This window comes from Danio rerio, chromosome 25, assembly GCF_049306965.1.
Source record: "Danio rerio strain Tuebingen ecotype United States chromosome 25, GRCz12tu, whole genome shotgun sequence".
Taxonomy (NCBI): Eukaryota; Metazoa; Chordata; class Actinopteri; order Cypriniformes; family Danionidae; genus Danio; species Danio rerio.
Window position 1 is genome coordinate 22,990,381 of NC_133200.1, and position 144,179 is coordinate 23,134,559.

At 35.1% G+C, this 144,179-nt stretch overlaps 6 protein-coding genes and 1 long non-coding RNA gene across 39 annotated transcripts in view; 2 read left to right on the forward strand and 5 right to left on the reverse strand.

The window, feature by feature from the left end:
• Positions 1–2,592: 2,592 nt before the first annotated feature.
• samtor (S-adenosylmethionine sensor upstream of mTORC1) lies at positions 2,593–16,313 on the reverse strand. 3 transcript variants are annotated; one of them, XM_009298034.5, is made up of 6 exons: positions 16,093–16,313; positions 12,550–12,641; positions 10,518–10,659; positions 10,300–10,431; positions 6,370–6,490; positions 2,593–6,249 (listed from the first exon to the last, which is right to left on the reverse strand). In XM_009298034.5, the coding sequence occupies exons 3-6, from the start codon at positions 10,592–10,594 to the stop codon at positions 5,620–5,622; spliced, it is 960 nt and encodes a 319-aa protein (XP_009296309.2). In that variant the 5' UTR covers positions 10,595–10,659; positions 12,550–12,641; positions 16,093–16,313; the 3' UTR covers positions 2,593–5,619.
• Positions 16,314–21,520: 5,207 nt separating this feature from the next.
• On the reverse strand, positions 21,521–29,270 carry ppp1r3ab (protein phosphatase 1, regulatory subunit 3Ab). The gene is made up of 4 exons (XM_021470690.3): positions 28,487–29,270; positions 28,226–28,278; positions 27,980–28,068; positions 21,521–25,534 (listed from the first exon to the last, which is right to left on the reverse strand). Exons 1-4 carry the CDS (start codon positions 29,248–29,250, stop codon positions 22,817–22,819), a joined length of 3,624 nt encoding a protein of 1,207 aa, XP_021326365.2. The 5' UTR covers positions 29,251–29,270; the 3' UTR covers positions 21,521–22,816.
• A 2,227-nt stretch (positions 29,271–31,497) lies between these two features.
• On the reverse strand, positions 31,498–56,389 carry ahcyl2a (adenosylhomocysteinase like 2a). 21 transcript variants are annotated; one of them, XR_012399988.1, is made up of 18 exons: positions 50,077–50,242; positions 48,918–49,029; positions 48,414–48,557; positions 47,744–47,844; positions 43,012–43,114; positions 42,434–42,528; positions 42,243–42,349; positions 41,167–41,283; positions 41,014–41,077; positions 40,800–40,888; positions 40,649–40,719; positions 40,480–40,574; positions 40,285–40,383; positions 36,881–36,949; positions 36,577–36,655; positions 34,520–34,640; positions 34,316–34,434; positions 31,498–32,344 (listed from the first exon to the last, which is right to left on the reverse strand). XR_012399988.1 is itself a non-coding variant. In XM_073942344.1 (17 exons), exons 1-17 carry the CDS (start codon positions 56,354–56,356, stop codon positions 34,428–34,430), a joined length of 1,746 nt encoding a protein of 581 aa, XP_073798445.1. In that variant the 5' UTR covers positions 56,357–56,388; the 3' UTR covers positions 31,498–34,427.
• A 7,537-nt stretch (positions 56,390–63,926) lies between these two features.
• ckmt1 (creatine kinase, mitochondrial 1) lies at positions 63,927–84,617 on the forward strand. Its single transcript, NM_198801.1, has 10 exons — positions 63,927–63,978; positions 67,347–67,543; positions 69,050–69,248; positions 69,337–69,432; positions 76,300–76,521; positions 76,610–76,695; positions 78,843–78,966; positions 80,374–80,508; positions 80,708–80,833; positions 84,120–84,617. The coding sequence occupies exons 2-10, from the start codon at positions 67,392–67,394 to the stop codon at positions 84,231–84,233; spliced, it is 1,254 nt and encodes a 417-aa protein (NP_942096.1). The 5' UTR covers positions 63,927–63,978; positions 67,347–67,391; the 3' UTR covers positions 84,234–84,617.
• On the reverse strand, positions 67,277–76,017 carry LOC141380959 (uncharacterized). The gene is made up of 2 exons (XR_012400398.1): positions 73,602–76,017; positions 67,277–70,029 (listed from the first exon to the last, which is right to left on the reverse strand). It is a non-coding gene; the product is annotated as an uncharacterized lncRNA (long non-coding RNA).
• A 12,122-nt stretch (positions 84,618–96,739) lies between the features above and the next one.
• Positions 96,740–128,078, reverse strand: fbxo31 (F-box protein 31). Of its 2 annotated transcripts, XM_073943143.1 has the most exons (10): positions 127,642–128,078; positions 119,384–119,455; positions 116,096–116,182; positions 112,127–112,203; positions 105,788–105,955; positions 103,802–103,876; positions 103,614–103,723; positions 103,199–103,352; positions 99,952–100,280; positions 96,740–97,707 (listed from the first exon to the last, which is right to left on the reverse strand). In XM_073943143.1, exons 1-10 carry the CDS (start codon positions 128,060–128,062, stop codon positions 97,485–97,487), a joined length of 1,716 nt encoding a protein of 571 aa, XP_073799244.1. In that variant the 5' UTR covers positions 128,063–128,078; the 3' UTR covers positions 96,740–97,484. The 2 variants fall into 2 exon arrangements, with proteins under 2 accessions (XP_073799244.1, XP_021326366.2); XM_021470691.3 differs by lacking the exon at positions 116,096–116,182.
• dynlrb2 (dynein light chain roadblock-type 2) overlaps positions 127,234–144,179 on the forward strand; it is an 18,156-nt gene continuing 1,210 nt past the window's right edge. The window contains exons 1-7 of one of the 10 annotated variants that reach the window (XM_073941619.1): positions 128,080–128,169; positions 128,972–129,018; positions 129,111–129,186; positions 130,281–130,433; positions 132,688–132,855; positions 137,846–137,938; positions 143,729–144,179. The exon at positions 143,729–144,179 is cut by the window's right edge and continues 1,210 nt beyond it. In XM_073941619.1, the coding sequence (XP_073797720.1) occupies positions 129,016–129,018; positions 129,111–129,186; positions 130,281–130,433; positions 132,688–132,855; positions 137,846–137,889 (444 nt within the window). In that variant the 5' untranslated portion in view covers positions 128,080–128,169; positions 128,972–129,015 and the 3' untranslated portion in view covers positions 137,890–137,938; positions 143,729–144,179. 10 annotated transcript variants of the gene reach the window in all.

Consider the following 144,179-nt stretch of genomic DNA (forward strand, 5'->3'; position numbering starts at 1 on the left):
ACGATTGCATATTTTATTGGGAAATAAACGCTTTGTCCATTATTTCATTAACATAAATAGACTTTTCCATAATCTAAAATGTTGGGTTGATAAAGAGACACATTACCTTTCTGAAAATATAGCCTATGGTTGAAGTCAGAATTATTAGCCCCCCTTTGATTTTTTTTTTTCTTTTTAAAATATTTCCCAAATGATGTTTAAGAGAGCAATGACATTTTTACTGTATGTCTGTTTTTTTTTTTTTCTGGATAAAGTCTTATTTGCTTTATTTTTGGCTAGAATAAAAGCAGTTTATCATTCATTCATTCATCTTCTGCCACTTTTCCGGGGCCGGGTCGCGGGGGCAGCAGTCTTAGGAGAGAACCCCAGACTTCCCTATCCCCAGACACTTCCTCCAGCTCCTCCGGGGCAAACCCCGAGGCGTTCCCAGGCCAGCCGAGAGACATAGTCCCTCCAGCGTGTCCTGGGTTTTCCCCGAGGCCGCCTCCCGGTGGGACATGCCTGGAACACCTCCCTAGGTGGGCGTCCAGGAGGCATCCGAAACAGATGCCCGAGCCACCTCAGCTGACTTCTCTCGATGTGGAGGAGCAGCGACTCTACTCCGAGCTCCTCAGAGCTGAGTCAGAGGTGTCAGAGCTCCTCACCCTATCCATAAGAGTGCGCCCTGCCACCCTTTGAAGGAAACTCTTTCTGCCGCTTGTATCCGAGATCTTGTCCTTTCGGTCATGATCCAAAGGTGAGAGTAGGAACGTAGATTGACCGGTAAATCGAGAGCTTTGCCTTTCGGCTCAGCTCCTTTACCACATCGGACCGGTACATCGACCGCATTACTGCTGCCGCTGCACCAATCTGCCTGTCAACCACACGTTCCATCCTTCCCTCACTCGTGAACAAAAGCCCGAGGTACTTAAACTCTTCCACCTGGGGTAAGGACTCTCCTCCAACCTGGAAATGGCAAACCACCTTTTTCCGGTGGAGCACCATGGCCTCGGACTTGGAGTTGCCGATTCTCATCCCAGCAGCGTCACACTCGGCAGCAAACCACCCCAGTGCATGCTTAAGGTCCATGTCTGATGAAGCCAACAGAACAACATCATCTGCGAATAACAGAGATGAAATCCTGTGTTCCCCAAACCGGACCCCCTCCAGCCCAAGGCTGCGCCTTGAAATTCTGTCCGTAAAAATTATGAATAGAATTGTGACAAGGGGCAACCCTGCCGGAGTCCAACATGCACTGGAAACAAGTCTGACTTATTGCCGGCAATGCGAACCAAACTCCTACTCTGTTCATACAGGGACAAGACGGCCCTCAACAGATTGCCTATTACCCCATACTCCCCGAGCACCCTCCACAGAATGCCGCGACTAAAAGCAGTTTAAAAAAAAAAAAAACATGTTAAGGTTAAAATTATTAGCCCCTTTAAACTATATTTAATTTAGTCTACAGAACAAACCATTTTTACACATTAACTTGCCTAATTACCCTAACCAATTTTATTAACCTAGTTAAGCCTTTAATGTCACTTTAAGCTGTATAGAAGTGTCTTGAAAAATATCTAGTCAAATGTTATTTATTGTCATCATGGCAAAGACAAAACAAATCAGTTGTTAAAACTATTATGTTGAGAGATGTGTTGAAAAAAAATCTTCTCTCCAATAAACTGAAATTCATTCATTCATTTTCTTTTCGGCTTAGTCCCCTTATTAATCTGGGGTCAACACAGTGGAATGAACCGCCAACTCATCCAACACGTTTTTACGCAGTGGATGCCCTTCTAACTGCAACCCATCTCTGGGAAACTAAACTGAAATTATTAGAAAAAAAACAGGGGGCTAACAATTCAGGGAGGCTAATAATTCTGACTTCAACTGTACATTTTACAATCGCACTGCAATGAAAATATACTACTTTGAATTTGTCCATGACAGGGTTTACACAATTTTAGGTTTGTTTATTGTTTGTATGCTTGCAGGTAATTTGTGAAAAATGCAGGAGCTTGACCAACAATCATTTTTTACAGCCTAAATGTAGTCAAATCAAAAATCTCAACTTTTTTTTTTTTTTAATTTTGATGTCTCAAAGACACTTTAAAGTGATAATGACCCAGCAGTTGATGTTAGTTAACTACACAAGTTAACATTACAATACTTATGTGGCACTCATTTATCTTGTTTACCTTTCATTTTAACATTATCAAATACAGATTTTGGTTTTAATTGCAGCAAAATTGTTATTATGCATAAACTCATAAAGAGTTCATTGTGGATTGAGTTCACGGTGTTCAATTAAAGATGAGGATGGAGAAAACTTATGATTTTGACTATAAAATAATTTTGTATATAATAAAGATACTTTTCAGACACATTTATATTACTTAAATAATACAGTAGCAATGTTTACCTATACTTAAATATATGCGTTACCAGTGGTAAAAACTATTCATTGTGTCTTTACTAAATACAACAATTTTCATCTTAAAATACAAATAAAACCTTTGAACAAATGGAATTTAATCCAAATGGATATGAGGGAGAGCTTACAACATGTTTTCTAGCATAAACTTGCTTCAGACAAATGAAAGACCAAACAAGAAGGCAACAAAAACTTTTATTTATAAAAGATGAATGACAACAGTTCACACAAACAGCTCGGCCATGTGGGAGTCGTCAACCATCATAACACTGATAAGAAAATCAATCATGCAAATGTTAGATTAGAGCCTGCGGGAAGACAAAGACATTTGATATGCAAATGTTTGAATACACCACTGAGTAAACAGTATAATACAAAGCTTTTTTCCTTCCATTTTTATTGTTTTAAAACATCTTTTTTCTAAGATTTATAAATCAAGTGCAGACTGAAGTATACCTTTAAATGCTATTGCTGACAGGGCAGTATTTTTTAGTGATTCAGCCAAGAGCTGGTTAATTCGCTGGAAAATTGTAATCGAACAGTTTATTGTGGGAGAGAAATGAGCTTTTACTTCCAGTCGCCTGTTCTAGCATCCATTTCATATAATCACAAATGCAAAAATACAATTAGAGTTTGAAGGCACCTTAAAGAGGATTTTTTTCAATACCCTGAAAGCTTCTTACACCATTTCAAATCTTTGTACTTGTTTTTGGCACCCCTACAACACATTTAAAGTGCCTGACGCCTATTTCAACAAACCCTTAATCTACGTCTCACACAATCCTTCAGGAGTAAAAGACCCATCGCAGCATATTCTCAGGCTTACCAATCGGTAACCATATTAATACAATACAAAACATTTCCTAAAATCAGTTACTCCATGAAACGGTTATTTTACAGCAATATGGGGAATTTTGATAATGAATATATTGCTTTTCTAATGAAATGCTGATGCCAATATTGATATTTTACATACCTCATTTCAAATGTGCAAATATGTGCTTGGACTATTAAAAGGATAGTTCAGATCAATGAAAATTACAGTTAATTTACTCAACCTCATGTCATCCAAGATGTACTGTATAGTTCATTAGATTTTTTCCTTTAGTAGGGCATAAAAAAGGTCTTTAGCTGAAACTGTGGTCCTTGGAGATTCAAAAATGCAAGTCATTGACTACTTTCACACAAAAAAACAAAAAAAAAAACATTCAAGCTAAATAAAATGAATACACTGAAGTTTTATAAAGTGAATGTGTGATGTTTGAGCACCACAGGACCCTTTGCCAAGACTGTGAATTAAAGTTAATTACTGTGTAAATAATGTGCAGTATCTTGCTCAAGTCCATTGTTTAGTTTCATAAAACCTCACTCATTTATTTATTCCTACATGCATTTTTTGACACTAAAAAGCACCTGTAGGCGTTGACTTGCATTTCTCGACCACAGTTACAGATACATTTTCCTTTTCTTTAAAGGAACACTCCCCATTGTTTTGGAAATGGCTAGAAACTCATTCAGGTGTAATAATCAAGACACAATAAGAATATATTTCCAAGCCATATTGACATGGAAAACAGCAACATTTCATGATCTTAGTACATAATGGAACTACATAAGAAGAGAAATAATCAACTCTATTTGTGAATTTTTGGAGCGAGATGCTCATGGTCTAATCTGATTCAATAACTTATGCTAAGCTAAGCTAAGTTAAGCTAAGCTAAACTAAAAGTGCTCCCACCAGACCTGTATATCAGCTGAATGGATTCAATAATTGTAAAACTCAATTGTTGGTAAAACTAAATTGTTTAACTCTAGGAAAGTTGTAAAATAAGCCTATTTGCAAAAAGAAAAAAAAAAGAAAAAAAGGGGTTCCTTTTATTTCAACTGAAATACAAATATAATCTTGAATGACCCGAGTATGAGTAAATTAAATTAACTACAAATTTTCACTTTTGGGTGAGTGATCCCTTTAATATAGTGTTTTTAAGAACTTGGAGTGAGTAAAAAAAAGTTGCAAATTCTGCGATAAAAATGGTGATATGAAACAATCTTTTGATAGTACTTCAAATCAACATTTGACAGTACTTTTTGTACTTGTACCTTAAAAGTTACGCGTTGTAATTGTATACGCAAAAAAGCAAAACATTTGATACCGAAGAACTCAATGTCAGATATACAGAAGACGATGATACAGGAAGTAGAATTAGCAAATGAAGGAGTCGAGAGTAAACAGTCAATAGTAAACAATCATCCTACTCAAAGTCACATTATGGCAAAATGCAGAGAAATCAAACCTGCACCATACTACATACTACGGACAAGTACTTGGATAGTATTGGTTATAACAGCGGTTTAAATGAAAACAAAGCTACTCGCAGGCCATTTGATCGCAAGACTAGAAACATGTTTCCACATCGCATGCATCCAATCTGGTCACCTGTAAGATTGTTTGTTCTGCAAAAACTAGGACAAGTTCGCATGATTTGTACCTTTTGAAGCAAGAAATCCACATTCACAGTTACAACGTCACATAACCAAACACTCACAAGTTCTGCAGATACGTAAAATGCTACAATTATCATAAGGCTGGCTATTGTAAAAATAATTAGATCGAATGAATGGCTGAAATCATCTTTCAAAATGTCTCAAGAATCAAACCTTTAAAGGACACGTTCAAGCAAAAATGTAACAATTTCTCAATCAAAACAACCCTCTTTTGGACCCCACATACTTCCATTAGATGGACAGAGTAAATTTTTGGTTGAACTTGCCTATTCAAGAAATTCCGTTGAAAAAGACCAACACAAAGTATCATAGTAACTTCGGTCAAACGGTTGGATCTCTTAAAACTCGACTATAAACTACGCCTAAGGTGTCATTTTTGCTAGTTCACAAACATTTGTCCAATAAACACTCATTTTGAATGAAAACTGTCCTCGACCTGGTGTCACACAGCTGTTTTTCCAATACAAAACCACATCACTTAAATTTCGTAGTAACCGCAAGATTGTTTAGTGTGTATATTTGTGTTCAAAAGGATGTCTTGCACGCTCTTAAAAATCCACGCCCACCTAAACGTCCTCATTCACTCTGTGCAAACTTTTCGCTGCTTAAAAAGGGGGTCGAGTAGACAAAAAACGCAGCGGAGCAATTTTGGCAGCACAACGGTAGGGTACTAAATACCAAGAGGGGGCTAGTAAACAAGTTCAGCTCTGCAGCAATATAGGGTCTTCCAGCTCGTAGAAAGGCGCCGAGCTACTCTGGCTCTCACCTGAGTCTGAATCGTACGGAGTTTCCGGCAGTTCCGCGAAGCTACACGCCATCTGATCGTCTTCAAAATCTGATCGCGGAGGCTCGTAGCAATCTGCGAATCCGTCCTCGTCGAAAGTGTTAAAGTCCTGTGGGATGTAAAGCATCTCCGGGTAGTTGCGGCTCACTAGGTCGCTACTGGTGGTGGGGGATACCTTGCGGAAAGCGATCAGGTGCATGTGGGAGAATTTGACGTACTTGTAGCGCTTGAATCCCAGAGACTCCACTGCAACTCGCCAGCTGCGCATCATGAGCGCGTGCCGGCCCTGGTGAGAGGAATCAGGGGTGATGATGAGGAGCAGGCCGTTCAGGGTCAGGAGTTCATGTGCTTTCTTGCAGCAGAGCCAGCGCTGGTAGGGGGAAGGAAAGTAGGAGAGAAGAAGAGAGAAGACTACTACATGAAATAACTCGGCAGGTAAAGCATCAATTGGGCCTCGTAACTGCCGCAAGAAAGCATCCAAGGCATCGCTGGCCAGCTGCAGAGGCTGCTGCAGCTGCAGGTTGAGAAAGTCACATTTGTAGACACTCTGAGATCATAAAAAGGAAAAACAGATGGAGAAGCAAAAGATTTAGAGCTGTGAGGGACAGAAGTAACACTTATTTTAACTGAATTTAAAAAGTATCATACAACTTTATGGAACACAAACCTCTACTGCGGGCACAATGTCAATACCGACAGTCAGAAACTCATCAAACTTTAGGAAAGGATTGAAACAGCTGCCCACATCCAAGAGTCGGATCCTCCCAAGCTGGAATGTTGAGCTGGTACTAAGTGCAAATAAGTAAAAAGGCTGATTTAGTAAAAAAGTTGCTATAAAGACATTGAATTTGTAGTTTTAAGGCCTTAAATGTACTCAAGGGAGCATTTTAATAAAACATAGTTAAAGGAACTCAGTTATAGGATTTAAAATGGTGTTTGGTTTAACAGTAGGGTTGGGTATCATTTGGGGATATTTCGCTAGCGCTGCTAAATCGATACTTTTAAAATGATAACAGTGCCAAAACTTTTTAGCCACAAAATTATTTGACAAAAAAATTTTAAAATAAATTTTATATATAATATTATATTTATATTATATATTTATATTATAAAATATGAATTGATGTTTACTTAAAACTTGTGTGTGTGTATGTTTGTGTGTATGTATGTATATATATATATATATACACACACACACACACACACGCACACGCACACGCACACGCACACGCATACACACACACACACACACACACACACACACACACACACACACACACACACACACACACACACACACACACACACACACACACACACACACACACACACACACACACACACACACACACACAAGTTTTAAGTAAACATTAATTTATATTTTATATATTTGAATTGCATTAATATATTTCTTTTGATCATTTGTTTGTAAGCATGAATGCAAGATTTGCATTAAGCTATTAACATTACATTAGCTAACTACTAACCTGTGAAACGGCTGTCATCAAAATCAGGGAGCACCTTTTTTCTGGGTTTGGGGTTTGTGACTACTTTTACATGGACATCAGTGATCTAATGATTTGCCTTAATCTAAATGAGACAATAATATGATTAAGGCGTTTACATGAGTTGCTTTTTGAATGTTATATTCATGATTCTCAGTTGCATGTTACAGCACATAGATCCATCAACGTCATTGTGTCACCAGCCTAAAAATGTTTCCTCCGCAGTTTGTGTCTGGGGTCCTTTAAGATAATCAAAAATCACTGTTTACGTAGACTCGTGATCAGAGTCCTAATCATATTAAAATCAGAGTATTGGTGTCCATGTAAACGTACTCACTGAAAGTGCCAGATGATGTCACAAGCTGTCAAAGGCAGTCCATACTGTACCTCACCTTTAAGTTCATTCCATGAGCCCTCACATTTTTTAAGTTTGACGAGTTTCCCCTCTTACACGCAACTTTTGTAAAGCATCTGCTGCATGTTTGTGTGTCAGTATCCTTGCTTGTAAAATATAGCCATATTTTAGTATGCTTAGTTTAAGCAAATTAGATGTGCCATACTGCGCGCTTTGCCTTCTATAAGCAACCAGAACAAATGCCTGACATCACTGACATCGGTATCCCACAAAGCTGTTTAGAATTAAATATTTAGAGGTGGTGTGACACAATGCGTACTTATATGTGCCTTTGATGCACCCCTTGATGCTTAAGAGCGTCAAACAGCTGATGCGCCGCTCAGAGCTGCGGCACGCCACGCACATGACAGTTGATAGCATCACACACCAGACGTGCACATTCGCATGTTATTTAAAATCAAACTATTCGGATGTCGATGTGTGGCGCAGCAGAAATATGAACAGAGACTTGTGAATTCTAAAATGCATGGTGCTGTATGGCACATCACCAAACAGAACTTCTGGTGTGCAACCTGCTTTACGTTCTTGTCACAGCACCAGTGGCACCGGAATTAGGCACCACAATTTATATGCTGATTTGGTCTAGTGCATACAAGTTCTAAAGGTACCTATTTAACAGTGTTAAAGATTTCTTCAAAAGAATGAACTAAATTAAATAATTCCTTACAGAATCCTAATCTTTTTGGCTGCTAGTAATGGAAGCCTGCCGACAGAGGCATTAAGTGCAAATCAACAACTAAAGGGCGAAATGATTCAAGCTGTTTTTGTAAATATTTGTGATGGAGATGAAACATAGACCATAAAAGTATGTGAGCCCGTTCTCGCCATTAACAATAATAATAATAAAAAAATGTAAATAAAAACTAAACTAACATAAAAAATACAAATAAATAAATAAACATGATAAATAATAAAAAAGATAAAAGCGTGATAAACAATTAACAGTCGTGTTGCTTTACGTTGTGATTGCGTCTTCAACACTTCATTTACGGTCAGTCGCCATAACAGGAAACTATTGTTAAAACTCGCAATGCTGACTTTATAATTCGCAATGCTGACTTTATAATTCGCAATGCTGACTTTATACCAGGGAATTATGACTTTATCACTGAGAATTATGACTTTATAAATTGGAATTATGACTTTATAAATCAGAATTGCAATTTTATAACTCGCAATTCTGACTTTATAACTTAGAACTGCGACTTTATAACTCACAATAGTGACTTTATAAGTTGCAATTCTGACTTTCTAACTTGGAATTCTGACTTTATAACTCGTAATTCTAACGTTATAAATCGGATTTGCAACTTTACATCTCGGGATTCTGACTTTATAACTTTTACTTCTGACTTCATAATCTTTTAAATATTTTATTATAATTTTTTTTTGTCAGTGGCGGGAAAAGGAAAAGGGGTGGTTCCAGCTGTGTTGAGGTGGGAATGTCACGGTTAGTGTAAAAACTATTACAATGCAAACTCGCACACACTGTGGAAATGGAGTGCGATTCTGAGAACAATAGTATTTTTTCCCAACTGTCACTGTTAAAAATAATTAATTAAATAGATTATACAAAGACCATTTGTCTAAAAGTGTCGTACTGCACTTAATGCATAACTGCATAAAAAGTGGATTGTGTTTTATTGTTGCTCGGATACTGTATTAATATTATAGCAAACTTCTTAATAACTTTGTTCACTTTGTCAAAACAAAGTCTTAAAGTCTTCTAAAATTGAAAGAACCAACAGTTCGGACCATGTGTTAGCTCTGCTCACATCGAAATGAAACAGATTTTGTGTGTGTTGACAAACTTAGAAACAGAGCACTGACTAGTGCGCGGTGATTGAATCGAACCAGCTCTTTCTCATGAATTAATGTGCAGAAACACTGAAAACCTGACGACGTCACTAGTACTGGCAGCAATTCACCATGCAGAATTTACATTTACCACTTGGCCATGAAATTGCTTCGAAATGTATTCTTAAACTGTAAGGACAAATTTGCTCAAAACATTGCAAAATTAACAAATTTTCACTGAATAGTGAAATGGAGGGGTCCTAATATAGCTTTTATCAATGTGCCACACAATATCTCAAACAATGTGTTTTAGTGTTTCATGACCCTTTAAGCATTACTATTATAAAAGTCATTCATAGTTCTTGAACAGGTAGTTCCATTAAAAATTCTAGTAAATATTAAAAAGCTAGTGCGAAGACCCATGAGGTGGAAACGTTATATAGTGGTAAAATACCATGCAAGATATATATCTGTTTAGTCAAATACTGTATCGCAAACAGCCAAGACAGTTTTAATCTGGCAAGTAATCATGAAACCCAATGATGACAGCGAATGGAAACAAGTAGAAAAAAATAATATCCTGAAATATCCGTGCAAGAGTTTCGCTGTGAACAGAGTTATAGCTTCTTTTCTACCGATAAATATTCATTTTCCAATATAAATTCAGGCCTTTTGCTTAAATGTTTTAACTCATGGACATTTGACTTAATTGATTAATAAATTAATTTGATAATTTTCAACATTAAAGAAGGCGGAGGCTCAGAGCCACACCTATATATAAAAAATCATCATGGATACCTTAAAGAAGTTTAAGAGCTGAACTAAACTTGTATTTTATGCAAATATACTGTGGCCTTTTAACAGTGTCATTCTAGAGCACCTTATAGAGGACAGCTGCGGTGGAGCATTTGTATCGGTGTTTGCATTCCCAGCTGTGGCATGCCTAGCACTCTTCTCATCTTTCTCCAAGACTCGCCTCATCCCTCCATCCTGGAAATACTCCTGACAAACACTGAGAAAAAGCATAATTTAGCATCACTAACACTGCGAAACAGCAAAATTTAGCATCATTCAGTACAAAAAATTTGTTTTATCAACCTGCGGCACCACTCAATGCGTCCCTCTCCCTCGCATTTATTGGCCCAGTGGTTGTCAGCAAGATTCTTCATGGCCATGGCATATTCACTAAGAGTCTGCTCATCTTCACAATGCTCACGCCATATTTTATCGAAATCTCCCACTGCAGCCAAAGAGAAAAAAAAGGGCGTACCATCACATCAAGTGACTGATAATTCTTCAAAGCATAAATAGCAAACACTTCCACAAAACCTACTTTCTGAGGTCAAACACAAACCAACAGTTTGATTCTGAAACCGAAGCCTTGCAAAACACAGTCCGATTTCTTCAACAGCTTAGTTAAACTCCATTGCCAAGCTTAAAAGTACCGTATCATCAAAATGTTTGTGCTGATTCACTCACAGTTTCAAAAACTTGCTGATAATGACGATGACACCAAAAGGCGAGACAGCAAAACTGTTTGGGAGAGCAAGAACTGACAAAAAGTGAGCCGTCCCATGACAGAGTGGAAAATACAGGCCTTATCTGATTTACGGAGAATAAGACAAGAAGGGAAGAGACTGCAGCGCCGTTACATATGAATACTGCTGTACAATGCCAAGAAGACCAGATCACGCCTTCCTTATTAACCCATCACGGGGTCTAGTGAATAGACTACTGTGTGTGGGATTTATAGTGCTGCTCGTCCCTCTTGGGGGAAACCATGGAAGATTCAATATAGAGATTCTAAATCTAGAGAAACTGAACAAAACACACAAAAATCTGACTGTATAAATGTTTATTTTGCCCAACTTTGTGTGGGGAGAGCTGTTACTGGAAAAAAACTGATTACATAACTATCATTTACATTACCGAAAAATTATGTTTTTGATGATGAAGTCAAATAGCAGCTAATGAAGAGCGAGACGTAAATGCTAGGGTTGTGCAATTCATCTAAATTCAATAGCGATATCGAAATAGGCCTCCAACAATTATGAAAAAAAAAACTGTAGTCTACAGTCCAAAAGTCTGCACTTGCTCTTACCCAAAGCCCAATTTGACATGGAAATCAGTAAAATCATGCAACATGACTTGACATGCAGCATGGGAAACTGAAAATAATGTGTATTAGATTTATTCATTTTTTTAAAAGAAAATTTGTGGCGTTCTGTGTATGCACTTCATGAAGCTATGAAGTAAACTGACCCTGCTATAAATACCATGAAAGTTACCTCTGTTTTTGGAACCAAAAGTTGAGGTTATCAACTTCCATTATGGCTGGTTGATTAATCGAAAAGCAATCGAAATTGACATTCAGAACTTATAGTCATCTATTTTTATTTTTAAGTCAAAGGTAAGCAAAGCAGTTTGTAAGCAAGCGGAAAAACTATTTATTTTCTTTTTCTCTCAGAAAAATGAAAAAAATGATAAAAAATTAGGAATGATATGTTATACATTATAAATTTAGGATAGAAGATAAACACCTCCATCTCTCACAAATTTTAGCCATTTTGCAGTACCACAGCTGTATTTTTATAATTATTATTTTTTGTTTGTATAATAAGCTACACTACCTGCTTAATTTGAGTTTAACTTGTTAACAGAAAGGAAACGTAATTTTATTTGTGCTTACTGTTTGCTCAAGACAAAAATGAGAAAAATTTCTGAATGTTTAAAGCCAAATTTGAATAAATGTGTGAGCAAGTTAATATCTATTCAGTTCCTTTTTTAACTAACACTCACTGCATTTTAGCAGTAAAAAGCTACAATACAGATTATCGAGCTGAAGCTTGACTACAACATTAAATCGCAAATCGAAATCGCAATATCTGTCCAAAAATAATAATAAATAAAAATATTGCAATTAGATATTTTCCCCAAATCATACAGCCCTACTGCTGACTATGCAGAAAGAAGACATCACTTTTTTGTGCAAGAAACTGAACATTAAGTACATTATTACTTTTAATCCTCAACTCTGTCAAACTACAGTCTACAGCGCAAGTTTCCTGTCACACAAAATGGTTTGCGTGGTCTCAATATCACATGTGAGCCAACTCTCAGCACGACTTACGGGTATAGAAAGTCCAGGGTCTTGTTGGAGACAAGGTGGAACCTTAATGGCCAATCATTATCACATCTTCGGGCTTGTCCACAAATACAGCCCTTTTGGTATAAAACAGCAATTGAAATTGAAATTAAAAAGATAACTGGAGAAGATATGATTATTCATACTTTTTTTTATTATATCTTGAGAAAATGTCAGAAATTGTTCCAGGCAATAAGAAATAATTAATAAAAACACTTTTAGCAAGTAACAGAAAAGCCATAACTCAGAAAAGGTTTCAGGCTGATCCTCCAACATAGGCCCAACGGATAGGAATTGTAAAGGAGATAAACTATATGAATAGACTCACATTTACCTAAAGAATTCATTCAAAAGGTGTGAAAAGTATTGGAAAAAATGGACATTGCGAATAACATGTGAAAATGTGCACCAAATGTGTTTTGTTTTGATAATGTGACCCCTATGATAACTATTTTGTTCCTTTTATGTTCCTTCATCTGGTTAAATATCTGTTTTAAATCTCATGTGAGCTGACACTTTGTTTGCATTAAATGTGTTGTATTGTTCAACAAAATGGCACCTGCTTGTGCATATCCTGCATGACGCAACCTGTATAAAAATGTAAATAAACAGCAGTAGCTCATATAGGAGTTTGCAAAGGGATGCTCATTGCTTATGCTCCAGGTTGTTGTAATCAGGATTTGCAAAGGTTGTGGATAAAAGTCAATAATAAACACTGTAAAAGAAATTAATTTTCAGAATCATTGTTTTACTACATCATGTATCCGCTTGTTAAGTGTGACCTCACACGAAGCGGATCCCGGGTCCAATCGCCATATAAAACTGTATGTGGAATCTCATCAAAGGGTAATAATAAATGTTTACAAAGCGCTGTAATACTTTCGAAAGTCACAACTGCAGTATAAATATCCATGTCTATTATCAGAAAGCCAGAAAGGGATTTGTCTTTATAAACTGTTAAGCGTCTGTGATGCAGCAAATTCAGAGACAGTTGTGTACACCATGACTTTATATAAAATTCACTTTAATGAATGATATGACTAAAAAATGGTCATTAACAAACACTTCCGCAATTTAAATGTGTAACAGCTTGGAACCGGAAACATTATTTCATCATCACGACTTAAGTGAATAGCCAAGACAGTTTTAGAGTTTTTAACTCAAGAGTGCTGTAGAAATTTTACTTGCTATTTACAGATCCAAATTTCAGCTAGTAACGTCTTTAAATGGCTACATTCTAAGACGCTTAACACGAAAAAAGCTTAACATGGCTTAATGTACCTAAACATAACCCAGAGAAACCCAAATTTCTGTCATATTGTAGTTGTAATTAACCCCAACTACTGTAAAAAGAATGAGTCCCAATTTCATAGACAAAGTAAAAAACATCACATTAAGCGTTTTCTCCTCCATTTAAGTCTATTATAAGGAAAAAGCTTAACATGGCTTAATACACCTTAACAACAGGCAGGGAATTTTTTTTCGATCAAATATTACTTATGACAAACCCTTTCTGATGTCAAAAGAATGAGCTGTAATTTTAGGGAGTGAACATTTTCACGTTATGCATTTTAAGTTCATTATAAGGAAACAGCTTAACGTGGCTTAATATACTTTAACACCGACCGGGGAAACCCCCCAAAAAATTCTGTCAAACTTTACTTGTGATTAACACCAACTATTGCAGGGCTCAACAATAAGGACTGCCCGGTGGCCCGGGGCCAGCGTGTTAGGCGCTCTGGACAGTAGACAGAATTGTTACTGGCCCGATTCGTAGTGCCTTGTCACAAGAGTTCAATTTGTCTGCGACTATTTGTTAATTGCATATGAATACAGTCTAAGAATCGAGAAACAGTTTGTGCTTTTAAGCCTTTAAATGCTGCCTTCCCAGTGATGTCATAAACACCATGTTGCTTTTCGGTTCCTTCTATCTGATTGGATGTTGTAAGCATGTAGTTTTTTTTTGTAATCTGGTAAAAACCAGTACAGCGAAATAAATTTATGAGGCTAAAAGAATGTCTTGGAAGCAGACATTTACATGGGTACCATGCTAAGATATGCTCATTATACATTTTTTTACATTTTAAAAATATAAAAATTCTAGATTCAAAACACATTTTTGACACAATATTAAAACATGTGGCTAAGAAATATCTATTAACTTAACTTTTTTTTGGTGGGGCCAGTGAAAATATTCGCAGGGCAGGTAAAAATCTGAACCGCTGGCCCAAACGGGCCAGTAGAAAAAATCCTTAGCGTTGAACCTTGTATTGTCAATGGAACAGGTCCTAATTCCATAAAGTGAACAATATTATGTTAAGTGTTTTCTCCCCATTGAAGAATATAATAAGGAAAGGCTTAAAATAACTTTACAACAACCGAGGGAAACCAATAAAGGAAAAGTTGGCTTTATATTGGGAGATTTAGACATTTCTTCTTAATAATATAATTTCAAAAAAGCACTCTTTGCAAATTCTAAATAGGGAAATCATATTAGGAGCAAATTGCTATCAAAGTACAGCATTGTCCACAGTGAATTAGATAGTGTTAATGTTGTTTAGAAATCATACTTGCATGCTAATTCTGATTGAATACTCAAAGTAATATAGTAAACAATATAGAGACTGCTAGTACTAAATGACAGATGTGCAAATATAAAACCAACTTTACCTCTTTGGAAAACCACATGTTAAAAAGACTGTTCGTAAAATTAAAGTTAGTGTTAATCACAAGTAAAACTTGATCGAAATTTAATTTTCCCCGCTTGTTGTTAAGGTACATTAGGCCACGTTAAGCTTTTCCCTTATACTAGATTTCAATAGAGGGGAAAACACTTGATGTTTTTTTTTTTTTTTTTTTTTTTCTATCTATGGAATTGGGACTCGTTCTTTTTACAGTAGTTGGAGTTAATTACAAGTAACAGAAATTTGGTTTCTCTGGTTTATGTTTAGGTACATTAACGTCAAACCACGTTAAGTGTTTTAAAATGTCATTCACAATGTTCTATTGGGAGGAAAATATTACATTTTGAATGGCTTGAGGGTGAGTAAAGTGTTTTATTTTTGTGTGAACTATTCCTTTAAATGTTGTTTATGCTTTCGAACACTTGGCCAATGGCTTAGTGAAAGGCAAAACAGGAACAGATGAACATCCCCGCACTTGCTGACTAGACTATAATGTCGTTTAAGAAACAGACAAAACCACTAACATGAGCTGTTTTGATATCTAATATGCTGACTTTCAAGACTAAGTCATTTAAAAGCGTTCGGAACGTTCTCTTCAAATGTTACACGAAATGTTATCTGTATGGGCATTAAGTTACTTGTGACTGAACCAAACAAACAGCCCAAAACGAGACAAATGTGACAGCAAATCATCCCAAAAAGCATCGCGACAGATAATTTAATTAAAATAACACAGTCAGGTTTTTTCTTCTGGCGTTTATGTTTGTGATCAGGCCAGAGAGAGTCCAGAAACTGATCTAGGCTAAGCTACACAGCTACGCATCTCTAATTTCAATAACGTTACCTTCAATGTATTTCCTGCGGAGTTTTCGGTGCACGCTCTTCACCACCCCGGACAGCTTCTCCTGTTCCTGCTTCCTGGACTGCAGCTCCGCCGGGACGGAGCCGGGATGGTTTTCGGAGAGGTCCGGGTCTGTCTCAGCGCTGCTCCGCAGGTCCATAGTACAGCACTGAGCTCCCGGTGCACCGGCTCCGTCAGTCCGTCAGCGCGCACGAACACACTGCAACAACACGCAGCCTGATTGCGCCTCTCCAGTGAACGTGCCGGAAGTGCAGGGCCAATCTGCGAACGCTAAATATAAAACGCCTATGAGTTCTGAAATGTTTATTAACAAGTTTGTTCGTTTTGTTTTGATGAGATGTTACATGCAATAATAATAATAATAATAATAATAATAATAATAATAATAATAATAATAATAATAATAATAATAATAATAACAACAAGAAGAGGAAGACGAAGAAAAAAGGTAGTATTATAAAACATTCATTCATTCATTTTCTTTTTGGCTTAGTCTCTTTATTAATCTGGGGTCGCCACCGTGGAATGAATCGCCAACTTATCCAGTATATGTTTTACGCAGTGGATGCCCTGCACATAATGAATATTATTAACGATTATTATTCTTAGGTTTATAATTAATTGCTGTCATTGTTATTTCATAGTAACAATACATTTTAATAAGTTTACACAATTTCTAAACTAAGATATAATATGATTATTATTATTTATAATTACATTTTAATAAGTTTATTCATTCATTCATACATTCATTCATTTTCTTTTCAGCTTGGGGTTGCCACAGCGGAATGAACCACCAACTTATCCAGGATATGTTTTTACACAGCGGATGCCCTTCCAGCTGCAACCCATCACTGGGAAACATCCATGCACTTTCATACACTACAGACAATTTAGCTTACCCAATTCACCTAAACCACATGTCTTTGGATTGTGGGGGGAAACTGAAGCACCCGGAGGAAACCTATGCAAACACAGAGAGAACAAGCAAACTCCACACAGAAATGTCAGCTGACCCAGCCGAGGCTCGAACCAGTGATCCTCTTGCTGTGAGGCGATCGTGCTACCCACTGCACCACCGTGCTGCCTGAATAAGTTTATAACATGTATAATTTAAATTTTAAAATTGTGATGATGCTGATTATTGTTATTAAATTTAACAACAAAATGTTGTGCTGGGATTAGTGTATATGAGTGTAAATGCAGTTTAGTGTTTGGTTTGAGACAAAAAAGGATGTTCCTTAAAGGGATCATTCATCCGAGACTGAATATTCTGTCACAATTTAATCACTCACTTGTCACAAACCTTTTTTCATACAAAAAAAAAAAGTATGAAAATTTCGCAAAATGTTAAAAAAAACTGTAACCATTGTTTTTGTTTTTCCTACTGTAACCCTGCTGGTCCTACACCACCGAACCCAATCCAAGCTGGTATAGAACCAGCAACTTTCCACCTGGGAGTCGATTGCTCTGATGGAGGCTAAAAACCATGGCCTCTAGGACCTGTCACAAGAGCAACTTTAGAGGTCAGAGGAGTGAGGTTTACCTGCACAGCACTTCACTAGCTGGCCACCGCTACACTACAATGGAAGTTACTAGTTACAGGTCTCCAGTGGTGGAACTGAAAAGTACTGAAGAGTACTGAAAAATCAAAATTAGGTAAAACATACTATTTCTTGCCCAAAAATGTAATGCAAGTAAGAATAAAAGTATGTGTTGTAAACATTACTCGAAGTATGAGTACAAAGTAGACCTTTCAAAAGTACTCAAGAGTAGTGAGTAGCGAGTGTTACGCTTTGAAAAGCTGTGAAAATGCATTTACATGTAATTTGTGGAAGTGTGTAAATGTAACATTCTGTGGTGCATTTAGTTATTGCTTAGCAGGCAAACAACATCATAAAACGTTAATATTAGGTTAGATTTAGGACGTGATGTCAGGTGATCAAAAATTAAAGTATACCCAGTGTCTAAGGACAATGATATTTTGACATTTATTAACAACATCAAATGACGTTGATATTTGGTTGAATTTAGGTTGTGTTAGAAAGTGATCAAAAACCTACATCGAGCCAACATCTTAAACCAACGTCATATTGATGTCAAATACTGACATTTATTCATCGGGTATGGCAACCAAAATCCAACATTTGATAGACGTCATAGTGTTAACATCCACACAACATCAAGCTGTAACATCATTAGATGTTGATATTTGGGTGATTGTAGGTTGGACGTTGGACATTGACATCGGCTTGACGTTTGATTCTGATGTCAACCCGATTTTCATTTCCAAACAAAATGCAACGTCTCCACAACATTAGGGTACAACGTAAATCTATCGTCATGTTGACATCTTATGTCTGCTGGGTGTTTAAGGCCATTTTGGTCTTCAAACAACAAACATCCATCATCAACAGTGTCTGGGTCAATGTGTGTAAGGTTTATAGACATCTACTTCGACACTTTTAATGCTTTCAAACAGTTTGCTACTATTATAAACCGCCCTTGTCTGGAGGTAGTTCATTATGATGGCATTTACCTTCTATGTGCAATTTGATTGGACAGGAATCAAAGGGCTGATTTTTCTAATCCCCAAAGACAAGAAAAAATAAAGTAGTGACTGCAGGTTGAGGGAAAGTAGTGGAGTAAAAGGACTAATGCTGCACTATAAATGTACTTAAGGAAAAGTAAATTATAGTAAATTATAATTTCTGGGAAAAATGACTTGATTACAGTAATTTGAGTATTTATAATTTGTTACTTTACACCATTTCAGGTCTCTACCATTAATCTAATCAAAATATCTTTTGTGTTCAACAGAAAACAGAAACTTATAAAGGTTTTCAACAACTTGCGGGTGAGTAGTTTGTGAGTAAATACATTTTTATTGGGTGAACTGTCCCTTTAAGATATGCATAGTTTTTGACGCCACTTTTATTATTCTGAATAAGCCTAAACAAAGTGGAATTACAACAAGTGCTTGCTAATAATAATCCATGTATGGTTAATATTTCTTATAGTCTGGAGAGTCACATCACAGGGTCACATTCCCGCGAGCTCTGACATGAAATCCTGTGAGGAATGGCGAGTACGGGAAATGTGTCACGTTTCATTACACACAGCTTTGGCTTACAGTGAGTATTATAAAACTAACAAAACCACTACAGTTTGACACACACAATTTTGACTCAACTTTGCTTTGTAGCCTTTTTTTGAAATCCAATATAAATTTACTGACCATTAACTAGTTCCAAACTTGCATAATTTTCTTTTGCCTTTTAAACAGAAAAAAGACGTTTTGAAGAATGTTGGAAACTGATAAGCATTGGCATACAAAGAAAAACAAATGAAAGTCAATGGGTACCCGTTTCCAACATTTTTCAAAATGTCTTATTTTGCGTTCAACAAAAGAAAGAAACTAACAAGAAAATTGAAGAAACTATAGCAGAAATTTCTCAAACAATGGGTTGAACTATACCTTTAATATATAAATGTTGTGCAAAAGTTCCATCAGGTCATCACTTTTGACCACGACTGAGTAATCATGACCTTATGTTGTTACTGTTTGATGCATCAACTGGACTTTACCAAACCTGAAATAGAGTTACAATGCTATTGTGTATCCTTGAGTTTGAAATTGTCATCGTGCAGTTCCATCCCATTTAAAGAGAGTGATAATCCTGTAATATCCTCCATGCTCAGTTGTGCAGACTCCTTCTTAAAGGGGCAGTTCATCCAAACATGAAAATGTTCTCTATATTTACTCATCTTTAAGTGGTTTCTGTAAAAATCATAAAAGATATTCTGAAGAACCTGTAACCATTAACTTCCATATAGGAAAAACAAATACTATGGAAGTCAATGGTAACAGTTTTTCCTGCTTTCTTTGCAATTTTTGTTATTAACAGAAGAAAGAAAATCATAAACAAGTTTTTGGTGAAATTTCCCTTTGAGAGACTAGATAGTTTTGTCATTGTACTGTATAAACACAAAATCATTCATACAAGAGGCAAAGTTCCTTAGAACATGTGTTTATGTACACTCAACGGCCACTTTATTAGGTACACCTTACTATTTCCAGGTTGAACCCCCTTTTTCCCTTAGAACTGCCTTAATTCTTCGTGGCATTCAACAAGGTACATGATAGCATCATGCAGTTGCTGCAGATTTGTTGGGTGCACATCCATGATGCGAACCTCCTTTTCCACCACATCCCAAAGGTGTTCTATTGGATTGAGTTCTGGTGACTGTGAAGGCCATTTGAGTACAGTGAACTTATTGTCATGTTCAAGAAACCAGTCTGATATAATTCATGCTTTATGACATGGCGCGTTATCCTGCTGGAAGTAGTCATCAGAAGATGAGTACACTGTTGTCATAAAGGGATGGACATGGTCAGCAGCAATACTCAGGTAGGCTGTGGTGTTGATAAAATGCTCAATTGGTACTAATGGGCCCAAAGTGGGCCAAGAAAATGTCCCCACACCCATACACCATGACTACCAGCCCGAACTGTTTATACAAGGCAGGATAGATCCATACTTTCATGTTGTTGAAGTCAAATTATAAATTTTGCCACAGAAATCGAGACTCATAAGACCAGACAACATTTTTCCAATCGTTTATTGTCAAATTTTGGCGAGCATGTGCAAATTGTAGCCTCAGTTTCCTGTTGCTTCCTGTGACAGGAGTGGCACCCTGTGTGGTCTTCTGCTGCTGTAGCCCATCAACCCCAAGGTTAGACATGTTGTGCATTCGGCTATGCTCATTTGAGCAGCTGTTGCCTTTCTATCAGCTGGAACCAGTCTGGCCATTCTCCTCTGACCTCTGGCATCAACAAGGCATTTGCGCCCACAGAACTGCCGCTCACTGGACATTTTCTCTTTTTTAAACCAATCTCTGTAAACCCTAGAGATAGTTATGCATGAAAAATCCAATAGATCAGCAATTTCAGACCATCTGGCACCATCAACCATGCCACATTCAAAGTCACTTAAATCACCATTCTTCCCCATTCTGATGCTCAGTTTGAATTTGAACTGCTGCAGATCATCTTGACCATGTCTATATGCCTTTGAGTTGCTGCCATGTGATTGGCTAATTAGAAATTTGCATTACGCAGTTGGACAGGCGTACTTAATAAAGTGGCCGGTGAGTGTATACAGCTATTAAAAGAGTCAGATGTATTTCTGTGAACTGCATAGTTTAATAACCAGGAGATTAGATCATAGTTCATCTGATGGTTCAGTGAAAGACGGTTCTTCGAATGATGTCCAATAATAAATGAACAACATAAAAGCATATTAAAATAAGAAAAGCTGCACAATATTGAATTGCAATAAAAAATGCTCTGTGGATTAGACAAAACATACAAACAACACAATAAAAGATTGTATTACCAATTTGGGTACTGAGGAAATCAGTTTACTTAGCATAGTTCATTCATTATTAGTATACACCTGTATCTACTTACAGTACATGTCCATATGAAGCAACAACTGCTCAGTTTGGAGATTTACAGATGTTAAGACCATATCAAGTCATAGCGTCAAATAGTTTGTGACTGCAAACAAACCAGATGATATGTAAAGGATCAAAGAATTGGTAATCTCTTGTGGTTCAACCATGGAAATATAGAAAATAACTATAACAGAAGAAATTCAGTACTGTTTACATTAATGTTCATTTTCTCGACTACATTGTGAGACACAGGGGCACCGCTGGGCAGGAGAAGTTAGGATGATTCTAAGGGCCCACACTGTTTTGGGGCCCCCAAAGACACTATTAAGGGCCCACCAGAACCACCATGCTCTTCACTTTTTGCGACATCCACGAAATGTTGTCATAGGGCCCGTACCGGCCAGCAGCACCCCTGGTGAGACATATGCTTCAACATCAATCAAACTTGACCTTTGTGTGTGTGTGCAAATTATTCTGAAGAAAAAATAATACATTTTTACTGTAGTATATGTGTTGTAGTATAGATAAATTATAATCTAGTAAGGCTGTGCTAATTAGGCTAAGCTACAAATAAAATGATGTCAGTAAAATTGCACTAGAATCCCATTTCAAGGCTAATCTTCCATAATCTGTCACACTTTAACTTTTCACTCACCCAGTGGTCCTTTAATCATCTCTGTACCAAGCACTTTTAGCATATATCTCAAAGATTGCTAGATATATACCCCCTCATTCAATCCCCTGCTTTATAATCAGCTTTGTGTAAAGAGCATTATGAAACTGTTCAAACTTAGTTTTCCATACACTAAGAAAATACACCTTCTTATATAGTATACCTATCACTTTGTTTTTTCAGTCACGAGTTTGTCGTCCCTTACAAAAATATTCCTGTATTTTATAGTAAAATTGTAGTAATCATGTTTTTTTGGTGCATTGACTTTCGTTTTACTACAAACACCAAGCTTTAACTTTGGGGCTCCCATGGGGTTTCCGTAGTCAACCACAGAATTACTTTAGTTTTGCATTTCTAACCATAATTTATCATGGTAATTTTAGTAGAACTGTGCTTATACAAATAGAAATAAGTGCACCAAAAGTCATGGTTAGGGTTAGGTACAATTTTACTATTAAAAAATGATGGTTAATATTTGTAAGGGATATAAAATCACATCTGCACCAACGATGAGATATTATATTCAATTATATTCATAAATCTTTCCTATTTCAAAAAAATAAAAAATTACATTCACTGCAACCTTTTTTCACAATTCTGAGACTTTTTCAATGGTTCTCCCTCCCCTTGATGAAACAGCCAATACACTGTAAGAAGATACAATGCAAAGCATGCAATGAAGTCATAATGATATGCCAGAACCAAAAACACTATCAGCAAAAATGTGTATCCAATCATCCTTTTCATATTATCATACGACAGAAACTTCTTCCACCACAAGACGTTACGTCCAATGACACGTTCATTCCTGTCCACTAGCGGCAGCATAGCTCTTTTACTCTCTGTGAGAAGTGCAATATTTGATAAATCCTCCAGAGAACTATTTTGATGATCCTCATCCACAGACTCTGAGATCGAAGGCATTGATGGTCTCCTGCGGCTTATAGATGGTCTTTTGCTTCCGCTCATTGTGCCTTCTCTGAATGCTGACTGTTGTGAATTCCTCAGACTGTTCAGGTATAGCTCCATTTCTTCATCAATCTGTGATTCTGTTGATGTATTGTCTTCAGTGTTTCCAGAATCTCCGGACAACGAGTCTTTTGCCTCATATTCCATGTTTTTATAATCAGCCATAGTCTTACTTTCGCAGAATACTTTCATTTCTTGATCACCGGCATCCCAGCTGTTCTCTAATGCTATTGTACTTCCACTGACTTCAGTATCACTCTTTTGAGAGGATTCTTGCCAAGATGTTCCAGTTTCCTCACAGATCTGTACTCCACTGATGAAACTTTCTTGGTTTTCCAACACCTCAACTCCACATAGACATTCATTTAAGTCAATATTCCGTTGGGTTACTGATTGAACATTGCAGGTACTATTAAACCTCTTCTGGTCCTCAGAATCTCTTTCAAGAGAAACCAAATAATCGGCATCTACTTGCTTATTTTCTCTCTCAGGTTTCATTTCGTCCAAATCCTCTTCATCATCTATGTATTTCAACTCATCTTCAATGCTCTTTAATCCTCCCTTATTCTCCTGCTTGTCTTTTTCACCTTCATGTTCTTCTGGATCTTGGTCTTTCTCCTTTTCTCCTTTTCTAGTTCCCTCTTCTTCCTCTTCAAGGCTCTCAGAATTTGTCGTTTCGCTACCGTCCTCCACCTCTTTATTAGCTAATGTGATCTGTTCTCCTTCAAAATCAATAATGTTTGAACACTCCTTCTCTGTAGTCTTTGAAGAAAACTCTGCCTTCTTACCGTTCATGTTACAGGTCTGCATAGTATTGCACATAATTATCTCTGTGTTATCCAGTTTTGAACATTGTTCTGTTAGCACAGCTGTTGCGTTTGATAAGTCACAAAGATCTTCAGGTTTTTCAATGTATGATATCTTACAGCAATCAGGTTCTAATTTATCAGGTTCTAAATTGATCCCTGAAGTTTGGCGTGTTGTGGGGTCATCTGGAGATTTGGCAAGAATGCAAGAGTTAATAATTGAATTCTCTGTTTGAACTAATGTATCTTCTTCTTTGGTGCGGATGTTTGTTGGGTCCTCCTGGTTTTGTGACATTTCAGTGTTCAAAGATAATAAAGTCTTTAAAGCTGATGTGGCTGCTGAAGGATGTATCTGTTCAGACAGGTTGTCAATATCTGACTCTGTTGCTTGATTTGTATTGACAAAATGTTCTGCAGCTTGTAGCGGAAATAAACTGTGGCAATAATCATACTGGAACGTTTCATCTTTACATTCTTCTAGAGAAGGATCTAGTTGGCTGGATGTAACTTTTGGAAGGTTGGCTTCAATAAATATAATGTCTGTTGGGTAACCACTAGGATCATTTTGATTGTGAGAATCTTCAACACATTCACTTTTATTTGACTCAGAAAGAGGACTTTTGGTTGGGTTTACTGTTTTGTTCTGATCTGTTGATGCTTTGCAGTCGTCAACACTAATATTATGTACTTCCCGTTGTAAAGAAATGAAAGTCTCGGGGGTTGTAACCGCAGTTAGACTCTTGTTCTTTAGTTCCTTAAATGACCTGTTTACTTGTAGGATCTTTGGCGTGAAGTCTTTTTTCTCAATTTCCATGTTTTTAAAAACCTGATGATAAAGTGGAGCTACAATGGTTCTGAATGTGAAGCCTTGAGAAAACAGTTGAGTCTCTGTGTTGGCAGTTTTCAAGCTCACATTATCTTCTCGATTACCACCAGCAACATTCACATCTTCATCCACCTTCAAACTCAGTGCTAAATGTTTTATTCTTTGCTTAGCATCCTTCTCAAAGTGCTCCCATGCTCTTTCAACATCCTTGGAGATGGACAAGTCTGAATTTTGGCATTCAGGAAAAGACTGACTGTTTGAAACTTTTTGGTCAGTAACGTTGTCCTTAAGAGGGACGTCCTTTAGGACTTCAGAAGCAGAGCTTGTGACGGTTTCATCACAACTTATAGAGTCCCCCAGGGGTAAATTTGTTTGTGCTTTTGAAAAGTTGATTATATTGTCTATACAGCAGATGTCCTTGGAGTCTCCTATGTCATCTGTAGATTTGAGGGACTCAGCTGGTGATGATGATATTTGGGTGTCTGTTGGTGGTTGAGGAGTTTGTTGGGATAGAGAGCTGCATGTTGTCATTTCCAGTCTCAGAGTGCTGGTTTCTGCTGTAACTTCACTCTCTTTTGTCTTGGTCCCTCGTTTTTGTTCTTCCTCTCTCTTAGCAAAGTGCTCCTTGACTTTTTGTAATCGTGCAGCCTTTCTTCTGTTCCTTCGGCTGCGGTTTCTGCTCATTTCCTCCTGTTTACAAAGAGGTAGATGTGAAAAATAATTCATAAAATCTCTTATCATAAAAGTACCTTATTAGCTTTGATTGATTGAGTGAAAACATTGACTTGGGCTTTCATTTTAAAGGAAAACTCCACTTTTTAAAATATGCTCATTTTAAGAGTTAAACAGTTGAGTTGTACCATTTTAAATATAATCAGACGATCTCCAGTCTGCTTAGCTTAAATTGTTAAATTAGATTATTAGATTATTTAATTACATTTTTGAATCACAAAATTTTCTATAAAGTTTGTATAATTTACCTATTTAAAACTTGACTCTGTTGTAATTACATTGTGGACTAAGGCTAGCAGAAAATGAAGAGATGCTATTTTCAGGTGCTGCAAATATCATTGCGCTTGCTGCAGTTTCTTGATTTATACACCTGTGTATTGTTTTTAGCCATATAAACACAGAAAATAGCATCTTTTCAATTTATGTCAGTCCCAGTGCACATTGTCACTACAGAAAAGTCATGCTTGTACTCGGCACCAATAGCCTATTGGTAAAGTGTGCCAACATATAGCACTAAGGTGCTCATGGCACCCGGCGATCCTTTCCCTCTCTCTCTGCTCCCCATGTATTCATGTCTCATCTTTACTGTCCTATATAGTAAAAGTAAAAAACACTAAATATATATATATATATATATATATATATATATATATATATATATATATATATATATATATATATATATATATATATATATATATATAAACAAAAAAAAGAAGAGGAAGAGTAAAGCTTTAAATGAGTTTATAAGTACTGAAACTTTTTAGGATTTAAAAAATATATATTATTATATATTTTTTTATTTGAGAATATACACAATTACAAAATGTTTACAAGTATAAGATCCTCCACATTTTACTTATGCATATAAACTTAAAACAGAATATTTTCTAATAATTGAATACAAGTGATTACATTACAATCTCACACACACACACACACACACACACACACACACACACACACACACACACACACACACACACACACACACACACACACACATGTATATATACATATGAAAACCATTATCTGAGTAGACAGGAAAATCCTTAGTTTAGAATTACAGAAGGAAATGAAAAAGAGCAATAATCTCAAATAAAACAGATCGAAAGTAATACCCCATTCCAACCCTCCCCCTCCCTCGTCTGTTTCTGTCTGTATGCACACCAGATAGGGAAGGCTACTGAAAATGAAAGCTGGCCTACGATCTAGCAATATCCCCATCAAACAACTGTACAATCTCTCCCTTCCAAGTACTTTATAAACGATTCCTATGTGTTTTAGAAAAATGAAGCTTCTTATTCTGTAAAGGATACCGTATTCTTTCTAATTGGAGTGTCTTTGTGAGTTCACTGAACCATAACTTGAATAAGAATACGTTTTTTGACTGTTAAAAGGCCATAGGAAACAATTTGTTGCTGAGACTTGGATAACCCTAAACACAATAAAAAATTCATCTGGTTTGATAGTTTGCTCTGATTTCAGAAAACAACATAGATAATGTTGCACCAAAAGTCCAGTAAACTAAAACATAAAGCATATGGAGCAGTGATGCATCAGACATTTTGCATTTGTCACATTTTGGAGAAACACTTATTTTACAAATATTTTAGAATGCTTTGTTTTTGAGTAATGCAATCTATGTAGGATTTTGAATTGGATAAGATAAATTGGATAACATTTATGGATTTCTTCCAGACACTGTCAGTAGTTTGTTAGAAAACTCTGATCCTAGCTTGTCTTCCCATAACTTTTTGATTGTGGATGTGGTAGGTGTTTGGTGGGTTTGAAGGATGTTATATCAATGGGAAGTAATTTTATCCATACCAAGATGGTCCTTCAGACAAAACAGGAAGGATTAATTGTTGTGGATTTCAAGTAAGAGTGTACACAGTTCCTTACTTGAAAAAATTACTTAGGTCATTTAAGGATTTTTTTTTTTTTTTGCAAGATGCTTTTGGTCTAATCTGATTTATAAGTTATATTGAGTTATGCTAAGCTTAGCTACAAGAGCTCCTGCCAGACACAGAGATCATCTGAAATTATTCAAAACTAGTAAAACTTAACTGTTTAACTGTAGGGGAGTTGTAAAAAAAATCCTATTTCTTTTTAAAGTGGAGTGTTCTTTTAACTCAAAGGTTTCAGAGTGACCCTGTGCAGCCTGACCTATCAAGTGTCTTGTTTAGGACAGTACATAATGTTACACTAATACTTGTCAAAACATCAGCGAGCACAGGACATTCAGAAGGAGCTGCTTGTGTCACACCACTTTTATTTTTATTTGCATAACTATATCAATATCTGCCATCCTTGTTTTGCCTGCGTGAATTCATAGTGAAATACATTGTTTATTTAAAACAGTTAAATGAATATGGTCAAATATAAGATTGTAAAACTCACCGCTAATTCCTTGCTTTCCTTTTCACTTTTCTCAGAGTTTTCACTTACAGATTCTGGGTCAGTGGCCTTTACATCATTTAGGTTTACAACTGAAAAGAATAACAACAACAACAACATGTTAATATATATATATATATATATATATATATATATATATATATATATATATATATATATATATATATATATATATATATATATATAAATTTGAATGTTTCCACTTCTAGTTTTGAGGAGTTAAATTACCAGGAAGCTTTTCATTGTTTGTTGTCGTAGAGGTTGAAGCTGATGAATTTGTGCTGAAAAATTAACAAAAATAAACCAGCTTGTATTTTGTTCTCCTTTGTATTGTATGCATGAACTCGTTCCTTAACTCACAGTTTGTCATTACATTTTTAAATTATGGTTAATTTTTAATTCTATTTATATTTACAATTATGTGAATATCTTAGACATAATTAATTAGATATTATCTACTTTGCAACAAATCTGTTGACAACCTCTCACCTGGTTATTTTCAGACAACTTTTTCTTCTGTTTTCACTCTCACTTTGGCCTTTCTCCTTCAGTTTTTCACAACAAAGTAAAGAATAGTTCTTTTCACTGTTGTTTGCCCAAAAAGTGCCTACAGATGTTTCATATCTCAAACAAAAGTCAACCCTTGCGCCTTCTTCTCCAAATGGAGGTACCAGTGTGAGCTTGAAGGAGAAACAATCCATCTCACCATTGTTCGACCCAGATGAGTACTCAGCCAGCAGATCAAAATGACTTCTCCAGGAATCCAAAGACGTACGAACATAGACCATCTTATCAAAACACACATTCAGCACACGGACAATACCTCTAAGGGTTGTGGTCCCAGAAAGCAACTCCAAACTTTCCAGTTCAAGCTTCTGCTCGTGAACCCGCAACTCTAACTCTTCAGACGTTTGTGGAAGAGTGAAAAGGGGAACCATATAATACTCCTTATCTTCGTTCAAGTCGCTTTCTAAAGGGCCTGATGGTGGAGTTGCCCCCCAAGCATCAAACTGCTTCACTGAGACAAGACTCAAACCAAAGGCGTCAGCAAAGGACACTCTTCTGCTGCTGGAAGGGGGAGGCAAGGAGTCATCGGAGGACGCAGAACTCCGTCGTCTAGGTGTGGGTGAAGATTTGGGTTTAATTCCTTCTAATCCCAGTGACTCTTCATCCTCTTCCCAAGGGGAAGCCGGCAAACTGAGTGAGTTGGAGCTTCCCCCAATGGGGCTTCCCAGCGCTCCCACTGACTCCATCAGGCAATGTGGAAGAGAGTGAGAGGAACTCAGCTGCTCGGCCAGCAACTGACGTGCTGTGACTTAACTTATGGAGTCGAGTTACATTTGACATTGTAGGCAAAAGCCAACTCTATATTTAGGGCAGAAACAACTCAAGCTATGCAGTCTAAGCTCAGGGGAGCCATGAAAAATTATGTTACAGACACACTTCAAACAAAATAACATTGTTATGTGCACACAAAAATGCCTAAAAGGATAGTTTACCCAAAAATGAAAGTTCCGTCATCATTCACAGCTTATATTTTTCACATTTTCAGATATTACATTCATTTAGCAGACACTTTTATCCAAAGCTACCAATAAACGATGATAAAAGAAACACTTCAAATCACCTGGGAGCAGTTGTATATACATCCCAAGACACATAAACATTCATACACATGCACAGACACACACAGATAAACATAAACCCACTCATCTCCATAATATACAATTAGCAGTGCACAATGAACGCTTATAAGAAGGTGTCTGGTGCATATGGAAAGAAAAAGAGTGTATCTCTATGTAGTTCTTCTTAAGCAGCAACTGCTTGGAACACAACAGATGGTGTTTTGAGAAACGCCTCAGATTTCTTTTAGATTATGGAAATGGTTAAGCAAATATTGAAAGTTTTAATCCAGGGGTGTTTAAACTCCTGGAAGTTTTTAGCATATCAAGTAAGAGCTTGATTAGCTGTTTCAGGTGTGTTTGATTAGGGTTGGAGCTAAACTCTCCAGGACACTGGGCCTCCAGGACTGAGTTTGGGCATCCCTGTTTTAATTTATTCAGCTGTGCTCATGCTAAATTCAGCATATGTTCAAAAGAAGTAGGCTTAGATTGTGGTCATTCGTATATTTATAATTTCTCTACAGTTATATAAGCAGGGCTTAAAATGAACTCACCAAGCACCAAATGCAAACCCATCTGTTGACCAGTTACATTTTAGAATTAATTTGAATGTTTTGAGTGTCTTCTCTAAGTTCTAAGGGTTGATACACACCAAAAACCCTATATTCAATTCAATTTAGTTTAATGTTTGAAAGCAAAGGATAAACATTAGCACAAATGGAAATTTTAATATTATTATAGTAATAGTATGGGAAGCATGGTGACTCAAAGGTCACTGGTTTAAGTCATGGCTGGAAGAGTTAGCATTTCTGTGTGGAGTTTACATGTTCTCCCTGTGTTGTTGTGGGTTACCTCCGGGTGCTCCGGTTTCCCCCACAGTCCAAAGACATGCTGTAAAGTGAATTGGATGACCTAAATTGGCCGTAGTGTATATGTGTGTGTGTGTGTGTGTGTGTGTGTGTGTGTGTGTTGCATCTGGAAGGGCATCTGATGCGTAGTCGGTGGTTGATTTTGCTGTAGTGACCCCTAATAAATAAGGGACCAAGCCGGAGGAAAATGAATGAATGAATATTAATAGTAATGTTAATAGTATTAGAGATGTAGATTTAGATCCAGTTTAGTCATTTTGTAGTGATATTTGTGATTCAGCTATCATAACTAAATTAATTTGAAACAATAAAGATTTTGTTCTGAACATTTTAAATGAAATCACACATTTTTTAGTTAGATGCATTTTCTCTTAAGTCACCAAACATATTTTTGACCATTTATTAAAGCATTTCCTTTCCATTTAATTTGAAAGAGACTTTTACTTTGTAACAGAACAGGAAGCTTTCTTTACAGGAACAGCGGAATGGAAAAAACTTCTCTTTAAAGCTAAAGTACAGCTGTAAGAAAGCAAAGGTCATGCAAGGAAACATGCCTGTTTTTATTTGCCCTGTTTGTCCAAAGCCAAACTCACTTCCTCCTTGTGTTTCAACTTTGCCTCCATCTAGAGGAACACTGAGGAATTTTTATGAAGGCTAGAGGATCGTCTCTGTAAAATAGATACTGTAGTTATTATTTATGAATGGGTTTAATGATTAATTCAAGTGCAAGTGCAAGTTAATGCACTGAAAAAAAAAAGTCTGTCCATTTACTTGTTTGGACTGGTGGTCATTCTCTGTTAACGTCAGTTTGAAGGGTTCAGCCACAAAATAAAAATAAAAAACCTGCTTTTTGTAAAACTTTTTTTGTTTCCAGCCCCTCAATATTCTACTTTAGTGTCTTGGAAATAATGTTCTGTGCTATGTTATGTTGACTGTAGTAGATACAGTAATTTATTAGAGAATGAAGTAATGTAGTAGGCTAGTTGTATGTTGTACACACAAACATCAAGCCGGTACTTCCATTTTTATTCATACACAACCCAGACAACAAAAATGAAGTGTTTCCACTTTCTTCTATGGTAGACAGGTGAAGGTAAAATGTTCCAGTCTGGCTGGTAAAATCCTTTAGATTTTGAGCATAAATGTACACAGTAGTGATCATGAGTGGAAGATGCAGTATTAAAATCCCACCTAAACCCCCACAGACCAAAATCACACAATCAAGACATCACACTCCATTTTTAAAGCATTAAACAATAAACTAAAAGCAAAGTAAGATGTTTACGCAAGTGCGGTTTTGTTTCAAAATGGTCCTCAACCCACACATCAAAAATCAATTACATCACTGTCCTGTAATCGATTTTTGCTGTGTTTTTGAGGCCAGTGTTAGATGTCAATTTGATGTAGTTTTGACATCAAGGTAGCTTTCATGCATAGTATGGATACCAAAAAGCAGTGTGAATTTGGAATTGAAGCGCTCAGATAGTTTAACCCGTAGCGCATGGTGTTGTCATATGGCAACATGATAATTGTTCATTTCACTGCCACTGTTTCTTTAAGACCAACTTTATAATATTTTTGTTGGAAAGAGGAAACCTTAGTGTAGCCAATAATGTGCTTTGGTTAAGTCACATAACATGCAATGTTTTTCTGTGGAGAGATTTCTGACAAATCATGTCACAAAAAATGGGAAACATCACCTCCAGTAAGTTATGATGACATGTTCACCACTCAAAAGTTTTTATCAAGTGAGTTTTTAAAAAATCCATCAAATGCTAAATTGCTAAATGGCAATTTAGCAAAGAGGTCGCTGGGTCGCAGGTTCGAACCTTGGCTGGGTCAGTTGGCGTTTCTGTGTGGAGTTGTATGTTCTCCCAGCGTTCGCGTGGGTTTCTTCCGGGTGCTCCGGTTTCCCCCACAGTCCAAAGACATGCGGTACAGGTGAATTGGGAAAGCTAAATTGTCTGTAGTTTATGAGTGTGTGTGTGTGAATGAGTGTATGTGTGTGGATGTTTCCCAGAGATGGGAGGGCATCCGCTGCATAAATAAGTGCTGGATAAGTTGACGGTTCATTCCGCTGTGGTGACCCCAGATTAATAAAGGGGACTAAGCCAAAAAGAAAATGAATGAGTTTTCATTAGTGGAATGTCAAATAGTGGAAAGTGCAATATTGCAATAACTTAGCTAGCAAGGTCAGCTGTGATCTTTTAAGTTGTAACAATAACAACATGAATGCTAGTAGTATAATGTTGATTAGTAATATGGCATTTGAATTATGGATAAAATCACATTTTAATGGCAATACTTTTGATTAGATATAAATACACTGTAAAACCCAAAAAAGTTAAGGTAACTCAAACTGTTTGAGGAAACCGATTGCAACAAACCATAAAAGTTCAAAAACAAGTTCTGAGTACTGTGAACCTTCTCCATTTGAGTAAATGAAACAGTTTGAGCACAGTAAAACCCAATAAATGAAGAGAACTCAAACCAACTGAGTACTGTAAAACCCAATAAGTTAAGACATCTCAAACCGTTTGAGTTAAAAAAAAAAACTAATCTATATGAGTAAAGTGAACTTACTCCATTTAACTTACTTCAAGTAATGAGGTATGTAATTAACTTATTATCTTCAACACTGAGTTTAAAACTCTTTTCAAATGAGTAGAATTAACTTTCAGTAAATTTTGAGTTAACTACACTCATTTCATTTGATAAAGTTGACTGTTGGGTTTTACAGTGTACAGGGAACAGTGTATTAGCGAGCACCACCATGTTCAATGGTAAGTGAAAGAAGAAAAGGACAGAACTGGCTCTCACTACAGATAAAAATGAGGATGCGATGGGTTTTAGTGACCATGAGAATGATGTATAGACATTAGATAAGAGCAGTGATGGAGACAGTTCGGGTAAGTTAGCTCAGAGGCATATAAGACAATTGTAGTATAGTATATAGTATAATAAACATTGTTACATTATAATTATATATTTATGTAGTTACAATATATTTACTGGAGAAAATACGTATATTTACTGTATATTGTATACATGATAAGACAATGTAATGTTTGTTTTCAATAATATTCAGCAAAAAAGAATGGAATAAATGAAAGCTGTTGGAATATCAGTTGTTGGAAAGTGTGTATAAAGTGTTGTTTACAAGTTCTGTGTTACAGTTTATTTAGCACTGCAACACCAATTAAATCAAGACAAGCAACTAAATTATTAATTATAAGGAAAATTCTAAACTAGAAATATTTAAATTAGATTCACTATTGCACGTTGTTGCCAGAGGATACCTTAAAAGTAGCTTAAAAATCTTTTTTATTTTTCAAAAAAAATTTAACAGCACTTCAATAGCTTCCATCATGTTTTTCAACAAATGTCAGTGTGATGTTTTGACATCAAAGTACTCACTGCATTATTAATTAATTTTCTTCTCGGCTTAGTCCCTTTATTATTCTGGGGTCACCTCAGCGGAATGAACCGGCAACTTATCCAGCACGTTTTTATGCAGCTGATGCCCTTCCAGCCGCAACACATCTCTGGGAAACATCCACACACACTCATTCACACATACACTCATACACTATGGACAACTTAGCCAACCCAATTCACCTGTACCGCATGTCTTTGGACTGTCAGGGAAACCAGAGCACCCGGAGGAAACCCACGCGAACGCAGAGAGAACATGCAAACTCCACACAGAAACGCCAACTCAGCCGAGGCTCAAACCAGCAACCCAGCAACCTTCTTACTGTGAGGCGACAGCACTACCTACTGCGCCACTGCGTTGCCCGCTGCATTATTGTTCAAGCCAATTTCATGTATTGGTGAAGAGCAGGATGCATGAATTCTTTGCCAAGTCAAATCTATTTTTAGTAGCTTTAAAAAACACTTAAATCTGATGATGGGTTACACTGAGACTTCTCCACGATCCTAATACCTAAAAACAGAAAACACAAAGCAGGTTGTTTCACATTCATATAAAAATGCTATAATATAAGATCAACTGCATGTGCTTTTATCACCTGTAGTAATTTGGTTTGAAGGGGCCGTTTTTGCTCAAGCCCATGTATTTGGCTTGATCATCTGTGAGTTCAGTCAGATGAGCATCAAAGGTCTGAAGGTGCAAACTTGCAACATACTCGTCTGGAAGACAAAGTCTTAAATCAGTTTGTGATGTCATTATCATTTAAATGTGATTCAGTATTTAGCTAAATATGGATGAACAACATTGAATTTTGACATGACACGGGGTAAGACATATCTGAAATATCCTGGAAAGTCGATTCCAAATAAAAAAGTCAGGCAATTTTTTATAAGTTTTGCCAAAGTCAAGGAATATCAGGTATTTTTTTTTACTTATTTTGCTTCTCCCTTATTTCTTTATCTTACATTATATTAATTTTCTTTATATTATTACAGCCACAAATCAATAATGAATTTTCTGCTGTTGATTTTCTCAAAGTATAAAAATATACACGAATTCACACCCTAATTCATCATTTTTTTTTTACTTCAAGAACAATTGGTCTCTGTCATTTATTTAAAGGGAACACTGAGAGAAACAAAGAGAGAAACTGTTTACCTTTTAACCATATAAAACCAACTAAAACTTTCTGTAAGCGAATATCATGTTATTTACAGTGCAGATGGCATATTTGAAGAGTCTTGGATGACCAAATGTTATTTGCATCAATTAAAAAACAACAAGCTTCACAAAATTTTGTTCCATTTGCATAATTTTGCATTAAATCAGACCTATTATTCCTTTTTTTACAATATGTAAAATAAGTATCTGAAATGAATGTGTATGTGGAAAACTACCTCACAAATAATCTTTTATATCTCCTTAAAACTGCCTCTTTTTGTAACCACTGGGAGTGACATATACAAGTGAGGTAAGATCCAAATGCAGGTTTATTTGTGGTCAGGCAAGCAATGGTCAATACAGGTGCAAACGGGGATGTGTAGGCAGTCCAGAATCGTAATCAGTAACAGGCGAGAGGTCAAAAGGCAGGCGCCAGGCAGGGAGAACAAGAAATCAAGGCTAGGTCTAAACACGGGTAAACAAGACAAGGAAAACGCGTTGTAGTGCTACTTACAGTGAACAAGACTCAGCAAAGAGAATAGGTGAGTGTGTGGCTTAAATAGTGTGTGCAATCAGTCTCTGACAATCCTCAGGTGGTGCGAGTAATCAGTCTAGATGAGGAAGCATGTGTGAGTGTCACCGGAGTGCATGTATGAAAATGTAGTCCATAAATGGCGGATTTGTAGTCCATGGTTATTGTCAGTGCAGTCCAGCAATCTTATGGAATATGATCGCTGGTAATCGTGACACATTTATGCTTTGGTCAAATTTTGGCATTTTGGAGGTGGCTGCTTTAAATTCAAATGAGCTCTTTTCAAAAGAGGGTGGAGCTACAACCATCTGCATCACCATAGCAGCAAATTCAAAACAGGACTAACATTATCTGTGTAATAATCTGAAAATGTAAAAAGAAATGTCTCAGAACAAGACAGTATATGGAGGCTTCGGTGTTCATTTGTGCATCCTAAAACTCTTAGTCACTGATATTTTCCTGACATTTAAAACAGTAATGGCAAACAGCTGCTTCCCACTCAGGGCTGTTTATGCTAATGTGGGAAATATTGGTGACACTTTATTTTGATGGTTCGTTTGTTGAATTTAAGTTGCATTGAATCTACTGTACATGCCAACTAATTCTCATTAGATTATAAGTAGACTGTTAGGTTGGGGTTAGGGTTATGGTTAGTGTAAGTTGATATGTACTTGCAAAGTTTATATAGTCAGTTAAACTTCTGTTGAAGGAGCGGTATCAAAATAAAGTGTTACCAAGAGATCATCACTAATGTGCAGGGCTTTCACCCACTGATACAAAAGAAGAATGTCAATCAAAGTGTTTTAAATTCAGTGATCCAGATTTTTTGGAGGGATATAGCAGCTGTCTGTTTTTATGTTTATTAAAAGTCATGGAAATTAAGTTATTTAGTCATTAAAATCAGGTAAAAGTCGGGTAATTAGGTTTTGGTTTAGTGGAGAAACCCTGATTTTGATTCTTACCCAGTTTCTTGGGAAGAAGGTAGACATCTTGCTTGTAACGGCCCTCAGGAGCATTGAAGAGCTCAATCAATGCCAAAGCCTATCAAGAAAAAATGCAGAAAATGAAGCACTCAAATGAATTTGAATAGACAGCCAGTATACACACAACCCAACAATAGCTTGAGGCTGTCGTGTTTTCCATTTCCATTGTGTTTTACTAAATGTTTAAAAGTCTTTGATGTTTAGGCAAAGTAATAGTGAAGAACTTCAGCCTTTAGGGTAACTACCTAAAACAACTCAATTAGATTCATGCATGAGTTCATACCTGTGTTGTGGCTGTGATGGAAAGAACGTATATGGGCACAGTGGAGGAACTTAAATTAAGGACACGGCCCTGGAATCAAATGGAGTAAAACGGTTACATTTTCATTAACCTCGATGACCAATAAGCTTGTATATTATAGCCTAAAATTGGTTTACTCAGGTAAAACACATTTCTAGATCCTTTGTTGTTCTACGAACATGTCTGTCTTGACGTATGAGCGTTATTCACATTCTCCTAAATGTTGTAGGAGCAAACACAGCCTTTTTTTTTTTTTTGAGGATTTTGAGGTCATTCATTTCCAGTTCTTTTAGATGTACAAAACAGCCTGCTGCTTGATATTGCATATTGGTATTTGTTATCATATTGTTTTTAAGGGATAGTTTAAAAATACATATATGTAATTATGCATCAGACATTATGTAGTCACGCTGTTATTTTTCCAATGCGTATGGCCAGAAAAATGAGACATTTATAAATCTAAATTAGTTTGTTCTGGCTCATTTAATGACTTTATTAGCATAAATTGCTTTTTTGAAGAAGTAAAAACAATCAAAGATATTTCTCACAACTATACATACCATATTTTCCAAACCGTCCGAGTGTAAATTATAGGATTTGGTGAAAAACAAAGCTAAATCTAATGTATTCAAAAATCTTGATCTTGATTGTTATTTTTTGTGCGTAGCTGCATAAACAATGTACTTTCTTTACTGAGCTTGAACTCCTGTGGTCAGATAAATGTAATAATTTCTGCCAGACTAACTTCATGGACTTGACTAAGTTATACAGTAATATGGTCTTTACTCTTTAAATGTAGGAATTGAATAGATAGTGTATTATTGAAAAACATAAAACCAGCCTTATTAACCCAGCCTTATTAACTCACTCTATCAACCCACCTAGCATGTTTGGCTGTGGCAAGTCAGTACATGCCAGAATTCGAAATATTTGCTTAAGTTGTTGTTTTTTGTATTGTAGTATCTCAACTGCTATGACTAAAATCTCAAACAGTGCATAGTAAATGCTTTAATGTCATTAAAAAATAATAATAATAAAAAATGCATCAACCGGTGATGGAGTTTTCTGTGTGTAGATATTTGCATGTGTTTCATATTGGTTTTCCAGTTCATTATAAAAAAAGGTATAAGATGAAGTTTACATCCATTTTAGCCATTCAAACAGGACTGTTTTCCAGAGGCATGTTCACCCAGGTAAGCTCGGGTTTAGTTTTTACCAAACTCTGAGTTTTTGGGCTCATGAAGGCAATAGTGTAAATTAACAAATTACAAATACTCAAATTACTGTAATCGAGTAGTTTTTCTCAGAAATTCTAATTTACTAAGTAGTTTTAAAAATGTGTACTTTTACTTTCCTTTAAGTACATTTTTAGTGCTATATTGGTACTTAACTCCACTACTTTCTTTCAACCTGCAGTCACTACTTTGTTTTTTCTTATCTATGGGGATTAGAAAAATCAGTCCTTCCATTTCTGTCCAAGACATGTGCCATTTATAATTGCAGCAAACTGTTTAGAAGCATTAAGTGTCAAAAAAGATGGGTAAAATCTTTACACGCAATGACCAAGAGACTGCTTAGATGCATGCCACTGATGAGAAGTTGACGGATGTTTACTGAATGATAACCGAAATGGCCCAGCAGGCACAGGGTGTCAACATAATGTTAGATTGACGATGTACCCCAACGTCGTGGGGGCGTTGCATTTTGTTTGAAAATGAAAATCAGGTTGACGTCAAAACTCAACATCAGGTGACGTCTATGTCCAACATCCAATCTACAGTCCATCAAATATCAACATCAAATAATGTTACAGCTTGATATTGTGTGGGTGTTACCAATATGACGTCTATCAGATGTTGGATTTTGGTTGCCATACCTAATGAATAACTCTCAGTATTTGACGTCAATAGGATCTTGGTTGAAGATGTTGGCTCGATGTTGAGTTTTGGTCACTTTCTAACACAAATTAAATCTACTAAATATTATCGTCATTTGACATCGTTATTGGGTGTCAAAATAACATTATCCTTGGACGCTGGGTAGACATTGAATTTTGGTCACCTGATATCACAATCTAAATCTAACCTAATATTAATGTCTTATGACATTGTGTGATTGCTGAACAATAACTAAATGCACTACAGAATGTTACGTTTACACACATTCACAAATGTAAATATAATGTAAATGTAAAATGTAAATTCATCAGTTATTCACAGTGTAATACTCACTACTCTTGAGTACTTTTGAAAGGTCTTTTTACTCATACTTAATATATTTACAACAGATATTTTTACTCGCACCATACATTTTTAGGCAAGTAATGGTACTTTTACTTAAATATGATTTTTTTAGTACTCTTTCCACCACTGCATGAAGTTGGATTGTTTTTTATTATGTTTCATTGCCACTGTAACTTGTGTTATGCATGCTCCTGCTTGGTTGCTTCAGACTCTGACTTTTATTCTAGATTAGAGATTGCAAAACCAAATCAATCAGACCAATCAGCTGTGAGAAAATTGACATTTATATGTGATGTAACAAAATCACTCCGAATCTCTGACCATCTTTTTTTGCAAGTTAAAGCCTTTTACACACAAAAAAGCATTTTTAGTAACTTTTTTTCTAATATATAAATTTTCATGACCCCTTTTAGGGTTATTTGATATCACACCCAGAAAGCCTTACTATAATATGTAACAAATCAAACGATTGTTTGATCGTTTCATTTTTTTGGGCCTACTTTATATTAAGTGGCCTTAACTAATATGTACTTACATAGGAATTAATAGTTTGTTACAGTGTACTTATTGTGTAAATACATGTATTTACTGAGTACTTTTACTTGATTAAATACATGTATGTATTTACATCTGTAATTAACTTTTGTAATTACATTTGTTAATACACTCTTGACCATCCCTTACACCTTAACCCACCCTTAAACCTACCCAAGCCACCAAACCTATCCATAACCCAACCTATATCCCAACTCAAAAGCACCACACGTGTTCTCAAATACATTATAAACACAGTAAGTACATTGTATTTATTTTTTTGATGTAAGTACATAGTAGTTAGGGACACATAATATAAAGAGGGACCCATTTTTTAAGCCTATGTTGGATGGTTTCACTATATGATTCCCTATTCAAAGCATAATCATGAGAAGGACATTATCTTTCATTTCTCCTTTTGTGATATGAAAACCAAAGAAATGCATACAGCATTGGAACAACACCAATGTGACTAAATGATGACTCTAGTTTTAATGACACTTGTGTTATGGATATTCTTCTAGTTATGTTCCTGCACTAGCTAATTAAATTTCTAATCAAAATTCGCACACTCAGTACTATTTTGATACTACTACTGATTTCTCTCACCTCTGCCAGAAGAATTATTCTCTTTCCATCAGGCCAGATAATGTGATCCACTTGTGCTCTTACATGCTGCCATGTTAAGTCAGGAGTTTTCAGAGCACTCTGAGAATACAAAATGTAGTCTAGAATTCCCAAAACCACAAGCTGTTTAATGACAATCAGTTGTTGTCAATATCTGTAGGTTACAAAGCCACTTACAACATTGATTTCTGTATTGGAGCGCCCCATATTGCAGACAACACAGCCATTCTTCATTACATCCATGTGTTCCCGCACAACAACGTTTTTGTTACCTGTTTAAAATTAAGTTGTCAACGTAAATAACAAAGTGTGATTAATAGTATAGTGTGTTTTATTTACTACTCGCCTGTACAGGTGATGACCATGTCCACTTGTCTAACAACATCACTAAGTTTGGTCAATCGAAAGCCATCCATGCTAGTCAAAATATAACGCAGTGTTATGTGTGATGCTGATTTAACATTATGCTAACTTTCAGTAGAGCTCTATTGCCTTACCATGCTTGCAGAGCACATATGGGGTCAATTTCAGTGACATACACAATAGATCCCATTGCTTTCAGAGCAGCAGAACAGCCTTTTCCCACCTGTGGGCACCAATATTTACATTTACGCACAAAAAAACAAAGGCTTATGCTAAGCTAATGCAGTGACGTACATTGTTCTCAGGTGGCATGTTGTTGACAGTAGAAACCAAAATTAATTAACTTACTTCTCCGTATCCACACACAACCACTTGTTTTCCTCCAAACATGATGTCAGCAGTCTTTTTAAGGCTGAGGGAACAGGAATGACACTGAATGTAGGTTGTGTTTTTAAAATTGGTATTAACTTAGGGACACATACAGTACTAGTATCATCCTACCTATCCAAAATGGACTCCCTGCAGCAGTACAAGTTGTCAAACTTCTGTTTGGTGACAGAGTCATTCACATTTATGGCTGGTACACATAACTTTCCAGCTTTGGAGAGGTGATGAAGCCTAATATATGTAGTATAAAAGAATATAACATTTCATCACGCAAACGCCCTAGTTTCAATGCAGTCAAATTATCTATAGACCATTTTGAGGGATGTAAACAAAAACAGTGGTCCTAATATATTTTTTTAATGTCTATAGCTTCCGAGAATCTAAAAAGAGTCACATATCCCTCTACCAAATGCATTATGATAAATCTATATAAAAATATTTGACTGTTTTCCTTTTCTTAAAATGGCTTAACTTGAAGTGCTGTAAAAAAAAAAAAAAAATGGAAAAAATCTTTTTTAAGGTACTTCATGAAATGTTGAAGTGTGGCAACAACGTCCAACAGTGGATTTAACTTAGAAATATAAAATTTAGAATTTTCCTCATAACTAATAATTTTGTTGTTTGAAATGAAATTATTTGGTGTTGGTGTTGCAGTATTATAAGCTTTAACACAGAACTTATAAATGCCACCTTATACATACTTTCCAACAACTCATATTCCAGCAGCTTTCATTTATTCTATTCTTTTTAGCTGAATATTATAAAAAAAAAAACTAATATTGTATTATCATGTAAACAATATACAGTAAATATAAAGATTTTCACCTGTAAATATTATAACAAATAAATAAAAAGTATAATATATTCCGACCATTTTGAGGGATGTAAACAAAAACAATGGTCCCAATGTATTTCCTGTTGTACATTTTTAATTTCTGTTGTTTTTGAGAATCCAAATAGAGTCACGTATTGATAAATAATGTTATGATAACTGTTTAAACATTACATTTTGATTGAATTGCCCCTTGTTATAGTTATGAAATAGTTTGATAACAAGCAGGAAATGTTCATGGGCCATTGACGTGACCACATTGATATGGTCTATTCCAACCGTTCAGGAAAAACTTTTTATGAAAAAGTTTGTCTCATTTTTAACCAAAATATGGCAAGGATTATAGAGACGACTCAACCTGTGAATGCCTGTGATGCTTTCTTCAACAATGCCCTTGACTTTCTTGAAGATGTGTGGATATTTCTTGTATATCCAGTGTGTCATGTCTCCTCCATCATCAAGGATCTACAAATGCACAAAATGCCATTAAACAAACTTCTGTTTACAGGTTCAAAGAGACAAGAGGACACCCCTGATTCTTGAAAGTACCATGTTTGGCTCCCAGCCCTCAACATTTACACAACGATCAATACACCACCAGAAGTCATCTTCGGACTCTCCTTTCCATGCAAACACTGGAAAGTCTGTCATGAAGAGCAAAGAACAAGACAAATTAGAAAAAGGTAAAAAAAAAATGTGCTTGTAAAACAAACAAAAACATTTAATGTTCACCAAACCTCAATTAAACATTAAACTATTTTACTTGTATAATATTAATTAAAAACAATAGTTTATAAAAATATTTTAATGTACTGAAAAAATAATAATAATAAATTGTGAATCAATATCTCTTACTTTCATTTATAAAAAATAGAAATATGAATTACATTTGTGACTTATCAATGGTTGTAAAAATATTTTTAGGTGGCCATTTTTGCAATATTTTGAAATACATGTTGTATACATGACATATTTTCTATGTGTGATAACTTGTATGTCATATATGTTATTTGCATATATTTTCTTGTATTGTATCTCTATATTCTTCTAAATGGGTTTGAATCAATCTGAATCTGACCTATAAATTATTATATAACAATTAGAGTAACATTTATTTATTTTTTTACCTCGCTCTGCTAAAGCTGCTGCCACTTCATTCTGAGTAGAGTAAATATTGCAGGCTGCCCACCGGCACTGAGCCCCTAACCCCGACAGAGTCTCAAACAGCACCTGTTGAGGAAAATAAATAAATAATTGAATCTATTTTTCAAAGTCTGAGTCACGGCACGCCATCATCAACCTACATCTTGTTTGTTTGTTGTGAATACATACCTTTTAGTGGCGACACAAAATGAGTAATATTCAATTCAATTCATGTTTATTTCTATACAATTTAGATTGTGTCAAAGCAGCTTAACATTGAAGTGCTAGTGAATTGAACATTTGTCAGTCAGTTTTCAGAGCTGAAGTTCAGTTTAGTTCAGTTCACAGTGGTTTAATTTTCACTGCTGAAAGTCTAAACTGAAGAGCAAATCCACCGATAGTATTGTGAAGTAGTTAGCAACTAATTTGTATTTGTTTAATAATAATAATAAGGTGTGGAATATTTTAAAGACAATGACATGATTAACAAAGCAATCATAACAGATAATCAGATTAGTTATGCTAATAAATTACGCAGTTATTGTTCAAGATTTGAGATGAATGATAACGGTGTTAATTATAATCATTTACTTTGCACAGTTGTTCCCTCCTTTTCAGAAAAGATTATTATTGATGTTGATGAAGTTAAAAAATAGGTCACACTTTACAATAAGGTTCATTAGTTAATGTTAATTAATGCAATTACAGTAATAATTACTGTTCATGTTAGTTAACGTTAGTTAATGAAAATACAGTACTTCATTGTTAGTTCATGTTAACTCATGGTGCATTAACTAATGTTAACAAGCACGGACTTGGATGTTAATAATTAGTAAATGTTTAACTATGGTTAATAAATGCTGTACATGTGTTGTTCATGATTAGTTCATGTTAGTAAATGCATTAACTAATGAACCTTATTGTAAAGTGTTACCGAAAAATGTTTCAGTCCACAAATGTGAGAAAAACGACAGTATGTAATCCTTGTATCCTGAAAAGTTGTGCCTATCAGTTAGCACCATTGTGGCAATCAATTTTTCAGAAATGTATAGACAAGCAGACATTTAGAACTATAGACCTGAAGCTCTTCCTTCTGTGATTATGGAATGCTTAGAGATAATTCTACTTAAACATCTGGTAAGCAAGCACTATAAAGCAAAAACTTATTCCGTGTTAATTTGCTTATAGGCAAGGCTGTAGTATGGAGGATGCTGTGGTGCACGTTGTTTCTAAACATTCAGAGATACCAAATACTTGTGTAAGGGCTCTTTTTCTAGATTTTCTCTTATCACTCAATACAATCAGTGCAGATATTCTAGTATCTAAACTTATTAAGTTGTAAGTAAATGATCAGATTAGGGGGTATGTTTTAAACCGAACACATCTATGTCAGTGGCAATAAACAAATGCTGGAGCACTCAAGTTTGAGTATGTTCTGCTATGCTTTTCATTGTGCACACAAACGACTGCCGTGCAGACAGATCTAATCAATTAATCTTAAAGTATGCAGATGATACACTATTAATAACTTTACTGAGTAAGGTAGAAGTTACGGGATTGCATCAGCAAGGTGTGAATAATTTTGTGGAGGGGTGTGGCAAAAATGCTCTTGTGATTAACCTAGTAAAAGCAGAGGAAGTCGTGTTCAGGTCCACAACATCTGATGTATCTACAAACCCTGTAGTTATACATCATGTAAACATCAGACAGGTAACATCAGAGAGGTAGACAAATATAAATATTTGGGTGCAATAATAGACAGCATGGTTTCATAGAAAGGTCATATTGATAATGTGTGTGCAACAAGATTAAACAAATAATCTATTTTTTGCATCGTCTTGAATCGTTTTGGAGCATCGAAAAAGATTCTTGAACATTTTTTTTTATGTCTGTACTTATGAGTGTTCTGCAGTATTGTAATTCTGTATGGTATATGAGTTTGTCTGTGAGTCTAAAAACAAAGTTGATAAACCAGATTAAAATCTGTTCAAAGACAATAGGAAAGCCTCTTTCGGAATTATATGACAGTTCGTATTACAAGAGCATCACAAGTCTGGCAAGGACTATCATTTCGATCCCCAGTCAAGTGTTAAATCATGAATTTATACCATTAAAGTCTAACCAGAGTCCTAAGTTTTAATAAGGAGAAACTTAAAAAAATCTGTTATTTCCAGAATATTACTTTGCAATAATATTATCTTCACAATGTCACTCAAAAAGATTGGCCATCTACAAAAGACAAATTCAAGAGATAATGCAATCAGTAATTCAATGGTCTATCAGCTCTGAAATTAGGATCTTTAAAGTATCTTGACATTCAGCAGAATAAATCAAACGGCTAATCTGATCGAAAGCTTTTGCAATCAAAGATATTTACACTACAGTCAACGAACTGTGAAAGAAACTTGATGAATAGTGTAGCAATAGAGTTTCTTTTAAAAGTAAATCCTCAAATGTCCTCCTTACATTGGAAAAAGTCTCTGACAGTGACAGTAAACAGTGAACTATTGTTTCAAAATATAACAAGCCTCACCCGAAGGAGTAAACAGTGTTTGGTTTTCAGAATGTTCTCTGTACATTTCACGTGAAGCTTCCTAATATTCTATTTTGACCAATGTTTCTTTAAAGGTGCAGTAGGTGACTATCATTAGAAACATTTTTTTGCTGTGCTGGTTAAAAGTCTCTTCACATTCCAATAGTAATGATTGAAGTAAATGATCTGAATGTGTTTATTTGTGTTTTTAGATTCTGGGTGAGGCAAAAGACTAAAAAAAGTTCATCCAACTAAAATTTGTCTGGTCGATAATTCTCATAATTCTGATAAGTAGCCCAAATTGTCTGTCAACAGATAAAAATGTATAAATCTGCGCAGTCGACAACAGACAGATCCACCATTTGCACGTACACACGTGCTCACATGCACACAAAAGAGAGAGAGGGTGGTAAAAACTAATGCTGAATCAAAACTTTTTAAAATCTTGAATCAGTATTGGAGTTACTTTTGCATGACCACACCATGGCTGAAGTATTTATTTTAGACAGGGAATGTTTTGTTTTAAAACTATTTTAGTCACACAAAGCTGATGCAGATTGTGTTGTTTTACGAATAGGTTATATGCACAAAAGTGTTATTCAGCCACTGAAACCTTCCGGCGAAAGGTTGACTATTTTCATTTAAATGTACAATTTCATAGTGCACCTAGCCTTTTACAGTATCGATAATGTAGATTTTTGTTAAGTTTAACTACAAAACATAAGTAAATAGTGCTATTCCGCCTAGCCTGCTTTACTGAGGTGTAGTTGGTTTCATATTCACATTAGCTAATTGTTGAACAATGACAACCTGTGAGGCGCTCCCTATATTGTTTACCATGCTACTCTGAATATTCAGTCTGAAATAGCATGTAAGGGGCCGATCACACTAAACTTGCATTTACATTCCAAAAACACGAGGCGCTCCACACTGCCGTTTTTGTTGACAAAAAAGCTTTTTTTTGTTGTTTTTTTTACTTGATTTTACTTTAAATTAGTAAACTGATTGCCTTAGAATTATTAAGTAAATGACCTATATGCATAACTATAATAATTACGTTAAGTCAACTTAACAGTTCCAAGTTACGGTTTACTCACCTTTTAAATTAAAGTCAACTTGTTGCTTTTAAGGTAATAGTTTACTCTTTTTTTTAATCTTTTTTTATATGGAATATTATATTTTTATTTTGACCTTAAAGCAACACAGAGCAATAAAAAAGCAACATCAATTATAAAAACAGAAAAGAAATGCAATCAAAACAAACAAACAAAAACGAAATAAGACAGAAAAAAAATATTTTAAAACCATCATTACATCAGTTTCTCCAGTATACATGGGGCAACAATATAATGCATGTATACTGTATCTAGGCCAGTGGAAACAGGCAGTATTGGGATCTTGCAGACGATGACAGGGTTGGAACTTTAAAGTTTTATCCTTGATGTTTGACAGATAATTAAAAAAGTGTTTCCAGGTGGCGTCGATGTTATCAGAAAGATTGTGGAAGTCTCTCTAAGTGTAAAGTTCTAGAAAATTCTCAAAGCCAGAATTTAAAAAGTGGTTTTGTTGCCTTGTAGACAAAGAATAATTATTTTAGCTATCACCATTCCATATTGGACAGCTTTTTTAATTTGATGACTGAACCCACGAAGTGATTTAGACCAACCAAAAACAGTAATTGCTGGATCAGGGGTGGGTTTACAAGAATAAGCCTCAGAGTAGACATGTACTACTTTATATTGGAGTAGTCTGTGCTTTGAGTTAATAGAACATGTATTTATGACCTTGCTACACTTTTTTCAATCCTCATTGGTAATTTGAATGCCAAAATCTTTTCCCATGATCTTTTCTAATCATTTTTTTTACAAAGAGATCAATTTAAAGGGTCCTTGTTAAATCCAAATCTTCATTTATTTCACAAATGTTACTGACCCTATACTTAAACTTGAATAATACAGTATGTTTAGTTAAATGTTTACTGTTATTACTTATTATAAAGTTAAGTACATTTATGTTGTGTAATCACCTAAAGTAGGGGTAATGTATGGGTGCTGATGAGGGTTTAGGTTGGGGTTTCATGTTTCTTTGACCTTGTAAAACAGGTTTTGTTTTTACAGGACTTTTTCTATCTATCAACACAATGCAGTTACACATCTAGTGAAGGGATAACAGATGATACTTACAGCTGTCTGGGCCGTGACGTGGGTACATCCTACTATTTTAGCCCCTGCCAATGGTTTCTCACCCTGGGCAGCTTTTCTTAACGCCATTAGTGCAGTCATCTCTTCATCAAATAAAGGTACACACATTACATAACATTACATTTCTTTCAGTCACATAATAAATTCATATGTCTTGCTTATACAGTGCTCAGCATAATTAAGTACACCCCATTTTAAAAATGATTATTTTTATCTATTTCCCAGTGAATATATTTTGGTGCATTTCAATAAAACAGATTTATTAAACATATGTATTTATTAAAATTATATTTTAATTACTAAAAATATTTAGAAATTGAAAGATAATACAATTAAATTCAAGCAAAATATTGCAATTTTTTTTATTTCAACATTTTTCCACTGTTTTGATTTTTCCTCTTTTTAAAGTTTGTATTTAATATTTTTCTATAACATATAATCGGTGTACTAGTTTTTGGACCGTTATCGTAACCTATTTGGTTAGATAAGCTCCAGATTTGGCTTCAATACTGATTAATCAAATGTTCAGTATATGCACAAATATAATATTGTATAGCTTCCTATTAAAAATTAGAATTTAGAAGATAGATTTGTAAGGGGTGTACTTATATATGCTGAGCACTGTATGTATTAAAATATTCTGCTTGTGTACCATCCTCAGCAAGCTCTATCTGTCGACGGCCAAAATCTGCCAGCTTGATGTTTTTAATGCAGAAGTCCTTGTTCCCTTTTGAGTTCATCCTTTGCTTGTCTCGAGGAGAAACCTCGTCTTCTGGGTCTTCTGCATCTGAACCTCCTGAAAAATGAGAAATTAAATGATAAAGAAAACTAAAATCAATCTGGAAATATTACACTACCGGTCGAAAGTTTTGGCGTCAGTAAGATGCCCTTCCAGCCGCAACCCATCTCTGGGATTATTATTATTATTATTATTATTATTATTATTATTATTATTATTATTAATAGTAATAAAAGCAATAGTGACTATATTTAATAAATAAATATTTAACAATTTATCATTTTTTTTACATTTAATAAATGCCGCCTTTATAAAAAGAATAATTTTCTTAAAAAAAGCATGAAAAAAACAACAACTCCAAACTTAAAATTGTAGTGTTTATCTTCAAAAGGGTGATAGAATTTGCTGGGCATCTACCTGAGCTGTTGCTGTCTGTAGAGGAATGAGAAAGAGAGTGCGACAAGGACCGGCGACCCGTCTTTGTTAGTCGATTGTCAAATTCCCGTGTTTGCTCAGGATACTCGATTTGCTGAGGAGAAATTGATGAATGAAATATTTATTTGTATACGTTTTATATTCAATATATTTGAAAATACAGAAGATATATTCATATAATTTGTTTGTAGTATTAAAATTAAACATTATTATGTAGACTTCAAAAATATTTACGCTTTTCAGGATAATTTTCTACTTTTTATTTACACTCAAAATACGATGTTGGATTATAAGGATAGTTCATCTAAAAATTTAAGTTTACTCACTATTTACTTACCCTCAAATAGTTCCAAACCTTTATGAGTTTTCTTATGTTGAACATAAAATTATGTATTTTGAATAATGTTAAATACAGTTGACTTCCATAGTAGGAAACTCAATGAAGAAAAAGTCAATGGCAACAGGTTTCCAACATTTTTCAAAATATCTTCTTTAGTTTTCAATGGAAAAAAAATATATTGATTTGTTACAAGTGAAGGGTGAGTAAATGATAACAGAATTTTGAGTTTTGGCTGAACTATTCAACTATTTATTTAACAACTTTCATTTAAAAACTGCTAGTTGAAAACAAGTAAAACATTAAATAACTTGTGACATGAGACTGCAATTTAAATATGTATAAATTTAAATGCAGGGCAAATGAAACAAATAGATAAAAGCCTAAAGCAATTTTCCAGAATAGCAGAAAACTTATACTAAATAATGAAAGAATATTAAAATAGTGTTTGACCTGTTACTGCTCATAAGATCTAAGAGACTGGTTGTACAGTAACTATTAATAGCTCACTAACTCGTACACCAAGTCAAATAAATTAATAAAGGTACGCTTGAAATGAAACATGAGGATTTTTTTATCTATTAGTTTGTTAGTTCTGAAACTGCTCAACCATATTAGCAAGTTAATAATATAAAATAATTAAACAACACACACACACATACAAACATACCACAAGAAAGAGAACCTCCGCTTTAAAATAAAGCAAACATATAAACTGCAACTTCTACCTTAAGAGATTTTAAATACCTTGATGTTAAGAGATAACACAGCATCTTTAGGTTCCCTGTTTTTAGTTAGACTAACCAGGCTGTAGACTTTCCTCATGGTGTTTGATCCACTTGAGAAATGCGTCGGATAGCTCCCTCATCAGCATTTAAAGGCTGAACCACAACAGTAATTGTTGTGCCATAACGTGAACTGAGCAGGCTGGAGAAGCATGGGTCCACTGTCAGATGAAATCCTACACTGTGAGAGCGAAAGCTTCACAAGAAACTCAAAAGTCTCTTTCATGTGACGTGATTCGACAATGATTAAAGTCTGTGAGGTCACAAAAGTTCCCACAAGTCATTTATTAATTGTGGCTTAGTGCCACTTAGCTGCTACCGTGCAATTGTAAGTGCACTGATCTGTGTTCAGCCAATGTTTCTGTTCAGGGCTGTTAATGATGATCAAGAACTGGTTATTCAGTTATGCATCATTTAGCAGGCATGTTTTATCCAAAATGACTTACTGTTCGTTAACTAAAGGGACTGTCCCCTTTGAGGAACCTGGAGTCAAGTACCTCGTTCAAGGACAAAAGGGAGGGAAAGAAGAAACTCAGCGGCTTTCATAATTAAGGCTAACAATAACACTAACGCTACATGAAATATTATGCTGTTTTTAAACCATACTATAGTAAAGTATTTCAGTTGTGTATCTGTTTCCAGCAAGCATTTATTTTGTTTTTAAAAGATGTCTAATATATGTCTAATAGACATCTAAACATATCGTCTTGGCTAAAACAAGGCTAAATTTGGGCGGTCAGTGATAATCTAATAGAATAGAATAGGCCAAAACTGTAAACAGAAATGAATGACTACACATATAAAGTCTGTCTAATGTATTTGACCACTTTGAGCTATTTGTTTATGAGATTTTCACTGACAGCCCAAGTTTAGCCTTGTTTTAGCCAAGCTGTCTGTTTAGATGTTTATTAGACGTTTAGTAAAGTCAAAGTTGTTTGCTAGGCTGTGGCAATGCTTTAGTTAGTCATATAAACAAATTAGGGGAGAGTGGCAATAGTATCTGGATGCAGCCTTAACGATGCAAGCTGAGATTGCATCACTCAGCGATGCTATGTCAGACACAATGCACTCAAATGGAGTGAGTGATGTCAATGTGATGGGTAGGGTTAGGTGAGCCCACTAAAAAGCATTGGATGTAGTTCAGATTGCACAGCACCAGGTTTGCATCCAGACCCCTTTCGAGAGTGGGGACAGTTGCAACACTTTTTGCCTTTCCTTCAGGTTCTCGGAGACAGCTTTTTGTAAATACCTCAAATTTATTATAATAAACCCACATTTATTGGGCACCCACCGACATTGCTATTATATGTGTACATATGATAATATATGCAGAATTTAAATTTAATTTAGACCAAGTCAAATGCTGCAACATTCATCAAAATGTCATAATAAAAGAAATTCTAAAACATCAGTTGGATTTTACTTCTTTTTTTTTTTTTAAACAGATTAAATGTAAATTGGTTAATTGTTAAATGTGTTAAATTGGCCATAAATACGCACTATTAAAATAACAAGCAACAATCAAATATCAGGCCTAAAAAAACTGAACAATTGTTTTGTTTTTACAGAAAATTTAGACTGAACCATTAACTAAAGTACTTCTTTGAACTTTAAAATGAATTAATTCATTAAAGAATTCTTTTTCTTTTTTCAAATTAAATTACATTGACACCATAATAAAATTTTAAGTGTACATTGTTTACATGGCAAGCTCTTAAATACATTTTGTATATTATAACTGTCCCAGCTCTGTCAACCCTGATTAAACTGGCTTTGCTTAAGAGATACAATTGCTTTAATGCTTGATGCTCTGCTTTAATGCTCTGAACGTTAAGAAAATATATATATACCAAACAAAAATGAGTTTTATACTGAAGGAATGATCACATATGGCGGATTTTTCTCAGATTAAAGGAAGGTATAACTGAGAATATGTATGAATATCATCACTATAGCTCATTCCTGAATGGAGGAATTAATCTTGCTGCAATCACCCACTGTTGCAACCGTCTCCTATTTCTCCTATTTCGCACTTTCCTATTGTGCTATTTGTTCTACAGTTAGGAATATTATACTACACCACACCTCAGTTGACTTTAGTAAAAATATGCTTACTACAGTTTTTATTACAGTTTATTAGTCAATATTACAATATGATGTTTAGTATTATTAACCGGGTTGTAAGAACTAATAAATATAAAGTAATATCAACACAATCTCACAGCAACTTTTTATATAGTGGCTAATTTTTATTAATTTGTGCAATCTAATTTGTACATTTTAGGATGACTTGCTCATCCACCAATGAGGAGTGGGTTTAGGGTTGGGGTTTTGGGACACACCACCTTTTAAAAATTATACTTTTTCACATGAATGAAATAGTAGTTTGTATGAATTAGCCACGTTTCTGACAATATGTAAAATATTTACATTTCCGAGATCAGGCTGATATAATACACTTTACTATAGTATGGTTCAAAAACACTATAGTATTTACTACAAATATCTACCATTATTTCACGTGAGAAGAAACTGTATTTACTCTATACTCTTTCTGTATACTGACCGTTTGATTGTCACAGAAACTGCTTCCTTACTGCACCTTGGGGTCATCTGTTTATGGGTTAAGAAAACTCAATGGCTGTTGATTTCAGTGCTTAAAACATTTAATGTGTTAAAGCCCAGCATATTTAGGTTACCTATACCTTGATATTTACCCACTCCCTCATGTAGTTACACAATCAGTTCGCTTCTCACATTAACCTTGGTGTAACCTAGGGTCAAGTTTTCAAGTACAAAATGGAGGTGACACTCAGATTCATGAGCCGTCTTTCCAAAGGATGAATTTAGCACTTCTATTTTTAGTTTTTCAAGTTCATCTCAGATCTTAAAAGGTTCCTCACTCACTTTCCTTTTGCTTGGTCCTTGCTTTATCAGGGGTTGCTGCAGTAAAATTAATTGCCTATTGTTTTACTGGAAGATACCTTTCCTGCCGCAACACAGATCTGAAAGTACAACCCTATAGGGGCAGTTGTGGCCTCATGGTTTGAAAGTTGGACTTGTACGCTACCTGACAAAAGTCTTGTTGCCTATACAAGTTTTAGGAACAAAAATAATTATCTTGTCAAGGTTTGGACAGGAAGGTCTTTGCTTAGACAAAAGTCTTGTCACTTAACAGAAATAATGTACAGTACAGAACATAAAGTCATGGTGCAGTGGAAAAAGAATGGTCACACTTTATTTTGATGGTTCGTTTGTTAAATTTAAGTTACATTGCATCTACATGCCAACTAATTCACATTAGGGTATAAGTAGAGTGTAAGGTAGGGGTTAAGGTTATGGTTAGTGTAAGTTGACATGTACTTGCAAAGTTTCTTATAGTCAGGTAAATATCAGTTGAAGGAGCAGTATCAGCATATATTAGGCAGACAGTCTACTAATACTCAAATGGACCATCAAAATAAAGTGTCACCAAAAGAATGGATATTATATATAACTGCCATGAGCTTGGAGGACTGCACACATCTCTGCAATGGCTCAAATAATGTATTAATAAAGTCATCAAGAAAATGTTCTTGCAGGACTCCCGGAGTTTATCAAGATTATTTGTATTCATCTTCAATGCCTCCTCCTTCATCTTACCCTAGAGATGCTTAATAATGTTCATGTCTGGTGACTGGGTAGGCCCATCATGCGCACCTTGATTTTCTTTCCTTTAGGAACTTTGATGTGGAGGCTGAAGTATGAGAAGAAGTACTATCCTGCTGAAGAGTTTGCCTTCTCCTGTAGTTTGAAATGTAATGGGCGGCACAAATGTTTTGATACCTCAGGCTGTTAATGTTGCCATCCACTCTTTCGCATGCCCATATGCAGAATGTAACCCCAAACCATGATTTTTCCTACACCAAACTTGACTTATTTCTATGTGAATTGTGGGTCCATGCAGGTTTCAATAGGTCTTCTGCAGTATTTGTGATGACTGAGGTGCAGTTTAACAGATGATTCACCTGAAAAATCTTCCCCCTGCCACTTTTCCAAATGATCAACAAGAAGTCAAGTTATTATTTGTTGCTCTTACAACTGGGATCGACGACAAGACTTTTGTCAGGTACTGTAGTGTAATCCAAAGGTCACAGGTTTGATTTCCGATTGCCCTCTGCCCACTCCTACTTGGATGGGTCAATACTAGAGGACCAATTTTGAGTATTTGTAGCAATACTTAACCATACTCACATCATTTCAGTCAGTTCTGGGAAACTGAACATTACATGAACATTAACTCTCCCATTCACACACTACAGCCAATTTAGTTTACTCAATTCAGTTATAGCACATGTCTTTGGTAAATCGGAGAACCTGGAGGAAACTCAAGCAAACACAGGGAGAATGAATTCCACACAGAAAAGCCTCCCGGTCCAGCCAGGACTCAAACCAGCAACCTGCTTACTGTGAGGCAACCGTGCTAACCACTTAGCCCTTAAAAGGATAGTTCACCCAAAAATTTTAATTTCCTCATCATTTACTTACATCTAAGTGATTCTAAACTACTGAGCACACAATCCCTTTAACTCTCTTTCTGAATCTAGATAAAATTGGAACTTGTCTGGTCTGATATTAAACCAACATTTCCATTAAAGCAACCTGAAATCAAACGCCTTGGTCAAGGGCAAAATGGTAGTAGACCTTTACAACCTGCAGATTCATTGGTCTCCTTTTTAAGTTTTGACGTCAGCACTTCTACGCACTCCATTGACCAAAACAAACATTGAACCCACTCCAAGTCCAGTATAAAACAGAGAAAGAACAGTTCTGTTTCTAACAGGTCTCTTCAGAATACCTTGTTTTGTGTTTAACAGAAGGAAGAAATCCATAAACGTTTAGAACCACTTAAGTGTGAGTAAATGCTGAGGATATTTTCGATTGAACCATCACTTTAACAACTTTCAGATTTACGGTTGTTCCATTCCAAAGCTTGACTTCAGCTGCCGCGGACATTTAATTCATTCCAAAGTTCATAATAATCAGAACATCGTCAGTTCTGTACACTTTAAGAACATTCCCATTGAAGCAGCATGGAATCTAGCACCTTGATTTAGGACTAAATGGTTTTAAGGAAACCAAATAACTCTCAGACATAGATCTCCATTTTTAAGGTTTGACTTTATCACTTCAATGATCAGAACAAACATTTAAGCTCTTCTAAACTGGCATTGAACTGGATTTTTGACATGATTTTTCTGACTGAATAATTTATTAAATAAATATGGGATCAAGTGCCTTGTTCAAGACAAAATTATGGTATTGAACATCAGCATTCAGATGCATCAACCTCCCTTTACAGTTGTGTTGCAGTCCAGGTTTGAAACAGAAACTTGGATGCATTTATATGTTGGCACGGAAGAATTTAAGTATAAGTTTATTGTATTTTGGTAGTTATTATTGTATTTTCTTAAAAGTAAAATCAGAACTCCATGCACATACTTTAACATCCATTGAAAATACAAAGAGATAGTTCAATAGGAAATCATTTTCCTATTAAACACAAAACATAATATTTTCTGAACAATGTTGCAGAAAAGCAACCATTGATGTCAAGCAAATACTATGGAAGTCAATGGATGCTGGTTTACAACATTCTTCAGAATATCTTCCTTTTTCTTTAAAAGGAAACAAACACAAACAGGTTTGGAACAAATTCAAAATTAATTTGACAGAATTTTCTTTATTAGCTGAACTAAAGCTTTAATCAGCCCCACACTCTCAGAAATAAAGGTACACGATCTGTCACTGGGGTTGTACCTTTTCAAAAGGTACACATTTGGACTTAAAGGAACCATATTGGTACCTCAAAAGTATATATTAGTACCTAAAATTTTAGGAGGAACACTTTTGTATTTTTTAGGTACTAATATGTACCCTTGAGGTATTAATATGGGCCTTTAAGGTACAAATGTGTATCTTTTGAAAAGGTGCCACCCCAGTGACAGCTCATGTACCTTTATTTTTGAGAGTGCAGTGTCACTTACGCTTTTTGTTCTTGGTGCTTCACTGACAGCCTCATCGTTTTCATCGAACACTACATCGCTGTCCTGCATTTGTATGAGTGGAGGGTGCCAGTTTGTCGCTTTTTCCAGCATTCTCAGTAACTTGGAGCTTATTTTCGGCAGTTGTGGGGAATCTTCATCTCCAGCTGTTTCCAGAACAGAAGAAATGACAGCTTCATCAAGATGGCCTCTCTCTTCCATGCTATTATCGTCTTCAAATGGTTTCAGCGATTCCCTGTTGAGACTGCTCTCCATTTTAATGTGTTAAGTTGAATGTTGAGGTTACAGACAGTAGCTCTTTTGAGCTGGGTTTTTGAATGTGTAAACAACGCCTTCATGAAAACTAATTGTGGAAACAGAGAATGTCAATGGCATGGGGGTAGAGGAGGTAGAGGAGGGTTTAGCACTGCTTGATGGTGTTATATTATTCGGTGTATATATAACGGTGACTAGCCTACTTCTTGGTTAATACTTTTTTGTTGTTGTTGATGTTGTATTGTTAGCACATCAGCACATCAGTTGTTGGCATCCCAAGAATGTCAACATTGAGAGAATGACAATAAATATACTGGTTTTAAAATTGCTCATACATTTCAGACATTTTCCATTAATCTTCCTGGAATAGAATGACAACAGACCTATCATTTACAGTAAACCATATCTAGTATGGTGAAATAAAATGTCGCCTCACAGCAAGAAGTTCATTGGTTCGAGCCTCATCTGGGTCAGTTGGCATTTCTGTGTGGAGTTTGCATGTTCTCCCATGTTGGCGTGGGTTTCCTCTGAGTGCTCCGGTTGCCCCCACAGTCCAAAGACATGCGCTAGTTGAATTGAAAAAACTAAATTGGCTGTGTGTGTGTGTGTGTGTGTTTGTGTGTGAATGAGTGTGTATGGGTGTTTTCCAGTACTGGGTTGCAGCTGGAAGGGCATCTGCTGTGTAAAACATATGCTGGATAAGTTTGCGGTTCATTCTGCTGTGGCCACCCCTGATGAACAATGGGACAAAGCCGGAGGAAAATGAATAAATCTATTTATGTAAATTAATGCTAAATGCGTGGATTTGGTAAATGCTAAATACAGAATTTGGTTTAGTTTCTAATCCACATCAATGTGACGGCCGTTGAGCCTGTCTCATCCTTCACATTCCTGGGGACCCAAATCTCAAAGTACCTTTCCTGGTCCACCAACACCTCCAGCCGGGTCAAGAAGGCTCACCAGCGCCTATTTTTTTTAAGGCAACTTAAGAAGAAACAGCTCTCATCAGCCGTCTTGGTGAACTTCTACTGCTGCACAATAGAAAGCATCCTGACCAACTGCCTCACAGTCTGGTTTGGAAGCTGCTCTGTTGCTGAGCGTAAGGCACTGCAGCGGGTGGTGAAAACTGCCCAACGCATCACAGGGACCACACTGCCAGCCATAGAGGACATCCAGAAGAAACACTTTCTGCGCCGAGCACGCAGTATTCTTAAGGACACCTTTCACCCTGCTCACAGACTGTTTTCTCCCCTGCCATCCGGCAGGTGTTTTTGGATCCCCTGGACAAAAACCAGCAGACTGAGGAACAGCTTTTTCCCCAGAGCTGTCTCCCTTTTGAACTCTGCCCCTCACTGACTCTTTTGTCCCCCAATACACCCCCTCTCTCCTCTAACTTATACTCCTCACAATCACTGCACTGTTTAACATTTTCACATTTAAAATTTGCACATATTCATTGCACTGATTCACTTATTTGAACTGTACATGCTCACTGCACATGGACATTTGTAATTATGTAAACACCCACTGTACATATACATTTGTAATTGTTTATCTATCTGCACACTACTGATTATTAATAGCAACCTTTACATATATCCATTTACTGTAAATCTCTGTTCATAGCTAATACAACCTGTACAAAATGTGCATATTACATCTATCTGTAAATATCACCATAGTTTTTCTATAACTGCACTTTATAACCTATACCTCCTGTACTTGCTGCTATTGCACTGCTGGTTAGACCTAAACTGCATTTCGTTGCATTGTACTTGTAAGTGTGTAACGGAGGCCAGCTAGTGTGTGCTGTGCAGGTAAACCTCACTCCTCTGACCTCTAAAGGTGCTATAGCAACAGGCGCTAGAGGCCATGGTCTTTAGTCTCCTTGTTAGAGCAACCAACTCCCATGTGGAAGGTTGCCGGTTCGATCCCAGCTCGGAGCAGGTTAGGCTGTGTAGGACCAGTGGGGTTACATTGGTGCCGTGACCCGGATGGGAGTGAGGTTTAGGGGGGTGAGTGTAACGGAGGCCAGCTAGTGTGTGCTGTGTTGGTAGACCTCACTCCTCTGACCTCTAAAGGTGCTCTAGCGACAGACGCTAGAGGTCATGGTCTTTAGCCTCCTTGGTAGAGCGACCGACTCCTATGCTGAAGATTGCCGGTTCGATACCATCTCGAAGCAGGTTGGGTTGTTTAGGACCGGCGGGGTTACACATGTGTAATGACAATAAAGTTAAATCGAATCTAATCTAAATCTAATCTAAAATTGCTGTTTCAGTTATTGTTAAACTATTTAAACCGCTAACAGAGTTGACATTGTTCACCATTTTGTGCATTAGGTCATCACTCAAATTTTTTTTTTGATTTTGCTCGTTCAAAGTACTTATTTAAAATGTGCTGAAACAACACAGTTCTTGAGATTTCACAGGGACAGCTTAATGTTTTTATGTTCAATCCACATAAATTTGTTAAAAGTGTAAGGTGAACTTAATCAAATTGTGTTGAAACAACATAAATGAATTGTGTGGAACCCTGCATTTTTTACAGTGTATGCTAACCCCAAACCAGATACATAACATGTCTAAAACATAATTTTTTATCCCATTATAGTTTTAAAAAAAGTGACTGATAAATGTACTGAAATAAATATTACAATAACAGAGTTGACAATATTAGAGTTGACATTGTCCAGCAATTTTTTCATTAGCTCAAGATCCTAACATCAAACCACACTAAAAAAAAAAGTATTCAAAGATGATTCTTTGGATTTACTCATTTTGTTGTAAACAATTTATTTGGGCTGAATTTAAACAAACAAATTAAGTTGAACATTATTAAATTTAATTTGTTTAAATTCAACACAAATAAATTGTTTGCAACAGTTCCGCAGACAAATTTTTTTTTCAGTGCAGATACATGACATGTCTTTTTCCATCCTATAGCTTTCAAATAGTGAATGAGAAACTCACTGAAATGTTAGAATAGCAGAGTGATAATAACAGAGTTGACATTGTCCACCATTTTGTGCTTTAGCTCAATATGCTAACCTCAAACTAGATACACAACATGTCTGAAACAGATTTTTTTTTCATCCTATTATAATTTTCAAAAAGTGAATGAGAAATTTACTGAAATATTACAATAACGGAGTTGACAATAATAGAGTTGACATTGTCCACCTTTTTGTGCATTAGCTTAAGATGTAACCTCAAAGATCCATGACATATCTGAAACAGATTTTTTTTCATCCTACTTGTAACGATGGGGAGTGACACGAACAACAGAAGTTAGGATCCAAATGCAGGATTAATCGTAGTCAGGCAAGCAATGGTCAAACAAGTATATTGAGACAGTCCAGAATCGTGGTCGAATAACAGGCAAAAGGTCAAAATCTAATAATCAAAAACACGGCAAAGGCAGACAAAGAAAACGCGTTGTAATGTCACTGATACAGCTAACAAGACTCAGCAACGTGTGTGGAAAAGAGGGGTTTAAATAGTCCAAATAATCATTGTGTGAGTGGCTTCAGCTGTGAGAGTGCAATCAGTGTGGATCTGGAACCGGTTGTGTGTGTGTGTGTGTGTGTGGCATGACTGAGTGTTGTAGTCCATAATATGGCAGATATGTAGTTCAATGAGTGTGAATGTTTTCCAGCGACCTCTAGTGGTTAGGGATCGCTGGTAATCATGACACTACTATAGTTTTCAAAAAGTGAATGAGAAATTCACTGAAATGTTACAATAACAGAGCTGATAAATAGTTCATCTTCTATTTATGTAACCTAAACATTTTTAACAAATTTAATGAGAGAACAATAAGTGACATGCTTCAATGTCTTCCAGGAAGTGGAATCACACTCAGTGCTTTCAAAATAGTTACTGTAAGCCTTTTTATAACTGATCAAGTCAAGTCAAGCTTTATTGTCATTCCACTACATGTGTGGACATACAGAGGAACAAAATGTTTGGTCTTGCAAGACAACGATGCTACATAAATGAATCATAAATAAAAAACACTGGACATAAGAGCTATTAAAAAAAAACCTATGCATAGCTAACATAGGCCTACTATAAGATACTTAAGACAGGCTGATGCAACAGCGTTGGCCAGAAGGTACAGTCAGACACAAAATGTGTTTTTAATATTACTAAAATTAGGATTAATACAGAATATAGATGTTTTGTGCAAATGCTTATTTAACTTACTAGAGAAAACAACAAATTCAAATGATTTCTGAAGGATAATGTGTAACATAAAAGACTGAAGGAGCAGTTGCACAATATTCAACATGTCATAATCGGACGTTACAGTATAAAAACGACAGAAATATTTTTATAAGATTAATATATTTACATTAGTTCAGTTCAGTTGCAATGTTATGAGTTTTGGAGTGACAATAGTGGTGTTCTGGCAGATATTTCAGATTATCATTAAAACAATAGAGCATTTGAGAAAAGATCTATTTACTACAAACTAACTCATTGTTTTGGCTAAACAAAGTGACAGAAATTGTGTCCTGAAGAGCAGGGTCATCCCATTTCACAAGCGCTTGCTTTAGTTTTAGTTTCATAAAGTATGTCCTGGATGTTCATTGCTAATACTGCACCTGCAACAAATTTGATACGCAAATCTCTACAAAGTTATTGTCTAAAAAATGGTTTTCCCTGCATTTCTTTTTTCAGAGGTGTTTGTATTTTTTGACAACGTCATTGTATTTATTTTTTTAACTATGAACAATTGCTGTCTTAATATTAATGTAATTTACATTGCACTACTTAAAAAGTGTGTAAATGTTTGTTTGTTTGGTTGGTTGGTTGGTTGGTTTTTGCTTTTTAAATGGCTGACTGATTCTTTTTGGAGGGACGTAAGTTGCTTAAAAAGAGTAATACATTATAAATCACTAAAAACTATTGAAAATTGTTATTTGATTAAATTACTAATTACTGCATGTAAAAAGTAATCAGATTACTAATTGCTTTACTGTCAAGTTCTTTTGAAAACAAATCAAGCCTTAAAACTTTAAGCTATAATGTTTTTAGTTTTTTCAGTGATTTAATATTGACTGAAAATATTCCAAAGGTTTGAAAACAGCATTTTGACTTCCAAAAGATATAAACTATTATAGTTTCTAGAATTGAACAGTTTTAGGATAAACCTGTTTTACAATGAAAAATGTATCTTTAAATCTGCCTCTACTGTGTTTTGATACACAACTCTGCTTGCTTTGTAATGTATGCTGGCTTAACTGTGTTTAATTGATCAGATATTAACAATATAGACATCAAAAATTTAATAAAATTAAAACAGTTTTGGTAAAATTTGAAACTATTAATTCATCAGCACATGCCCATTATCTGAAGCTCAATATGTGATGTGAAAATGCATATAATGATTTCATTTTCTTGACGTAACATAAGTTACAATTATATTTACTTTAGTCCTTTTAAAATGCAATATGTTACATTACTGCATTTCGCGAAAAATTCCATTAGCATACAGAATAGTGTGTATTGCACTACATCTCTTTCTTTGTTTGTCAGCACTGGTCATGTGCTACTTCAAAGATAGGAATTTTAGACCATCAAAATCCTAATCTGATTCTAAGTTTTCCTACAAAACATTTATGTCCCGTTGGCTTCTCATCTATATACTGTATACATATTCAAGGACCTGGCGGTAAAGTAAGTAAACATTGAGAATTGTATTTCTTTTACTATTTCTTGAGTGAAATCTGAAGATCTAAAATGCCACTGTTTATTTTAATAATGATTTTGAAAATAGCTTTATTAGGTTACTTACTTATCTGCTGCTTCTTTCCAAAAAAAGTTATTTTCAGTTGATCGTATGCAATGAAGTTTGAAAATAAATACAGCAATGCTGCCTTCTGGTGAGAAAATCTACTTTTAAGACAATTTAAGGTGAAGATTGGAGACTTTTTTTTACAAAACGTTTTTTATGCTCTACAGTCTTAATATGTATGTTTTTTTTTACTACTTTCCAGTATTTGTTGTTAAAGGGATGTTTTACTCAATAATTAAAATATTGTAATCATTTACTCACTTTTCACTTGTTCAAAACATTTGACACAAAAGAAGACATTTTGAAAAATGCTGGCTGGTACACATTGCCAAAGTAACTTTCTTCCCTACTATGGACGTTGATGGTTGCCAGCAACCAGCATTCTTCAAATTATGCTGAAACTCATAAATGTTTACAACCACAAAAGGGAGAATAAAAGATTTTTAAACTATGAAGGAGGTGTAAAAATATAGTTTTTTTTCTTTAACACATTTCACAAATGATATCTAATTTAGGAGAAAAAAATCGTCGTTCATAAAATCCGTCGTTACACAATAATTCCAACAGAGGGAGCAGTCAGACAATTCAAATCACAGTACATGCGGTATATTTTAACATGCCTTTGAAGGTTCATAATTTCTACATTCATTCATTTTCTTGTCAGCTTAGTCCCTTTATTAATCCGGGGTCACCACAGCGGAATGAACCGCCAACTTATCCAGCAAGTTTTTACGCAGCAGATGCCCTTCCAGCCACAACCCATCTCTGTGAAATAATTTCTACATTTAATTCTAATTATTATTAGCTTTAGATATAAAACTTGCAAAACAAAAACCATTTTGATAATGAGCAGTTTGTACTGTGGGTTATAAAAGTAAATACCTTTAATGGCTCTCTAAAATGCCTTCTTTGAGGAAATTAACAAAAATAAATCGTATGTGATATGATATGTCTAGTCTTTTGTTATGACTTTTATGACCTAATAAGTTTCCATTTTTGCTTTTAATCATTTCAAGACTTCAGAGCCCTTCAACATATCAACAACTATTCATTTATCTGTTGTTAAACTATAACTGATAGAGTGGCCTTAAAGAGATTAAAATGTTTACTCCAAACTAAATATTCTGTAATTCACCTATCATGCCACAAACCTATTTGAGCTTCTTTCTTCTGTTGAACACAAAAGAAGACATTTTGAAAAATGCTGACAACCTTTTATTTTCCCTAACTATGGAAGTCAATGGTTACAGTTTATTTCCCCCAAAACTACGTCTTGTGTTGAACCCACAAAAGAAACTTATAAAGGTTCGAAACCATTTTGAAGATGAGTAAATAAATAGTACATTTTCATTTTGGGGTGAACTATCCCTTTCAGCTGAATATTACTCAGTTTATTACTCAGTTACTCTTTAGCACAGTAAAGATTTTCTTTGCATCATCATTTAGTTTTTGAGTGCATCAAGATAAAGGCAGTAAAGAGACGTGTCATTTATGCCTTTCTCATAGTGACCTTTGAACCAATCGTGAGTTCATTATCTCGAGCTCAGCTCTGATGACACCGGACACAGATAAGAAATCCAGACGGGATTTTTTGTTCCCAGGAAACATTAAGCAGCCAATGAATGGGTGGCACAGCACAGCTGCGTATTACACTGGCAGGTCAAACAGAAGGAAGTCTTAACCAGCCCATGGTACTGTAATAAAGAAGGACACACCTATTTTCTCTACTCCATTGAAGAAAGTAAAAGCTTTGCCCTTGTACCTGGTTTCTGTACAGCACCACACTTGAGAAGACCAACTTCTGCTGGATTCAGAAGCATCTGGTAAGTTTTCAGAGTTTGTGCACTAAGCCATTTAATGTTTCATTCATTTTTAGCTTTGTTGGAGTACTTTGGCATTTGATGAATGTCATGTTTGTTCAAACATTACACGTTTGCACTGAATTTCCATTGAAATATCCCTGCAATACTCTCATTGGCATTTCTGGCTGGCAACACTTAAACTCTGGTTTAATCTCAGAATAATGACCAGCTTGCTGGACAATACCGTAAGGGATTATTATGCAGACTTAGATGTAATTCTCTTGTTTATTTCACATGATTTTTGCAATAAATTCTAGTGGAACGGTTTCAACAGGGATTTTAATCCCAACTAAGACCAGTTTCAAAGGTTAGGCCTATAAATCTGGCTTATGATGAATGTAGGTTAACTCATGTTTCACCAAAATGTTTTTCAGATAAATAATCACGTGCATTTGCTTGGAGTCCAACAGAGCAAATATGCATTTGTAGTTATTCAATAAAGACGAGAAACAATTTGTCATGAATGTTATTAATATTATGTTTATGCTGGACTTAAATACTTTATGCAACAAATGCGATCACTGTATCTGTCAAGCTGTTTAAATGCTCCCTTTTAAGGACTTAAGAATGATATATATATATATATATATATATATATATATATATATATATATATATATATATATATATATACAGTCATATACTGTAAATGGTCACATGACTATTTACAACATCTATGTTAAATTTTTCACAAAATCAAGACACCACATTTACTGATAGCAATATTGATTATTATAATGCACCTTTTTCGACCCTCCATAATACTTGGAAGTAGGCTAATTTGGTTGTCCAAAAGGGTTATGAGTTAAATTCATTAGCACAAAACACTGTGCGATTTAGAACAAGAATTATTTAATAAAATATTGTAATACAGTGCAGCCTCAAAATAACTAATTTATTGTCATTTCAAATCTATTTTAAATATTACTTATTCCTATCCTTTAAACCAGTATAACACATAGTAATGTCAGCAAGAATGCTTTGACGTTTTTAGTTTAGTGTAGAGTTTTTTATATTGTCATTTTTGGATAGTATTTTGACATTTATTTTTACGAAAGATAATCAAAGTATTAAAGTATCAATGGAATATTTTTTTCGATTTATTTTAAATTACATTTGTAAATTGAATTGAAACGATGCTAACATTAAAATGGGACGTCCTATCTTTGATCTATGCTTGCAATGCATTCATATTTTGCCAAATGCAATATTCTTGTGTGCGTGAAAAATACTAAATTAAATTATAGTTAATACTGTAATGTTTTTGAATGATTATATAGTAAAGTACATAAATTAATATGTTGTGGTCATGTGTTAACCTAATTCAGTAGCTGTAGTATTGTCAATAGGGTCTATAAAATTAGCAACCCATGCTCATTCTGAAAACATACATCTATATACATTTTTGGAGAGCGCCAAATACATTCCAGAAGCTACGTTTTATGCAGCTTTTGTTTTCACGAATCCACCAGAGGTCACTGTGTGCTTTTAAGATCTCAAATTTCTCTGGCTCACCGATCGACTGACTGACCCTCCTCCTTCCCTAAACCCCTGAAGTGTTTTCAAAAGCACCAATTGATCCGCCCAGCCACTTCCCTCAACCCAACTGACAGTTTTGAAAAGCATCCAGAGAAAGCCTGATTTTTTTACCACATTTTCAGATTTTACCACATTCTCACCCGGTTATTTACTTGTACATTTTACTTTTTGGATTTTGTTTTTGTCTTACCCGCTTTCTGCAACTGTTCTTCACCGAACTTGAACCGTGTTATCGTGGTCAACTTCTCTTTGTGTCTGACGTCCACCACTGACATGGCCACTGGACAAACTGGTAAAGTGGGAAAGCCATCCATACAGAAGTGTGAAAGTGTGAAAAAGAACAACAAAATGGTGGGTGGGTTTAAAACAAAATGCAGCCATACATACTTCTGGCTACATAATTTGCGATCTCCAGAAATATATATATATATATATATATATATATATATATATATATATATATATATATATATATATATATATATATATATATATATATGTATGTATATATATATATATATATATAAATATATATATATATATGTATGTATGTATATATATATATATATATATATATATATATATATATATATATATATATATATATATATATATATATATATATATATATATAAAAAGCTACATCTTTAGAATGAGCCTATGTTGCAAATTGGGCTACCCACTACAATGAGTTATCTATAAATAGGGTATGTTATTCTGCGATACACCATAATTTATTATAATATAAAAAAAAAACTAAAGTAGCACTTAATCAGTTCACCATACTTAAAACACGACAGTACACTACAGCATTCATCAACAGTGTTGTAATAACTAATAGCCAAGAGAATAATAGCCTACACTTTACTATAGTGCGGTTCAAAAACATACAGAATTCACCGTAATTTACTGTAGTATTTTTAAAGTGAGCATTGTTTGCTGATATTTGTTAAAATTGTTAAGTTGTTGTGGATAAAATGTGTTATTAATAAGTTACAATATTGCAATACTTTAAATGCTTTTGTAAAAAAAAATTATAGCCTTTTTAAACAAAAATGTTACGTTTTGTTAGTCAAATTCTGTCGTTATAAAATTCGGAAATCTTTTTTTTCCTTTTCTTTTCTGTCGTTATAAAATTCGGAAATCAGTTGTTCCACTACTAATAGATTCCTGATGTAACAAACGGAGCCATTTTGTGATGTAGCTAACTGAGCATTTATAACACCCATTCCATAAATACTAATCAAGGGTAAACAAGCATCTAGTTTTCCTCAAGTTAAACTAATCATTGCTGGTATATACCAACCACAGAAATCCAAATCTCAACCTATTTCTAAACAACCATATAATTTATGCAACGGGGCCATTCATCAGCCTTAACCCCTAGTGCGCATGCGCATGCGCGTGCTGCAGACGGGCGTGCGCACACGTTTTACAGGTGAAGCTGCACCAATGAGCTTCAAAGTCACGTACATGTTTCATATGATCTGTCGCTTGTTTTATGGTTAACGAATCGTTTATTGTTCCCCTCAAAACGTCAGTACATTAATATAGAAAAGTCACCGTATAATAAAATGTGTAGCCTATGTAGTCTATTCAAGGTTGTTGAGTGGTTTACGGTAATAAGGGTGTGAGAAGCTGGTTCTCGACGAGTTTCTGAATCATCTGATTGTGAAGCTGCTCAAAGGAGGGAGGGCGAGCTTGTACTGGGAGAAGGACATTTTATCCGCAGCATTCCTGCATCCTCCAGTAATCCCGGTGTCTATCCTTCTGTCTCTCCATCCTTCAAGACCACATTCATCTGGAGTGCTCTGTTCTGCGGTTGAGGTGTTAAAATGGCAAGCAGCTTCGCACGGATTTTGTCAGGTAACAGGAAGGTTGGCATCTTGTCGCTGGTCGGTGCGGGATCTCTGACCGTCGGGTTCTTCTTGAACAGGGAGCAGCATGTCAGCGCAGGATCGAGCGTCCGGAGAATCTATCCCCCGAGGTAATGCAGCCATCATACCGATCTGTCATGACCAGCATATGTTGCAGAAGACAATGAAATACTGTGATGCCGTGGCACACGAGCCATTGTGTTACACAAATACCAGAGTGGGCGTCAAAAATGTGTATTTAAATGAGCGGGAATGTTCTAGTTGCACAGTCCCGAATGTGACGATTAATAATCAAATTAGGCATATTTTCACCTTGAATTGGTCTGCTTGTTTATTTATTCTAAAACAAAATCAATCAATCAATAAATCAATTAATTAATAATGAATAAACCATTTACATATTGACTTTTTTGCGTTTACGTTTATAGCATCCTTTATAGCATAATTGAACAAGAATAATCACACCATCATTAGTAAAATGTTAATATATGCAAATAGCCTGTTTTTTGTTTGTTTATTTATTTATTATTTACTTTCTTTGCCAATATGCATAGATTTACATTGCATACATTAGGCCTACACATAGATTTATATGCTCACATCCAATTCACATTTTATCAATTCACATTTTTAAAGGCACAACGTGCATGAGGCTTATTCCAAGGAATTCTGACGCATTTGAAATGCGCGTTTGACGCTAAAGTGCGCTGTTGGTAGCCAACTCCAATCCAGGTTTTTGACGCCAAAAAACGCAGATTTGGCAGGTAGCACAACAAAACATTAACTTGTATAAAGCTTTTTAAGCAGGGCGACAAAGTGGCTCAGTGGTAGCATTGTCGCATCACAGCAATAAGGTCGCTTGTTCAAGTCCCGGCTGGGCCATTTGCCATTTCTTTGTGGAGTTTGCATGTTCTCCCCATGTTCGCGTGGGTTTGCTCCGGGTGCTCCACTTTCCCCCACAGTCCAAACACATGCGCTACAGGTAAATTGAATAAACTAAATTGGCCCTAGTGTACGTATATGTGTGTGTGAATGAGAGTGTATGGGTGTTTCCCAGTACTAGATTGCAGCTGGAAGGGGATCCGCTTTGTAAAACATATGCTGGATAAGTTGGCGGTTCATTCAGCTGTGGCGACGCCTGACAAACAAAGGGACTAAGCCGAAGGAAAATGAATGAAGGAAGCATTTTAAACAATTCACAATATATTCAAAATCAATACTGATTTTTTGGAACAAAACCTTTTTATGGGGTTTTGACTACTAGTTTATTAAATTAAACATGGTTTTACTACAAATAAAACTATATAAATACCAAAAAGCATAGCTATTTTGGTTAAAACCATAGTAACCACAAATTCACCATGGTTTTGTAACAATAACCATAGCTTGTGCATGATGTCATAGCAAAAATGCGGTTGTGCAAATAGTAGTCAGTGCACCAAAATCAAAAATGTTTACTACACTTTTACTAATAAAGCCAATTTTCAAAAGGTTAACACTGTTGTATTAGCACACCCAACAAATCTTGTCTTGCTTGACACCTCACTTGAATTCAAACACAGCCTGTGTCTTTTATTTTCAGATGAAAGCTAAATCTTAGTTCTTTTTCTCAACAGTGCTGAATATCCAGATTTGCGTAAGCACAATAACTGTATGGCCAGTCACCTGACTCCTGCCGTATACGCAAAGCTGTGTGATAAATCCACTCCGAACGGTTACACTTTGGACGAAGCCATTCAGACTGGCGTGGACAATCCAGGTCATCCTTTCATAAAGACAGTAGGAATGGTGGCAGGAGATGAAGAGTCATATGAGGTGAGAGGATATTATGTATCACACATTTAGCATATTAAGAGATTTGCAGTTTTGGAGGACTAAAGTACATCACAATTTCTATCTGCAGGTTTTTGCTGACATCTTCAACCCAGTCATCAAAGAAAGGCACAATGGTTATGACCCCTGCAACATGAAACACCCCACTGACCTGGATTCCAGTAAGGTAGGAGGAAACACTTTAGTCACACATGCAATTTTAACTGTAGTGCAGGGCTATTCAATTAGTTTGTCATGGGGGGCAGTTCATAAAAAGCATCCCAAATGAGGGGCCGTAGAGATATGACTTGCAATACAACACAACAGCAATATAAGAGCCCATGTGTTGTAGTTTTGTTCCTTTAGAGATCCACAGTGGCTTTTTCTAGATTAAAATGTTAATATGTTGTATTTTGAAACTGAATAATATCAGTGCATTGTACAATGTGGCATTTTTTTGCAAACATATTCAACTGTTGTATTTTCCAAGCACAATAAAATCAGTGTATTGCTAAAGTAGGCTTCTTCTACATTTAGACACATTCATATGTTATGTTTTGAACGGCGTAACAATTAGCGATGAAACGATTTGTTTGCACGATTATAGTCTGAAGAATAATCATGGTTTTGTGGTTGGTTATCAGGATTATTATGCTTTTATTAGATTTATAACACTACTAGTTTTGAAAATCACAAGAAAACTGCTTATATTTTAAAGTGTTGTTTGTTGCTGCTCAGTAACCAAATACAGCACAAAACTACAATAACAAGCAATAGTCAATTTCTCTCTTTAGCTTTAAAAATAAATATAAAAAAGTTTTTGATTCAAACATGAGTGATAAATTTACAATGAAAATAAATGACAGAACAATGAATAAATAAATAAAACAAAGAATAAATAAAAATAGTATTTGTCTAATGTTCATTTAATCTATATATTAGCTAAGAATTTAAATGAACTGTCGTTATTATCTGTGTTCATACATACATAATTCTTTTAATGATTTAATAATTCGTAAAGCCACGCACAACAGCGTGAAAGAATTTCCACTGTGTGTGCCTGGAGATCTGCTCCCAATATTCTCACGTCTCCATTGGAAATAATGAACTTTTATGGGGAAAAGACGCAATATGTGAACGGCCTGTTGCTATAGTTATGCCAATGTGTGTGCTTATTAGCCTTATTAGCTTATTATTATATGCCACATATGGCATAACTTTGTTTAGTTGCAGCAGTTTTGTTAATCTTTACGATTAGTTAACCGTAATGAGTTTAAGCGAGGTTAATAGTGAAATCGGCTAATCATTGCATCCCTAGTATTGATATCAGTGCATTATACAAATGGCCTTTTCTACAAACATATCCCAATGTTTTTGACTGCAGCTCGTGCTGTATTGAACAGATGCACATCACTTCATAGCGACCGTTTTTTTTGACTGAACTATATTTATTTTTGATGTCTTGGTCACACTAAATGGAGGGCTGGAACAAATTGCCTTGGGGGCCACCAATTGAATAGCCCTGCTGTAGTGGGTTGTTTCTTGACTTGTGGGTACTTTTTACCTACCAAGAGATGAAGAGTTCAGATGCAAAACCCTCTAAATCCATCAGAGCTCTTTTCTTGTAAATGAGCATTGAGTTCTGATTAGGTTCAGAAGTTTCTTTTTATATTTAATAATAAGATTTTAGCTAGTAAATAAAATAACTTTTTTTCAAAAACGTCACTTTAGACAGTTCTTTGGTTTTTAACAATGTAAATTTTCTTTTGCGTCAAAACCAGCTAAACCCACTTCTGCTATTTTTGCAAAAACCTCTAAATCCACCTATTGGAACAAGACAGTGTAATTAGTTAAAAAAATCACGAGAGATGCAATTAGAGATTATTTTACCAAACATAAAACACATTACACAAACCACCTAAAATATATAAATCTGTCAAGTAAGTGGGGGTTCATTCTGCTGTGATAAACCAGGGAAAAAGCCAAAGGAAAGCGAACAAATGAAATCTGTCAAGTAAGTGCATTAATCAATTAATATACTGCCATTAATTAAATCTTAACAATCTGTTGGCATTTCTGATATTTGGGATTTAGATTTAATGTAAGTAGAACAATGTAAACATTACAAACATTGTAAATTAAACCTCTTAAATTCAAATAATGTAGTGTAAAATGTTATGAAACATTAATATCTGTGCATAGTCTATTATTATAAAAAGCTTATCAGATGTATAGGTATTATGAAGTAATATAAATAATGTATAGTTTTTTTGTACATTATATTAAGCATTAAAGGGGTGGTTTAGAATGTAATTTTAAGGCTTAATTGTGTTCATAAGATGTAAAGCAATGTGTGCTCATGTTTCACTTGAAGGAAATCGCGTTATTTTTTCATAAATATCACAGTGATTATATACAGCTACTCAGCTAACATGAATATATTTCCTAGTTCCTCTGAAAGGCCCTCCCTCAAGTGACTCTGATTGGTCATCGTCACAATGTGCTATGATTCGTGGCTCGGCTCCATGTCATGTCCGTACAAGCACGCGCATTTTGTGTAAACAGTCAGTCAACCTCATGCCTACTCTCTAAAATAAAATCTGACAAGTCTCTGTAACGAGTGAGTGTCTTTTAGAGACATCGCTATTGCGTGTGTCTATGTTTGTGTGTGAATGTGTGAACTTTCTGTATACATGTGTTACAAGCACATATGCGCGGACTTACTTTTTCTTTTTTCTGATGCTCGGATTAAGTTATTTCCTGTAATATATCGTGACAGAAGAATAAAATACAAGATGTGGGATGTGACCTGTGTGAGCCGTGATTTATTTTTCTGCTGCTACACGAGTTAGGTAAGCTCTCCTGTATTTTTTTTTAACATAACGCGTTACACGACGTATTGTCGTATTGTCTATACGCACAGGCCTGTGTGTTCTCATACATCATATTCATTTATTCACCGTCTAACGGATGGACCCAGCGCAGTGAGCGCAACAAATCCATAAGATAAAATAACAGAAATTCTCTGTTAATTAAGACAGAAAATAGGTGATTCCCCTTTATTTAAGGATATTAAAGAAAATTTTTAAGTGTTTCAGCACATAAGAGCAAGTAATAAAATATTGCCTATGTTTCGTTGCGCTCAGCAGCTATTCACTAATAAAGCTCTTCACGTATTTAAGAAAAAAAGATAGCCTAGCCTATAAGGTCGCCTAGTTTCTGCTTTCACTCACCAAAAAAAATGCTCTGTTTGCAAAATTTGATTAATATCATCGTATCCAAATACTTAACAAATAATATTTCAAACCATCTTCGCTGTTTATTGTTTTTAGAAAATATTTAAAATCTTTTTTTTTTTCAGAGAGGCCTTTGTAAAATGAAAGTTTAATATGGCTTTAAAACGGTTTGATTTATGTAGGCTATTGTATATACCTAAATTGGTTTAGCTTTTATTTGTTTCATATTGGCTTGGTTATTTAATGTGATTTTATTATATCCAACATTTGTAATTATTTAAATTATTTCTATATTGCTTAGGCTATTTTATGAAGATATGACACTATTGTTTTGAGCCTACAAAAGTGGACATGAAATTTGTAAAGTTTCATGTCTTTCTGTTGAATTTATATTGTGTATTATATCCAAAATAAATATCAAAAAGAAAAAAGCTGTGCGGCATCAACAGAGCTTTGCTCTCTTTTCCTCGGTCTCACACACACATACAGGCATCTAAACGCGCAAAAACACTCTTGAAAACCTTTACTGGCTGCTGTGTCTTTAATATGGTGTAAAGATTATTATGCGTTATCGAAACATCAAGGAGAACACAGCAAACAAAAGTCACTTATAAATGAAAACTTTATTATTTATGGAGCAGCCTTACATTTAAAAGGGAAACATAAGGGCAATCATACGCAAAAAGACCCCAGCCTATAAGGCTAGATGTTTTCTTTCCCTTATTTATTTGTTTGGCGCATACTCGTGTGCGAACGGAAAACTGTGTCCGCACTCCGCCTCTCCTTTCACTCCGCCCCCTAGCCCCAGTTGGCCCTCTTTGGCCCAAGGTATTCGGCGGGCCGAAAAAGGCCCTCCGCTGGCCCCAAGAAAGCCCCGATTTGGCCCGATTAGGCCCCGGAAGTTACAGTGAAAACGCGACTGGCCTTGGCTCGCCCTGGCTTGCTCGCTTTAGGCACGATAGTGGAAACGTGGAATGCAAAGTCACGCACACAACATACATAGAGCTGAAGTGTGTGTGTGTGTGTCTTTACAGCAGTTTGACTAATAAATATGAATTTGTAGCTAAATCTTTTGCAGTGCAAAACAGCATTTCCTGTTTACATCGTTGCTAAAGCATACCGTTAACCCTAGACACTGTACATGTCATGATCATTTTTAACAAATGAAAACACCTACAGGTTGTAATTCACAGCTTCTGCTTTAAGGAGATTTTAACCGAATCCAGCACTAAACCGGGAAAGATTCTGGAGCTGTGTTTTGTCAAATCATGCTTGCTATGTATTTTATAAGTCTGTGGAACATAATTAATATTGAACTGTAAGCACTTCTGTCTTTGTGTCATGTCCTTTGGAAGCCCAAATAAAGAAACAGACAAAGCTCTGTGGAAATAGCAGCGTTTGGACGAAATTTTAGCTCTATCTCTGCTATAACATTACAGCGCCTCTGGCCACGGCCCTTAGCTGTACAGTGTTTGTGCGCAGTAAAAGTACGTTAGTGATCTTACAAGGCCCAGAAGTATTTTCTTGTAGTCCCCAAAATTCGTTCATTGTAGGCTTTGCTAAGCTAACTCTGTAAAAACTAAGTTCTCCCTTTGCATTGAACTTTGAGCTTTTTACATTCAGAGATGCTGTTTATGTTCACACAGCTACATTGCACAACCAACTAAAGTTTAAAATATGATATAGTAGTGGACCACCCCTTTAAATTGCTTAAATTAACAAATAAAACACAAGGTAGGCCTACTGGACAAAGGGGGATGTCTCTCAGACAATTTTAGAAGCTGTGATTTTATCATTCTCATCATACTTAAGGGCTTGGTCTCTTGTTTATCCTCATAGCATCTACGTGGGATAAAAGAATGGCATCTTAACTCTGTCTTTCGTGAAACGCAGTTGCCATTTAATGTATAGTAAAACAGACTCATTCAAAGTAGCGTTGCTACGCAAAAAAACATTATAAATGCATGTTACACTTCCGACTGTACATGTGTTTTCTTTTTCTTATAATGCAATGAGTTAAAGGTAAGGAACGTTTTCATTTGACATCCACTGACGGTTGGATAGGCTCGTCCAGTTCATCAAATTCCATCTTTTAAAATTTAATTCAAAAGCAGCATAAAACAGTCTCCTCAGTCAGCCGGCATATCAGTGTGCTGCTACATTAAAAACATATGATTCGATTCTCGCCTTCTGATTGCTTCTCGGGATATAGTGGCTTTTGCTGTCAAAGGCAGTTGGCATTTAGAAGCTTTTGCAAACAAACTGTTATTTCTGAATGCGCTGACGCTGAGATTCAGATAATTTGAAGCAAATCTATTTGTTGAACGTACTATATACCTAAAGCCTAATGACTAAATGTCATTATGTCTTTTTTGATAGAAGTGGGATTTGGCGGCTTTTGCATCTGAACTCTTCAAATGTTTTTTGAAAGTTTTTTTTTTTTAACAGTGAAATACATTAAAAGATCAGAAATTATGTCTTTAAAATTTCTATCTAAAATTGTGACTTTAAAATACTTTTAATCACAACAAATCACGTTATTAAGTTTGTATATTGTTATTTACAAATATTAAACATTTCCAGTGTAAATTAAGTGACAAAAAAAAAAACCACTCATTCTGAAAACGTAGACCTATATACTTTTCTGGAGATCGTGAATTATATAGCCAGAGGAACTTATGGTTGCATTTTTTCTTTAAAACAAACGCTACTAGGCGGTATGGCGCCGTTCCTTTTCACGCTTACCTCCATATGGACAGCTTTTCTGCTGTTACCAGTTTGTCCATTGGCTCACCGTGTACATTGGAGGATTTGAGACACAGAGTGGAGTTGACCGTGACAACGGGGTTCAAGTCTAGTAAAGAATAGCTCCAGAAAGCGGGTAAGGCAAAAGCCAAAATAAAATTAAATAAACAAGTAAATAACAGGGTGAGAATGTGGTAAAATCTGAAAACGTGATAAAAATTAGGCTGCCACAAGGGCTTTTCTTTCTCTGGATTGCTTTTGAAAAACTCTCGGTCTGGTGTAGGGAAGGAAGAAGATGGGGGGATCGGTCGGTCACTCAGTCAGTAAGTCAGTCGACAGTGGAATTTGGTGGATTATTATTTAGTTGTTTAATTACTTGTATAATTTCACCATAACATTGACACATTAAATTTCCAGTATTTTTGTGAACGATTAATCTGTGTTTTTATTTATTTTTTTTAATTCTGTACAACTAAATAATACAATATTCTATAAATTAATCTTTTGGCTCCTTAATTTTGTACACAATACCTACATTACTATACAATAAACAACATGTTCATTATTTAATTGTTGATATTCTGTTATGAAATTATATTTCATAATATGAAAGAAAATATCACTATTTCTTTCTCATTGCAGCACTAAAGGGTTCGTTCATGCAAAAATTTTAAATATACTCACTATTTACTGGTTTTAAACATTTATGAGCTTTATTGTCTACATCATAGTAGGAAAAACAAATACAGATATCCGGCTTTCTGTAAAATATATTATTTTGTGTTCAACAGAAAAAAGAAATTAAGACAGGTCTGAAACAAAGGGAAATAAAAAATTGTGAACTATCCATGTAAAAGTCATTGATGCCACTACAGTTTCCTCCAAAAAATAACATACTGAAATAATGTAAAAAAACAATCAAAAGTGCACATAGCTGCATAATAAACACCCAGTTATATATTGTCACGATAGTTTGGCATTCACATACATGCTTTATTAAAGTCAGGTAACAGACACAAGCCTTGAGGTTTCGAGTTACTTGCATTATGCTTGTCCTACTTTGTTCCCATCAGATACGAGGAGGCATGTTTGATGAGAAGTACGTGCTGTCTTCTCGAGTCAGGACGGGCAGGAGTATCCGAGGCCTGAGTCTCCCCCCGGCCTGCACCCGTGCTGAGCGCAGAGAGGTGGAGAGGGTTGTGGTTGATGCTTTGGCAGGCCTAAAAGGGGATTTGACTGGAAAATACTACAGCCTGACTGTAATGACTGAACAGGAGCAGCAGCAGCTTATTGATGTGGGTATATTCACAAACGTAATTATACTGCATTCAGTAGTCAGCTTAAACCGAAGTAATCAATCTGGCCATTTGTTTTGGTATATAGGATCACTTCCTGTTTGATAAACCTGTATCGCCATTGCTGACATGTGCGGGTATGGCTCGAGATTGGCCTGACGCTAGAGGCATCTGGTGAGTTCATTTACACATTCATTTTTTTTTTCTGTAGTGTGAACAGTATGTACAGAGAGACATATAGTCTCTATATAGAGTATAGTATGCCATTTTCACTTGAATCTAGTCCCTGCCCTAAGTGGGATTTGAACTGGTGTTTCTGGTATATAGTTTACACACACTAACAGTTACACTAAAGAACATAGCTGCTAATGTGAGTTGCTAATGTACTACTTGAGACCAAAAGAGTAAGCCTTATGCTTCTGTGTTGCACATAATCCCATGAACTTCCTTTATATTTGGATCACGGCACCAATGTACACCCTCCTATTCTACTATAATTGTCCCTATCAAGATTTAAAGTGGAATGCAGGTACGCTCACAAAGGATAGTAAAGACCATAGCCTCTAGCGTGAGTCATTAAGGTGTCCTTTTGAGGCCAGGGGAGTTAGGTTTATTTGCGCCATTCCTGCTATGCCAGTCTCTGTTACAGTTAATCACATGGTTGCCCACTAAAGCTGGCCTGATCTGTACCTGGATGGGAGACCACATGGGAAAGCTAGGTTGCTGCCGGAAGTGGTGTTAGTGAGGCCAGCAGGGGATGCTCAACGCTGTGCGGGTCCTAACGCCCCAATATATTGATGGGGACTCCATACTGCTCAGTGAGCACCGTCTTTCAGATGAGACATTAAATCGAGGTTCTGATTCTCTGTGGTTGTTAAAAATCCCAAGATGTCCTTCGAAAAAGAGTAGGGGTTTAACCTCAACATTCATGACAAATTTGCCCAGTGGCCTTTGTCCATCATGGCCTCTTAACCATCCCCAAATCATAATTGGCTTCATCACCCTGTCTCCTCTACACCAATCAGCTGGTGTGTGGTCTGGTGCAATACGACTGCCGTCATGTCATCCAGGTGGATGCTGCACACTGGTGGAGGATGAGGAGATTCTACCCAAAAATTTGTAAAGCACTTTGAGTGTCCAGAATAGCGCTAAATGTAAGGAATTATTATTTTTCTTATTAAATCTCATTACCATCTGGGTCACTGCACCAATATACCCCCTCAGGTTTTACTTGCTCCACTACAAGTGGGATTCGAATGTGAAATTCCTAGATGGAAGGCAGGGTGTTCTAACAAGGACACTGAAGACTACAACCTCTAATTTGATTCACTAGTGAGTGTGTCTTTTGAGGACAGGGAGGGTCATGTTTACTTGGAAATGCTCTAATTAAACTCTTTAACAAGATTATTGGCATTGAGTGCTCCAAGAAGAACTTTTAACATTCAGTAATCGTTTTAATCCCACAAAAAGATATTTAACGTGAAAAAAAACTCTACTAAATGATTTAAACGATCTTGGCTAAAAAGGGAACAGAAATGTTTTTCTATGCATTGCTGCAAAAACCCTTTCATTTTTTTTTAGCATTGCTGGCATGCGTTACAACAAAGTGCTTAGAACAAAATATTGAGCTTAAATGATTGTAATACATGCACTTTAACCTTAGTGAAAAGATTCAAAGTGATGCTGGAAGGGTTTGAGGGTGAACAATACCTGACAGAACACCCAGAAATAGTCTGGAGCAACCTCCTCTGCTGTGGTTTGATATTGATCATGGAGTGTACCCGTGGCTCACTTACATCTCCTGCATTATTCATCCTCCTTCTTTCACTTCTTCCTCCTTCCAGCAAGAGAAAGTGTGCCAGTCTTAGCAGGCTCAATTTAGGAATTGCCTCTTATTTAAAACCCTAATGGTTTTTGAGCTAACAAAGCATTTCTGACATCGTTATACCTAATCGCTAGTCTAAAAGTGGAATAAGGTCATGGTTAATTTAATTTGAGAACAGAGGACAGGCTCTTATTTTGAAAGTAATCATGAAAATGTTAATATCTACTCAAATGTGTTGACCCATTTTAGTATCAAAGTTTGAAGTATAAGCGACATCGTGGCTAACTGGTTAGCATTGTCGCCTTACAGCAAGAAGGTCGCTGATAATGAAGTGTCTCCTTCTATTTTGGTCAAGATCTCTTTAAAATGTAACATTCAGTCCATAAGATGTTCAAAAATCCAATGTCACCACATGCCATATACATTATTTATAGGCTGAAAACCTAGGCCTCAATAATTCTGCAGATTATGGTAACCAGATACATTTCTATTCCAGGCACAACAATGAGAAAACCTTCCTGGTGTGGATCAACGAGGAAGATCACACCCGTGTGATCTCCATGGAGAAGGGAGGCAACATGAGAAGGGTCTTTGAGCGTTTCTGCAAGGGTCTCCAAGAGGTGAGGTCATGCACATGTTCACATGTGGATCTCAGTCACTGTTAAAATCACACACAAGACTCCATTATTTGTCTAGCAGAGATGCTGCAGCTGTGTTTATTGCAGCTCAGACCAATGTCCTTTTTTGGACACACAGATGTAAACACATTGTCTTGCCAGACATGCATCTGTGTGTAATTATACAGCGAGCCTGTCGTAAGCTCAAAGTTTGCTTTGTTTCAGAGCCTTCATAACCTTTCTAAGTATACTCCAATGTATAGTTTACACAAACATTAAAAAGTTTCATCCTGAGAATTTAGATTTTTTTACGCCGCTTGATGAAAAAACATTAACCTTTGATTTTGGGGCAAATTGATCATTCCTGTCTTAAGCAAGATGTCATTGCAGACATTGTAGTTTACATTATTATATATTTGTATTTAATTTTTGTATCTATTTAGATGCAAGGTCTTCCTAAATTCATACTGCCATAGAGTGTATTTACATTTCACATTAAGAGTAATGTAATAATCTTAGCTAATAATCTTAGTAATAATCTTAGCTAATCAGCTAAAAATCTTAGCACATGCTATGCTTTTCTGTCAATTATGCCAAATATAGAATAAAAATAGAAGGCTGTTCACTTTAAAAACAGCTGGTCTAATAATAGAAACTATTGCAAAAACTTATCATACGTCACATAAAATAAGCTGTTTTTCTTGACATTCAATTAAGAAATATTTTGCTGAACGTGACGTTATTGCATCTAACACAGTTCAGCAAATTAGCGTTTTACCGCATTAAGATGTATGGTAGTCTATTGAACGAAATGTGTAGTGTAACCCTTGAATTATACATGTGATTAAATATGAGACTGTGTCTACAACTCATTATTTTTTCTGTTGTTTTTGTTATGTCTCTTCCAATGTATTGATATGTCTCTTCCAAGAGCAGTCTGGTTCAGTACTAAAACTGTTTGGACAAACAAACTTTGCTGTGCAAAAACAATTCAACAGTATTCACATAGTTTAAAAAATCAGGCGGCTTGCATAAAGTTTGCCTGTACTTTTCTTATGAAATTAGTGTCAACTGTATGGTCTGCATATTGTATGTATAAACAATTTTGGTATGGTGCTTATTCTTAAAGATAATCTTACATCCATGTTTTTTTTTTAGACACAGGGTTTTTATTTCTTCTTTTAAGCAAGAAAGAAAAAAAGACTGCATAGCTATAGATTTCCATAATATCTTTTCCCACACACAGATTTGCAACCATTTGTGTGTTAGTAAATGAAATATTTTGTGTGAACTATTATTTTGAATACTATATACATTGTTTGCTTTTTATATTTAAATAATTCTTTAGTAAACTATCACCAATCACTATTGTATCATCCTCACAACACATTTTTGCTCTCTGTCTCTCAGGTTGAGAGACTAATTCAGGAGAAGGGTTGGGAATTCATGTGGAATGAGCGTCTGGGTTACATTCTCACCTGTCCGTCAAACCTGGGCACTGGGCTGCGAGCTGGAGTCCATGTTAATCTTCCTCGCCTCAGCAAGGTCTTCACTTTCTTTCCTATTCCATGCCATGTTAATAATATTGTACAGGATTTATTTCCAATAAGCAAATCTGATGCATTACATTTGGTGTTAGGATAACCCGAAAATAATTAAGAGCATGTATGTGGATTATAATATCCATAAATAGCTTGTCTAACAAAAGTTATATACAAAAAAAAAAACATGTTTTCTTTTGCAGGACCCTCGCTTTTCTAAAATCCTGGATAACCTGCGGCTCCAGAAAAGAGGGACTGGAGGAGTGGACACGGCTGCTGTTGGAAGCACTTTTGATATTTCCAATCTGGACAGGCTGGGCCAATCAGAGGTCAGTGGAGTCTAAGATCTCGTAATGATATCAGTATCCTGTGCTGTTTTCTTTAAATGCACAAAAACTGCAAAAAAATCTACACTAACTGACAAAAGTCTTGTCGTCGATCCCAGTTGTAAGAGCAACAAATAATAACTTGACTTCTAGTTGATCATTTGGAAAAGTGGCATAAGGTAGATTTTTCAGGTGAATCATCTGTTAAACTGCAACCCAATCATCACAAATACTGCAAAACAGCTATTGGAACCTGCACGGCCCCAAGATTCCCACAGAAATCAGTCAAGTTTGGTGAAGGAAAAATAATAATTTCTGGGTTACATTTAGTATGGGGGTGTGCGAGAGATCTGCAGAGTGGATGGCAACATCAACAGCCTGAGATATCAAGACATTTGTGCTGGCCATTACATTAAAAACCACAGAAGAGGGCAAATTCTTCAGCAGGATAGTGCTCCTCATACTTCAGCCTCCACATCAAAGCTCTTTAAATTTTTTTAATAAGATTTTATTAATAAGTTATTGGAGTCATTGCAGAGATGTATGGATGCAGTCGCCCAAGCTTATGACAGTCATACACAAAGTTAATTCATTTTTTCACTGCAGCATGACTTTATATTCTATGCTGAACATTATTTCTGTTAGGTGACAAGACTTTTATCTAAGCAAAGTCAGACCTTACTGTCCTAATTAAATAATTAAAAATCAAGGCATGATTATATTTTATTTTGCTAAAATAAGCGTAATCTAGAGGCCTTTGCCTATCATATAAGCCACTTCTGATACCAAATGATCAACTTGAAGTCAAGTTATTATTTGTTGTTCCAAAAAATTGGATAGGCGACAAGACTTTTAACAGGTCATGTAATCATTTAAAAATTAGGGGTCACAAAATGTAATGTACAATATAAAAAAAATACATTTAACAAGTTTATTACATGGGTAACGTGTTTAGCTAAAGGAATACATATATATATATATAGAAGTTTACATACACTGTATAAAAAGGCACACAACCATTTAAAAAAGTCAGATGTTAATGTGACTAAACTTTTTCTTTTTTTAGGTAAGTTAGGAGTTTCAAATTTGTTTCTGTTATGCTTTATAGCAGAATAATGAAAGAGATTTTTTTGAGAAATTGTTTAAAAAACTTTTTCTTGAAAGTCAAGTTTACATACCATAACATTAATATGCCTCTGAAAAAGCTCAGATGATGGTGTCAAGGTTTTGGAAGTTTCTGATTGGCTAATTGACAACATTTGAGTTAATTGAAGGCACAACTGTAGAATAGTATTTAAGGAAAACCTCAAACACACTGCTTCCTTGTGTGACAACATGGCAAAACGAACAAGCCAAAATCAACAAAAAGCCAGATTACAATTAGCTAAATTACACTGGGAAAAAGAATCATTTTTATGTTTTGTGGTCTGATGGAACTAAGATTGAACTGTTTGGCCATAATGACCAGTGTTACATTTGAAGGACAAATGGAAAAACTTACAAGCCTAGGAACATCATCCCAACTGTGAAGTATGGGGCTGCTTTGCTGCAGGAGGGACTGGTCCACTTCACAGCATAGATGGCATCATGAAAAAAGAACATTATGTAGAAATACTGAAGCAACATCTCAAGACATCAGCCAGGAAATTAAAACTTGGCCACAAATAGGTCTTTCAAACAGACCATGACCTTAAGCATACTGCCAAATTAGTTAAAATGTGCTTTAAGGACAACAGAGTAAATGTTTTGGAGTGGCCATCACAAAGCCCTGAACTCAGTTATACAGAAAATTTGTGGGCAGAGCTGAAAAAGCTTGTGTGAGCAAGAATCTGACTTAGTTAAACCAATTCTGTCAAGAGGAATGGGCCAAAATTCCTTCAAAATTCAAAACTATTGTGAGAAGCTTGTGAAAGGATACCCAAAACATTTGACCAAAGTTATACAGTTTATAAGCAAAGCTAAAAAAAACATACCAAGGAAATGTATGTAAACTTTTGACTGTCTAGAAATTAATGAAAAAATTCTCAAAAAAAATTCTCTTATTATTCTGGCATTTAGTAAATGTAAATAATTTAGGTAATCCTAACAGACGTTTAAAATAGTAAACGTTTATTATGATTTACCATCAAATATATTTTTAAAAATACTTATTTTCCCTTTTTAGAGTGTATGTAAACTTCTGGTTTCAATTGTATGTATATATATATATATATATATATATATATATATATATATATATATATATATATATATATATATATATATATATATATATATATATATATATATATATAGTTGAAGTCAGAATTATTAGCCCCCCTAAATTATTAGGCCGCTTGTTTATTTTTTCCCCAATTTATGTTTAAAAGAGAGTCGATTTTTTCAACACATTTCTAAACATTATTCTATACAGCTTAAAGTGACATTTAAAGGCTGACCTAGGTTAATTAAGTTAACTAGGCAGGTTATGGGAATTAGGCAAGTTATTGTTTAACAGTGGTTTGTTCTGTAGATTATTGAGATAATAATAATTTTAGAAGAAAAAGAAGAAAAATAATTCTGACTTCAACTGTATGTATGTTTATATATATATATATATATATATATATATATATATATATATATATATATATATATATATATAATTATGTTTTTAAGGATTTTAAATATGCTCACTAAGACTTACTAAGGCTCACTGTATTTGATTACAAAATTGTGAGGCGTTCAGTGCCAAACAAATTTTCAAAAATGATTTTAATTTAATTGCTGTTCAAGAAACATATCTTATTTTCTAAACAGAATAAAAGCTATGCTGCAAAATATTCTTAATAACTGCAATAATTCAGCTTTGTTGTCATAGGAACGAGTTGAAAAAGGAAAAGGTTCTTGTTATTTTTATTTAAAAATAAAAGTTTTCCTTATGGTTCTAAAACAAAATGACACAACAACAAAAAGCTCATATTATAAAGCAATTATTGTAACATTCATAAAAAAAATAAGACTTACACTTAATATAGACTAAATATATATTTAACTGGATTAAACAACAATTTTTCAGTTGGATGTGTTTAAAGCATACTAAGTCTATGGACAATTTTTTGCAAAATTTGCTGCAAAACCTAATCATTACCTGATATTGTAAATATCATCTGATAAGTGGTACTATATTATTGTGATGAGTACTGAACATTATAATATTGTGATGAGTAATATTTTTTAATTTGCTTTTTAAATTCTAAGAATGGTATGACCTCACTTTGGCCTCTTGTTTTTCTCAATATGTGCTCAGGTCCAGCTGGTGCAGACTGTGATAGACGGAGTGAACTATCTCATTGAATGTGAGAGGAAACTGGAGAAAGGCCAAGACATCAAAATCCCCGCCCCCATCAGCCAGTTTAAATAGACTGGGTGGTCTTTCGTAGCTCCTCCCTCTCTCCTGGCTCCACCCTCTCGTGTGCTCCTCCCACCTTAAAATATTCCGCTAAAACCGATCCATAAAGCATGCCTCTGTGTTACATCCGACATATTCGACACTCCAGTATAACGCAGGAGTGAATGTATCGTACATCATGATTGTGTTCATTTGTGGCGTTAATGATTTGTCACAATGTATCTAACTTGATTGTGTTGCAATAACGTTATTAGAGCCATTGCTGAAAATTGCCTCAGGTGTACAAGAATTAAACAGGTTTTTGTGGAAGATGCTGATGATATAACTTGCTGACGGATCCTGAGAGTGTTTATTGTGTGCTTCACTGATGTTATACTTAAAGGAAGTGCTTTAAAATGTGCATTTGTGTGTGATGTAATTTGAACTGAAACACATAGACACAGAGTGGGACAAAGCTGACAATTGGAAGATGGGCATTGTTAACAAAATTAAGGAATTTAGATACAGACAAAATGAGGATTTACCAATGTACAAAATCAGGGCATAAACAAGACAGGCACGGATATCCCCTCCTGAACGGCATTCCAAGTGATCAGAAGTGAAGAAAAAAATCGTTTTAAGGGAAGATGAAATGTTTGGGAAGGGATGATATTTTTAAAAAGATTATGAGGGCAAATTAATTTTTAGATAATGCACAGATACATAATTTATAACAAGCACTTTTATATGTGTAAAAATAAGAGTACATTTTGATTTCATGACTACTTTAAGACTTTACTGACACTAATGTCTAAAAAAACGTTTTATGTTTTCATAGGAAATTAAAAAGAATCAAAAAATGTACTATGAACATTATTTTTAAAGGTTTAATCATGTGCAGTCGTGTTGTGATGACATCTAGTGGTGTGGACTAACATTCATTGATTTATTAATTTTCCTTCAACTTCGTCCCTTATTTGTCAAGGGTCGCCACAAAGGAATGAACCACCAACTATTCCAACTTATGTTTTACGGAGCGGATGCTCTTCCAGCCGCAACCTGGTACTGGAAAACACCCATACACTCTAACGTTTACAAACTACGGCCAATTTTGTTTATCCAATTCACCTACACCCCGTCTTTTTACTTTGAACATGGAGAGAACAGGCAAACTCCACACAGAAATGCCAACAGGCCTAGCCGGGACTTAAATCAGCAACTTTCTTGATGTGAGGCGACAGTGCTAATCACTTGGCCACCATGCTGCCCTTGAATTAACATTTATTCAGTTTATTCAATTTATTCAGAAGCTAAAATAATGCTAAATATTCTCCATTTAATTATGCTGTCAAGTGGTTTCAAGCCTTTATGACTCTTTTTTTAAGTAGAACATAAAAGACACTATTTTGAAGAATGTTGTAAACCTATAGCCATTGCATGGTTTATATTGACTTCTATGATTTGGATAGTCTATCGCAGAGATGCCTAAAGTAGTGCGCGCAGACCAAAGTTGGCCCATTGTGATTTGGCCAACCATTCCATCTGAAGAGAGTGAGAATGATGGAGAGGGTTGGTGTGTTTTATTGCTGAGGTACAAAAAAGCAAACTGAAATGAAATGTTTCAATTAAATGTTAATAAATCTGATTTTTAAAGATGTAAATACTGTCACTCGACAGGACAGAAACTAGTTCAACTCCATTCTGTTATAAATGAGATTGTTTTAGTTTTTACTGTAGTAAGTTTATTATAAAATGCAAAATAATAAAAAAACTATTAGCTAATATAAAGCAATATTTTCTAGTTATCTTTACATTTATTTAAATAATCTGGAAATTACCCATGGGAGTAATATTTACATTCGGCCAACTATAACCTTAATCAACTTTGGTTTTTGGCCCTTCACAAGGAAAAGTTTTGGCACCCCTGGTCTATCGGTTCCACAAGCAGACTTCCACATGTAAGCTGAGACATGCAGGGGCGGGCTTAGCTGTACGAATTTAAAGTATTACAAACAGTCTCAGCTTAAGCTATAGCCTTTCACCGGAAGTGTATCAGCAAGGAAAGAAAAACTAGCTAGAACTATTAATTCTAGAAATTGTCTTTAGTTTAAATTAGTTTAAAATAATTCATAGGTTACATAATAATAAAATAAGATACTTTTTGGATGAAATAATTTGTAATTTAAATAAAGTTGTAATGATGTAATTAGTAATTAGCAGAACCTGCAGATATTGTTTGCTATTTCTGCACAGAATTTTGTTTAAAAAAAATATTTAAATCTATAGATTTTGCTGATTTGGGGAGTATTGTGGCTAAAAATGTAATATATGAAACACAAAAATAATATACCTTTTTAATTTTTATTAAACGTTTACAATGCAAATCCAATTAAATCCACTTATTTGGTAAACAACGCAAGTTTCTCGCATAATATATTTACTAAAAAGACAGCATTTTCAAGAGCTTGAAAATAGTCATTTACAAGCTGTATTGCAAATAAATCAACTAAACATTTCCATATTAGTTAATAATATTACCAAAATTAATTTAAAATGAATAAATATAAATTTACACATTTACTCAAGTAAATAAAAAACTAGATGGGCTAAAAAATTGGCAGAAATCTGCAGGTTACTGCGACCACAGATTTCGTGTGAGCCTAGTAATTAGAAATAATTTACAATTTTGATGTAACCTACCCAACACTGATGCTGATTAATGTTTACTTTTACCTAATTTAATACATTTTACATTAAAAATTGTGCATGTGCACATGGTTTGCAGCCAGTGTTTCCAACATTTTCGAAAACTTTCTGTTGTTCAACAGAATAGGCTAAAGAAACTAAAAGTTTAAAACTACTGAGCAAATTTAAAATTTTGGGTGACCTACTATGGCAAGCCATTTTGACTTTTATTCATTCTCAGGATATCATTCATTTTCTTGTCGGCTTAGTCCCTTCATTAATCCGGGGTCGCCACAGCGGAATGAACCGCCAACTTATCCTGCAAGTTTTTACGCAGCGGATGCCCTTCGAGCCACAACCCATCTCTGCGAAACATCCACACACACTCATTCACTACAGACAATTTAGCTTACCCAATTCACCTGTACCACATGTCTTTGGACTGTGGGGGAAACCGAAGTCACCATAGACTGCCATTCAAATTTGATTGTTGATATCAAGATTTGATTGCTTACTAGTTAAAAATTCAATTTTACACATCAGAAATACAATTCTTACTAGTAAAAGCATTTATTTTTGATATCAGTATATGGCAAGCCGTTTTGACTTTTAGTGCAAATGTCAGTTCCTGATATCAAGAACTTAACTTAATTCTTGATATCTGCAATTATATTTTAACATGTTACATTTCTTATTTCTGATATCTAAAGATGTATTTCTGATTTCAATAATTAGGTAACTAATTTATAATATCTAAAATTACCAATCTCACTAGTAACAATTACATTCATGATATGAGAAATTAACATTGTTACTAGTGGCAAACCAATTGTTGATATCAAAAATGAATATCTTTACTAGTTAAAAAGTATTTCTTGAAATCAACAATTTCATTCCTAATATAAACAATTACATTATTGAAATCAACAATTACATTTTTTTTTCAACAATTACATTTTTGATATTAAGAATTGCATTTTAAGTAGTAAGAAATCAATTCTTGACATAAACAATTACATTTGAATGGCAGCCTAAGGTGACATTTAACTAGTGAAAATTCAATTCTTGATATCAAAAATGTACTTGTTGATATCAAAAATGTAATTCTTGATATTAACAATTACATTTTTAATATCAACAATTACCTTTTTGATATAAAGAACTGAATTATTGATGCCAAGAATTATGATTTCTGAGAATGAATAAAAGTCAAAACGGCTTGCCATAGTCCTACAAGTGTATGACTAATTGTAATAATGTGATTTCAAAATGGCCACCTCCATAAGGTGAGTCACTCATGTAAAATATAGTGGCAGACTACTGGCATTGTGTTTTTATGTTTTGTCACCATAAAGTATTAAATGAGCTACCATTTGATTGAAGGAATGTCTTTTCCCCAGTGTCAATGTTCTCTGTAAACTCAGCATGAAGCTTGTGCCACGCAGGTGACATTGAAAACAGAGAGAGCGAGAAAAAAAAACCTTTCAAAGTCACTTTTTCTAATTGGGAAACATCTGTGACTAATTAACAAAAAAGACAAGCACACTAGATAGATAGATTGCCAAAACACAAATGTGATGAAATATATCTATATTAAAAAAGGCATCTTTCATTGTCTTAGTGCTCCCTCTAGTGTTAGTGACGGAGAACAGATTTCACAAAGCAGGTATAAATGCAGATTCTTTCCTTTTACTTACACATTTCTGCAGTAATGGATCTAACTGGAAATTAAGGAAGTCTCTAAATGGTTTTGTCTTAATAAATTGTCCTTACATTTGGGTAAAACTGGATTTATTTTATTTGATTCAACTGCGAAACTAAGAAAACGTGTCAGGTCAGAGATAAAAGTAGGGGATCATCAAATTATTACTCCAAAACAGGTAGTGAAATATTTAGGTTGCATTTTAGATAGTAATTTGACAGGTGAAAAGATGGCTGTTATAGTCCATTCAAAATTTTGTTCTTAAATTAAGTTTTTAGCAAGACAGGCAAAGCTCCTAGACACCCAAACAAATTTTAGCTAGTGCATTAGTGCAGCTATACTTTGACTATGCTGCAGCTTTTTGGTACAGCGGTAGTTCTAAAAAAATTTAAAATAAATAGCAGGCAGCCCAAAATAAGTTGTGTAAATTTGTTATGAAAGTACCTTCACTGACTCAATTAAATAATGAACATATATAGTCAAAGAAACTTTTTAAAAGTTAAGAAAAGGGTAAAAAAAATAATAAATTAGTGATGGTTTTTAAGATTTTAAAGAAAATGGTCCCAAAATATTTTCTTAATTATTTTGTTTTAGTTAGTGAGGTACATTGTCATTCCAGCAAGTAGCAGGGATATTTTCCCATATAAATTTAAAAGTGAATCAGGTAGAAATTCTTTTTTTTGTGTACAAGCTCTGCTGCTTGGAATGTTTTGCCCACTATTTTTAAAGAGATTCAAATTCAGAGTGTTTTCAGGAACGAAAATTAAAAAGTGGTTGTTTTACAGTTGAAGATTTTGTGCCGAGTTGCTAAGCTGATGATATTTGCACTCCATTTATGATTTGCTCATTCATTTTTAAGAATATCGAGGATATTTTGTGTATTTTATCCTCGACAGTTTTTAAAAAATGTATGAATTAGTGTAACTGGACTTGTTTGTATATTTTTGTTAAAATTGTCAAATAAAACCAATCTTTCTTTCAAATACTTTTAAAGTAAGGGATGTATGATAGAGGCCAGCATATAGAGGTGGTTTTAGAAATAGGGGTAAACTAAGCTTCTCAAATATAAAACTTTATAATTATATTTTTTTCAAACACACTTGTAAACTGCCCTCTTGGTTTGTTGGTAGTAATTCTCTCTAAATGTAATTTCTTGTTTTTTTTTTTTTTCATTACGAATGGACATTCATGATCCTTCAGACTTAAAACCTATTTATTTACAATTGCTTTTCATATTTAGTAGTGTAAAATACTGATTTGTTGTTGTATTGTTTTATTGACAACCCTGTTTAGATTGTATTCTTACCATCGCATGTGTTTTAATGTTAAATTTGTTTAAATGTGCTAAAGCACTTTGGGCAGACCCTTGCTTGTAATAGGGTATTGTATAAAAAAGTTTGTTGGTTAATTGATGCAAGATCTTGGATGCACAATATAACAGACTGTGCTATCGACTGGCAACTATACCAACACCGGTCCATGAATTCTGGGATATTTGATAGCCATCCTGCTAAAACACAATGCCATGACATTCCTAAACTTGAAGAGACATTCATAACTTGACCCTTCAGACCAATGAAAGATCCTGGAAGAACACAATATCAGAGTGTGCAATGGGCCAGTACCTCGTCAGTTTCACCCAGAGTGTTTCACCCGAGCTAGAATGTTTTGCCACATGTTTTTAGTTTATTTTACAGTATGGCACAGCAAAAACAAATTAAAATATTTTGCCATTTTTCGGCAACTTAGGTGAACTATCCCATTAAAACATACTTTTCAGGTGTTAAATAATGGTTTAAGTACTAATCAAAGTTGTTTTAAATACTCCCCATAATGTCTGAAAATGAATACCCAGTAAATGCATATGCAATAATGATAACAGCAAACGTAGCTAATTTTTCACTGTACGTCTTTATGAATTAACAATAATACCAAAACCAATTTGTGTTACCATCGTTAGTGAATGGGATGAACAGTAGGTTGTTTGAAAGTCTAATATTGGCATTTTTTCCATCATCAGGTCTCCAAATGGTCCAGGTTTGACACACTGGCCAGGATATGAAAATGAGAATGAGTATCTTGCCATTGGACTGCAACAGAAACCTGGGAAAAACCTTAAGCACAAACACTGCGAGTTCATGACCAAGACTCTTACAGAACTCATACGTCAACGCAAAGGGAAAACCAAGCACTCAGAACTAAGAATATTACCACGAGAAGATCAAATAAGGACTTTTAATATCACATATATTGATGGCAATCTTAAAGATCGTTGACAGAACTTTAGCCGTCAGATTGTATTTTATAAGAAAAAACTAATGTTTTGCACTGAAAAATAAAAGTCGGACACCTCATGTTTTTTCCCCTCCATTTTATTGAGAACAAATGAAGGCTAAAGCTGCAAACCTCCCTGAATTCGAATGCAACGGGTGCAAACTAGTCACGAATTTGCGCTTTGAGGATTTGATTTTCGCATCTACATGGACGACAGCAATACAACTTTTGACAATATTCTGATTATGGAATCGACAAGTGATTTACATTTTTTAAATAGTCGATTAACATCAAATGTAAACATGTGACTCGCTAATTGAGCCGTTTTGCTACACGTAAAGATAACTTTTTCGCTTTAAATAAAAAAAACAAACACTTCAAAATTAAAGAACAGCAAAAATGTGTATATTACAGTTTTCTGCACAGTGCTTTGCGAAATAGTCAAATAGATAATTTGTGAAGAGAAGCTCGGAAAAATGCTCAATTAAAATTCATTAAATAGAACTAATGTAAACAGAGGAAATCACATAGTATTTGGAATGAAATCCATAATTACAACAGCAGCAATAAACAATTGCAGGTTTAAACACAGTGTTTTGCTAAAATTTCAGTAGAATGTAAAGACACTTGGACTTGATGGGGAAAAAAAAAAAAAAAACCTCAGAATTGTACTATATCCATACAGTAAAATATGTATGGCCAAATTGGATTTACTAAATGTGCATATATTTGCTATATAGATTGTAATGGTGATCGATGTAAATCAAGATTCATAGATTGCCGTTTTAGGCACACTGATTTTTATCATAAGAGAGAAACTAAGTAATTCACGACGGTGAACATGGAAAAGTTTTTTCATTTAAATTAACTTGAAGGTAATTTTTGGCTATAAACGCTTTACGATTTGAATAGTTAGCAGCCAAGTTAACCAACTAATATATCACGTTTCGAACAAAATTGAACTAGTGATGACAGCTTTCAAATCACTGCTTGAAGAAGTTTCGAAACTTTTTACAAACTTTTTGTTTTAAATCAGTGGTTCGGAGCACATATCAGCAAGGTTGTGCGATTTCAGTAAAAAGGGCTTTGTTACGTTGTTATTGTTTTGAAACATTTTGAAAATGTAATGTTCTCATGGGGTTGTGATCGGTGCAATATAAAATCAACAATCCATCTTAAAATTCATAAATATTAAGTTCTAAGTATACATTTATAACTTAGTCTTAAGTTTACAATCCTGAAAAACGTATGATTCCAAGAAAATAGCTAAAATCACTACTTGACAATTTTAAAACATTTAGAAATTCAATTGACCTCCAAAGAGTTGTGATCGGTGCGATATAAAATCCACAATCTATCTTGGAATACATAAACATTAAGTTGTACTTATACATTTATAACTTAATCTCAAGTTTACAATCTTGAAAAATCAACGATTCCAAGAAAATAGCTAAAAATCGCAACTTCACTGCTCTGAAACATTTTGAAATTCAATGGTTCTCCAAGGGGTTGTGATAAGTGCGATATAATATCCACAATCTATCTTCAAATTCATAAATATTAAGTTACAAGTATACTTCTATAACTTAGTTTCAAGTTTACAATCGCAAAAAATCTGATTCCAAAAAAATGGCAAAAAATTGCGAGTGCAATGTTTCGAAACATTTCGAAATCCACAATCTATCTTGAAATTCATAACTATTAAGTTGTACTTATATATTTATGACAACCTCAAGTTTACCATACTGAAAAATGTATGACTTATGATGAAAAAAAAAAAAATAAAATAAATAAATAAAAATAATAATAATAAAAAAAAAATCGCAACTTCACCGTTTCGAAACATTTGGATGGTTCTCCACAGGGCTTTAATGAGTGTGATCTAAAATCCACAATCCATCTTCAAAATTATAAATATTAAGTTAGAAGACTACATTTATAACTTAATCTCAAAGTTACAATTATAAAAAAAATTAAGATTCCAAAAAAATAGCTACAAATCGAAACTTTGCTATTTAAAAAAATGTTGAAATCCACAATCTATCTTGAAATTCATAAATACTAAGTTATAAGTATACATTAATAACATTCTTAAGTTTAAAAATCACAAAAACATAAATTATTCCAAGAAAATTGCTTAAATCGCAACTTCACTGTTCCAAAACATTTCGAAATGTAATGGTTTTACTTGGGGTTGTGATCCGTATAATATAAAATCTGCATATATTATTAAGTTACTTAAAAACTTAAGTGAAACAAATGTATAAATTTGATTTTTGCGCAATGGTTTGCCGATTTACTTGTCATTTTAGATGGAGGGAAACTCGGTCAACATTTAAAGTCAACATGAAATGGTGTTTATGAATCAGGACGTTAAACAAAAAACAAAATGGAACCAATTTAGATTTTATCCACTGGGAAAGAGGGACTAAAGTACATCAGGTTTATTCTGAGTCAGTTTTTGATTCAAATGCTAAATCTTTTTATTTTTTGGAATAAAATCAATAGTTGTACGTCATCAGTCCACGCAAATGTTAAATTCAATATTCCACTTGAAACAATGATCACTCGACTGAGGTTGTAAACACAGGCGATATACTTAAATTAGTTCATATATATATACACAATCATCCCTAAAACAAAGCTCAAATATATTGATAAAGGTTTAAATAGTTTCAATGCATTTACATATATATTCACTTTACATTATACTGTTGTTTGTTTTTTCATTTTCAAATGCTAGTAATGCTGCAGTCGAATATAAAAGTTTCTCTGATAAACGTCTGCGCTGCGCTGCGGAAGGAAGAGCACTTGGAAGAGCTGCACAGCAAGAGGAACACAAATAGAAAATCAGACAGTCTGTGTGGTCGTCAGTTTGCGGGTTATGGAAGCTTATTTCCGTCACAGATTACAAAAAATATTTGAAATAAAAATTCACACTTTTTTGGGCAACGGTGAATTCATACATCACAATTTGACTACTTTTGACTACTAATTCTAGGTTTAGAAATCCCAATTTTGACTTTTTTTTTTCTAAAAATGGAACGTTCGTAACTTAGTTCTAAGAAGAAAACGTAAAAGTGCCAAATACAAACACAAAAATCCCCCCAAAAAAGCAGGATTACATGTTTATGCCTTACAAATGCAAGATATACAATGCAATTGTGCTGAAAACATAAGATGTAAACTCCAAAAATTCAGTGAAGTGACGATTCTTCAAAACCGAGATTACGTTTAAAACTTACAATTATAAAGTTAAAAATTACGAATTCATGCCTCACAATTTTGACTACATTTTCTTTGTAATTCTAGGTTTTGAAATCACAACTTTTCCCTAAAAACAGTAAGCTTGAAAACTAGTTCTTAGAAGAAAAATGTAGAACTGTGAGACACAAACACAGTTACGTGGTAAAATGTTTGTAAAGATTACAATCTTGAAAAATTTTCGACTATGAAAAAAGTCTAAATCCCAATTTAACAACTACAAATTTAAAACTTGCAATAGCAAAAAAAAAAAGAAAAAAAAAAGAAAAGAAAAAAAAACAATCTCACAGCAATTCAGAGATTTTCGATTTAGTGGCTAAGTCTTATGAATTCGTACAATGTCATTCGTACATTTTAGTGTGATTTGCTTATCCCTCAATGACGGTTAGGTTTAGGGGCGGTGTTTGGTGCCACACCTCCTTTAAAAATTTTACAATTATGTACAGCTGAATTTGTTGAAATCGTAAATGTAGAAATCTAAGATGTTTCTAATTTTAAACTGAACGAAATAAACACTTTTATGAAATGTAAAGTTTTAATGGTAAGAAATGTACAATTCGATGAAAAACAAATTGCAAAACACAATACTGAGGTTATACCTTACCGTAACTCAAAATTAAAGTCAAGATTAAGAGATATAAAATTAAATCGGTAACTTTACAAATACCAAAATGTTAACTTTACAATTACAAATTTGGAATTTAGATTTATTCACAAATTACAAGATATAAATCCGTAAGCGTGAAAAAAAATATTTAATCACAAGTTTAGAGCTAAAAAAAATGTATCGTTTCAAGAAAAAAATTAAATAAAATTTTATTAAATAAACAAAACACAACTTAAAGTCACAAACTGAACTTGATTAGAACTTACATATGTAGAAAAAAGTTTAAATCGTAATTGACAAAATAAATAAATGAAAAACTGCAAGACTTCATTTTGCAATTCATAACTTAGGATTTTTATATAAACTCACAAAATGTAGAAATAAAAGTGCAAATTGTCCATTTAAAATGTGGGGAAAAAACATGTAGACTTGCATTTTTTTTCAGTTTCCAACTACAAACTAAGTGATTTAAATGCAAAACTTACAATTTTGAGTTTATACCTTGAAAAACTATATAATATCAACTTGCAATTGAGGGAAAAAGGTCAAAATTCTGAAATATGAAGAACTGACTTTTCCTCCTAAATGTAAGGCTTAAATTCGCAAGTTTAAAACATGCTTCTATGAGAAAAATCTGAAAAAAGTGAGAGAAAAGTCACAATGTCAACTTCCAAAATAAAAGTCAAACTTGTGAGAGGTAAATTGAGTAACTGAAAAAGGGCAAACTTTGGAAAATTACGTTGCCAATTATGACTTGTATTTAATCTTTATTTATTGATTTAATTCTGTGGCGAACAAAAGCTTCCATACAGTAACTTTTCGTTTTCAATTTCAACAGCATTATAAATCTAAATTAAATAAAAGAGTTTGGCAGATATTGTTTACGTCATATTAATGGATGCAATATGAGGTGATAAAATGGACAACATTTGCAGCGACGAAACAGCTGGAAGTCTTTCGCTTTTCAACAAGAGTTGACAGAAGATTGGAAGCATTTTCCAAGTACAATGGATTTTGTTTATCGAGGAACAAAACAAAAATGCTTAAAAGACGTTGCCATGTTGAGAACAAATGCGCCTAAATAATTTTTAAAGCACAAAATCACAGGATTGGAGTTTGGGATGTGTCTATAATGTATCAGAGGCACGCTCAGAAGAGAATAAGGTGGATTTCTCATCCTCGTAATCATCTCTGTAGCCATTTTCAGGTTATAAAAAATAAATTAATTAAAAAGCTGATAAGAAAAGGCCTAATATAATACAACCATATGGCCGTTTTGCTGTAGATTCACTACCAGTCCAAAGTATGGGATCAGTGAGATTTTTATGTATTTACTCATTTACAAAAAAAGACTTTTATTTAATGTAAAATACAGTAAAAATGTAAAAGATTATTTCAATTTAAATTAACCTTTTGTTACTGAATATTGTTTAGGATGCTATTCATTACGGTTATTTGAAGCTGAATTTACTTCAGTATTCAGTTCAGAGTCTTGTGATCCTTTAAAAAATCATTATAATATGATTTAAAGATGGAGAAATTATTATTAATATTATTAGTGTTGAAAATCATTGGGCTGCTGCTTCTTTTTGGGGAAATTGTGATAATTTACTATTTAAAAGTACCAGTAATAAGTATATATATATATATATATATATATATATATATATATATATATATATATATATATATATATATATATATATATATATATATATATATATATATATATATACACATACAATGTAAAAGATTATTTCAATTTAAAATTAGATTTTTCTTACTGAATATAGTTGTAAATGTAATTTATAACTGTTATTTAAAGCTGAATTCACTTCTTTCTTCATTTGAGTGTCTCATGATCATTCAGAAATCCTTATATCATGATGATTTGGTAATCAAGAAATCATTATTATTGTTATTAGTGTTGAAAACTGTAGGGCTGCTTCATATTCTTGTGGAAACTGATAAATTACCATTTAGAAGTACCAATAACAAGTAAGGTTATTTTTATTTATTTATTTAAAAAAAAGACATTTATATAATTAAAATTGTTAAATTCTAAAATGTTATTTCAATTTAAAATATTTTTATTGCTGAATATTGTTTTTAAATGTATTTATTAGTCTTATTTAAAGCTAAATTCACTTTAGTCTTCATTTCTGTGTCTCGTGATACTTTAGAAATCATTATAATATAATGATCAATTTTTTTTAATATTATTATTATTATCATTAGTGTTGAAAACTATACCGAAGTTGGCAACCCGGAGGTGTTACAGACTACAAAAGGCTGAGAACTAAATTACGGGAGTTTTCCGGTAGAAATAACAAAATGGGAGGGTGGCAGGAGATGGGTCTAAAATATGGAAGACTCCTGGGAAAAATGGGAGTGTTGGCAAGAATGCGTTCAATTGTTGTTCAATTATTATTAATTATTATTAATACTAATAAGTAAACAAATAATAAGAAAGATTAGAGAGAAAATTCTGCTTTAAATCACAATAAATAATGAATTTCATTTTAAAACATGTTCAATTCAAAAACTGAACATGAATTTATTTTAAATTGTTATATTATCTTTTTTGTATTTTTTTTTGTATTTTATATTTTAAATTAAATAAATCCAGCCTTTTTAAGCACAATTTTTTAAACACTTAAAAAAATCATACTGATCTTTAACTTCCGACCGGTAGTGTACACCATTTGCGAATGGGAGCAGAAGTGCGAGCGTGTAACGTGTGTGTGATCTATCAGGACGTCCAGGACTGCATGTTGCGGAGCATGTTCTCGAAGCGCTGCATGCTTGGAGCCTGAGCATGGGTCAGCTGATCGGTAAGCCTGCTGTAGAGACTGAAGGACTTGAGCTCCAGCCAGATGAAGCCGAATCGATCGTCATCAAACAGGATGAACAGACCCGGCGTTCTCTCTGGACTTGTGAAGCCGTGACCTGCGATCAGGCCAGTTCCGTAAAAACTGAAAATGCAGAAAGAAAATCCAGTTTACAATTAAGCTAATGCACTTTCATCTTCTTTAAATAAAAGAAAAAAATTAATTTACACAATTTTATTTTTGCAATGTTGTTTTATTTATGTTATGAATCCCTTTTTTTAAAAGTATATATAAAAATATATTGTCATTATTATTACAACCTAAGCTCATTATGGATACCCCGTCTACATTTCTGGAGACTGCAAATTACATGCCAGGAAGTACGTTTGTTTGCAGATTTTATTTTTGCGAATCTACTAGAGACGCTAGGTATGCTTTTTCAGATCTCAAATTTCTTTTGCGAGTGCCATTCGTGCTTGCTCTTCTAACTTAAATCCACTGCTGCAAGCCACTTTTGACTGATCCCTACCACTCACCCCCTTCCCTAAACTGAACCAATAGTGTTTTCAAAAGCACAGATTGACCTGATCACCTTCTTCCATAAACCATGTCTTCAAAAGCAATCCAGTAAAAGAAAAGCACTCGCGCCTGCCTGTTTTTTTACCACACTTTTGGATCTTACCATGTTCTCACCCAGTTATTTACTTATTTTATTTTTTGTCTTTTTTGATTTTATTTTACCTGCTTTCTAGAACTGTTTTTCACCGAACTCTCTCTCAACTCCGCTCTGCCTCCCAAATCTGCAAACGTATGCGGTGAGCCACTGGCCAAACTGTTAACACCAGAAAAGCCGTGCACATGAAGGCAAGCAGTCAGCTGGTTGCGCAAAAAAAGAACAGAGGCCGGTGGTGGCGTCATACCGCCCTGTAGGTTTGAAGACGAAATGCAGCCAGACTTACCTCTGGCTACATAATTTGTGCTCTCCAGTAATGTAGACAGAGTAGACACTCATTCAGAAATGTAGACACTCATTCACAATGAGTCTGTGTTGTGTTATTATTATAACAGTGCTTGTTTCTTACAAAAAAAAATATAATAAATAATTGGGCTGTAAAAGTCCAAATTATAGATGTAAACTCAAAATTCTGTGAAGTTACTAATTTTCAAAACCAAGATTTAAGTTAATCAAATTTTGAGTTAATCAAAAGGTTGTCAAAAGACTATGAAAAAAGTCAAAATTGTAACTTTACAACTACAAATTTAGAACTTGCAATTACAAAATAAATCCCATAACTGTGAAAAAAGAGAATTTTTTTTTTTCAGAAATGCAAGATAAATTCCCATTTTCAATTTTAGAGCTTGCTTGTTTGAAAAAAAAGAAAACTAAATTATGATGTAACAACTCCCAACTTATAAGATTATAAATTATAACATATAACAATCACAACATTACAATTTTAATCAACTTATACTAGTCCATAGTAAAACGTATAATTGCATTATATATTTGAATTAGTTTTATATTTTAATATATTATATGTACATAATGTAAACATTTAGTAATTTCTGATTTCAAGTGCTTATGTAGCATTCATTCACTTATTCATTCAACATAGTAATTAAAAATGAAACAAAACAATTAAAAATATAGGTTGAATATAAATCATATTTGGAAACAATTCTTTTTTAGATATTAAATTAATATCTTAAAATCTGGACTTTTATTTTGTAGGATTGTTCTTTTTTTTACAATTTTGACTTTGTTTTCTATACAATTTCTCATATACAAGGATGTTCTAAACTTGAACATTTATGCCTTGCGTTTCTAAGGAAACGTTGGTACTAAAAATAATACTGAAAAATAGTCACTTCGCAGAGTTTGATTATTTATTAAAGATTAAAAGATAAAAAAATTAATAATGTTTTTTATTACCATTATTATTATTTATACAATAATGATCCTGTATTTTACATTTGATTGTTTGATTTTAACTCCATAAAGTATTTATATTAATGTATATTTATTTATTTTGGCTAGTAATTTATTATAATTTATGCAGATCCACTGCTTAGAAAAAGACTTGATCATCTAAATGAATAAGATCTTTCCAAATAGAGCTATTAAAATGGTGAATTCATCTGGTGAAATTATATTTATATGGCAATGTATAACACGGTAAAAACAAAACATTGCAATGTCAGATTTTTCTAATATCGTGCAGCCTTAGTATAAACTCAAAATTGTGAGTTTTTGTTCTGCTGAATTTGATTGTAAATTTTCTACTTATAAACTTTTTATTTTGTGTTCATAGTTAATAAATTAAATAAAAAATAAACTTGTTTTCATAATTATATGTGTGCGCATTAGAGAGTGTAAACGTCCCTCACCACATCTTGCATGTTCGAGGGTAAACTTCATTTCTCGCCATGACCCCCAGCGGCAGCACGAAAGCCTGAGTTTTAGGAGCGGCAGCAGCTGCAGGCTCCTCGTCCTCCGCTCCAGCAGGGGGCGCTGAATCTGAGGCCTCTACTTCGGACTCTGCTGCCTCCGCTTGGACGCCCTGACTTTGTGAGGCTCTCTGTACTTCCTCGTGCACTCCCAGCACCAGGCGAGAGAGCTCCTCCATACTGCGTTGCTGTTCCAGATCTGGCAGACGCACGGGACGCTGCAGGTCAATTTCCAACGTCAGCTGACCTGCCGGGACATTCGGATCACCCTGAAAAATTAACAAAGCAAATAGAGCTGGGTATGAAGACAATAGCTGTGTCCCAAATCGCATACTTATGCACTATTCTATGCCATTTTGTAGTATAAATAGTGTAAGTAGTGCATTCACACTGAAAACTCTTAAAATAATAAGTGCACTTTAATTACCCGGATGATGCACTCATTCAGCCGCTAAAATGAAGTGTGTAATGATGGACACTTCACGCACTCAACGACTGCAGGTTTGCTTACGCAGCGGAAGGGGCGGAGCTATCGGACGCACATGTTGGATAACTTTATTCATTTTGAATGGTGAAAGCAAAATTCTCCTACGAGAGTGATAATAGCGCCTCCCGATGGTGAATGCGGTTTTACTCACAGCAAGTAATATTTGATAATTCGGTCGTTTATTTAACTTATTTGGCAACCGTCAAACATCATCAGGGAAACGGTTTGAATTCCTGCTTATTAAAAACAATAGTGTGCCATTTGGGACGACACTACATACATGTACTATCCTGTTGAGTGTGTAAGTGCATAAGTTCATAGTGCATGAGTGCATAGTGTATAGTGTGCCATTTGGGACGCAGCTAATGCTTTAGGCTAGTTTTTACCAACAGACAATGTGACAGGCAAGTTTTTAACAATAGACAACACTCCAGGGTAGTTTTTAACAGTAGCTAGTGCTTTGGGCTAGTTTTTAACAACAGCTAAGGCTCGGTTAGTTTTCAAGTACAGATGGTGCTTTAGTCAAGATTTAACAGCAGACGGCGCTCTAGGCTAGTTTTTAACAGCAGACGGTGCTCTAGGCTAGTTTTTAACAACAGACAGTGCTCTAGGCTAGTTTATAAACACCAGACGACATTCTACGCTAGTTTCTAACAACAGATGACCCTCTAGGCAAGTTTTTAACAACAGACAGAGCTCTAGGCTACTTTTTAACTGCAGACAATGCTCTAGGCTAATTTTTAACAACAGACAATTCTCTAGGCTAGTTTATAAACACCAGACGGCGCTCCAGGCTGGATTCTAACAACAGATGACACTCTAGGCTAGTTTTTTAAAGGGCCATGAAACGTTTCAGCAGGATGTTTTCACACCTCTAGTTTGGAAAAAGTCAGGAAAGTGGTTAGTCTAGCTCTGTTTGGGTGGGAGTGTCAAGGGAGCGAAAATGGGCGGGGTTTGAATTAAATAGGAGTTGCCATTTGGGTACATGCTGCTGACCGAGGAAAAGCAAACACACACACGCAGGGGAGAAAGACAGTGTGTTTAATGACGGTGAAATGTTTGATACCGCACGCCGTATAAGAGAAAAAAGCCTCTGCATTTCTTTGTAACTCAGATGCACTCAGTAGGTCAGAAAGCCGTGTGTGTGTATCCTGTCACAAAATGCGGTGAAAATTCAACCAGCGGTTAGCAAAAGTTTGCTTGCAGTGTTCACTTGTTTACACACAGAGAGCAGCATTTACAGCGGATCTTTCAATATTGTAGTGATATTAACATACTGTAAACTAAGTAACTTAAGAATCATTTTGACTAATGTCTGTCTTTAAACACTAAGAGTACTGCTGACCATACGAACTATAACTTTGCCAACTGAATGAACAAAGAAAGGGCCCTGATTGCACACACTTACCGAATCTGTAGACAAGACAATCAGCACATATTGGAGCTGCGTCTTTTTTTAAAGGAGACGAGCAGCAAATCAGGATCTCACCATTGATGAGAAATGCTCTTGAGTAAAAAAAATGTTTCAAACAAACAAATTTCCACCGCGCGTCGCGAGTACTGATCCACACGTGAGTACAGCAGTGCTCTCATAGAGAGAAAATGAAACAAAACTTTCACATTATGAAAGCAACACTGGCGAACCGTATCTCCAAACAATTCTTATTCTTTTCCCACAACTTTTGGCAACAGGACGTGTGTTGTCTCTCTGCCGTCTGAACACTGTTTCAGGTACAGTCTAAGAAAGCTAGCATGCATATTGATGAAGTTGCAGCACATGCATAATGGAGCGCGCTGATTGGTTTGAACCAAGCCTTACTAATGAATGAATGCAACACACTCAGAGACGTAATACGGGACACCCAGGTACAGACGTCCAGTCTACACGCTGGAATACTAAGATCTCATGGCCGTGACGCAGCTTCAAAATTTCGTTTCAAACCGGAGGTACAAATTTGCTCGAAATAACGCAAAAACAACTAATTTTCACTTTTTAGTGAGATATATGTGTCCTAATAATGTTTTTAGCCGTGTGGGACACATAAACAACAGACAACCATGCTCTAGGCTAGTTTTGAACAAAAGGCAACTCTCTACGCTAGATTTTAACAACAGACTACATTCTAGGCTAGTTTTTAGCAACAAACAACTCTCTAGGCAGGTTTTTAGCAACAGACAGTGCTCTAGGCGAGTTTTTAGCAAAAGACAACTCTCTAAACTCGTTTTTAACAACAGACAGCATTATAGGCTAGTTTCTAACAACAGATGACCCTCTAGGCTAGTTTTTACAGCAGAAGGCACTCTACGCTAGTTTGAAAAACAGACAACCCTCTTGGCTAGTTTTTACAGATGAAGTGTTTTTGCTGATAAATATAATTTTACATTTGGAATAAAACTCATCCTCTTTTAAAGCTATTTAAGGTAGAGTTCACCCAAAATTTTTAATTCTGTCATAATTTGCTCACCCTGTTTGACTTTCTCCATTTCCAGAAAATGTTTTCTTTTGTGTTCAGACAAAAGAATCTCAAGGACTAAGAATCACTTGAGAAAGAGTAAATATTGAGCAAATTTTCATTTTTGGATAAACAATCCCTTTAAATGTGCATTAAGAAACACATCTTATAATTTTAATACTTTGTGCAGCATCACCAAATCAGGTGGTCATCGCGTTTAGGCTGGAGCTGTGGCTATGTAACTCACGGTGAGTTTGGTGGCTTTGGCCTTGGAGCCGTGGAAGCTCAGCATGATGATCTCCAGGCCATGGCTGCCATATGTCCCTTTGAAGAGGCCTGGCTGCAGGAGGTCTGAAGGGAGGCACGGAGGCAGATATATCCGCCGGTATGTCAGGCAATTACTGAAAAGAAAAACACAAATTTAACATTTACAACACTAGAAACACATGATGTCATCTGACTGGAAACTGAAATGGAATATAAAAACTACATTAGCTGTTCATTTTGGAATGTCACATACAAATGCTCAATGGCAAAGCTGAGATGTGCAAACATTTTGAAAATTCGCAAATAAATCTTACGCACACAACTGGTTTTTCTAATAATTTCACATGTACATAGCTAGTTAGTGTTCTGGGTGAGGAATAGTAAAGAAGACGCACTCGTATTGGCTGGTGTAAATGAACTTCATGAGGATCAACTCCTGCATGTGCTCGTGGAAAATGTCCTCCAGCGTTCGTCCCCATTCCTCCTCCAACCACGTTCTGAACTCCTACGCAAGAAAACCGAAGACAAGACAATTCTGCCATAGTATTCCTTAAAATCTGTGCAAGCATCACTGCTCTCTTACCTCTTGCCTTCCTCCAGGCATTCGATGGTGATCGGTCTGGTTGCACTTGGTGGAAAATTCATCTTTCTTCACAGTCTGGAAAAAGTATAAAAGACAATTTGGGGAAAAACAGACATGGTGGTAATTAGTTTTCCAGTAGTAAACACTTAATTAGGTACACTGTTTGTTAATGCTAATATTAGCCAATTATACATGAGCAACTCACAATCTGATCTGATTCACAATCAGGCATGTGGATATGAACAAGGAAGATGTGAAGAAGAAAGATTATAAATTTGTACGACATAAGTGTAGTTTGTTATTAATGTCAACCGCCTAATGTAAACTGTCAAGTATAAAAGGAAAAAAGGAATACAACAATACAGTTAAATCATAGTTATTAAGCCATAGTACTGCAGATTAATACACATTCACCACCCACTTTATTAGGCACACCTGTCCAACTGCTCGTTAACACAAATTTCTATTCAGCCAATCACATGGCAGCAACTCAGTGCATTTAGGCATTTAGACATGGTCAAGACGATCTGCTGCAGTTAAAACTGAGCATCAGAATGGGGAAGAAAGGAGATTTATGTGACTTTGAATGTGGCATGGTTGTTGGTGCCAGATGGGCTGATCTGAGTATTTCAGAAACTGCTGATCTACTAGGATTTACACACACAACCATCTTTAGGGTTTACAGAGAGTAGTCCGAAAAATAGAAAATATCCAGTGAGCAACAGTTCTGTGGGCGCACATGCCTTGTTGATGCCAGAGGTCAGAGGAGAATGGCGTGACTGGTTCCGGCTAAAAGAAAGGGAACAGTAACTCAAATAACCACTTGTTACAAATGAGGTATGCAGCAGAGCATCTCTGAACGCACAACAGGTCCAACCTTGAGGCGGATGGGCTACAGTAGCAGAAGACTTCACCGGGTCTCCCTCCTGTCAGCTAAGAACAGGAGACTGAGACCACAATTCACACATGCCCACCAAGATTGGACAATAGAAGGTTCAAAAAACATTGCCTGGTCTGATGAGTTACGATTTCTGCTGCGACATTCAGATGGTAGAGTCAGAATTTGGTGTCAACAACATGAAAGCATGGATCCAGTCTGCCTCGTATCAATGGTTCAGGCTGGCTGTTCAGGCACCGTGTGAAAGCACAAACCATCTCAGACTGGTTTCTTGAACATGACAATGAGTTCACTGTACTCAAATGGCCTCCACAGACACAAGATCTCAATCCAATAGAACACCTTTGGGGTATGGTGGAACGGGAGATTCGCATCATGGATGTGCAGCCGACAAATCTGCAGCAAATGCGTGATGCTCTCATGTTAATATGTACCAAAATCTCTGAATAAAATTTCCAGTACCTTGTTGAATCTATCCCATAAAGGATTAAGGCAGTTCTGAAGGCAAAAGGCAGTCCAACCCAGTACTAGTAATAAAGTGGCCAGAGAGTGTATATTGTGCAGCCCTACTATAGGTATAGTCTTCATATGACTATGGCGATTTAAGTCTATAATATTGTGTATGACAATGTTTTTTATTTATTTATTTATTTATTTAAAACAAATCAAACAATTTACACAATCTTTACAAATTTATATTTGTATTGTGTCCTCATGGTCAGGGAACAGAGACTTTATCTGAGAATTTTTAAAGGACTGAACAGTTTTGAGATTTAAACCAGATGATCAAAGTAAAGTATGCTATTGTATAAAACACTGATTTAGTATTTGTAAAATAAATAAATAAATCCATTATGCTAAATGTGTTATAGATCAGTTATTCCTAACCATGTTCCTCGAGGACTACCAACACTGCATGTTTTGAACGTCTCCTTTGTCGGTCACACACATTACAGGTCTTTCAGTCTCTTCTAATAAGCTGATGATCTAAATCAGCTGCGTTTAAGAAGACGTGGAACATGTGGTTCTCCAGGAACGTGGTTGAGAAACACTGCTATTAGTGGCACTACAAACATTGTGCAATCTACCTGAATGTCTCCTTTATGAGGCCCTTTGTGTCCGTACATACATTCTACTGTGGCTTTGTTTTTCTCCCACATGTGTATGCGGAAAAGAGGCCGTCTGCGCATAGGGTCCTCCACACGAGGGTCGTGGGGCGGTAAATACATCCAGCCAATGATGAACAGCCCATCAACCTAAAATGATGCTCGAAAGAAAGAAAGAAAGAAAGAAAGGAAAGAAAGAAAGAAAGAAAGAAATGAAGAAATAAATAAAGGAAAGAAAGACAGAAAGAAAAAAAGAAAGAATGAAAAAAGAAAGGAAGGAAGAAAGAAAGAAAGAACAACAAAGAATGAGGTACACATCTGAAATTTGTGACGTTTAATGGCTGTGGTTTGCAATTGTATGTAATTTAAAGTGTTTCACTATTTAATATACAGTTTTATACAACAGTTCTGTCTGGTTTCTTGAATCTTATTGGCTGAAAACAGTGCAATATTCTGCAACAACAGCACTTGTACAGTCTCTTCCCCCTTGTGTATTACTCCGCCCAAATAAAGTGACAGCAGATTAATAAACTTACAACAGTTTGACAAATATTGCAGCTGTTAGACAACATAATGTGCTTTTGAGGCTTTTTTTTAAGGTGAGAATGTAGTTGTCTAAATTGCAACTATGTAGTTTACTTATAAGGATAATTTTGAAAATATTTATATTTTAAAGACTCGTCAGCGGCCATAAACCTGTCACTGAGCAGAGCAAAGAAATTGATGCTTCACGTTTTCTCAGTATAAGTTTCAAACTACAGCTGAACAAACCATTATAGAACAGATAAGTGATACAGATCTCTCACTTTTGCATGTTGTAGTGCTGTACTTATAACATAGTAATATACATAGTGATATTGTGATATCCCAATTGCAACAGAGAAACACCAGAAAGAGAAATCTCTGTAGACTGATGGCATTTCATGCCGTTTAGCTTCATAATCTTAAAATGTCAGCAAAAGCACCTGTTTTATTATATTTATAGACATTACACTAGAGAATCATTTAAATACTAGCTCTACAGTGATGTTGGTAAATGAACAATTGTTTCTGCTGTTCTGATGTCAGCTGCAGATGTGAATGAATGGCGGAAGAATGTAGTTCATTGAACAAAAGAATTTTTGAGACACTCAGTGTTTGACTTTCTTTTTCATACACAATTATGTCGAACTGTTGTAAAAACGCAATATCACAATTGCAGCAGTGCGATATGGCTAAATGTTGGCCTAAAGTCCAAGCATGCCTAGTGTCAATATACAGCCATATTACACTGCTTCCCATGTGATATCGCTCATTAATATGTGACAAGCCATGGGAGAATTTATTCCACCCACTAATAATTAGTGGGTTATTAATTAGGATTATTATGGTCTAATTCAGCGGCTCCCAACAGGGGGTCCCGGCCCACAAGGGGGCCTCATCGAGCTTTGTGGGGGGTTGCGTCATATTTAAAAAATTTCTTAGCAGTGGACAATTCGGAGAATGATCATGCTGCCTTAGCTCATTTTATTCCCTTGCTCAGTGGTCCTCGACCATCGGTTCGTGGATCAATTGGTACCAGGCTGCACAAGAAATCATAAATTAACTATTTATATTTTATTATTATTTGAGTCTGAACAGTGTTTTATTTTGAAAAATGACTGTATTCTTTTGCTTACATCTCGGTCACTTTAGCATCGAAATTTAACCCAAAAGCAGCAAAATGAGTAAGACACAGATGTCTTTGGAAAGTTTCTTTGCCAAGGGAAAAAGGCCAAGTAAAGGAACTGCCAAGGAATGGATCCGCAACCCATTTTTCAACAAATCAGGTGAATCAAGCATGTCTGATCAACTGATGGAGATCACAAATGACGGCTGCCTTTTATGTGTTCGCATATCTCGTATTTCTAGAGTTTGCACAAGTTTGTTGTTTCCAATGGAGGTGCACGGTTTGTGCGCACAAGCGGTGTGATGTGCTGTGACAAGAATTGACAGCATGTAGCGAATATTCACATTTCGGAAAAATTCGTTTTCTCAGACAAACACAGAACACACCAACACTGCATTGCTTAGTACTTTTCTCCATAAATAAAACTTGTCAAGCGTTGACCGCTCCCAAATGATAAACAGGTTGAGGACCACTGTCCTAGCTGACCAAAATCGGACAAATTTGTAATTCGTCCTCCACAAAAAAGAATCACTGATTCGCCTGCTAGCAGTCCTCACACTACTTGATAGAGCATAGCAAATAACATGCAAGTATTAAATTGTAATAGCCTATATTGATTTTTCCCCTTATACACCAGTGTAAATACTGATATTTTTGTTATTGAATTTCAAATAGGGCCAAGTTAAAGGAAAAAGGCTTATGTTTTTCAGTTACAAATGGCCTACCGATGTTTTGCTTTATATTTTACATTAGGCTATTATTTGTGCATAAACATATCAAGATATAGTAATAAACATACTGTTTGTTTGAAAACAACATTTTTTGTCATCATTACTGCAAAATTTTATGAGGGGTAATATAACTAAATGTGGAGGGGGCCTCACAATATCTTCCGGGGAAAAGGGAGTCTCAGTCAAAAAAAGGTTGGAAACCACTGATCTAATTCATAGTAAATTCAAAATGTTTTATCAAATAACATACTTTTTCTAGTTTTTTTTTTAAATATGCATCCAAACATTATTTCCTGAATGACTTTGAACCATATAAAGCCAAAGTGATCTCAATAGTATGATTAAATAACATATTATCTGCAACTTTATCTGCAAAGATACTATCTAAACATTTACATGAATTACATTAGAAGTAGAAATTTAATACAATTTAGTGCACTAACTAAAAGCAACATTCTAAAAAATTATAGGCTGCATCTGAAACCGCCTACTACTCAGTAGGTACTGCATCTGAATTTAAGTATTAACTTTACATTATGAATGTGAGCAGTATGAATGGAATTCAGATGTACTACATCCTCCATTTTGTCATGATCACGTAACCTAGCCACATGAGTTGCGTCGCTTCACTCCCATTCATGAAATCTCTCGCGGGGCATTATGGGATAGCGCAGCGTGCATGGAATGCACACTTTAGAATCTTGCCGGAGGTAGTAAGTCATGTGGGTACTTCTCGCATACTGTTTATCAAATTCTATGAATTAGAACATACTACTCGGCTCGCAAACTGTTTTTAGCGTACTATATAGTATGAAAGCATGTGATTTCGGACACAGCCATTGTAAATCAAATTTAATTTAAAATATCTACTTTATGCTTTGAGTGATTTGATAATTGTGGGTAAATTTAAATAGTAAATTTAGTCTCCAACCTTATTTTTTTGAAAACAAATAACTTAATGTTCATGTTTAATGCTTCATGCTTCATCTCTCAGATGTTCTATTGTGCAGTCTATTTTAGATCCTCAAAATAGCAACGTGCCAGCAATGCGCCTTAACACTTTAGACCAGAACGCATATGGGTGCACAGATGAATGCAAATGGATTTGCTATTTAAACAGTGTGGTGCAAAATGTCAAAATGACACCTTGTCAAGCTGAAACTAGCAAACAACATTTGCATCGCAGTTTGTGCCATGTTGCGTCAGGTATATGATAGGGCTCTTTGTCTTAAAAATGTCCCTAAGTGCATGCCATTAAATAGTTAATCACTAATAACACATTTCCTTCTTTTTTATGTGTTTACATCATAAAGTTAAAGTAAGCATGTGCATGAAACATCTATTTACTCTATTTTTTGTAATTTTAGTGATAAAAAAATACATTTTGTGTCTGTCCCTACATTCTGGTCAACTCTTGTTACATCTGTTATGAAAAGGCATAAAAATCTGTAAAGCACTTATATTAATACTAATGCTTACTATACACCAATAGTACATTAATTATATGTTACTTGTTATTGTGATATTTCACTGAACTTCTCATTCACTTTTTTGAAAACTATGATATGACAAAATATGACATAAAATTTGGTTTTAGACATGCCATGTGATATCTGGTTTGAGGCTATTATCTTAAGCTAAAGCACAAAATGGTAAAAAATGTCAACTCTGTACGCAGTTTAAAATGTTTAACAATCAAACGACAGAATCTCATTTAAGCTTTCAGATGTACTTTTCATCAATAATGGATTCAGTTCACTGACTGTACACTATACATTTGGTGTATATCAATCCAGTCTAAACAGAAAATACTTGAAATATAGCCACAGTTCTGAGATGAATCATATTTATGCTATTGACATTAAAGCTAATGGCTAAAAACATCACAGCTATAACCACCACATTATATATTATGTGCTCGAATGTTAAAGTTCACAATGACACATCAGCCATTTTACAAATGCTTTGCTTAGTATCATTCCTTCAACTCGATTGTCACTTGAAAAGATAAAAAAATGAGGTTGTCAGAGTCCAAAAAACAACTGTACTACTCACACCCTGCTAAAAAAAACAAAGCTAAAGAACCCAGTTCATATAAATGAATCGCATATCATAATCAGTGTTTCCTCAAGGTTTACAGTTTTGTCTACATATTTGACAGAACATTTTACATAATTTACATAGAATTTTATTTGGGCAGAGTGAGAGCGAGAGACAGAGCTGAAAAGCATGTACAGGGCTCAAAATTAACTCTTTTACTTGGTAGCACTTCAAAAATTTAGGAATACCAACTTAAAATGAATGAGCACCACTGCAAATTGTATAATAATGTAGTTATTGTAAAACAACAAGCAGGACTAACAAAAATCAGAAACAACTATATCACTAATTCTGTGATGATTTACTGATATTTGCGCAATAATTACAAAATGAATGTCTAATAATCATAAAATGTTAATGATCTTGATGATGACAATGATACTAACAATGAATAACATTACTCATGATCATTCGGTCTTAAATGTGCTTGAATGTGAGTTATCTGCTATATAAAGTAATACTGCTATATTATGAAAAATAAATCTGGTTTGCAGTAAACAAAAATTAAGCATTGCAGTAAGAAATATTTATTTTGAACTAAAGTTTTATGCGCGTGTCAATTTAATAAACAAATAATATTTCTGCTACAAAACAAACAAAATATAATAAATCATTAATTTCAATGCTCAAAGCAGTCATCAATAACTAGATAGAAAAATAGTTTACATCTCAAGAAAGAATAGACAAAAGAAAGGAAATCTCACTTCTGCCACTCTTTAAAAGTTTTGGTTTGGGTTTGTGTCATTTTAAATGCTCAGTCTCAATATGCTCTGATTTATATTTTTCTATGTTTGTGAAAAAAAGCAGGCGAGTCAGCCAGCCCAATATATAAGCAGGCAGAGGAGTATTCTTGCGATGACCACCGGCACAAAAACCGCTGTTTTTTCATGAGCCGCAGTTTCACAGTTTAACTTAAAGGCAAGCTTCTTCTGCAATGATGTAGAGTGTTAAATTCTACATTTAGCGGACATTTGCGCTGAACACGCAGTAAATGCAACGCATCGAGATTCGGGCAATTAAAACAGCTGATCCTCTCCGAGACTTTCTGCACTCTCTCCGAAAACACTCGATTGATTTAAGCTGGTGGATCGACATTCACAGCATTATCTGTAACTTTGGGTGGGTTTGCAAACATGTGTACTTTTCATTGCGTCTTCCTCAAACTTCAGTTGTTTGCATTACCCTCGGTCACAAAAGCTCCGTTATCTGACAGCGTAAAGCCTTGAGTGATTGACAGCTAATATGAACCAATACAGCGGCAGGGAAGACCGATTTAGCATGTTTTTAGAAAAAAAAAAAAATCAACAGGTCGCACTACAAACATTACATGCAGTCGCACAAATGCTCCCAAATGTATTATAAGTTCGCATAGATAGAAATTTCGGGTGCATGTGCGACCAAAATGGTTGCAATTTCAAGCCCTTCATGCCTTTGTGTAAATAAGATAATACATATGGCTATTTAGCTGTTTAAAAGTTGTGATCTGGCGCTATAAAAATACAAATAACTTGACTTCAAGGGGGACGGGGAAGGTGAGGGGAGGGTGGGATACTGATACTGCTATGTTACCTTTACCATCATATAACATCATTCCACAACTTCTACTTGCTTTAAAAGTGAGTTTGTTTTACTGGGAAACATTCTGCTTTAAAATAACTAAGTTACTGTTACACTTTAGAAAAATGTTGTTAAATAAAGCAGTTTAATGTTTTGTGTCTAAAATTTTTACTCAATTTCAGTCTATTGAGATTTACAGTGTTAACACCCACCATATCACTATCACAATATGTACATCTTGTATTTAAATTCTAATTAAATTGTGTTATTGTTTTGTGATCTTACCACCACATTCAGCAGTCCTCCATAGGGCCCGATATCAGGCTGCCAGAGACCCAGAATATGCCGATAAGGATGCAACACTAGAAAACAAGCACAAACAATTAATTAATACATCACAAAGTGGCTTAGGCGCATGTTCAATTGGATGAAATCATTTGCGCATGGTGCAGGAACTCATGAATGCTTGTGTGTTTAAATGAATCCAATCATGAGCCATGCAAAAACCTGAAACAAAAATCATAATTCTTTGCTAATATTAGTCAATTCTTGCTCAGGTTTATATTATCTGCATCTCACACCGTCAGCTCATGTTAGCACAGCTGCTTTGTTCTGCACCCATTGCCATCCTGTTTCACGCACACACATACAGGACACACAGAAGCTGCCCTTGTGCTGCTTTCTAGCCCAAACCAAGACTGTGTCCCAATTTGCATTTACCCTTATCAAATGATTTATGAAATACAAATAGTATGCCAGTATAATTTCCAGGTGAATAATAACATTAAAAGGAGTATTTCGTGGAATAATGAAAATGTAATGTAAATGTAATGTGTATTTTTTATATAGCGCATTTATTGTGTAGGGCCATACACCCAAAGCGCTTTACAATCATGAGGGGGGGGGTCTCTCCACACCACCACCAGTGTGCAGCATCCACTTGGATGATGCGACGGCTGCCACAGGACAACGGCGCCAGTGCGCTCACCACACACCAGCTATTGGTGGAGTGGAGGGACAGTGATAGAGCCAATTCGGTGGAGAGGGGATAAAAGTTTGTAAATATAAATGACACAATAATATATTCTCAATCCATATATAAGACTTTTTTTTTTCTGTCAGACAAACACAGTTAAAACATTTTATCCTGGCTCTTCCATGCTGTTTAATAGTGTCTTTTAATTTGAAAAATGTTAAATATTTTGTGTTACAAAAGCCCAAGGTACTGCTTCATAAATATCATGATCACCAACAATGTAGTATTTGCAGATCACTGGAGAACTACAATCTGCCAATTTAATAAACTACAGATCCCATTGATGCCATTCACTTACACACCTGGCCCAGATTCCCCTTGATTGCAAACACAAACAGCTGATAATCAGCTGACTAATCAGATTGACTTTAAACACAACACACGCACACCATTGCTGAGTCTTGTAATTTGTAAGTCAGCAATTTAAAGCAGTTTCTTGTTCCTGCCTTTCGTGTTTTTGACCTTTGCTTTGTTTATTGTTTTATGTCGTTTTGCCACCTGTCTGGACCATTCACCTGTACTCTGACTACACTTTTAGTTTATCTGTATGCTCCTGTCTGTTCCTGTGTTAACCTTTGCCTGCATGACAATTCTGTTACGTAAGAATGAACGTGCTAACAGGGCTCGTTCCAAATGCAGCTTTATTTGAGAATGATCAGGACAGGAGACAAAACTATAAAACAATGAACAAAGCAAAAATCAAATTAAACGAAAGGTCAAGGCAAAGAAATCTTACAGGGGAACATGACCCAGCAAAATCTCTGTGTGTGTCTGTGTGTGGGATTAGTCCATCATGAGCTTCCAGGCGTGTGTGTGTAATCATGAACTGATGTGTCTGACATGCATGACGGGAGTTGTAGTTTATTAAAGTAGCATATGTGTAGGCAAAAACTAGATCGCTGGTAATTGTGACAATAAAACATGTGTTTGTATGGGTTTGTTTGATGATGGATTTATGGGCTTTTTGGAAGCTTCAAAATAAAAGTCACTACCTAAAACCATTAAGGAAGAGCCAGGATAAAATTTGAAACTATTCCATGTGTGTTCGTCTGAAAGAAAAAAGTCAATTAAGGGGTAATTTTCATTTTTGGGTGAACTACTCCTTTAAGTCCTTGTGCAAGTAAACATCTTTTTTCAATTTAAAAAACGGCAGGGAATCTGATGCCAAATCTAAACTTAAATACATTCAAAAAACAGTAATAAATATGTTTTAATGTAATGAACTTAGCAAGATGATTAAATAAATGTTAAAATATCAAAGATGGTAATGATGAAAACAAAAGTTACAGTAGCTTCTAATGGTGTCAACTTAGATTCAATTTTATACATCCATATGTACTTTTCTATCACCAGTGAGGTAAACATGATGCAAATTCAGATTCAGCCTATATGGAATGTTCCATTATCAAAATAAGTTGAGAATGTGACAAAAGTGGCGATTACCTGATTATCAAACTAAAATCAAACTTGCATTACTGCTCAAGTTTAACTTACAGGCCTCGTTGAAACAATTCCTGTGGATCATGTGGATCTGTGAAAATCACTAAAAGTGCTCCTCATTTTTTCATTAATAAAATTGTCAAATTTTTTTTCACTGGTTTTAGGTTCAGTCATGTATTTTTAGCTTTCAATGCAACATTTCTCCAAATGTGCATTTAAGTTTTATCCTAATATTTGTACTTAAAGGGATAGTTCACCCAAATCTGAAATTTGTGTCATTTGTATTTACCCTTCACTTTTGTCAAACTTGTTTCTGCTTAAGTGAACATGATGAAAGATATTTTGAAGAAAACTGGAAACCAGCAACCATTGACCTCCATAGTATTTGTTTTTTGATTACAGTTTTCAGCTTTCTTCAAAATACCTTCCATTGTGTTCCAGAACAGAATATTCTTTATTCATAACTTTTTTAAACCATTTGAGGGTGACTTGAGTAGTAAAGTAAATATTTATTTTCTAACATACTATTTCTTATAAATAGTATAAATAAATAATAATAATTTTTTTTCTAAATCTATTAATATAATCTATTATTTCTAAACAGTACTCAACATGTTAAATCAAACAGCAAAATTTCATTTACAATCAAAAAAGAAATTGAAATGGCAGTAAACTGAAAATTCATATTATCCTAATATACTTAGGGTTAGGTTAGGGTAATTAGGCAAGTTATTGTATAATTATGGTTTGTTCTGTAGAATATCGAAAAGAAATATAGCTTAATAATTTTGTCCTTAAAATGGTGTTTAAAAATATTAAAACTGCTTTTTATCTTGCCAAAATAAAATAAATAAGACTTTCTCCAGAAGAAAAAAAAAATATTATTAGACATACTGTGAAAATTTCCTTGCTCTGTTAAACATCATTTGGGAAATATATATATATATATATATATATATATATATATATATATATATATATATATATATATATATATATATATATATATATATATATATATATATATATATATATATATATATATATACAATTCAAAGGGGGGCTAATAATACTGACTTTAACTGTATATACTGTAGAGATGGTATATTCCATTTAAAGGTATTAGTAGTACACCGCAAACTGAAAACAATATCATCATTTACTCACCCTCTTGTTCCAAATTTGCATTCTAAATTAGGGTGTCACAACTCAATGTAGGGTCAAATATGGACAAGCCTGACTATTAAGTTAAAAAGTGTAGTTTAAATTTAATTAACATATTTAACCCAATGTTGAATTTGTCCAAATTTCACCTAACATAGTGTTGTTAGAGTTGCTCCAAAAGTATTATGAATGGCTATCAATCTCCAATATTCTCCAAGATATATTATCTTGTGTTCAACAAAAGAAAGAAACTTAAAAACTTAATCTAATCATTTTCATTTTTGGGTGCACAATCCCTTTTAGCAATTTCAGGCATAGACATGAAAAAAAAACATTTTTAAGTTCTTTTAAATGAAGATTCTTCAATTAAAAAGTACCAGAAATGAACACTGAGAAAATGTGATGATACAATGAAAATTATGAGTAAAAAAATATGAGAGCACTTCAGTAATCATTTTTAAATATGGAGTTCAATCAATACCATGTTTGTCAGCTTAACTTGCAATGAACCTGGAACACCCCATCAATAGCAAAGAGCATCTTCAACCATCAGCTTCACAGGCAGTAATTTAGTTTCATCACCACAAATCCTAACACACAAACACAGTACATACAGTGTGTGTACACGTCCCGATAGTCCATATGCTCATAATCAGGGAGGAGCTTCATAAAGCGTCCTGACTTCACCTGTGGGTTCACACCTGAAGAGGTGTGCAGGTGAAAGAGGGAAAAAAGCAGAGGGCAACAGCTGACACAATAGTGTTGTCAAAAAAGTATGGTGAAAATAAGTATATATATATATATACAATATATATATATACATATATAGTACTATACATATATAGTATGTCTAAGTTTATATTATTATTGTTATGTTTACTTATCCTTTATTTATATTAATTTATTACTTATCATTTTTTGCTACTATTGTTGATTTGGACAATTTCGTGTAAATTTGTTACAATGCAAATAAAAATTCAGATTCTGATAACTTGCATAAAACCGCCACACTAAGTACTGGGAAAATCTTTCTCTTTAAGTAACAACCATTTGTGTTTTCACCTACTGAATATTCTTTGGTTTAAACCAACAATGACAATGAAGTTCCTCTAAACAGGTAAACCAATCGACCAAAAAAAAAAAAAAAAACCCAGAGAAAAATAAACAGTCTAATACTCCTAAAACAGCGTTTGTGAGCTGAGGTATAAAAAATGCAAATGATTAATGATATGTAATGAGGTGGAGTGACATCACATTAGCAAACACAACAGTTGAGTTTGAAAAGCACAAATGACATTTACCTATCCATCACACTCTGTTCAGTCCACAACCAACAGCAAATCAAGTATCGATGTTTACGTTTTCTAAATCTAGCACCAGAGATGACCTGAGTCTCAAACACTGGTCTGATCTTTTTACTGATTTGTGCTATATATGAACACATGAATATATACTTCAGTGATATTGTTTTAATAATAATGAGATAAAAAGAATAGTCCACTAAAATAAAAAAAAGATTCCTTCCATGGATGCCAATCACTAAGGCTTTTCAAAATTCTTCCAAATATTATATTTTGTGTTCAACAGAAAAAGAAACTCAAACATGTTTGGAACAAGTAGAGGGTGAGTCAAGAATTTTCACTTTTAGGTGAACTATTCCTTCAAAAGTTCATTGCGGGTCCATGCTTTAAGGAGTATTGGTTTATATGAGTGAGAGACATTGTTCTGATTGAATTATTGCACTTGAATAAGGTCACCTTTAATCATAGTATAACCTAGGGCTGCACAAAACATCGAAACATTATCTTTATTGTAATAATAACATATGCAACATCTGTTTTGAAGAGTGTATGATTAATTAAGAATGAGTAGGTTGTACAGTATTTGTAGGTTGCGTATCCAAATCTGACCAATCAGATGGGGTCTATGGGATCTATACTTGCCTCCCTAGAAGGCGCTATTATGCTATTGGTTAAACTAGGGAATAAAGGTAAACTAAACATCTCAGAGCTGAAAATAAATGCTATCAGAAAAACAAGAAACGAAAATGATAACCATGTTGGTATCATTTATAGTCGTTTAATGTTTAGATGTGTTTTTCTGAATTCATTTTTAATCTGATCGGAAAACAATGTATATCATGTTTGTTTTAATGTGATCATTACTACAAATCAACTCAAAAAAAAAAGGATTTACACTACCTGAAGTCTTGTCGTCAATCCCAGTTGTAAGAGCAACAAATAATAACTTGACTTCTTGTTGATCATTTGGAAAGTGGCAGAAGGTCAATTTTTCTGACGAATCATCAGTTAAACTGCATCTCAAGCATCACAAATACTGCAGAAGACCTACTGGAACCCACATGGACCCAAGATTCTCATAGAAATCAGTCAAGTTTGATGAAGGAAAAATCATGGTTTGGGGTTACATTCAGTATGGGGCCTCCACATCAAAGTTCCTGAAAGTAAGGAAGATCAAGGTGCTTGAAAATTTGGCCAGCCCAGTCACCAGACATGAACATTATTGAGCATGTCTGGGGTAAGATGAAGGAGGAGGCATTGAAGATGAATCCAAAAAAACTCGATGAACTATGGGAGTCCTGCAAGAAAGCTTTCTTTGCCAATAACTCAATTTATTTGAGTCATTGCATGGATGTATGGATGCAGTCCTCCAAGCTCAAGGGAGTCATACACAATATTAATTCTTTTTCCACTGCACCATGACTTTATATTCTATACTCTACATAATTTCTGTTAAGTGATAAGACTTTTGTCTTAGCAAAGTCAGACCTTACTGTCCTAATTAAATAATTAAAAATCAAGGCATGATCACATTTTATTTTGGTAAAATAAGCGTGTATGAAATAATAATGCCTTTCATATAAGCCACTTCTGAAACCAAATGATTAAGTAGAAGTCAACTTCTTTGACATTATTTGCTGTTCCTAAAACTTGGACAGGCGACAAGGCTTTTGTCAATTAGTAAATAACAAGAAAATAGCAATGATCAGACAAGATTGCATATTTACATTGCCTAAATCTCAACAAAGCAGAGATGCTGATCTTTATGTTTAATACAATATGCTTGTGTTTTTATAATACACACATATGCACAAAATTCTCATAGTATTTGTATGTTGTTGCTTCTATTGCCCTCATTAGCAATTCCCTTTAGATAAAATGCCAAATGTACATTTTCCTACAATCACTTCATATCTCTTGAAAAACTGTGCATTTCTGAATGTGCCTCACACAGGTAAGTGGGCTTGACAAACCACCTGTAGTAACAATCTCTCTTTCCACATGCACCAGACACTTTATTTAAACTCCATTTGACTTTCACTCAATAAAAAACAATGTTTTCTTCATGTTCCACTATTTGTTTTCTTCAACATTAAATACCTAATATTGTTATGTTTTATGTAAAAGTCCTTATATAGTCTGTCTTAAATTTTGTGTATAGTTAGGGGTTTATAGTATATAGGTAGTGAAATTAAAGCTAATTTTAGTTTTAACGTTTTAGAGATAAAAGAGGCAAGTGTGTATAACTATAACTGCATTGTTTCCATCAAACGAATACAAGTACTTCTTGTGAATACTACTATACATTTTATTCAGAATCATTTGATTAATACAGTTAGGCAAAGTGTTTTTACTGTTTTTATGAATTTTCTAAATTAGTGTCAGTTACCAGCATTTTTCTAAATATCTTCTTTTGTGTTCATCAGAAGAAAGAAACATAAATAGGTTTTGATTAAGTGGCATGTGGGTAAATGATTCCAGAATTTTCATTTTTGGGTGAATTATCGCCCTTAAAAAAAGAAAATATCATTTTGACCCCATACTTTTGAACGATACCTTAAATTACTGAAATTTGTACAGTAGGTTACTAGATTTACTTACGTTTCACATACAAATCTCGGCTCGATATTCCCACAATCTCCATCTTCCTCAGGTCATCTCTCATACCAAATTCTGAAAGAAGATAAAAAAAAAATTGCATTAGTTCCAAGTTAGACTCTAAAGAAAACACTTAATCTAGATTACATACCCACGTCAGCTAACTTCCTGATATGTTTCACTTCAAAGTAAAATTGAATAAATCAGAAAATATACAACTTACTGTACATAAAAAAATCATGTTAAGATTTCACATACTGTGGGTACGGAAAGTATTCTGACCCCTTCACTCTTTGTTATATTGCAGCCATTTGCTTTAAGTTTATTTTTTGCTCAAAGTACACACAGCACCTCATATTGACAGAAAAAGACAGAATTGCTGACATTTTCGCAGATTTATTAAAAAAGAAAAACTGAAATATCACATGGTACTAAGAAGAGCTGCACGATTAATCAAAAAAGATTGCGATCTCAATTTGACCCCCTAGACCAGGGATGTCAAACGTGCGGCCCGTAAGCCAGATCAGGCCCGCAAACAGGTTTAATGCGGCACGCAACATGGTTCTGTAAAATATAGAAACGAGTTGTAATTTTTCAATAAAAGAAGCTGCTGTTCCAATTGTGTCCACTGGGTGGCAAAACTGCAAATGGTTAATTTAATTCGATAAAGCAGGGATTCTCAAATGGTGAGCGGCTACCCACTAGGGGGCCTCAGGCAGCTCTCCTGCAGTTGGGCCGCGAGAATTTATCCACTTTCTCCTGTTCTTTGATGGATTACTTCAAACTCTGCGCAAAAAGCCGCCTCATGATCGCGTCTGCAACTAGTAGGCAACATGTAAGTCTGTTCATTCACAAACTATGCATGAAGTGAAAGTGAAGGTCTCTCTTTGTGTATTTTTGTGTGAACTATTTAATACATGAATAGTTGTCCAAATTAATGTCCTGTGAGTGTTTTATAACGAACGCGTGCCCATACAGGAGGATCTAGCGAGGCTTAATGGTGTTTCTGCCATAAATAAATTGACCTATGAGCTTCAGACAAGCGAAGTGAGACAAAAGTTCGTGTAAGCTCCGTCGTCTTTCAAATCTGCAGCGTGAGGACATTTCGGTTTTGCTGGTAAGCATAATGCCAATAAAAGAAAAAACTAAAATAACTGTGTTTTACACAAGCATTGTTTTACACGTATAACCATGACTGCACATCTGCAGAGCCATCACCCAGAAATATCACTGATAGCAGGATAGCAGAGACGGTAATAAAGTTCTCCAAATAGCAACAATCCCTTGCTAAATCTTTCAAGCAAACATACCCAACACGTTGCTTGAGACACATAAAAAAACAAAAAAAACAAAGGCAGTGCGGGTGTTTATTGCTAAAGATTTGATGCCATTTTCGGAAATTAGAGATGCAGGCTTTTGTCATTTTATAAAAGCACTCGATCCGCGTTCCAGACTACACTCTCGCATTTTTTTAGCTGTTCCTATTGCCTATAGAATGACAAAAACAAAAAAAAAAACAAAAAACAAAAACACGTGTCAAGCCATGAGAACCAAACCTAACCAAGGTATGTATTGAACCGTGGGCTAACTGTATTGTAGCATCCCATATATATATATGTATACACGTACACACACACACACACAACATATATATAGCATTATATATTTAAATAAATAAAAATATATTCACACACACACACACACACACACACACACACACACACACACACACACACACACACACACACACACACACACACACACACACACACACACACACACACACACACATATATATATATATATTACACTTTTGTACATATAATAAAATTATATATACATATATAATATATTTATATAATATATTTATATTATATATAATATATATTTATATTATAAATAATATATTTATATATGTATTTATATATAATTTATACACATTTTTTTATTTTTATACATATTTATATACATATTTATACACATATATAAATACATATTTATATATGTATTTATATATATATTTATATTTATATATGTATTATATATACATATAATATAAATATATAAATATAATATACATATATATATACATATAATATAAATATATATTGTACATATAATATAAATATATATATAATACTTTTGTACATATATAATACTTATATTTATAATAATTAAAGGTCCGGCCCACTTGGGAATAGATTTTCCTCCATGTGGCCCCTGAGCTAAAATAAGTTTGACACCCCTGCCCTAGACGATCTTAATCCAGCATTTTTTCGATTCTGCCAATCATATTTTCAAGTTTAGGAGAGAAGCAAAGGCAGCTGTATGAGTCTTTTCATTGTTTCACATATGTTGCTCAGTGATATGGACACCACCAAATGATGTTAAAAAGTCACATACTGTATTTATAAGGTATAATTCACCCAAAAATGTCATTTTTGTCTTCATATAATGCTGTACTCGCGGCCACGAAATCACACGTAAGGTGAGCTGCTAACCAGGAGCTGTTACCACAGAGAGGGCTGGCGTTCGCCCTACTTAATGATAGACGAGTGTGCATATACTTTAGTGAACAGAATCTGCATAGGCTGTGAATAACAGATAATAAAGTTGTAAACAACATTCAGTTAGTGGCACAGAGTGATCGTTTGAGAGCCGCGCGCGAAGTGCGAAGAGCACTTAGCAGTGAAAATTAAACCGAAAGCGCGCACATCATTTAAATAATCATATCGCATTTTACAGTTATGATTGCGACAAGCATTTGATATGTTTTTTCTTTCATAGCGAACACATAGTTGTGCATGAAAATAAATGTTTACAGTGTCAGTATAACTACTCTAGCATATATAATGTTGATTTTACCAGTGAATAAATGGTCTAATAATGTTGTCAATGACAGATTGCAAGCACAGGTCTATATCTCAAACATAATTCAACATCAGAACTATTATAAGTACAATTGAATTATTTATAGATACCAGTAGACCTACACATATTATTATTACTTTATCATATGTTTGAGAAAAAACAATAATAATTGCTGACTCATATTAACCTTTATTTTACATCTACAGAATTGTGCAGCTCTAGTATTAAGTATTTCAAGTAGGTACTATCACTGCAGCTTGGTGACCTCCAAGTGGAAGGGATTACACCGCAAGTAGGTTGGGTTTAGGTGGTAACATCAGGTTACTGAGAGTTTGGGTTTAGGGTTGGGGTAGGTGTAGACATTCATAAAACACAATATTTGACTCTGTGTCATGTACAAAGCATGACATAAATAAAACTCTAGGTTTGTACAGCCCACTCGGAGATCGAATGCCGACCCACTTGGAGCTGGCTCTGACCTCCGTTTATACCCTCCTCCAAATATGGAGACCTTTTGCTGTGATACTCATATATTTAACTGAGGTGCTGTCCATTTCTTCTGATTATCCTTGAGATGGTTATACAACTTCATTGAAGTCCAGCTGTGTTTAATTATACTGATTAGACATGATTAGGAAAGCCACACACCTGTCTATATAAGACTTTACAGCTCACAATGCATGTCAGAGCGACTGAGAATCATGAGGTCAAAGGATCTGCCTGAAGAGCTCAGAAACAGAATTGTCGCAAGGCACAGATCTAGCCAAGGTAACAAAAAACTTCTGCTGCACTTTAGGTTCCTAAGAACACAGTTGCCTTCCTAATACATAAATGGAAGACGTTTAAACGCTTCATAATGCTGGCTTTCCAGCTATCGTGGGAGAAGAACATTGGTGAGAGAGGAGCCCTCCACCAGTTGGGGATTTATGGCAGAGTGGCCTGACCGAAGCGTCTCCTCAGTGGAGTTTGCTAAAAAAACACCTGAAAGACTCCAAGATGGTGGGAAATAAGATTCTCTGGTCTGATAAGACAAAGATAGAACTTTTTGTCTTAATTCTAAGCGGTAGAAAACCAGGCACTGCTTATCATGGCTGCAGGGACAGGATAACTGATTGCAATCAACGGAAAGGTGAATGCGGCCAAGTAGAGGGATATCTTCGATGAAACCTTCTCCAGAGTGCTCAGGACCTCAAACTGGGCTGAAAGTTTACCTTTCAACAAGACAATGACCCTAAGCTAAAATAACGAAGGAGTGGCTTTACAACAACTCCTTGTCTGTTCTTGAATGGCCCAGCCAGAGCCCTGACTTAAACCTAATTGAGCACCTCTGGAGAAACCTGAAAATGGCTGTCCACCAACGTTTACCATCCAACCTGACAGAACTGGAGAGGATCTGCAAGGAGAAAAGACAGAGGATCCCCAAATCCAGGTGTAAAAAAACTTGTTGCATCTAAAGGGGTGCTTCAACTAAATTTTGAGCAAAAGGGTCTCAACACTTGGGACCATGTGATATTTCAGTTCTGCTTTTAAAAAAATCTGCAAAAATGTTTTTCTGTCAATATGAGGTGCTGTGTGTACATTAATGAGGAAAAAAATGAACTTAAATGATTTAATCAAATGACTGCAATACAACAGAGTGAAAAATATAAAGGGGTCTGAATACTTTCTGTAACGACTGTATATAAAATATGTCAAGTATGCAACGTATATTTCAAAATATTGAAAAAATGTACAATTTAATTTTTTTTCAACCACTGGAACTACAAATATAGGTTTAATATTTAAATATATTAGCTACAGTTTTACATGGTTATATATTGCCATGTATCAAATTCCTGTATGGGACTTCACTTGAATCTACTTGTTAAGTTTGACGAAGCGGCTTCCGGGTCCAAGCGCTCAAATGAATGGGGAGACTCATGAAATGGTAATAATAAACGCTTACAAAGCGATTTAATAAAATCACGATCGCAGTATATATGTCCATGCCTAATATCCGATGGCCAGAAAGTGATTCATTTTTTTATGAATTGTTAATTTTTTGGTATTTGTTATGCAGCAAGCCCAGAGATTGTTGTGTACACTATGATTTTATATAAAATTAACTTTAATGTGTGATAGGAATAAAACGTGATCATAAACTAATGATTTCTCCACTCAAATGAATGGCGGCTTGGACCCGGAAACAGTATTACATACGTCACCACTTATCAAGCGGATAAGGTTACAGCTCCAATCTGCCGATTATCCTCATAACACTGTATTCTTACAATTACATAGTGCTTTAACAATGACTATAGTATAGAGAACTTGTAGATCTTAAACAATTTTTAAGTGTTACTTAAGTCACGTTGGTTTTGTAAAAGATTATAATATTGAGATTAGTCGCACAATAATTTTTTCAATCTTCTTAGCTTCACGGTGCTTTTGGGAAATGGAGCCCTGCTTTATTCTGTTACAGTGAACTGCAGAGGTCTTACGAACTAACAAATGGTTCTATGAAGACTGGTAGATAAGACCAGTGGTGGCAATTTACATTTTATTCACACAATTAAATATGCTATTAGGTGTTTCACTAATGGTTTTGGCCTTGACTTATGTACCAATTTGTAAAAAGTCTGTATCATTATTACGATATTTATAAACAAAAAAATGTGCACAAAACTGTAAACCAACGTATTAAGCATGAATAAAAACGTTCACACAATGTCAGGAAGACAAGTCAAATCTAATTTTATCTATGAATTTGAAACGACTCAATCTTTTTCATAATTATAAATGCCTCAAATATTTTTATTTGAAAAAAAATGTTACCCACTATCATACAAATATTACATTTTACATGAATCTATAGAATAATTTAATTTATTACATTATTATTTCTTCTAATATTAATATTTAATTAATTAAAATTTTTGAGGGGATCTTCTAAAAAAAAAGTGATAATGCTGGTCTAAAATGCATTCTTTTTCTTTCTTTTTAATTTATATGATTTCCCACACACAATTTAACAGCATTATATGATCCTATGAATAAGTATTTGTAAATGTTTTCAACTCAACCATTGTGCAAAAAGGTCAAATTATATAATAAAAAGACGTAATTTTATATAATTTTATATAATATTATATAAATTATATAATAAAAAGACTTGTTTCAGTCACAAGGGTGAAAATGTCATTGCTCTACAGTTGATCGCATGTATAAAAATATATATTTTTCATAATATTATACAACCAATTTTCTGAAATTAAATTGTAATAATTGTAGATTTCATTATCATTTTTAAACAATATGATATTAAGCAGCATTTCTTTTTTTCACAGTATTTTCATAGTTATATATGTCTGGGTTACAACACCACCTAATCACAAGTAATGTGTGTTAAATAAATGTTTATTACAGTTACATCTAAGCTAATATCTGTCTGAATCAGGAAGTTTTTTAATATAATTAACACTGACGCATACTACTAGCACTAGCACTAATAATAGCAACGACCGTGTGTGTAATTGTTTATGTGATTTATGAGGACACAAAATTGAATTTGTGTAATGACATGGTTATGACTAGGGCCACACGGAATCTGCACATGCAGAAATCTGCAGATTTTTATCCCATCATTTATCTAGTTACGTAACTGTTTGTTAAGTTTATTAGGATTTTATACTAATTTCAGTAATATTGTTGACTAATATAAAAATGTTTACATAATTTATGTACAATACAGCTTGTAAAGTTTTTTTTTTTTTGTATCTTTTAGTAGATGTTTTATATGAGAGACTTGCTTTGTTTACCAAATAAGTGGATCTAATTGGATTTGCACTGAAAACAGGGTTGGGCGATGTCGACCAATTTGGCCGTACGATGTCTAATGTGAAACATCGCGATGACATTGTCATCATAGGCAGCGGTGAATTATTTATTCATTAATTATTAATTAATGACAAATTATTTATTTGTAATCTACCGTTTTAACTACCTGACCTGCATGGTCTTAGTTTTACACATAACCAAATCAGAAATAAATAAAGATAAGTTACACACAGATCACCACCCGTCAATCAGTTTTTCCGCAAGACTCTGGCATGAACAGGCAGAGTGATCTGTGTTGTTATAATGGCGTTGACATACATACATAGATGGTAAAAAAGGTGCACAACCAACAGGAACCAACCAACTGTATCTGAGGTTTTCGCTAAAATTACTAAGTACAAACGTGAAAGTGAATAATTGAAGCAGTGTACTGCCGCTGTGACACGTTACCTGATAGATTCAAAAGACTGAAGAATCGTTAGATAGAGACAAGATTAATTAAATATCACCTTTAACAACTATAATGAGACACGAGTGGCACATTCTTAATAAAGTGTCCGACATGCACTGCTCTCTGATGTTTTGTGTTCAAAGCACCCGCTGACTGCTGGAGTTCAAACGTGCGCAAACACTGCAGTTCATGCCAGAGTGTTTGTGGTCACATGATGTGTGTTTTCAGCGGTATAGTGCCCGGAGATGGCAGGGCGGGCAGGCGGAGGATCGTGATACTGGCTCAGCATCGTGATGTCTATCGGCCATCGTCTATCAACCCAACCCTAATTGAGAACATTAAATACAAGTTAATAAGGTATTATTATTATTATTATTTTGTTGTATTACGTTTTTATATATGATAGTCCCAAAATCATTCTGCATAAATTCTCTGATTTTTTACAAAATTCTGTGCAAAAATAGCAAAAAATGTTCGCAGATTCTATCTGGCCCTGGTTATGACCAAGCTATTACAACATTGGGGTGGTTTATGACCCAAAACATGCTTTTCACATTCAATATTTGCCACAGGTTTACTGTAAAGGTTTATGGGAATTTTGACACCATGTAATAAGTGATTTTACTGTATAAAAAGCGTTAAGCCTATAGAGAGTCCGCGAAAACCACAGAAACCAACATGTGTGTGTATGTTTATGAGCTCTGTGTGTGTGTGTGTGCCTGTCTGAGTTTATGCTAATGGCTCGTCGTGTATGAACGGTATCTTTATGATAACAGCACAACTCGCAATGAACGTGGTCTAATTGAGGTAAAGTTGGTTTTACATTTGTTCATTTTACGCTCCTTGCACTGTTTACAACACTCAAATTGGGTCTAAATCGCATTTAAGTATGACTTTAAAAAGAGCACTATTTTAATTGCCTGTGACCATATTGTACTTTAATATTCATTGGCTGCTAATTTTATTTTCCTATTTAAAATTAGCAAATTATTCTTTTCTTAAAGTAATGTTATATTATTAGGGAGAAAATCCTAATAGCTATTAAACCAACTTCACCCACAATATGATCTATAAAGCAGAAAGTCGCTTTATGAAACCGAAATGATGTACTCGTCGCTATTACCCTCAGTGCATCTCCTCCTCCAGATGGTTTCCGTGTTCAGGATCTGCCTGAATTTCTTGCACACCAGCGCCAGGTTGGGCAGCGCGATGCCGGGCAGAGACGCAAAGATCTCCACGAGCAGCTCGGGCGGCAGATCCAGCAGAGACTGCGGGTGTGGCGGCCCTGCGGAGCCCGAGGCCGAGGCTCCGGAACCGGCTCCACTAGGCCCTGCGCCGCAGCTGCTATGACAGCCGCCGCCGATACCGCTGCCGTCAGGCTCATCTTTCGCTTTGCCCACCACCCTCTCTTCTTCCTCCCCCTCCTCCATCTCCATGTCGGAGTCGCTGTCCTGGTCCGCCTGGCTGTGCCGCTGCCGCCGCCTGCACCTCCGGGACTGCCCCACTCCACAGAGCCTGGCGCACACCGCCATCCGGAGCAGCATTACATCATCACCGCACAACAACAGCTGCTGTCACCTGCACTCCGCTCCTCTGGCGTCTGCGTCAGTTACGTGACACAAGTCTCCCCGTGACGACATCGCGTTTTGACGTCAGTGTTAGCAATAATGCGCATTTCTGTTTGTACATTTGTGTTTGCATTTAAGTTAAGGCTACATTCAGATGATGAAATAAGAATATAAAATGAAAGAATATTGTGCAGGTGATTTTTGGTTTCGAAAGCGAAATACCAAGTACCCGCATGATAGCGACATCTGCTGGTTAGATATTAGCAACTGCTACTGAGGGAGTTTGTGTGCGTGAATTAAACCGTAATGCAAGATTTATTCAGTAAAATGCTGTGATAAATAGGACAGTTTTTCATAATAAATTTAATACAATTGAAAATAGATGACAAATAAGTTTTTAATGTTTATTATTACATTATTTTCTATAATCAGTCATGGTAAAATAATGTATAATCAATTTTAATTACCTTTACGTATAGAGTGCTAAAGGCTAATTCAAGATAAATACATTTGTTTTATTTTTATTTTTCAAGTTTGTGTATTAAATTGTTATTTTGCTTTATTTTAAAACACATTAACATATTACAAACATTATTTAGTAATAAACATATCACTAAACATTACTTGTACGACAATTAAATATTGTTTAACTACAAAAGACTGTTGGTCTGTTACTCTATTTTACAGTCTGTGGTCTGTTTTGATCTTCGCTGAGAAAAGTACTAAAAAGATTTAGCTGCATGCTAATGTCATTTTCCTGACTGTCAATTTGCTCAGAAAGTTTAACAAAAATAATATAAGATATACAAAAAATATATAAGCAAGTTAAAAACGAAGGACTTCACGATGATCATGTTACCACTTCATTTACTTTCGTTTCCACAGCAACAAGGACACACGGCGGAAGAAGTACACCTGATCTGAGCGACATGGTAAACTTTATGTTTTTTTCTTCGAGTTTAGCTTTCAATAATAATGAATAATGGCGGTTTTCTTCATTTATACTGTACTCTTATTTGTCCAGGCTGAAGTCGAAGACACTTTAAAGAGGATTCAGGCCCAACATGGTGTTATTGGGACAATAGTGGTTAACGGAGAAGGTACGTTAAGCATTTAACGTTACAGTAGTAAATTAACTGTAATATTCTCCACAGCTCTAACGTTACATATGTTAAGCTGGTATATATAATATAATATAATACAATATATAATGCAATATAATATAATATAATATAATATAATATAATATAATATAATATAATATAATATAATATAATACTTTCCCAAAGATGGGTTGCAGCTGGAAGGGCATCCACTGCGTAAAAACGTGCTGGATAAGTTGGCGGTCCATTCCGCTGTTGCAACCCCGGATTTATAAAGGGACTAAGCCGACAAGAAAAAGAATGAAGAATATTATTATAATATAATATAATATAATAAAATATAATATAATATAATATAAGGATACACTGTAGGACTCATAGGATAATCTGCTATTCTAATATTTATATTATTCAATCTATAATTATAATCAATAAAAAAATTAATATTGCTTTAATTAATTTTCTTTCTATATTTCTATAATAATAAAAAAATTATAAGTATTGCATTACTATTAGTAGTAGTAGTGATAGAAGTAGTATTAATATGAATAACAACAATAATAGAGTTATTAATGTTCAGATTTTATTATTATTATTTTATAAAAATAATAATGGTGATGCAGTGGTGCAGTTGGTGCTGTCGCCTCACAGCAAGAAGGTCGCTAGGTCGCAGGTTCGAGCCTCGGCTGGGTCAGTTGGCGTTTCTGTGTGAAGTTTGCATGTTCTCCCTGCCAGGCCCGGATTGGCTAATCGGGAGGACCGGGAGAATTCCCGGTGGGCCGGTCCGTTTTTTGGCCGCGAGGGCCGGTGTCCCAAGCTGCAGAATCTGTTGCTCTCAGCAGTCACACTTTTCAAATTTATTTATTTACTTGACCACAGCCTTTGTCCAGAGGTTAGCGCGTTAGAAAAAGACGCCGCGGACCCGGGTTCGATCCTCGTTAGAGTAACTTATTGTTTTCATTTTTATTGTTAAGACAGGTAATACTGTTAGGGTTGTTGAACATTTAAAGTTCTAAAGCAGCTGTTTTCTCAAAAAAAGACGTGATAGTGTCATTAGAAACTGATTTGGAAATGACCTTATTTTAATATAGTCAGTCGTGAACTGAGGTGGGCTGGTCTGAGGCTTGAAACTCCAGGGCTGAAAAGGAATCCCACTCCGGCCCTGCTCCCTGCGTTCGCTTGGGTTTCCTCCGGGTGCTCCGGCTTCCCCTACAGTCCAAAGACATGCGGTACAGGTGAATTGGGTAGGCTAAATTGTATATAAATAAAATATAAATCATAGCAATTGAATAGCATTGTTAGATTTAAGTAATTATTATATCTCTTATTATAAAGTAATAACTTTAATATAAAAGAATTGTCACAAATGGAGAGGAAGACAAACTGGTGGTTTCAGAAAGGAAAATAAATCTAATGTAAACTTGTTGTTTCTGTTGCAAAAAATAAATGATACATTTTAAAAATATATAAACTACAAAATTATAAATATATAAAGTACAAAAAAGTACAAATTATCATTGCTATGATTTTTAATAATAATTAATTTACTATTGCTGTTATTGTCATTGTGCCTGTATAATTAGTATTGTGTTAAATATTATTAAATATTACAAGGGAGTCACGGTGGCACAGTGGGTAGCACAATTGCCTCATAGCAAGAAGGTCGCTGGTTTGATCCTTGGCTGGTTCAGTTGGCATTTCTGTTTGAAGTGTGCATGTTCTCCCCGTGTTCACTCGGGTTTCCTCTGGGTGCTCCGGTTTTCCCCACAAGTCCAAAGACATATGAAATAAATGAATTGGGTAAGCTAAATTGTCCGTAGTGTATGAGTGTGAATGAAAGTGTATGGATGTTTCCCAGAGATGGGTTGCAGCTGGAAAGGCATCCACTGCATAAAACATATGCTGGATAAGTTGGAGGTTCATTCCGCTGTGGCGACCCCAGATTAATAAAATGACTAAGCCGAAATAAAATTTATGAATAAATCTTACCATTTTATAATAATAATAATACTAATATTTAACAATTATATAGGTTTGTTTACTTTTTTCTATATTTAATTTTTATATACAATATTATAACAATATACATTTAATCTACTCTAATTTACTTAAATTGAAAAATTTACAGTATAACTGCTATAAAGTTTCATTAAGATCTATAAATGTGGTCTTTTTTCAACACACACAGTATGTGTTATATATGAGCAGATGTTTTCCCAGGGCTCGAAATTGCGACCATTTTGGTTGCATATGCGCCTGAAATTTTATCTATGCAATCTCAAAATATATTTGGGAGCATCTGCGCAAGTGCATAAAATTGTTGTGTGCAACCAGTTTTACTGCAAAATGTTCACCACATGCGTGGATTCGGAAGACATTCACGCAAAATGCATCTCTGCTCTTAAAACGAGAAACGCAGGGAATGCGTTTAAAACAGTTGTCATCTTAACTTGCTGCAGTAAACAAAGCCAAGTCCGTAATACTTGCCCCAGCTTCACTCTCTTTTTATTGGCCCACTACTGCTTTGGAACTGAATGCGAATGGATTGGTTAATATCAACTGTCAATCACTCAGTCAATGCCTTCTGGCTTGGGATGACAGGGAGAGCTACAACCACGAACAATTGTAAAGCGCTGAGGATGAGAATGAAGATAACACTGACAGATTTTGTTTTAGAAACCATGGCATCTAAAGTTACAAATAATGACACATCTTACAAGTGATCATGTGCTAAATTTTAACCCACCATCTACACTTTTCAAAGAGTGGATAAAAGACTTCCATTGGCTTCAAGTCCGCTATGAAAAGTCTGTGGGATGAAATCTTCAGGTAACTGTTTGCCACATCTAGCACGAAAGCTTTTGTTTTTGTTCCCTCATATAATCGCCAGATGCTGTCCGCCATGTATGTGGCAGCTATATGTGTAATTTAACACCACATACACCATCTCAAACGGGCTTGCATGGAGTAAACTAATATCGCTACTCATAAGAGACCGGTATTGCTATTAACATGACTTAATATAGGCACAGTATATGTCAAAAGCATCAGTGCAATGTCAGACAACAGCCGTGAGAACGGCACAGTTTTTGTTAACAGATTCATTTATGTCAAGCAGTGTGTGCAGGGCCGGTGAGCGCTCCGTGTACCTTTTGATCACTCAGTTATGTTATAAAAATCTATTTTCTTGTGATAACAGGATTTTGTTGAGACAGATTTTCCTCACTCTTGCATATATATATATATATATATATATATATATATATATATATATATATATATATATATATATATATATATATATATATATATATATATATATATATATATTGCTTGTAAGTTTGATTAGTGCTGATTTCAAATGCAATAAATATGTTTGTATAAAACGTGTAGAAAAGGTGCTTTTGACTGATGCGCCTTAATTTTTTAAAGTAAGGAGCAATTGTGCAACCAATCAAAAGGGTTAATTTCGAGCCCTGTTTCCCACTTTATTTCCAGGCATTCCCATTAGAACGACGCTGGACAACTCAACGTCAGTTCAGTATGCAGGTCTGCTGCATCAGCTCACCATGAAGGCCAGGAGTGCAGTTCGAGACATCGACCCGCAGAACGAGCTCACATTCCTGCGCATCAGATCCAAGAAACACGAGATCATGGTGGCTCCAGGTGAGTGAGAGCAGTTTCTATCACAGCCTGAGGCCCTGTTCGCACCTGGTCTTAGGATGCATTTTTGCCGATCACAAGTGGACAAAAGAGACACACTACCATTCACACCTAGTGTTTAAATGTGTTTGTTTTCAAGTCAAGTCTAGTTGAGTTTTATTGTCATTCTGCTATTTGTGTGGACATACAGTGGTTCGAAATGTTGTGTGTGGAGTTTAAGAAAATGTGTACAGTGCATAAGGAGAGAGAGGGTTTCTGCAGGTGGTTTGTCAAGTCCACTCACCTGTGTGAGGCATACTCAGAAATGCACAATGTCATTTATAAAGATATAGTGTGGTTTTAGGTAGGGATGCACCGATCCCGATACTTGGATTGGATATCGGTTTGATACGATGTATTTTTGCTGGATCGGGTATCGGCCAGCTCGCACCGATCCAAATCTGATCTTGCGCCTGCGCTATATTCTGTGTAACTTATAAGCCAACAAAAGCCATGAAGGTAGCCTATTACAAGGCACTGGAAAGTTTTCATGTACGCCTACTATATCCCAAATGTTCTGAAGGCGTTATATTGTTTAATGTGAAGTAAAGATTAATATTTACATGGTTAAATTCATGTTCACTTCAGCACTTCCCGCCGCTGCGCCTGTCAATAATTCTTCATTCATTCACTATTCAAACTGCATGTCGCGTTCATGACAACTCGAAAAACTCTCCAAGACTATTTGTTCCTGTTAGTTTTAATAATCAGTGGAGAAATGCATTTAGTTCTGCATTAAATGGGTTCACTTTGACCCGTAACATGGAGTTTGTTGCTGTTTTTACGTCATGTTGTGCTGTGTCTGTTAGACCAGCAGATCACATCGCAACACTGGAGTGGAGAGGGTTATTACCTGCTCTTCACACACAAAGTAGGCCTACCTAAAAGTTTTAATGAGAAAAGACTTAATAATGCATTGGACAGATTCTCATCGCACTGATTTCTTCTCTTTGTGCTGCTGTTTTGAAAGTGTCTGCAGATACCGGAGGGCTGCATGCTGTGTCTTGTAATGCATCAAATGCTTCATCAAGCGCACCGGCTGCGCGGAAACGACGTGCGCCGCTCCGTAAAATTATTCTTATAAAAAGTTTCCCCTCTCTCATCCTTCCGACTGAGTTTATTCTTTTGATTTGAATATGTTAAGTGCTGCTAATAGTTTGTAAAGCCTGGCTTGAAACTGACGGGTGCAATTTGGATGGTCAGTAACAGAAAATTATTTATCCTAATATAGGCTACTCTAAAACTTTGAATATTTGACTGTCATTTTATATATATTTTGGCGAGACAAAGGGTGAAAATATACACACACACGAATGTAACAAGTGAAAGCCGCGGAGGGGTGTTTATTTACAAGTGAAATCCAGTGTGTATGTGAGAAAGTGCGGTCTCCATTGTGCTTCCTACAGTGCCAGAAAGTGCCGTGTTTTGGTGGTGGTGGTGATGGTGATTATTGTGATGTTCTCGGGTCCGTGAAGGGGTAGCAGTGGGGGTGAGCTCGAATCAGCAACTTGATTCTGCGAGGTAAAGAATAGTTAGCAAGGAGGTTTCGTGTCAGAATCCACTCACTCGCTTGTCCTCTCCTGCGGTTAATATCTTTCTCTTTTCATGAGCGACCGATGTGGCTGATTGGGCTTGAGGATTGTGCAGCTGCTGTACATTACGGACCATAGCGACAGGAAATTAGATGACTCGCCAAAATATATATAAATATTAATATTTTATTTAACAGATTATTTGTCAGTTTGTGTGCTGAAGCATATAAGCGGACCTTGTTTTGAACTTCACCTTAAACCTTTTTGTTTATTTTGTGGACAACCGACCAACAAAATACATTTAATAGCTAACAAATTATACCAAAGGAAATTCGTTTAAAAAAATGCTTTCAGTTTCTCCATCTCACTCGCTGCAGGTTTAGGCGAAGGAATGTTTATTAAGTAAAACTCAGACAATTTAGTTTAGTCTGCTTCAAAACTGCAGGGAAATATCAGGCTTTGCTAAAAGGCAGGTTATTTTATCAACGATTAGGGTCAATAGTGGTAGCCTAGTACAGATTTCAAAGAAAAATCCTAATACTAAAAAATAACACATAAGCTGGAACACAACACATCAGATCAATGTCATAATAAATGCTCAAATAATTTAGCCTATAGTTTATAGCAAGCATCACGTTTTTAGTTAGATTGTGTCGTCTGTCATATAATGTAGGCCATAGGTCTGTTTTTTTTTTTTTCTAGAGAAGATATATTATTTGAGCACCAGAAATATAGAAACCGTATTAGGTTTAAAAAAAAAAGAGGCACAGTATCGGGATCGGATCTGTATCGATTGCTAGTCAGAATTTTGGTATCGGGATCGGATCCAAAAAAATGGAATCGGTGCATCCCTATTTTTCAGGAAATTAATTGTCTTGTCCATTTTCAGCCACTTCTCTAATGAGTGAAGGTGTTGAGTTTTTCTGATCCATCAAATTGTGAAATAGGCATGGGACGAAAACCAGTTTTAAAGGTTTACTGTGGTTTGGAAAAGTCAAGGTGTTAAAACTGCAAAAAAAATTAAGATATACTGTTCCTAAGGTATACGTAAAGTTTTTTTATGGGTTTTTTATGTATTGAAAAAAAAGTCTGTGTTTTTGAAACTAATGCTCCACAAAGCAAGCCAGACCTGTATTAATAAATTAAATTAAATTAAATTACAGACACCTCTGAAAATAACAGAGGAGCCCGGAGTCTCATCTCCTATTTGGAAGAAAACAACAACAGAGACGATTTGAACAAATAAATAACGTAAAGTCAAATTTATTTGACATTTAACTTTAAAGGAGACATAAAAAATCTTGCGGAGATAAAGCCTAAATAACAAACAAAAACTCAACTTAAAGTTTTAAACCCTTTTACCAGCACATAAATAAACAACATTCACTTACCTCCCTATTAAAGACAAAACATGAGAAAACTAAAAAAAAAAAAAAAAAAAAAGGCACCCTCCTCATCACATGCATCTTCGTACAATTACATTGATCTCAATAAATTAAGTCAACACTCAGCATTAAACCAAAGAGCATAGAAACACCAAAAGGCGACACTCTAGTGCGATCTTGAAAAAAGCCACTAGATGCCGCTAGTGTCACGCGGCGGCAATTTTTGAATGAAAATTCCAATAGAACAACAGCATATTTTAAGTCTGTAAAAAAAACTTAAAAGTGCTGATGATTGTGATAGTAAGTGTTGTATTGTCATCTTTCTGGTTGTATCTCAGCTTAAATTAAAAAGCTTATAAAGCTTTTTAAATAAATAAATAAAAAAACAAAGAGGTTGCTTGCCATTGCGACACTAATAAGATCCAATGGACAGCCGATCGCTTTCACTCCAAAATGGCGGAATCTGGAGCTGTTGCTGGGCGCTTCTATTGCAATGGAACATTCTATTGATTATCACCTCTGGGTGAGTCTAAGCTCTTCAATTAAACTCAACAATATCGCAGAGCAAACACAAAAAAAGTTCTCACAAATAAACAAAACAAGCCGGGAGAAAGGGAATTCTTCAAACGATCTTCCAGTCTAGTTTATGGACTTCACCAACACACCGGCAAGCTTCCAAGTTTTAACACCTGATTCACCACACCTGTGCGCTCATAATGAACCCTGTCGGAAAGACAGCGGAGAGAGGCAGAGAGAAAAGAACAACAACAAAAAGCGACATATACAACAACACAAAGAAAAACTCACTAACTTCAAATAAATAACTTTTTTTGTTAATATTGTTTTAATAAAACAATATAAAAAAATACATAACACCAAAGTTATCATACTGTCAGAAATTTATACCGGCCTATGTCTACTGTGAAGGCCAGCTCAGTTTTCATAATTTATAAAAAAGTCTTGTCAAAAAGTAGCCTACCAGAACAAATAAAAAGCTTTATAAATATGTTATAATACTTTATCCATTGACTGATGAAATTTTAGATAATTGATTTATTTAATTTCCGATCAACTCCTATTAGGCCTAGACAATTTTTTCTGTTTTACAATTTTGATTTGTAGGCTATGTATGGTGTCGTGTTTATAATATCCGTTTAACAAATATTTTTGAAGATCGGAAGTAGAGGTTGACCAAAAGTAGAAATGACCCCAAGAATGCAGCAGAGGTCACAAAAGACCCCACAACAACATCCAAAGAACTGCAGGCCTCACTTGCTTTAGTTAAGGTGAGTGTTCATGACTCCACCATAAGAAAATGACTGGGCAATGGTTTGCATGGCAAGAGTTTATTCATTAATTTATTTTAATTCGGCTTAGTCCCTTATTTATCAGGGGTTGCCACAGCAGAATGAACCGCCAACTATTCCAGCATAGTTTTTATGCAGCGGAAGCCCTCCCAACTGTTATGCAGTACTGGGAAACACCCATACACACTCACATTCACGCACATACTCATACACTTCGGCCAATTTAGTTTATCCAAATCACTTATAGCCCATGCGAACATGGGGAGAACAACTCCTCACAGAAATGCCACCTGGCCCAGCCAGGACTCGAACCAGGAACCTTTTTGCTGTGAGTCAACAATGCTAACCACTAAGACATACATGTCTTGATGCCCAGGGTTTCCTATAAAACAAAACCTAAGTTTATCAAGGACAGTTTTAATCAGCTTCTCCAACCAGACTGTATGAATGAACTCAATAGGCCGAGAGAAGGTGGTGTTTAGCAGCAGTTCAAACGGATTCAAGCACGTTTGCATTCGCACTGTTACAGCAATCTGATCAAATGTGTTTTTTTTAACTACCTCCGGAAGTGGTAAAAAGTGGACAAGCTCAAAATGTTTCACACCCGATATGCACCTGTACTTAGCGTGGTCCACTTGTGATCAGATCAACAAAAACGCATCTTAATACCAGGTGCAAACAGAGCCTGAGAAACACCTGGACAGACCTCACCTTCTCCACACTCTCCTAGATAAAGAATACCTGCTGATCGCCATCCAGAACCCCAGTGAATAAACTACACCTCCACTGCAGATGAGGAGAATGATGGAGCGCTGCTGTAGATGTGAGGAATTCTTGTAATCATTGTTGATATTATTACTGTTATTAAAATTCTTGCTGTTATTTGTTTACTTTTTATTGTTATTGTTCTTGTTACTCTTCCTGTTGCTATTGCTAATTTATTATAAATTAGAAATTCATTAATAATAATAGTAATAATTCTATGTGTGTGTGTGACCAAGAAAATATTCACAGTATTTACTAAAATATTGCTTCTTTTGGAGGAAATCTTTTTTTTTCCCTTTAGTTTGGCTGAAAAAGCAGTTTTTAAATTTTATTAACAAAAATTTTACATTTTATGAAACTATTTTAATTATATTTTACACTCATTTCACACGGCTGCCATTTTGAAAAAACGAAAGTGAGGCTCCGATGGGAAAAAAGCCGTAAGTATAGGATCAGCACTGTAAAGTTTGCATCAGCATGCTGTGGACTACTAAACTCCAGCTGTTGCTTCGATTTCAGAATGCAGATATGGTGTAAACATCACTTTAATATCATTCAGTTAAGTTGAATTTATACATTTAAAAGCATAAGTAACCCGGTGAGCGATAAAACAATGCAGTCCTCTGTTGCACATCCTCATTTTGTCTGTAATAGTGTAAACGTACTGAAAATTAAAAATGTCCATTTCCCACTAACATTTAAGCATTGTTGAGCGCATTCTTAAACATTGTTGATTTGCATTTATTTAGTTGATTACATTTTTGATTCTAAAGTCATGATTTGATTCAATTTTTGATTTAAAAAAGAAAAATTAAACAAAATCATAAACAAATCATACAGTAAATGAATGAAGATAAGTTACACACATAATTGCCACCTCTCAATCACTTTTTCCGTGGGACTCGTAAATAGGCAGTGATCTGTGTCCTTATAATGCCGTCGGTAAAAAAAGGTGCACAACCAACAGGAACCAGCCAACAGTATCTGAGGTGTTCCCTAAAATTACCAAGTACAAGTGTGAAAGTAAAAGATTGAAGCAGTCTACTGACCCGCTGACTGCCTGGACCTGCTGTCTCGAGTGCAAGACAATGTGTGTGCGTCTCTGTGTGTGCCTGCCTGTGTGTGTGTGATCACGTGATGTGCGTTTTCAGCGGTAGTGAGGAAGGAGGGCTGCTCAGAAATGCAAAACGCCAGTGTGGATCGTTATCGTTATAAAATGCCATTTAAAAACTAAGACTTATTATGCTGCGTTCACACCAGACGCGGAACACGTGGATAAATTGCGCGAATGTCCGCTGAATTTCAGATTTTCAAACTCGAGTGATTTGCGCGAAACGCACGTCAAAAGCACAAAACGTGCAAAACGCTCAATTCACGCCACGCCATTCGTGTGTATCGCGCCATTCGCACCACGCCATTCGCGCAATTTGCATCATTCGCGCCGCGCCATTTGCGTGTATCATGCCGCAGGATGTCTATTCGCGCATTAGCATTGACTTAACATGTAAATCACTCTTGGGCTTGACATGCATGGGCTTGACATGCATTACGCTTCTGATGTGAACGCTGCATAAATGTAAACATGGCCTGAGTGTGTATTTTTCACGAGCGGATTGGCAACGTGGGCGGGGCGGAGGATCGCAATGCCAGTGTTGTCTATCGGCCCAACCCTAATACATAGCAGAGCTTGCAAACTATTTTTTTTTTCCGACAACAGGAACGTTGTCAACATAACTCACTGGTAATCCAAAATACTTTCACATCGGCGAATTCATTGAAAGAGGAAAGGGTTTAAGTTCTGTCGACGGGTCTCCTGCATCTGCAGTTCAACAAGCTCTTCAACAAGCATGTTTTTTTCCTCTTGGCAAGCCAAGCTGACGTGACATGGGGGCGTGGCAGCATCAACGATTCTTTTTTTTTTTATTCGATAATTGAAATTGAGCATGAATTTCGATCGATTTCCGATTTAACATTGAAATTGTGACACCCTTACATACTATTCACCGGTGCTCAACAGAAAGGACAGTGATTGGCCGTGAAGGTCATCCGTTTACTGCCCTTCACCTAGTGCAAAAACAAATACACGAACACTGGAGCGTTTTTAAGCCGCCAAGATTGGTCGAGTTATCAGCGGATAGCTCGTCTGGGTTTGCACTCGATAAATATCAGTGAATTACAGTGGGCGCTTTTTTTTAAAATTCAGTACTGAAATTCAGTATCGTTACAGGTCTATTATTTAATGAAAGGTTCAGTTCATTAATTTGAGTTTGATAAATGGCATCTAAAACGTGTGTTTGGGAAAGAAAATGTTAGCTAACTAGTGACATTTCCCTTAACTTAGCTAAAAATGAGGTCTGATATCCCTTTTTATTTTCCCTATCCATTCAGAATGGACCTTGGTGGTGAAAAGATAAATTTGTGTCACTCTCTCTTTGCTGATAAGATTTGTGACTTCAGGCGATACCGGGTTTCTTTGCACCGCAGCCTTGATTTCGCTTTTAAAATGGCGGCTGCATGAAATCAGTCTATTATCCTCCTTAAGATTATTTTTTTGTTCCCAATTGTCTACAGCAGTGGTTCTCAAACTTTTTTCATCAAGTATCACCTCAGAAAAGAATTGTCTATCCAAGTACCATCATAATGAGCTGTATAGAAATATAGTAGCGTAGTAGGTTAGTTAGAACATTAACACAGTACTGTGCTTATATGAAAAAACAAGCAAATAAACAAACAAATAAAAATAAAAAGTCAACGTTTAAATTAAAATATGCTTTTAAAAGTTAAAAATGAAAGATTACTGTTCTTAAAAAGTAAAAAAAAAAAAACTTCTTCTTAAATGTGAAATATTAAAATATTGTAGCCATTTAAATGTTGCCTGGACCTTAGAAATATAGGCTATATATGTCATCATATTCATATATAAATAATTTTTGATAAATTTTAAAATATATGTAGCATGTACATATGACATATTTGATTCCTCCACGTACCACGAGTGATACATGTACCACAGTTGGTGAACCACTGGTCTACAGTAAAACCACTGTTGTCTAATGAATTGTCCGATTAATCTAACCTGCCTAGTTAATAAAATAACCAAGTTTAGCCTTTCAATGACACATTAAGCTGAATATAAGTGAACAAATATTATGCACTGTCACCATGGCAAAGACAAAATACACTAGTTATTAGAAATTTTACCTTAAACTTTACCTCGAATGTTTATCTTTATTTTAAAATCAGTCCATTAATCAGTGACTAGATCAATAAATGTTAATAAGAAAAACACAAACAAAAAAACAAATAGATCCAATGTTTCTTTCAAATATTACAAAGTTTGTTGTTGTCGTCGTCGTCTTTATGTGACCAATTTCAAATAAAGCCATTTAAAAATTAATGAACTGCTGTCTCTATTATAGACTATGGGTGTTCTATGTCATTTAAAAGCTGTATATTCAATTTTAATATTCACATGTAATTAACATCATGCCCAGCAGATGTCAGGAGATCCTGCTGATTCTCTGCTGCTCATTTCATTTTGCCTCAGAAAAATAGCTGCTTTTTAGACTTAATGACTGCGGCTTACTGTCATTCTGAAATAAGTTACAGTAAATTTGGGCGTGTTTACATGTTTTCACACCAACAGCACTGAAAACTAACCACATCTCACTGAAATATATGCTTGATGAATGTGGTTATCATTATAAGGTAGATTTACAGGTTTGACAGGACATTTGTTTGAGCTCCATTAGCATCTGATGTGCGTGCCTCTCTCTCTCTCTCTCTCTCTCTCTCTCTCTCTCTCTCTCTCTCTCTCTCTCTCTCTCTCTCTCTCTCTCTCTCTCTCTCTCTCTCTCTCTCTCTCTCTTTGTATGTGTGTTGTGTTTGAGTGTGTTTGCCTGCGGGACAGTGTTGTCTTTTCAGAGGAACAATGTAGCCAGAACATTTGTGCTCTAATTACTTGAACACAATCATTTCCTTTCCTTTTCCCGCCTTGAGCTTTTTCTGGTTGCAGTTATGCTGCTGGTTTTCACCCGGTGAATCTAGAAAAGTCACTTCCCATGAACAGGGGATTCAAAATTACGGCATTTAGTGACTTTTTTATAGTAATAGAGGCACACATTTAGTGTTGTGAAAATGAAAAACAGCGCGGTTTTGTGTGTGATGCTTCTTGACTGATTCAACAATGAAAATTCTTTATCATGCGATGAGAGGTTTAGAAAATAATAGATTACAATAGATTACACACTTACTACAATAATACACATTATTTGCACAAAACATCTGCCTTTTTTTTTTTTGTAGTTTGTAGTCTTAACCCTTATTCTTGATTCCACTAGGGAATCTTTAATGGGCAGATGACTGCTTCTCACTCAGGTCTGTCTATGCTAATGAGGGAGAGATCGTCACTAATGAGTGGGCTTTCCCCCTCGCATGACTTGCATAAAGGGAGAATGTCAGTCAAAGTGTTATTGCAGATTCAAATTTGCCAACCTGTCATACTGATGGCAAATTGTGCAAAACGCTCCTTTTTTTGTTGTTGTGTTATTTCCACATAAATGTCTGCTACCAAGATATTAGAACCAGACATTTTCCTTTACCCTTATAATTTGATGTTGCCATCACTTTACTGTACTGGTTGTTACCAAAATATAGGAACAAAATAGCATGCTCAAAACATCAAATCAGATTAGAGAAACCCAAAAGCAATTTGGTGTTTACGACAACACGGAGAAGGTAGCATTCAAAGGCTTAAAAGCACAAACTTAAAATGCACACAATTGACAAATATTCACAGGCAAAGTAAACTTTGGTGACAAGGCAGCATTGTCCCGATCAGGCAAGTAATAGGCATTGGGCGATAACTGTTTTCAAGGTATACCGTAGTTTGGAAAAGTCAAGGTTTTAAAACCCTTAAAATTTTCTGCCATACTGTTCCTAAGGTATATGTAAGTTTTTTAATTTAGTATTTTTTTGGCCAACAGTATGTCCAGAAGAAAAAAATATCCAAAAATGGTATTTTAAATTGTAAAGAAATGTGTGTATTAGAAACTAATGAAAACAGAAAAAAAGTCAATGATTGATCTGAATAATTTATCCTGACATCTTTACTGAACCAAAATATTTTTAGTGTTTCTCAAAATAAAATATATTGTGTTCAAAGGGAATTTTTTTTCTTTTTATTCCGACATTAAAAAACAACATATTTTAGAGACGTAACCACAATACCATCAAATGGTCATAATATTTTTATCCGATGTTATCACACCGTCGAAATTTTATACCGGCTCATGCCAAGCCAGTAATGTTCTTGTCTACTGTCCCAAGCGCCTCTCATGCTGGCTCCGGGCCATCGGGCAGTCCTTATCGTTGAGCCCTGCTGTAAGGATCTGTATGTGTTTATAAATGTTACATTTATTTATATATTTATTTTATATAACTGCAGACGTTACAGTAGGCTATTTCACTCTCATTAATCTGCAGTTATAATCAAATCATTTTTATAGAATGGTTAGTAATGAACATTTATACACAAGTATTTATGTGTTTAAAGCATTTGTTTTGTGAGAAGTGTTTGTCATATTATATGTGAACGACCAGTACAGCTCTACTTTGATGTTTCCTCCAGCGAGAATGACGTCAACTGAAATTTTCTGTCGTATACCACACCCACCAAAATAGTACCCTTGGTAGTGGAAACGCAAGCCTGATAAAGGTGACCCGTACTGTACCATACTGTACCACTTAGTGGAAACGGGCCATAATATGAATCCTTTGTATGGAAATTGCAAACATTGATAACCTATGAAATAAAGCTGTTGTTTCCCTTGTTGTTCTTTATCTAAAGCATGTTTGCTGGAGTGCTGGAGGTCTGGAAATCAGCTGCTTGAGTTTCCCACTGCTGGACTGACCTCTGCTCGGCTTCCATCTGCTGTCTGTTTTACACGGCCAGTGCTGCCAATTGGCGCTCTCAGCACAGGGCAGAGTGCCAGCAGGTGGGCACCGATCTCATGTTCAGAGTTTGGCTCCCGTGCAGAGCCCCGATCAAACTGTGTGTCTGTGCAAGATAATTAATAGAAGGATTAATGATTGTCCTAATAATAACAGCATATCAGCGGGAAAAAAAACCTTGTTTGCTTATTCACGTGTGCACTCACATAGTAAGATATTTTAAAGTGAACCTATTATGCAAACATCACTTTTATAAAGTGGTTTAAACACAGTTGTGTGTCAACAGTGTGTGAATATAGCCAGACTCTAATAGTAAAAATTCGTAATTTAAAAAAAAAAAAAAATTC

Bases quoted from the DNA above. Each gene is read 5' to 3' on its own strand.
- ahcyl2a (XM_073942344.1), bottom strand. From the start codon at position 56,356: ATGGAGAGCAGTCTCAACAGGGAATCGCTGAAACCATTTGAAGACGAT. The intron at 41,284-42,242 runs GTTGAGTCGTCT...TACATATATTAG, and splicing joins AGCATCACAGGCATTCACAG to GCTTCATCACCTCTCCAAAG. The intron at 41,078-41,166 runs GTAGGATGATAC...CTGTTCCCTCAG, and splicing joins AGGGAGTCCATTTTGGATAG to CCTTAAAAAGACTGCTGACA.
- ckmt1 (NM_198801.1), top strand. From the start codon at position 67,392: ATGGCAAGCAGCTTCGCACGGATTTTGTCAGGTAACAGGAAGGTTGGC. The intron at 76,696-78,842 runs GTGAGTTCATTT...TTTCTATTCCAG, and splicing joins CCTGACGCTAGAGGCATCTG to GCACAACAATGAGAAAACCT. The intron at 80,834-84,119 runs GTCAGTGGAGTC...ATATGTGCTCAG, and splicing joins ACAGGCTGGGCCAATCAGAG to GTCCAGCTGGTGCAGACTGT.
- fbxo31 (XM_073943143.1), bottom strand. From the start codon at position 128,062: ATGCTGCTCCGGATGGCGGTGTGCGCCAGGCTCTGTGGAGTGGGGCAG. The intron at 119,456-127,641 runs GTAATAGCGACG...ATCTTCTTTCAG, and splicing joins GAGGAGGAGATGCACTGAGG to AATTTGGTATGAGAGATGAC. The intron at 103,353-103,613 runs GTGCGTCTTCTT...TTTTCTTTTCAG, and splicing joins ATTTACACCAGCCAATACGA to TAATTGCCTGACATACCGGC.
- ppp1r3ab (XM_021470690.3), bottom strand. From the start codon at position 29,250: ATGGAGTCAGTGGGAGCGCTGGGAAGCCCCATTGGGGGAAGCTCCAAC. The intron at 28,279-28,486 runs GTGAGAGGTTGT...TTAATTTTTCAG, and splicing joins AGTTGTCTGAAAATAACCAG to CACAAATTCATCAGCTTCAA. The intron at 25,535-27,979 runs GTGAGTTTTACA...CTTTGTAAACAG, and splicing joins AGGAAAGCAAGGAATTAGCG to GAGGAAATGAGCAGAAACCG.
- samtor (XM_009298034.5), bottom strand. From the start codon at position 10,594: ATGGCCATGAAGAATCTTGCTGACAACCACTGGGCCAATAAATGCGAG. The intron at 6,491-10,299 runs GTGCTCTAGAAT...ATTTGCACTTAG, and splicing joins CCGCAGCTGTCCTCTATAAG to TACCAGCTCAACATTCCAGC. The intron at 6,250-6,369 runs GTTTGTGTTCCA...TTATGATCTCAG, and splicing joins ACATTGTGCCCGCAGTAGAG to AGTGTCTACAAATGTGACTT.